Source organism: Bubalus bubalis, chromosome 18 (assembly GCF_019923935.1).
Source record: "Bubalus bubalis isolate 160015118507 breed Murrah chromosome 18, NDDB_SH_1, whole genome shotgun sequence".
In the NCBI taxonomy this organism is placed as follows: Eukaryota; Metazoa; Chordata; class Mammalia; order Artiodactyla; family Bovidae; genus Bubalus; species Bubalus bubalis.
The window spans coordinates 45,761,186-45,899,977 of record NC_059174.1 but is presented as its reverse complement, the minus strand read 5'-3'; the positions used below and the strand labels follow the sequence as shown (position 1 = coordinate 45,899,977).

The 138,792-nt window shown below is 49.4% G+C and overlaps 7 protein-coding genes across 15 annotated transcripts; 4 read left to right on the top strand and 3 right to left on the bottom strand.

The window, feature by feature from the left end:
• Nucleotides 1-37,681: 37,681 nt before the first annotated feature.
• On the top strand, nt 37,682-50,389 carry ATP4A (ATPase H+/K+ transporting subunit alpha). Its single transcript, XM_006068804.3, has 22 exons — nt 37,682-37,745; nt 37,846-37,986; nt 38,072-38,131; nt 38,513-38,716; nt 40,034-40,147; nt 40,352-40,604; nt 40,898-41,166; nt 41,820-42,018; nt 42,391-42,500; nt 42,604-42,738; nt 43,208-43,400; nt 44,421-44,596; nt 45,080-45,216; nt 45,304-45,454; nt 45,550-45,718; nt 45,810-45,964; nt 47,161-47,284; nt 47,723-47,868; nt 49,203-49,336; nt 49,755-49,856; nt 49,948-50,039; nt 50,248-50,389. Exons 1-22 carry the CDS (start codon nt 37,734-37,736, stop codon nt 50,274-50,276), a joined length of 3,105 nt encoding a protein of 1,034 aa, XP_006068866.1. The 5' UTR covers nt 37,682-37,733; the 3' UTR covers nt 50,277-50,389.
• Nucleotides 50,390-53,090: 2,701 nt separating this feature from the next.
• TMEM147 (transmembrane protein 147) lies at nt 53,091-55,084 on the bottom strand. 2 transcript variants are annotated; one of them, XM_044932238.1, is made up of 7 exons: nt 54,886-55,084; nt 54,738-54,807; nt 54,136-54,195; nt 53,913-54,049; nt 53,688-53,772; nt 53,574-53,600; nt 53,091-53,396 (listed from the first exon to the last, which is right to left on the bottom strand). In XM_044932238.1, exons 1-7 carry the CDS (start codon nt 54,960-54,962, stop codon nt 53,106-53,108), a joined length of 747 nt encoding a protein of 248 aa, XP_044788173.1. In that variant the 5' UTR covers nt 54,963-55,084; the 3' UTR covers nt 53,091-53,105. The 2 variants fall into 2 exon arrangements, with proteins under 2 accessions (XP_044788173.1, XP_006068870.1); XM_006068808.3 differs by having other exon boundaries at nt 53,198-53,396; nt 53,479-53,600; nt 54,886-55,082.
• Nucleotides 55,085-55,296: 212 nt separating this feature from the next.
• On the bottom strand, nt 55,297-64,175 carry GAPDHS (glyceraldehyde-3-phosphate dehydrogenase, spermatogenic). The gene is made up of 11 exons (XM_006068806.3): nt 64,041-64,175; nt 61,765-61,921; nt 60,647-60,743; nt 60,356-60,462; nt 58,129-58,219; nt 57,930-58,048; nt 57,481-57,562; nt 57,040-57,191; nt 56,716-56,878; nt 55,611-55,708; nt 55,297-55,520 (listed from the first exon to the last, which is right to left on the bottom strand). Exons 1-11 carry the CDS (start codon nt 64,105-64,107, stop codon nt 55,448-55,450), a joined length of 1,206 nt encoding a protein of 401 aa, XP_006068868.1. The 5' UTR covers nt 64,108-64,175; the 3' UTR covers nt 55,297-55,447.
• A 4,747-nt stretch (nt 64,176-68,922) lies between these two features.
• On the top strand, nt 68,923-74,326 carry SBSN (suprabasin). The gene is made up of 4 exons (XM_006068805.3): nt 68,923-70,616; nt 72,422-72,487; nt 72,605-72,649; nt 73,510-74,326. The coding sequence occupies exons 1-4, from the start codon at nt 69,024-69,026 to the stop codon at nt 73,531-73,533; spliced, it is 1,728 nt and encodes a 575-aa protein (XP_006068867.2). The 5' UTR covers nt 68,923-69,023; the 3' UTR covers nt 73,534-74,326.
• Nucleotides 74,327-81,410: 7,084 nt separating this feature from the next.
• On the top strand, nt 81,411-94,396 carry DMKN (dermokine). 6 transcript variants are annotated; one of them, XM_044932235.1, is made up of 20 exons: nt 81,411-82,001; nt 82,270-82,461; nt 82,571-82,624; nt 82,896-82,940; nt 83,314-83,368; nt 83,498-83,619; nt 84,295-84,330; nt 84,468-84,530; nt 84,723-84,761; nt 86,730-86,780; nt 86,933-86,980; nt 87,257-87,304; nt 89,482-89,538; nt 89,883-89,930; nt 91,699-91,746; nt 92,092-92,133; nt 92,461-92,532; nt 93,293-93,316; nt 93,425-93,472; nt 94,089-94,396. In XM_044932235.1, the coding sequence occupies exons 1-19, from the start codon at nt 81,600-81,602 to the stop codon at nt 93,470-93,472; spliced, it is 1,494 nt and encodes a 497-aa protein (XP_044788170.1). In that variant the 5' UTR covers nt 81,411-81,599; the 3' UTR covers nt 94,089-94,396. The 6 variants fall into 6 exon arrangements, with proteins under 6 accessions (XP_044788170.1, XP_044788167.1, XP_044788172.1 ...); XM_044932232.1 differs by having other exon boundaries at nt 83,314-83,431; XM_044932237.1 differs by lacking the exon at nt 82,270-82,461 and having other exon boundaries at nt 83,314-83,431.
• A 9,475-nt stretch (nt 94,397-103,871) lies between these two features.
• Nucleotides 103,872-107,363, top strand: LOC102390696 (keratinocyte differentiation associated protein). Of its 2 annotated transcripts, XM_006068812.3 has the most exons (6): nt 103,873-104,028; nt 105,288-105,326; nt 105,422-105,463; nt 105,641-105,685; nt 106,486-106,533; nt 107,214-107,363. In XM_006068812.3, the coding sequence occupies exons 1-6, from the start codon at nt 103,942-103,944 to the stop codon at nt 107,250-107,252; spliced, it is 300 nt and encodes a 99-aa protein (XP_006068874.1). In that variant the 5' UTR covers nt 103,873-103,941; the 3' UTR covers nt 107,253-107,363. The 2 variants fall into 2 exon arrangements, with proteins under 2 accessions (XP_006068875.1, XP_006068874.1); XM_006068813.3 differs by lacking the exon at nt 105,422-105,463 and having other exon boundaries at nt 103,872-104,028.
• A 28,169-nt stretch (nt 107,364-135,532) lies between these two features.
• Nucleotides 135,533-138,434, bottom strand: LOC102391489 (free fatty acid receptor 2). 2 transcript variants are annotated; one of them, XM_025269947.2, is made up of 2 exons: nt 138,158-138,434; nt 135,533-137,113 (listed from the first exon to the last, which is right to left on the bottom strand). In XM_025269947.2, the coding sequence occupies exon 2, from the start codon at nt 137,104-137,106 to the stop codon at nt 136,117-136,119; it is 990 nt and encodes a 329-aa protein (XP_025125732.1). In that variant the 5' UTR covers nt 137,107-137,113; nt 138,158-138,434; the 3' UTR covers nt 135,533-136,116. The 2 variants fall into 2 exon arrangements, with proteins under 2 accessions (XP_025125732.1, XP_006068876.1); XM_006068814.3 differs by having other exon boundaries at nt 137,661-138,428.
• Nucleotides 138,435-138,792: the final 358 nt, after the last annotated feature.

The window sequence follows — 138,792 nt, the reverse complement described above, 5'->3', positions numbered from 1 at the left end:
GCACAACTTCCACACAAATATATTCTCACAAAAAAGCTCATGTTATGGCTGGTCCTGGTATCACTTTCCCCCTCTGGTAGGTTGCTGTTTAGTTGCTTAGTCGTGTCTGACTCTTTGGGACCCTGTGGACTGTAGCCTGCCAGGTTCCTCTGTCCATGGGATTTCCCAGGCAAGAATACTGGACTGGGTTGCCATTTCCTTCTCAAGGGGATTTTCCTGACTCAGGGATCCAACCCATGTCTCCTGCATTGGAAGGTGGATTCTTTACCACTGACCCACCAGGTAATTGCTGACAATATTTTATTGTAACTCTTTCAGTTGCTGCTGCTGCTGCTAAGTCGCTTCAGTCATGTCCAACTCTGTGTGACCTGATAGACGGCAGCCCACCAGGCTCCACCGCCCCTGGGATTCTCCAGGCAAGAACACTGGAGTGGGTTGCCATTTCCTTCTCCAATGCATGAAAGTGAAGTTGCTCAGTTATGTCCGACTCTTAGAGACCGCATGGACTGCAGGCTCTTCCATCCATGGGATTTTCCAGGCAAGAGTACTGGAGTGGGTTGCCACTGCCTTCTCTGAACTCTTTCAGTTACCTTTATGCATTTCCATGTGCATACGTATTCAAACACTTTGATACCACACTTCTTCTTACCTCTAGGTCTTGAAAATGTGTTAATACTGAAGATTTTCAACACCAAATGCCCTGCATTCTACTTGTCAATAACTCCCCTCTGTGAACTGATCATGGTGATTTCCAATTCCTAGTCCATCTTGTTCCAATAATTCGTCTCTGAGGACATATGTGTTGAGTTCTAAACGTTGGGAGGATTAGCTGGGTTTTCTAATTGTGCAAGTAGAGGTGAATTTTAGGAGGCAGCGGATGGCTGAGCCCCAAGAGAGTCCTAGGCATGCTTGCCACTAGTTTCTGTCCCCCAGCAGGAAGAGCAGCACAGAAGGAGGCCACCTCTCTGAACTGTAATCGTTCAGTTCTGGAAGTTTGAAAGCAGTAGGCTGGAGGAGTGAGTGAATGTTCAAAGGTGAGGGGTTTACTCCCTAACTCTTCCATGAACACACCAGCCTGGACTGTTGCTGCCGACTTCTAAAGGTACAGCTGATGACTTCCTCAAGGCAACTACATCAAAGTCAAGAGCAGGATCTGAAAAGCATCCTTCTGTCAACCCAGCCATTCCATCCACAGATTTATACCCAAAGAAATGTGTACATGTATTCACCAAAAGATGTGCTAGAACAGCGGGCCAGTTTCACGGAAGACAATTTTTCCATGAACTTGGGCAAGGGGAGGGGTTGGTTTGGGAATGATTCAAGCATTATATTTACTGTGCACTTTATTTCTATTATTATTACATCAGCTTCATTTCAGATCATCAGGTGTTAGATCCCAGAGGCTGGGGATCCTTGTGCTAGAATATTCATAGCAACTTTATTCCTAAGAACCCAGATTGGAAACTACCCAAATGCCCATAAACAGTAGAATGCCAGGATACATTGGGTGTGTATTCACCCAATGAAGGAGTTCCCTGGTGGCTCAGAGGTTAAAGCGTCTGCCTGGAATGCGAGAGACCCGGGTTTGATCCCTGGGTCAGGAAGATCCCCTGGAGAAGGAAATGGCAACCCACTCCAGTACTCTTGCCTGGAGAATCCCATGGAGGGAGGAGCCTGGTAGGCTACAGTCCATGGGGTCGCAAAGAGTCGGACACCACTGAGCGACTTCACTTTCACTTTTACTTTCACCCAGTGAGTTCAGTTGGAAAAGATCTGAGCCGTACCTTCCTGATACGTACACTTTTCAGTGATGCGTTAGTTGCTCAGCCATGTCTGACTCTGTGACCCCATGGACGATAGCCCGCCAGGCTCCTCTGTCCACAGGATTTCCCAGGCAAGAATACTGGAGTCGGTAGCCAATCCCTTCTCCAGGGGATATTCCCAACCCAGGGATCGAACCCGGGTCCTCCTGCATTGCAGGCAGATTCTTTGAGTCACGGTAGACCTATCATACTTCAATAAATTGTTTTTAAAACTCAAAGATTACCCTCTGGTGCTTCCACTGCATGGAGTGTGGATTCAATCCCTGGCTGGGCAACTAAGATCAAGCATGCCTCATGGTGCAGCCAAAAAGTTAAAAAAAAAAAAAAAAAAAAAGAAGAAGAAGAGAGAACTTGAGATCCCTGGTGGTCCAGTGGCTAAGACTTCTCGCTCCCAACGCAGGGACCCAGGTTCAATCCCTGGTCAAGGAGTTAGATCCCACATGCTGCAACTAAGACTTAGCATGCCACAATCAAAGATCCTGCATACAGCAATGAAGATTGATGATCTTGAGGGCCACAGCTAAGACCTAGTGCACCAGATAAGTAAATAAATAAATAAATACTTTTAAAATGTCAAAGGTTACCTTTAGGAAACAAAAACCACACACACACACACACACACACACACACACACACTCACCTTTCCTTCAATTTATTAAGCCTTGGCTCCTCCATGCATGCTGACCTTTCTTTCAATTTATTAAGCCTTGGCCCCTCCAGCCACTTTCTGCTCCATACCACCTGTGGCCACCTGTGCACCTTATAAACACTCCATACCAGCTGGAGGCAGCCTTCAGTCTTCCTAGGGTGTCACACCGTTTCTTATAGTTGTTAGTTCCTGGAATCCATGTTTTTCTCTCCCTTTTTGTTTTAGGGGAGAAGTGACAGAGAACATATCTCTCTGATTTAAAAAATAGGAACACAGGTTACAAATGTCCAGTTTCACCATCAACATGAACCCATTTGTTTTGACTATCTATACATTCCCTGGTGGCTCAGTTGGTAAAGAATCTGCCTGCCATTGTAGAAGACCCAGGTTCGATCCCTGGGTCTGGAAGATCCCCTGGAGAAGAAAATGGCAACCTACTCCAGTATTCTTGCCTGGGAAATCCCATGGACAGAGGAGCCTGCTGGCTACAGTCCATGGGGTTGCACAGAATTGGACACAACTGAGCAACTAACACTTTCACAACAACTTTCAAAACATACACAAACACACCTTGATTGCCACTGTTCTGTCTCCTTTCTGTCTTGTATTTTGAGAACTCTTAATTTTTGTTGGGTTAGAGTTCCAGGACTTCCTATGGTCTGATACATGAGTGGTTAACTTAAATCCTGGATAAAATAAAAAGATTTTGTAACCGGAACACATGAACAATCTTACTAGGGATAATATTTTTGTGTCACTCTCTCAATGGTCTGTAGCCATTTTCTCATGTCCATGCTCAGTGATGGCAGTAAGTCTGGTGCCAGCCTAATTCTCTCTCCTTTTTTTAAAAAATTTTTTGTTTAGGCCCCATCTCAAGGCTTTCAGGATCTTAGTTCCTCAACCAGGGATTGAACCTGTGCTCTCTGTAGTGGAAGTGTGGAATCCTAACCATTGGACCACCAGGGAATTCCCTGTCTCTCCATTTAAGGAACTGTCTAGGACTTGCTGGGATGTTTGTCTTACTCTTAGAATTCAGGAACTTCACCAGAACAAGCCTAGGAGTGTGTGTGTGTGTGTGTGTGTGTGTGTGTGTGTGTGTGTGTGTGTTGTGCACCGTTCTGTCAGAAACTTTGTGAATTCTTTCCACGAGCAGTATTTTGTCCAGCTTGGGAAAATTAAATCTTATTATTACCTTGTTACTTCCTTTCTTTTTCTGAAGATTCCTACCTATTATCTATTAGATCTCCTGGACCTTTTAAATACTTTTTTCCTTGTGTTGTTGTTTTCTTGTTTTTCTCTGAATTAAATTTTCTATTTAATTATATGGACCAACAAATTTGTTGTTTATTTCGATTCTTCCCAGGTGGCACTAGTGGTAAAGAACCAATGCAGGAGACATAATAGACTCGGGTTCAAATCCCTGGGTAGAGAAGATCCCCTGGAGGAGGAAATGGCAACCTATTCCAGTATTCTTGCTTGGAGAATCCCATGGGTGGAGGAGCCCGGTGGGCTACAGTCCACAGTGTTGCAAAGAGTCAGACACAAGTGAAGCAACTTAGCATGCAGCATGCATGCACTGTATATCAAGTTTAGATTTGTTGAATATTTTTAAATTATTGATATATATAAATTAAATAATTTAAAAAATCATTTAATTTAACTAATAAATTTCATAGGGTTCAGTTCAGTTGCTCAGCCGTGTCTGACTCTTTGAGACCCCATGAATCACAGCACACCAGACCTCCCTGTCCATCACCAACTCCCGGAGTTTACCCAAACCCATGTCCATTGAGTCAGTGATGCCATCCAGCCATCTCATCCTCTGTAGTCCCCTTCTCCTCCTGCCCCCAATCTTTCCCAGCATCAGGGTCTTTTCCAATGAGTCAACTCTTCGCATGAGGTGGCCAAAGTATTGGAATTTCAGCTTCAACATCAGTCCTTCCAATGAACACCCAGGACTGATATCCTTTAGGATGGACTGGTTGGGTCTTCTTGCAGTCCAAGGGATTTTCAAGAGTCTTCTCCAACACCACAGTTCAAAAACATCAATTCTTTAGCACTCAGCCTTCTTCACAGTCCAACTCTCACATCAATACATGACTACTGGAAAAACCATAGCCTTGACTAGACGGATCTTTGTTGGCAAACTAATGTCTCTTCTTTTAAATATGCTGTCTAGGTTGGTCATAACTTTCCTTCCAAGGAGTAAGCGTCTTTTAATTTCATGGCTGCAATCACCATCTGCAGTGATTTTGGAGCCCTAAAAAATAAAATCTGACACTTTCCACTGTTTCCCCATCTATTTCCCATGAAGTGATGGGACCAGATGCCATGATCTTGGTTTTCTGAATGCTGAGGTTTAAGCCAACTTTTTCACTCTCCTCCTTCACTTTCATCAAGAGGCTCTTTAGTTCCTCTTCACTATCTGCCATAAGGCTGGTGTCGTCTGCATATCTGAGGTTATTGATATTTCTCCCGGCAAATCCAGCTTGTGCTTCTTCCAGTCCAGCATTTCTCATGATGTACTCTGCATATAAGTTAAATAAGCAGGGTGACAATATACAGCCTTGACGTACTCCTTTTCCTATTTGGAACCAGTCTGTTGTTCCATGTCCAGTTCTAACTGTTGCTTCCTGACCTGATCAGTTAGAGATCTCTCTCTTTAATAAAGAACTCTTCTCTTCCACAAATTCAATGGAAGCCCCTAAGCTAATTAGATGGTCAATTAGAGAACTTCTGAGGTCTCTTGGGAGAGTCACAATGTTCTTTTGCAGGCTGCTGGTGGCAGGTTCCTTTCACAGGCTAGATAGGAGGTTCTTGGAAGCAGCAGGCAACAAACTTTTGCTCCTGAGTACCCATTATGAAGAGAATGGCAAATGTTTCCTTCTGTTTTGGACACAGTGCCAGAATGAGCTTTCTTGTTGTTGTTCAGTCACTCAGTCATGTCCGACCCCACTGAAGCATGCCAGGGTTCCCTGTCATTCACTGTCTCCTGGAGTTTGCTCAAACTCATGTCAATTGAGTCGATAGTGCCATCCAACCATCTCATCCTCTGTTGCCCCCCTTCTCCTCCTACCCTCAATCTTTCCCAGCATCAGGGTCTTTTCAAATGAGTCAGTTTGTCACATCAAGTGGCCAAAGTATTGGAGCTTCAGCATCAGCCCTTCCAATGAATATTCAGAGTTGATTTCCTTTAGGATTGACTGGTTTGACTACCTGGCTGTCCAAGGGATGCTCATAGAAAAAGTTTGAATCACAAATACACACATACACGAATTGGCTTCACAATTATTGACTGAATATTTGGAATTCATAAAAATTCAAATAAATCTCATAATAATGTAACCAATGTCATCACTGTTAAATTTAGTCAGCTGTTAAATTTAGTATTCATAAAAAGTGTAGTATCCATTGAATAACAACTTGGATGTCGGACTTCCCCCATTCCAAGAATTCTCTAACATGCAAAATGGTTGCCAACAAATCTTACCCAGGCTTCCCTGGTGGCTCAGTGGTAAAGAATCTGCCTGCCAGTGCAGGAGCCACAGGAGACACCGGTTCGATCCCTGGGTCGGTAAGATCCCCTGGAGGAGGGCATGGCCACCCACTCCAGTTTTCCTGCTAGGATAATCCCATGGATAGAGGAGCCAGGTGGGCTATATAGTCCATGGGATTGAAAAGAGCTGGACACAACTGAACATGCATGAAAGGTAGAATCTTGGTGTATTTAATCTGTTGCTCTGCTGGTGGGGGATGTGGAAAACTTACCCTGTCCTTGGTTTTCCCTAGGTCCAACCTCAGAAATTGGGAGCCCTGCTTCTTTTTCCTCTTCCCCAGGCAACCTAATGAAAGAGGTTGCTACCAGAGGAGAATCTCAACTGGCAATTTCAGGGCCAGAGGCATAACACCTAGGGGTCTGTTAGAAATGCAAATTCATTGGTCCTATCTTAGACCTGCTAAATCGATCTCTGGGGATGTAGCTCAGAAAACTGTTTCAAGAAGCCCTCCAGAAGATTCTGATGGCATTCCTTCACTTCTACTGCCCCATCAACTGCTGGCTGACCTCTCCCATTTCTTAGAGCAAAACTGAGGAGATTCTTCCAATGGCTGATGGCCACACCCTTGAAACTATTTTGTTATCCTTTCCCACTGTTTTTGGACATAAAACCCTAAGCTGAAGAGACTCTGTACTTCCAGAACCCAAAGAACCTCCTAAAGACAAAGTCTGGAGTTCAGAGTGAAGAACTCAGAGGGTCCTTGGCACTTGCACACTTTCTCATTCATTCCTCTAGTCTGGTGTTTCTCAAACTTTACCTTGCATTGGAATTGCATGGAGGGTGTATTAAAACAGATTTCAGGCACCACCGGGGTTTCATACTCAGAAAGTCTGGGGGTGGGCAAGGATTTGCTTTTTAATAGATTTCCAGGTGATTTTGGCTCTGCTGGTCAGAGGACCATGCTTTAAAGAACACTGTTTAGGTCCAATTCTTCCCCTGGAGGTTCCATCTCTGGCTTTCTCTATCAAGGCTGATCATTCTTTGAGCTCCTGCCACTCTTCTGTGTCATGCTTTACTGACAGCCCCCACCCTCTGCATCTCTTCCATACTATGACATTATGGGCTGTCACTGGAAGGCTGTCACTCTCAGCCATGGCTTTGGTCCCATCCCCAAAGTTCTCCCAGAGCAAACATCGTGAAGGCACATTTCCCTTCCATCATCACAGACCAGGAAAGCTAACGAGAACAAGTGGGTCACAGATGAGACCTTTTCAATATGGGTCACTCTGCTGAATATGGAATCATGAGGGTTCTCAACATCTTACAATTTTCTCAGCTTTATTTTCTGATGGCCTGGAAAAGCCAAAAGAAACACTCAACCAAAGAATCTCTAAGCCAAGAAACCAGCAACAGAGGCATCCTTCAATCATTCAGCCTCTGTTCAAGGGGATGAGTGCAGACAGTTCACTTTCTCGCACCAGCGCCACACACAAGGCTATTAATTCAAAGGAAGCCGTCAAAGTGAAAAACTCTAAGGAGGACTTGCTGGCTTGCAGACTGTGTGTGTGTTTGAATATGTGCAGTTGTGTGTGCTGTTTATGTATCTTGATCTATCACTGAGTCCAGCTACATGGCCCTTGTTTCTGTTCCTGTTCTTACCAACCTCCTTCCCACCCCAGGACCTTTGTATGAATACTTGCTCTTCCCCCTGCCTGAAACTCTTTCCTCCGAATATTCTAGGGAAAGGCTCTTCTTGTACTTCAGGTCTCAGCTTAGATGTTCCTTCTCAGAGGGATGTTTTCTGCCTATTCAACCCCACCCTGCAGTCCCGTGTAGGCCCTGGGAGTCCCTCTCCCTCCCCGTTCTAGTTATTTCTCGTAGGTCTTAATCTTCCATTAAATCGTTTCATCTATTTTTTTGGGTGTTTTTTCCCCCTTCTCTCCCAGCGACTGTAAATTCCAGGAAAGCCATGGTCTTTTCTGCCTTAGTTACTACACGGTCCTCAGTGCCCAGCCTAAGTCTAGTATTCAGTAGGCTCCTCGTGGGCATATCAATCGGCCTTTTGCACTCAGATTCAATCTGGAATTAAGACCCACACACTGTATGTTGAACCAATCAGGAATTCAAGTTGGGAACGACAACGTAAAGGGCGAATACCTAGTCCAGTTTTTCACCGAATCAATTAAGAAGTCAAGAAGAAAGGGGATTGGCTAGGTAACACCACTTACCTACACTGAACCAATCAGAAGCCGGGTCTGAGCACAGCTGCACAACTATACGGGAACAGCCAATCATAATGCAGTGGTGGTCAGTAGGGAAACCACGCCCAGTAACTCAAATCCCAGAGACTGCCTCCGGGACTGAGAGGTGAAGGGAAGTCCTGGACACGTTAACTAGGTTTGTGATGGGTTATCAGAAAATTTAAGTGTGTATATGAGGAGGATGTTGGGAGAGTTAAGCGGAGGAAAGTAGTTAGAGGGAGATACGGAGTGGGTAATGGGGCAGGGTACAGAGGAGTTACCAGAGGATAGAGGAGGGTTGAATTGTGCTATAGGGCCAAACGAAACTGTTATATAGGCACATATATGGTATGGTGGGTTCTGGTTTGATGTGCTGCCCCCTAGTTTGGGGCAGTGTCTTGTTTTCAGTGCCTTTCTAGATAGAGGGATTGGTTCGGACAGTCTTCATTTCTTGGAAACTCAGATATCCCCTCTTTGGGTCCCATTTCCCTTGTCTACAGATTGCACCTGCTCAGCGTCTCCTCCTCTGGCCAAGGTCATGGCTACTGAGACTGACCCCAAGGACCGAGAGTCCAAGATTGCTCCAGTGCAGGTTATCCCACTGCAGCAGGTCCACCCAATGCAGAAGGTCTACCCGATGCAGCCAGTCATCCTGGTGCCCTTGAATCCCCCGGAGAAAGATTATTTGTTTCTCTCCATCACTTCCTTCTTCTTCTTCATTCTGCTGGCAGTCCCGGCCCTCTTGTTCTCCTTCAAGGTGGGCACCACTCAGCTACCACCAACTCCTGTTGCCCCCATATCTGCCTTCTCTGTCCCATCCCACCTTCCTGCTCCTCCCTAACAATCCCCTTTTCTTCCTCCTGGGGGATTGACTCCTGCTTCACCATGTAGCTGCCCTTGTTCCTCTCCAGGAGCCCCCTCTCTGCTCCCCACTCCTGTGTTCTGCCCAGACCCACACCCTCATCCTGGCTCCTTTCTTTTTTCCTTTTTCCACTGAGGGGCTGACCCCTGCACTTTACACCCCCACACTGCTGTTACTGGTCTTTCACACCCCACCTTCCCTCATCTCCTTTCTCCTTGGAAACACTGCCACCAGCTTGTCTTCATCCCCATAGACCCGTGAAGCCAACATCCTTGGGGACCAGAGGAAAGCACAGAGAAATTCCAGACTGGCCTTGGGCTTCAGCATCTCAAGCATCCTGGTGGGCTCCATTCTTATTATTTCCTCCATTGTTATCAGAGCCATAAAGCAGCAAGAATGAGATCATCCTGAAAGTTCAGTTCCCTCAGAAAGTTATGAACTGTACCTCATGGGTCCTCTTGGAGCCTTTGAACTTGAACATCAGTAACCTACCTATACTGGGGGGAAGTTCCCCACTGTTGGGTTTTTGAGAGCAATAAAGTTTATGAGGAAGTTTATGCTTTCCTTTAATCTGTATGTGTGTGTGTGTGTGTGTGTGTGTGTGTGTGCACGTGTTCTCATGCCCCTGCATGTCCACTTCAGAGTTCCAGGGGGCTTATTTACACATTCAGTGAATAATGCAAATCATTTATTGGGCAACCACTCTACTGTGTCAGGCAGTTTTAGGCCTTAGTGATTCAGTGCTGATTCAAGAGATGAGGGATCTACCTCCATAGAACTTGCTCTATTTTGAGAGGAAACAGAAAAAAGGGTAAAATGTAAAGCAAGAAGATGGTTCTGGGTCCACTCTGTCTAACAGAACATTTGGCAATGATAGAAATGCTTTGTAATCCACTCTGTCCAATATGGTACCTACTAGTCACAGGTGACTATTGAGCACTTGAAATGATGCTAAGTGCAACTAAGGAGCTCAATGTTTAATGTAACTTAATTATAACGAATTTAAATTAAATTTGACACATATGGTTAATGGCCACTGTCCTGGACAGCACAGTTCTAGGTAGTGTTAACATTATGAAGAAGAAAAAAATTGGGAGAGTAGGAAGAGGGACTTATGACAGAGTGGCTAAGGAAAACCCTCACTGGAGAGCTGATATCTGAGCTGTGGTCTGAAGTGAGAGGAGGGGAGAACCTTAGAAAGTTCTGGAAGAGAGTTCTAAGCAGAACAGCAAGTGCAAAGTCCCCAGGGCAGGAAGGAGCCTGACTTGTCCCCAGAAGACTAGTGGAACTGGGGTGGAGCAATTGGAGTGCTACAGAATAAGTTCAGAGGGTGGGCAGGAGGCAGGTCACAGAGAGGCTGGAAGGTCACAGGAAGAAGGTTGGATTTTAAATGTGGAGTGAATCTATTACAGGTATTAAACAGGGAGAACACAGACTCTGGATTCTGTTTTTAAAAGAGTTCCATGTCTAAATTGAATGTAAAATATCTTTAAATAGGTTCGGTTACCAACTCCAGTTTTGGAGGGGTGATCCCCACACTTAATAAGCTGCTGTCAGACACTAGCTGGATGTCCTGTGTGCATGCGTGCTCAGTCACTCAGTTGTGTTCAACTTTTTGGGACCCCATGGACCATAGCCCACCAGGCTTCTCTGTCCATGGAATTTTCTATGCAAGAGTACTGGAGTGGGCTGTCATTTCCTTCTCCAGGATGTCCTACAATTAAACTCAGTTCTGACACTGCTTGGTGCTACCATCAAATTCCACAGTTTGAGGGCTCAGTCCTACAAGGCAGCTCCCACCCTCCCCAACCACTTCAGATGCCAGTCACAAGCCTGACCACCCAGGTACAGATTGGAGTTTCTTACAACCTCTTCCTGAGATTTCAGACACCAGTCCCCAGTCTGGGTTGTTACCTGTATGTCTAACTGACTGGTTGTAAATCAGAGGTTCTTACAATCTCCTCCTCAGGACTGATTAATTAGAGTGGCTCATAGAATTCAGAGAAACAACTTACTTAGTAGATTCAGTTCAGTTCAGTCGTGTCCAACTCTTTGTGACCCGATGGACTGTAGTATGGCAGGCTTCCCTGTCCATCACCAACTCCCAGAGCTTGCTCAAACTCAACATCCTTCGAGTCAATGATGCCATCCAACCATCTCATCCTCCGTCATCCTCTTCTCCTCCTGCCTTCAATCTTTCCCAGCATCAGGGTCTTTTCCAATGAGTCAGTTCTTCACATCAGTTCTTCACATCTTTGAAGTGCCAAAGTATTGGAGCTTCAACTTCAGCATCAGTCCTTCCAATGAATATTTAGGACTGATTTCCTTTAGGATTGACTGGTTTGATCTCCTTGCTGTCCAAGGGACTCTCAAGATTCTTCTCCAATACCACAGTTCAAAAGCATCAATTCTTTGGCACTCAGCTTTCTTTATGGTCCAACTCTCACATCCATACATGACTACTGGAAAAACCATAACTTTGACTAGATGGACCTTTGTCAGCAAAGTAATGTCTCTGCTTTTTAATAGGCTGTCTAAGTTGGTCAGAGCTTTTCTTCCAAGGAGCAAGTGTCTTTTAATTTCATGGCTGCAGTCACCATCTCCAGTGATTTTTGAGCCCAAGAAAAGAAAGTCTGTCACTGTTTCTGTTGATTCCCCATCTATTTGCCATGAAGTGGTGGGACCAGATGCCATGATCTTAGTTTTCTGAATGTTGAATTTAAAGCCAGCTTTTTCACTCTCCTCTTTCACTTTCATCAAGAGGCTCTTTAGTTCCTCTTCATTTTCTGCCGTAAGGGTGGTGTCATCTGCATATCTGAGGTTATTGATCTTTCTCCTGGCAATCTTTATCCCAGCTTGTGTTTCATCCAGCCCAGCATTTTGTGTGATATACTATGCATATAAGTTAAATAAGCAGGATGACAATATACAGCCTTGATGTACTCCTTTCCTAGTTTGGAACCAGTCCATTGTCCCATGTCCAGTTCTAACTGTTACTTCTTGACCTGCATACAGATTTCACAGGAGGCAAGTAAGGTGGTCTGGTATTCTCATATCTTGAAGAATTTCCCACAGTTTGTTGTGATCCATACAGTCAAAGATTTTGGTGTAGTCAATAAAGCAGAAATACATGATTTTTCTTGAACTCTTGCTTTTTCTATGATCCAGCGGATGTTGGCAACTTAATATCTGGTTCCTCTGCCTTTTCTAAATCCAGCTTGAACATCTGCAAGTTCTCAGTTCATGTATTGTTTTAGCCTGGCTTGGAGAATTTTGAGCATTACTTTACTAGTGTGTGAGATGAGTGCAATTGTGCGATAGTTTGAACATTCTTTGGCATTACCCTTCTTTGGGATTGGAATGAAAACTGACCTTTTCCAGTCCTGTGGCCACTGCTGAGTTTTCCAAATTTGCTGATGTATTGAGTGCAGCACTTTCACAGCATCCCCTGTTAGGATTTGCAATAGCTCAACTGGAATTCCATCACCTCCACTAGCTTTGTTCATAGTGATGCTTCCTAAGGCCCACTTGACTTCTCATTCCAGGATGCCTGGCTCTAGGTGAATGATCACACCATCATGGTTATCTGGGTCATTAAGATCTTTTTCAGTAGCTCTTAGTAGATTACCAGTTTATTATAAAAGGATGTAACTCAGGAACAATCAGATGGAAAAGATGCACAGCGCAAGGTCTGGGGAAAGGTCACAGAGCTTCCATGTTCTCTTTAGGGGAAACATCCTCTTAGTACCTTCAGAGGTTCACCAGCCCGGATACTCTCTGAATCGTCCTTTTGGGTTTTTATAGAGACGTTTGTTAAGACTTAAAGAAAAATGCATAAGAGCTGTGAATTTAGGTTTTGTTGAGGGAAATTACTGAGAATTACATCCCAGGAAGCAGTCTCTCAGTAGCTCTGAGGGGACCATTTGAGGGGGCTTTCTTGGTGGCTCAGTGGTAAGGAACCCGCCTTCCAATGCAGGAAACATGGGCTCAATCCCTGGGTTGGGAAGATTCCCCAGAGGAGGAAATGGCAACCCATGCCAATATTCTTGCCAAGGAAATCCCATGGACAGAGCATCCTGGCAGGCTAGAGTTGGCTGGAATCATAAAAGAGTTGTACACAAGAACTGTGCTAGCTACAAAATTAATTCAGGATGACCACAGACCTAGATATGAAACCTAAAACTTAATATAAAGCTTCTATGAGAGACCACAGGAGAGTCTTTTTTATAACCTTTGCATAGGTAGACAAAGATTTATTATGTAAGACAAAAAAAACCTAAGCACAATAATAAAAATGACAGTTGGATTTTATTAAAATTTAATACTTCTGCTTGTGAAGACACCACTAAGAAGGTGAAAACTTGTTTCAAACTGAAAGAAAATATTTGCAATAAGAAAAAATAAGCAGTTCAGCTTTTTTAATGAGCAGAAAACATGAACATGCATTTCACAAAATGTAATTTCCACACAGCCATAGCATGTGCAAAGTGATTAACATCCTTTGTCATTAGGGAAATTCAAACTGAAACCAAAATTAAAAAGACTATTGCCAGCAAATTTTGGCAAGAACACAGGGATCCATCTGTAGTCATTGGTTGCAAGTAACAGAGAAGAAAACTGATTCTTTTACAGAACAAGCACACGGTAGTGTTGACCTGAAACAAGTAGACTGCCAGATATTCTCCAGCAAGTGTTAGTCACTCAGTCATGTCTGACTCTTTGTGATCTCATGGACTGTAGCCCACCAGGCTCCTCTGTCCAAGGGATTCTCCAGCCAAGAACCCTGGAGTGGGTACATTCCCTTCTTCAGGGGATCTTCCCAACCCAGGCATCAAACCCCAGTCTCCTGCATTGGAGGCAGATTCTGTACCATCAGAGTCACCAAGGCAACCCCCAGCTAAGAGGAGGGGATCTTTCTTCTTCCTGTAGGACTCTGCTGTTGCTGCAAGGTACCAGAGTGCCCCCTTCTGGTATCCTAACTACTTGATTGACATTTCTTTTTATTAATCTTTTACCGTAGGCAGGTTGAAGGCACAAGTACCTAGCTTTATTTCTAGCTTTTCTCCTAGTCCTGCCCTTAAACCTGGTTTTGTGGACAAAGGAAACTCTAGAATGTTCATTCAAGGGAATTTCAGAAGTTGGGTGAGCCCCTGGAGAGAGTGGCAGGTGGCACAGCCCTTGCAGTTCACTCTCACTTGCTGAAACCCCACCAAAGAATGGCTCTGGTCAGAGTTGCACATTAAACCCTTAGTGAGACAGAGCACTGGGAGCGATGGCCTCCCTGGGATGTAGCCCACTGGCTAAGAGACACATGACCACCAGCCATGGGATCCACCTGGCAAGAAACATACCAGCCAAGGGACTCTCAGCCATGGATGAGGGTTCTCTTTCTTTCTTTATTTTTGCTTGCACTGGGTCTTTGGTGCTGTGCTCGGGCTTTCTCTAGCTGCAGCGAGTGCGGGCTTCTCTTCATTTCAGCGCACAGGCTTTCTCACTGCAGTGGTTTCTCTTGTTGCGGAGCATGGGCCATAGGCATATGGGCTTCGGTCGTTGTGGCACGGGGGTTCAGTAGTTGTGGCGCACGGGCTTAGTTGCTCTGCGGCATGCGGAATCTTCCCAGACTAGGGGTCAAATCCGTGTCCCCTGGATTCTTATACATTGGACCTCCAGGGAAATCCTGGGGCGCTCATTCTTATCAGTCTGTGTTGATGATTTCTCTGGTAGAAGGTGAGAAGCACTCTTTGGCAACATGATTTCTGCCTACACCTGTCCTGCCTGCACCTTTCGGCTTCCATGCTTCCAGGGACTGGGGAGGGTGACAGCCTAAGATGAGGAATGCATCACTGAGTCCTCATCTTAGGAGACAGACATACACATGTTCAGACAGACACTCTCAGGTCCCACATGGCTATTCCTGGCTGATGTTTCCTGGCTCATTCTCTCTGCCAGATACTCCTTTTTTCCATCCCCAAGTCCCACCATGTTCAAGGGATTCAGGGCTCAGGGCACTGCGCCATTCTCCCTAAGAATAAAACTGCCAGACACTGTCTTCAGGCAAAACAAAAACCTTCTGCTTTCCACTCTCCATTCAGCTTGGGACAGCTGGAGAAACTCCACAAGCTAAGCCAGATTCCATCCCTCCCTGGATTAAACCCTCCATATTCCCAGGTATTCAGCTCTTGGGATCAAACCCAAATCCCTCACCCAGGTATTCAGCTCAGCCTTGGTCTGCTGCTCTCTTCCTGCCTCTCCACACTCTACCCACACTGTCCTTGCTTCTGTTTCTGGAACACACAAATCTCTTTCTCCCTTCAAGACCTTTGGACTTGCCATTCCCCCTGCCTGGAACTCTTTCCCCCCGATCTTCGCATGGCTGGCCCTTCATCCACGGTCTCAGCTTGGATGTCCTCTTCCAGGCAGGCCAGCCTTGACCTCCTCACTACTCATCTGCCCTCCTGCACCCTCCTGGGCTCCTCGCCCTTGTGTCCTAGTTATTCCCCATAGCCCTTGGTCATCTCTGAAATCATTTGGCTTATTTATTCAGGTTTTCCCTCTCCGTCTCCCCATCTCCTGCATGGTCTATGAACGCCGGGACATCTGTGGCTTTGCCTTTCTTGGCTGTCACTTGGCCCTCAAGAGCAGAGTGCTGCCTGGTGCACCCTAGGCTTCTGATATTTTCATTCTAAAAACAGCAACGATGACATTACTCCCTGCCCTTTGCACTTATGGAGCCTAACAAAGAATCATTCCAGAATTTAGTAGCCTGTACTTGAGGTTCATTCATTGAGTCAATCAGGAGCTCAAACTGGGAACAACAAAAAGGCAAATAGTTGAAACCCTACCTCTTTATTCATTGAATCAATGAAGGGGACAAGGCAGAGAAGAAGGGTGGGGAGTGCCTAAGTAATGCCTCCTTAAAACACTGAACCAACCAGAATCTGGGTCTAAACCCTTTTGAGACACCATCATCTGACCCTCCGCCACCTCCTCCATATCAGGGCAGCCAATCACAATGAAGTGGTAGCCAACAGAGGCCACGGCCCTGTGACTCAACTCTCCAGGGCAGCCCCAGGGCTGGGCTGAGTGGTCAGTGGTGGCATTAACTGGGTTTGTGGATGATGATCCAGAGTGGGGAGTTTAAGGGCACCAGGAAGGGGTCAAAAGAGGATAGCCAGAGCTAGTATGGGATAGATAGGGGGATGATGGATGTCTGGGTGTCCAGGAGGGAACTGTAAACTCACAGGAAAGTTTTTATTGGGGGGAAAGGAAGTAATTTGTGTGGGAAAGAGGCTGGAGGTTAGAAAGGAACAATAAAAAGTTGTGAGAGACAATGAGAAGATTATAGGGGTCAAGGAGAGGGTTACATGGGATAAGGAGGTTCTCATGGGACAGGGAGAGGGTTAGGAAGGGATCTGGGAGGTTATGGGGTCTTGAGAAAGGGTTTGAGGAGAAACAGGGAGGGATTTATATGAAGAGATTGAAGGGTTTATAGAGGCAGGGGAAGTATAAGACAGATAAGGAGTTGTGGGAGGGGATTATAGTGGTTTAGGAAAGGGTTATGGGGAGCAGAAAGGGAGTTCTAGGGGACAGGGAGAGGTTATAGGAGGAGGGTGGGTTATGGGAGGTGTTAAGAGAGATAGGAAGGTTGTTACTGGATCAGGGAGAGGAGTGTAGCAGGATGAGGACAGAGTTGCAGGATGGGGAATATGAGGTACACAAAAAGGATTACAGAAGTGACCAGAGGGTTAGAGGGGTACAGAGAGTAAGTCATCATTTAAAACAGTGGTTCTCAAAGCCTGGTCCCTATCCTGCAGCAGCAGCTTCACCTGGGAACTTGTCAGAAATACACATTCTTTTTAAAAGGTTTTTTTTTTTTTAATTTACTTTTTTGGCTGCACCAGGCCTTAGTTGCAGCATTCAAACTCTTAGTTGCAGCATGTAGGATTTAGTTTCCTGATCAGGGATTGAACCCAGGCCCCCTGCATTGGGAGCATGGAGTCTTAGCCACTGGAGCACCAGGGAAGTCCCAGAAATGCGCATTCTTGAGCCTTGCCCCAGACCTACCGAATCAGCAATTTTGGGCACTCAGTTACCTGTTCCAGTAAGTCCTCCATATGACTCTGTTGTATGTTTAAGTTTTAGCATCACTGGGCTAAAGTGACCATTCCATTTAACATCCAAACTGAGGATTTTCTAAACTAAAAGGGAAGCTCTCAATAATTTGGTAGGACCAGGCTTAACTAACTGGACTGCACAGCAAACCAGGATGGAGCACGTTATTGGAGAGCAGGAATGGGTGTAGGAGGACAGGAGACACTTGCAGGGTTTCTGTTTCTGGAAGGGTGTTATATAGGGCCAGCAGGAGTATTATATGGAACCACTGGGATGTCACAGGGTCTGTTTTCCATAGTGGTAGCCAGGGTCGTTGTGGGGCAAGGACTTCCAGCACTCTCCTGTTGGCGCTGTTGGTTCTATTGCTGTGGAATCCGGAATTACAAAACTCACCTCGGAGGACACTCAAGACAGTGCAGTACAGTTTATTACGCCAGCGGGTCCAAGGGGAATCAGTTCCCAACAAGGACCCTGATGTTTCTGAAAGGCCCAGTTTTATACCCACTGGCGGGTATAAAAACTGATTCTCCTTGGACCCTCTGGTGTAATAGACTGTACTCCACTGTCTTGAGTGTCCTCCGAGGTGTGTTTTGTAACTCCAGATTCCACATTTCTGGTGCATTGGCCAGGAAGCCCTTGGAGAGACAGGCCCATTGAGCCTCTGCCTGTGGATTGGCTCTTGTTTTAGCGGCTCGTCCTTACAGGCGGACTTCACAAGACTGTGGACGACAGAAGGGAAGTGTACAGGTAGGTCCCAACTGTAATAGTGGAAGAAGGGGCCTGATCAACCACTTGGGGCTGGATGAGTCTGTGGTGGCTGTGTCCTCCTAGGCTCAGTGGGATACTGTTTACTGAAATAAGTGGTCCTCTGTTAACTAGGCCTGTACTGATTGTTTGTCAACATAGCTTTTAGTTTCCAAGGGCTGTCCCCTTTGCCACGACACTCTTCCATTCTTAGGGACTCAGGGACCTCCTGAGCATTGCTTGGGGTCAGATTGGGAACTGTGGCTTTGCATGCACGTTTGGCTGCACCAGCCAGTGGTAAGATGGTCTTGGATTTAGCAAGGATCAATCAGACTTGTGCAAAGAAGAGTACGTGGAAGCCTTAATTGACTGGATCTGGCTGGCTGTTGAGAGAGCAAGAGGAGCACGAGAGGCATTGTAGAAGGAAAGTGAAAGCGGGGTGGGTAGCGGAGAATCCAAGCAGGCTATTCTTGGATGCATGATTAAAAACTTGAGAAAGGGCTTTGGAGGAGACTTGGGCATAAAGTTAACCCCTGCTACTGCTAAGTCACTTCAGTTGTGTCTGACTGTGCAACCCCATAGACGGCAGCCCACCAGGCTCCTCTGTCCCTGGGATTCTCCAGGCAAGAATACTGGAGTGGATTGCCATTTCCCTCTCCAATGCATGAAAGTGAAAAGTGAAAGTGAAGTCGCTCAGTCATGACCGACTCTTGGCGACCCCATGGACTGGAGCCTACCAGGCTCCTCCGTCCATGGGATTTTCCAGGCAAGAGTACTGGAGTGGGGCGCCATTGCCTTCTCCAAAGTTAACCCCAAACAAGCTTAAAACCTTTTGTGAGGTAGACTGGCCATCCTTTGGGGTAGGATGGTCCTCAGAGGGAATCCTAAAATTGGACAAAGTTCGTGCTGTGTACTCTGGTAACTGGGCAACCAGGCCACCCAGATCATTGACTCATGGCTACTAATTGCACAAAACCCACCCCCTAGCGCCCAGGTATACCTTGAAAAAGGAGAAAGCAAGATTTTGCTAGCGCAGGCAGAACCCAGGCAAGAAAAGCTGGGGGAAAAAAAAATCATGATCCAGAGGAAGAGGAGCTCCCACTCCCCCCCCACCCCATACTGGGGAACACTACAGGGACTCCCAGAGCAGGAGGAAGAAGTGAGAAAAGGGAGATTTTCTCCCCACGTCCCCCGGTTGAGGAGGCTCCTTTCCCCCCTACCTCGAGCAAGAGGTTTTGCAGATGCTTCTTCGGAAAGTCCAGGTGGCACTGCAAGTGGGGTCAGACGGGCACACTCATCCTGGCCCCACTCTTCTTTACTACCAGCTGTTGTTCTCATATATAAGGAAAGGGGGCTATTAACTGCAACTGACAAAGAGATAAAAAAATAAAGAGAAAATTCTGCTGCTGTTGGAAGCAGTGTGGGAACCCGCTAGAGTGGCAGTAATGCCCTGTAGGAGCCACCAGGGGTCGGACCCACCTCAGGCAAAAGGGAGCTGTCTGGCTGACCAAGCAGCAAAGCAACCAGCCGCCCAGGACAATATAGCAACCAAACTTATGGTGACGCCTGTGGTGTCTAGCCTACTAACCACCCAAGCGGTCCCAATCTATGACAAGTAAAAGAAACCACCTGGGCATGAACTGAACAAGGAACACTACAGGAGGATGGATGGTGGGAACTCTCAGATGGGATGCTCTTTGTCCCCTCTAGGGCATTTCAACTGGTTACAGATTTCCATCAATCTACCCATTTAGGGAAAACAAAGACTTATGAGATTTTAGCTCGCTATTTTGTCATACCACGTCTAATAGCCTTGTGGGCAAATGCAAGCCACCTGTAACCTGTAACCTGTGCCAAGAATAATCTGTCTCCCAAGGAGACTGCACCTCCTGGAATACAATTAAAGGGGACAGCTCCATTTGAACATCTAGAAGTAGACTTCACTGAGACAAAGCCATGCTGAGGCTATAAATATTTGCTGGTAATGGTATGTACTTTTATAGGATGAGTATAAGTTTACCCCACCAAGGCTGAAAAAGCAAAGGACGTGGCCTGATTCTTGCCAAGAGACATTATTCCTAGGTTTGGGTTCCCTCTGAGTATGGAATCAGATAATGGGCCTGCATTTGTGGCTGAATTACTCCAACTGGTCTGCAAAGCAGTAAATGTTAAATGGAAACTACATACAATGTATAGGTCACAAAGCTCAAGAATGGTTGAGAGAATGAACTGGACCATCAGGGTGACTTTGGCAAAATGGGTGCAGGCAACTGGTGCTCCCTCCCGGATGGATGTGATGCCATTAGTGTTAATGAGGATCAGAATGACCCCCCGGGCATGGGTATTCCCTCTATGAGATAATGTTCAGGAGGCCTCCCCCACTTATTAGGGAAGTAAAGGGAAATTTATTACAAAGAGGAGGGATGGAGGTGTTGCAGCAACTGGAACAGTTGGAAAAGGTGATCCATGACATCACCTCTATGTTCAAAAAAAATTCCATTTTCTCTAGACACTATTGTACATCCATACTCACCAGGAGATTTAGTATGGGTAAAGGACTGGAAGTAACCGGTGCTGTCCACCCCCTACTCCCCTGAAAGGGCCATATACAATTGTACTAACCACTCCCACTGCAGTTAAAGTTGCAGGTATTACTCCCTAGATTCACCACACACACCAGCAGCAGAGGAAAAGGGAAGGGACCTTGGACTGCCCATCCTAACCTGGAGGAACCATTAAAGACCTGACTCGTCTTCCATCAGCGACCACAGATGCAGTTTGGAGCTGCTGCAAATAATTCTGCTGTTCCTGATTGGCATGATTACCTTACTGGGACTGCAAACTCAGGATAGTGTGTTCCTGTCTTGGGCCCACTTGGATACAAACTTCCAAAATACTTCTGTTAGGTGTGTGGGGCCATGCCTTTGTCAGTGCTGCATGGACTTCCTTGGTGGGTGTCTCCCCTATGCAGAGGGGACTTTAGCTCCCTCTGCTCATTTTTGAGACAGCAACAAGAGGCATTTGCTTCCTTGGTAACTCACAACCTGTTGTTTCTTCCTTGGTGTAACCTGGACTTTAACCAAATTGGTCAAGGCCATGGGGTAACACTTGAGGTAAATACAAGCCTTACAAAAGTGACCAAAGCCTATACCTTTTACTTAGAAAATAAAAAGAATGAGAACTCAATAGCCAGTGAGAAGGGCCAATCCATCAGGTAATTTGAACAGTTTTACCAGATATGGGATGAATATTTTTGGATTACCCCAGAAAAAGGCCAACCTATTGTCCCTGCCCCTATCTGTTGGGGACACAGGGAACAAGAAGTTGGGTTTGGTGACCGTCCCATAGATCCAAAAGAATTAAAATATGTGGGATACTTGTCCTCTGAGCAGTGCGAACAAATATTAGAGGTCACTTATCGCCCAGATTTACCAGCTCGTGGGCCTGGCTCAGATTGGAAGTATAACCCTGGGATCTGATGGGTGGCCCCTAATGGCACCAATGGCCGTGTGGATCGAATTTATGGCCTTGGCTTCCAGTTGGTTGGGTTGGCTACAGAACATTAGGATTTGCCTTTGCTCATGGAAGTATTAAGCCATCCTTACAACAAGCCCTGGTAAATTTGCCTTACTTACATGCATGGTGAGCAAGGTCTGTGATGATTAAAATAAAAGCTCTAACTAACTTCACGAAACAGGCCCTCCTGGACAATGCAAAGGCAATCCAAGACAACGAGAATGGCAATGATTCAAAATCGGATGGCTTTAGACTGACTTACAGCCACCCAAGGAGGGACCTGTGCTATAATTAAAATTGAATGTTGTGTATATATCCTTGATTTATCTGGCAATATATCAGCTACTCTAGAGGACATGAAAAACCAGGTAAAAGCTATGTCTAATGATAATCCTCCTTTTTAGACGTCGGTATTTTCTTGGATCAAAGGTGATTGGTGGAAAATCTTTTTGTAACTATTTTGTTAATCATATTATTAATTTTGGGGCTTTGTATTCTCCAGTGTATAACTCGATGTGTAACACAGTCCCCGTGTGCAGTTTTACCCATGACTGATACCCATCATTAAAGATAAGATGAGCATCAAGAGGGGGGAATATTGGGGCCAGTCTGAGGAAAGCAAGAGAGATTCCATCTTGAAGTCTGTCATCCGTTTTAAAGACAGGATGTAAACTGGGCCTGAACCCTGCCCAAGAGTGAGGAAACCATTGCTAGTGAAAACCACTTCTCCTGGAGACTTCCCTCCCTACAGATGGCAAACGGAGATTGTAGTTGAGGTCAGGCTGCCCCTGTTAGATTAGCCATGGAGCCATCCTCCCTTGATGTATAATCTTTGTTTCCGCCTCTAACCTTAATTGTTTGTTCTCCTAGCACCTACTTGTTGTAAAACTCAATCATGTACAACAAGGAAGTTGCTAACATGTAACCAGTCATGTAGTGGGGGGTATAAATCTGGGCCTCTCAGAAACATCAGGGGCCTTGTTGGGAAATGATTCCCCTTGAACCCGCTGGCATAATAAACTGTACTCCACTGTCCTGAGTGTCCTCCGAAGTGTGTTTCATAACTCTGGATTCCACAACACCATGAATCCCGGTTACTCAGCATTTGCTGACCCTTCTCAGTCCCTCTGTACATCCCATCCCCTCTCCTGGAGTCCATGGCTGAGAGTTCCGGGCCCCAGAGTTCAAGTGAAACGGAGCAGGACCCCATTGTCCTTGCCCCCACCGTGTCCTCTGCCTGCCTTTTGTCCATGGAAAGCTTTAGTCAAAGAATAAGCTTAATCAGAGAAGTGAGAAATGCAGATACAAAGGAAAACAGCCAAAGGACACTAAATAATAGTGATGTAGTCATTAAGCATAGTCAAGGACATTTGGTTCCTTCTCAAGGGCTATAGAGAATATTCTGAGCCATATCCTATGAGTTGTCTTATAGATACCAAAACACCAGGTGGAAAAGTTAACTACATGATGACCAGACTGTACCCAGGACATGAGCTGCCACAATTCTGAGAACTGGCCTCAGAGAAATGGGAACAAATGGGCCCTGGACCTGAAGATGAACTATCTAAAGCAACCAAGACCAAGATGCTGCTGCTCAAACAACTGGTGACCAATCTGAAGATGACTGTCAGAGCTGACTGTGCTGTTTCTACACATAGCAGCTCCCCACCCTCCACCCTGTCTCTAAAAGCTTTTGTCCCCTCCTTGTCGAGGGGTGGGGTGGGGTCGGAGAGTCGGCCTTTGGACAGATGTATGCCATCCTCCCCACCAAGTAGCCAGTATCTGAAGTGAAGCAAACTTTGCTTTCCACCAGCCTGGCCTGTTTATTGGCTTTTGAGTGGCCAGCAGCCAGACCCCACACATACTCTTTCAGTGACACAGGGTCACTGGGATGCAGTCCATCTACAAGACAGCCTTCCCCATTCCTGTGAAGAACTATATACTGCTGTCCATGTTTTCAGTTTTCTGCTTCTTCTCACTAGGGGATACCTGCAAATGTTCTGCTTGGTGGGTGGGGATCAGCTATAGCCCTGCCTCTGCAGAACACCCCAACGTGTTCCCTGTCCAGAGGAGTTGGCCCCTGCCCAGCTCCCCCTCTTCTCTAGTTACTAACCTCAGCCCCCTCTCCACCCAACCCTCCCGGCCACCCTGGGGCTCGTCCCCACCCTGTTTACCACCCTGCTTCTTCCCACAGATCCCTGTGGCCCCCCTCTACCTAGTCCCGCCCAAACCTCTTGCACCAGCTCACTCCATGGCTTCCTCCTCCCATCCACCTAACTCCCTCTCCCCTCATCCTAATCACGGCTTTCAGGTTCTCTCCAGGGGCCCCGTCCTCCATTTTGCTCCTTTTCAGAAAAACATCATCCTGTCTTCACCTCTGCAGGTGTGGAAAGCAAACAGTTTGGACACTGAAAAATTTTTCAGAGCAAAGAAAAATTCTAAGCTGCCCTTGGGCTTCTCATGGTACCAGGGACTCTAAGGCCTTTTTGCTCCCTGGGAATCTTTTTCTAAAAATTAATTAATTATTGTTTGTTTGCACTGGGTTTCATTGCTGTACGTGGATTTTCTCTAGTTGCAGTACACAGGCTTCTCATGTTTTGTAGCATGGGCTCTAGGGTGCCGACTCAGTAGCTGTGGCCCACGGGCTTTGTTGCTCCTCAGCATGTGGCATCTTCCTGCACCAGGGATTGAACTTATATCCTCTGGATTGGTAGGTAGATTCTTAACCACTGGACCACCAGGGAAGCCCTCCCCTGAAAATCTCTGAACTTGGTTTGGATATTAGCGTCCTGCTCCTGCCCCAAGGAAGAAGTCTCTCTCCCAGCACTTCTAGGAGCAGTCCATATGATGCCTTCTGCACAACTGTGTATGTGCGTTTGTGTGGCTGGGATATGCCCTTACACAGCCCTGTGTACTAACAGCTCCTGGAAGTATCCTGGAGGTTTCATTCAACAGATTATTGCATACTTCCTGTGTGCCTGGGCTAGAGCGTAAGATTGAATGGGACAGATTAGGCCGTGGCTTCACAGAATATATGTTATCTTGAGGGAGGCTAGAACAGAAATAAGAAAATGTAAATTAACAAGGTTACCTCAGATCATCATAAATAATTTAAAAGAGGCTGGAAAATGGGAGGGAGACAGGTATGGTAATGTGTTCAGGAAAAGCCTCTCTTTTGGGGGTGGGGTGTGAGAGTTTGTTGAAGTATAGTTCATTCGCGATGTAGTTTTTGCCATACAGCAGAGTGATTCAGTTATACATATATATATTCTTTTTCATATTCTTTCTTATTATGGTTTATTATAAGATATTGAATATAGTTCCCTGTGCTATAGTAGGACCTTGTTGTTTATCCATGGTATATATAATAGTTTGTAATCTGCTAACCCCAAAACTCCCATTTCATTCCCCCCCAACCCCCTCCTCCTTGGAAATTGTAAGTCTGTTCTCTATGTCTGTGAGTCTATTTCTGTTTTGCGGATAAGTTCATTTGTGTCATATTTTTTATTGCACATATAAGTGATATTGTATATGTGTCTTTCTGTCTGACTTTACTTCATATGATAATCTCTAGGTCCAACCACATTGTTGCAGATGGCATTATTCCATTCTTTTTTATGGCCGAGTAGTATTCCATTGTCTATATGCACCACATCTTCTTTATCCAGTCACCTGTAGATGGACATTTAGGTTGTTTCCATGTCTTGTCTATTGTAAATAGTGCTGCAAGAATATCACTTTGCCAACAAAGGTCCATCTAGTCAAAGCTATGGTTTTTCCAGTAGTCATGTATGGATGTGAGAGTTGGACCATCAAGAAGGCTGAGCATGAAGAATTGATGCTTTTGAACTGTGGTGTTGGAAAAGACTCTTGAGAGTCCCTTGGGTAGTAAGGAGATCCAACCAGTCCATCCTAAAGGAAATCATGCTGAAGCTGAAGCTACATACTTTGGTCACCTGATGCAAAGAGCCAACTCAGTGGAAAAGATACTGATGCTAGGAAAATTGAGGGCTGGTGGAGAAGGGGATGACAGAGGATGGTTGGATGGCATCACTGACTTAATGGACATGAGTTCGAGCAATTTCTGGGAGATAGTGAAGGACAGGAAAGCCTAGTCGGCTGGAGTCCATGGGGTTGCAAAGAATCAGCCACTACTGAGAGACTGAACAACAATGAACATAGGGATGCGTGTATCTAGGAAAAGCCTCTCTTAGGAGGCAATATTTGAGCTGTGGCCTGTCTGAAGCATGAGAAGGTGAGGGCTATAGGATTACCAGGAGAAGAGAGAATCAATTAGATGGAATACCAAGTATAATATCCCTGAGGTAAGAAAGTGTAGGAAAAGTGGAAGAGCCAGTAAGCCTGGAGGAGAGCCTTGGGAATATGTAAAGAAGTCAGTGTGAGGGCTCCCCTGGTGGCTCACCAGTAAAGAATCTGCTTGCCAGTGCAGGAGACTCGAGTTTGATCCCTGGACAGGGAAGATCCGACATGCCGTGGAGCAACTAAACCTGAGAACAGCAACTGCTGAGCCTGCACGCTTGCAGCTCCTGAAGCCCGTGAGCCTAGAGCCTGTGCTCCACGACAAGAGAAGCCCCTGCGGTGAGAAGCCCTTGCACTGCAACTGGAAAGTAGCCCCCACTCGCCACCAGTAGAGAAAGCTAGTGCAGCAACGTAGACCCAGCACAGCCAAAAATAAATACACAAAACTATTTTTTTAATTAAAAAAAAAAAGAAGTCAGCGTGGCATCATGAGCAGGGAACAGATCACCCAGAATCATAGAGTCGTGGTAGTCGTGTCCATGGCGTGGAGTTTGGATCCGAAGTGAAGGGAAGCCATCGGACATATTAAATAGGAAAGCACGAGATCTGATTTCTATCTTTAAAGCCAAAATTCCACTCCTGGAAGATGTAGAAGGTCATGGAAGACTATTTTCCTTCTGTAACAATGATAGAGGAATAAACTAAAAATTCATAGCTTAAAGTCATCAAAGATCTATGGTATAAAGAGCAAAATCTCAAAAAAAAAAAAAAAAAGGTAAAATCTCAAGAAACTAAATTCCAGTGAATTAAGGGTTCATCTTAAGTAAACTTGCTAAATTTTGGCACAGGTGGCTAAAGGGGAGGACCTGTGACAGAGGGACTGTTCTGGGGGAAGAGAAACTTACCAAGCCTTTAAATGCCAAATGGGCTGGTGTGGCAGACTGAAAGCTGGAGTGCAGAGTGAAATGCACAGCTGAAAAATACAGGTTCTGAAATTAAGAAGTAGTTTGCTGGGCTTCACAACATCCTGGATGCAGTAGAAAAGATCAATAAATTCAAAACCAACTTATTTATTTTGTGAGGGTAAGATTTTATTTTATTGTTTTAATTTTTGGCTGCACTGGATCTTCACTGGGGCACGTGGGCTTCTCTAGCTGCAACTCGCAAGCTTAGTTGCCCCAAGGCATGTGGGATCTTAGTTTCCCAACCAGGGATTGAACCTGCGTCCCCTACATTGGAAGGTGGATCTTAACCACTGGACCACCAGGGAAGCCCCTCAAAACCAATTTAATAGAAATCACCCAAAGTGAAACACAGAGAAGAAAAGGAAGGAAAAAGCATCACTCTGTCTGAATGCTACCAGACACTATCTAATTATGTAACATGGTTGTAATTGGAGTCCTATATGTAGAGGAGCTCTGGTACACAGCAGATTCAATATGTGATGAGATAATGGCTGATACTTTTCTCTAAGTCATGAGAAAACATTAACCCATTGATTCTCAAGGCTCAGAAAGGTCTTTAAAGTAGCTTATCCATCAGGATTCTCCAGAGAAACAGAACACACTAGTGGTAAAGTGGTAAAGTGGAACTAGTGGTAAAGAACTCGCTTGCCAATGCAGGAGACGTAAGAGAGGCAGGTTCGACCCCTGGGTTGGGAAGATCCCCTAGAGGAGGGCATGGAAACCCACTCCAGTATCTTTACCTGGAGAATCCCATGGACAGAGGAGCCTGACAGACTACAGTCGGATAGGACCAAAGCAGCTTAGCATGCACACATGAAATATTGATAAAAAGAGAGATGGGGGTGGGGATTGAGATTTATTTTAAGAGATTGGCTTATGTGATTGTGAAGAAAAGTGAAAGTGTTAGTCGCTCAGTTGTGTCTGACTTTTTGCAATCCCATGGACTGTAGCCCACTAAGCTCCTCTGTCCGTGGGATTCTCCAGGCAAAAATACTGGAATGGATAACTGCCGGGAGCCGGCATATTGCATATTGAGTGCAGCACTTTCCACAGCATCATCTTTCAGGATCTGGAATAGTTCGACTAGAATTCTGTCACTGCTGGGAGTCAGCGTGAGGCACTCCGCCCGTGGCAAAGGTCATGAGGAAGGAGGCTCGGCATATGCAAAGGCGGGATCGAGCCTCAGGAGTCCCCCTGGAAATTCTCGAGCATCTACCCCCAAAACCAGAGTCTGCCTACTTTCTGCTTTGTGCTTTCACCTACACCTCTGACTTTACAGGGGGCTGTCCCCCACTACCTCTCTCTGAAAAAAGAGTTAGCTTACAGCTCCAGTTAATAATTCCTGGGTGTGACAGTGTTTCAACCTACAAACTCCTTTGGAAATCCTCTAGCCTGCCTGAATAGGTTTTTCCGGCCACATGTGATTGTTCAGAGCCTCCCAACTGTGAGAGGCAGGAGATGTTCTAAACTGCCTAAACACAGATTCCTTTGAGTAGTTAAAAGATTGATTAGAAATTGTATTGGTGAAGGGTTTTTCACTTGTTGGGCCAATGTTTGCTGCTAAGTCTCCATACTCCTTACCTACTGTGTCCTTGGCAGTGTATTGATTGATATAATGGGTGTATAGAAATGTAAAATGCAGCTTTGTCCAATGCTTTTTTGGAGGCTGGTGCCTGACTTTGGAATAATCACCTTTAGAGAAAAATAAGTTTCTTAAAATGTTAACAGGCCTCCTGGCCAGAAGATGATGTCAATCACCTGAACTTTTGCATATGATAAGTTTGAAAGCCTGGCTTAGATTAGAACCAGGAACTGCTGTCCTTGCATGACTCCACCCCTTCCCTCATTATCCTCTATGCATAACTTAAGGTATAAAAACTACTTTGGAAAATAAAGTGCGGGCCTTGTTCACCAAAACTTGGTCTCCCCATGTCGCTCTCTCTTTCAAATTCTGGCTGAGTCTCCATCTGGAGTGCGGAACCCACCATGCTTGCTAATTATGCCTGGGCTTCTAAGATCCGACCGGGGAGGCCTCAGTGTCTCCTCTCCTTCGGGAGAACGGAAGGACGCCTGCGGCCTACGTAAGTGGTGCAAACTTCTTGTCTTGAAGTTTTATTGGTCTCCCGCGTAAACCAAGCTACTCAGCCTCTTTTCTCCACTGAATTTTCCTACTGAGCTATCCTCATTCTATTACTCTTTGTATCCTTAATTAAAGTGTAATTAAGCAGTTGTTTCCTGACCCTCGCGTACGCCATCTCTCCTTCGAATACCCTGGATCAGCCGGGGCTGGACCCCGGCAGATAACCATTCCATTCTCCAGGAAATCTTCCTGACCCAGGGATCGAACCTGGGTCTCCTATACCGCAGGAGGATTCTTTACCATCTGAGCCACCAGGGAAGCCCTTATGTGATTGTGGGCACTGGCAAATCTGAAATTTGTAGGGCAGGCTGGCAGCCTGGAAATTCAAATAAGAATCAGTGTTGCCATTGTTAGTCCAAAATTCACAGGGCAGGCCAACAGGTTGAAACTCAGGTAGGATTTCTATGATACAGTCTTAAGGCAGAATTTCTAATTTTCCAGGAAACCTTAGTTGTCCCTCTTAAGGCTTTAACTCATTGGAAGAGACTCACCCGCATTATGAATGGTAATCTATTTTAGTTAAAGTCAGCTGATTGTAAATGTAAACCACATCTATAAGCCACTGTCAGAGTAACATCAAACAACTGGGCACTACAGCTTAGCCAAGTCGATACATAAAATTAACCATCACAGTGGCCACAGAGAAAAGACACCTGAACTTTCTCCTTTTTTATGGCTGTGCCTTGTCGCTAGTGGAATCTTAGTTCCCTGACCAGGGTTGGAACCCGTGCCCCTTGCAGTGGAAGCACAGAGTCCTAACCACTGAATCACCAGAGAATTCCGAAAAGACACCTGAACTTCAAGGAACAAAAAAACCTAAAACTATTCTCTTTATTTTTCCAGTTTTATTTGAGGTGTAGCTGACAAAAGGTATTTAAAGTGCACAACGTGATTATTTGATATACATATATATCATGAAAGGATTTCCCCCATCCATCATGTCACATATCAATATTTATTTACCTTTGTGTGTGTTACAGAACACTTTTGTTTGACCCTCTTAACAAATTTAACACATTTCAGTTATACAGCATAGTGTTAGCAACCAAGGACTATCTTCTAATCAGAGATAATTGAAACCAGGAGACATTAGTATGACATTTTCAAAGTACTGAAAGAAAAAAAAAAGGTGCTCCCCTGCTTCCACTCCCGATTGGCTGGAAAGCCAAGGTGTACAGAGCCTAGGAATCCGTATCAGCCAGCAGCTGGTCCAGCCCCATCATCGTTTTTTTTGTCCTCCTCTCATGATTGGCTGACGTGTGCAAGGGGCGTGCCCTGGACATCCAGCATCCTGATGCCACGGCCCCCCAGCCCCCATGTTTCTCTTTACCTATTGGCTGACAGTCGGTATGGACAGGCTTGCTTACCTGATGACGCTGGTCCAGTCCCACTTGTTGATTTTCCTCTTCTGATTGGTTAGAAGTTGGAAAAAGATGTCCGGGCTCCTTGCCCCTCCCCCTCCTTCCAGAATTAGACGATTAGGTCAAGAGAACTGTATGCCTCATTCTTGGCTTCTGAACCCCATTCTGAGATTTGCATACTTCTCTATCCGAGATTACCTTTTCTAACTTTAATTTTCTCAAGCTTCCCTGCCAGGCAAAAGGAAGGGGAGTCGGCATGCCCTAGTCACAAAACGCAGTCTTTGGTTTCTCACGGTTTCTATCAAACATCTGTGAGTTTTGCCTTCGACTCCTCCAGCCATGCCTTTATTCAGCAAACAGTGAGGCACCTGCTGTGTGCCAGGCTCTGTGCTGGGCACTGGGGGCTCTTACAAACACAAGACACTGCTGAACCCACCCTCCTTCAAAAGGCTCCTTTTTCCTTTGCTTCCTGAGCACCCCCTCCATCCCACCCTCGTCCCTGGTTCTCAAACCTCTCAGACTGTGCATTCATCTTTAATAGTGTGGCTCCCTGAGGCTGTGTCCTGGCCCTGCCCTCCCCTCCCCACCTTGCTGTTCCCCCACCCTTTCCAGAGGTTGTCTCATCTGCTGTAGTCTCACTTTAGGTTTCCCCATGGGAACTTCCCTGGTGGTCTGGTGCTAAGACCCTGTGCTTCCAGTGCAGGGTGCCTGGGTTCGATCCCTGGGTCAGGGGACTAGTTCCACATGCCACAATGAAGATAGAAGATCCCTCATGCCACAACTAAGACCTGGGGCAGCCAAATAAATATATTTTTAAAAAGTTTCTACACTGACAACACCCTCATCTCAGTCCCCAGTTCCAGACTCTCCTGTAAGCTTCAAGGCCCTGTTGTTCCAAAGCCGCCTGGTCTTCTCCCCTGCGTGTCCCTGGCTCCTACAATGTCTGAGCACTTCCTCAAGTCTACCTCTCCTCCCAGGCCTCATCTCCAGGGCGGCCTCATCACCCTCAGGCCAGAGCCCTGGGCCTCACCTGGACACTGCCTTCTCCAGCCCCTATCCCCACAGGGGACCTCCTGAGCACCCCTCCTCCCGGCTGCCCCCTTGTCCTTTCCCCCAGGCTCCTTCCTCAGCTTTCTCCCTTGGCTTCTAATCTTAGTCTCCTCTGATTCACTCTCTATGTAGCAGCCAGGGGCAGCTTCCTAAAACTCAGTGCTGATGGAGCCCCTCTCTTGATCAAACCTCAGATGCCTCCAAAATCCTAGCCCCTCAGGGACTTCCCTGGTGGTCCTGTGGTTAAGAATCCACCTTCCAATGCAGGGGACTTAGGTTTGATCCCCGGTGGGAAAGCTAGGATCCCACATGCCTCGCAGCAGCTTACCTGTGAGCTGCGACTACTGAGCTCACATGCTCCAGAGCCCACGCACTACAACTAGAGAATATGTGCACCGCAACCAAAGACCCAACACCACAAACACAATAAACATGACACAACGAAGATCCAACAGAGCCAATAATAAATAAATACTAAAAAAGAGAGAAAGATCCAGTGGAGGGAGAGAGGGCACCATGCAGAATTTGGGAGAAAATCATTCCAGGACATGCATGCGTACATGCTAAGTTGCTCAGTCGTGTCCAACTCTTTGCAACCCCATGGACTGTACCCCGGTAGACACCTCTGTCCATGGGATTCTCCAGGCAAGAATACTGGAGTGGGTTGCCATGCCTTCCTCTAATTCCAGGATGAGGAAACAGCAAATACAAAGGCCAGGAGGCAGGACTCTCCTCATTGTGCTTGAGGCACCGTGTGGCTGGGGTCAGGGCAGTGCTGTGGGGGGTGTGGCAGGGGGGAAGAGATGAGGACAGGGAGGCAACAGGACAGCTCACCAGGACCTCAGGCCCCAGCGTGAGGACTTTGCTTTCAGCTGGAGTGAGGTAGAGCCCCGGGAGGGCTCTGAGCCAGGAAGGCCCTGCTCTGACTCAGGGGTTCACCACCTCCCTCTGGCTGCATGTATGGGGACAGGGATGGGAGCAGGGGGATGAAAGCAGGGAGACAGAGGCGGAGAACCCAGGCAGGAAGGGATGGAGGTTGAACCCGAGAGGGAGCAGAGATGGGAGAGATGGCTGGATTCGGGATATGATTTTAAGATCCCGGATAAAGAACCCCCGAGGACATCTGACCTTCGCACATCTGTACAAAGGTGGAAGGGGAGCAGAACCCAGGAGACCAGGCTGCTGGCTCAGCTGGGCTGGGGTGATCTTGCCCCTCCCTCGCTAACCCATTGCCTACTCCTCTGCCAGCTGCAAGAAGAAGGGGAAGTAAGGTCCCTGCCTGCTGGGCTCCTAGCATCCAGCTGGAGGGGGAGGTGCAGGTGGGGGAAGGGTGACCTGCCCAGAAGGCAAAGGGCATTGCTGAGTCCACTATCTTATCAGAGACCAAACACAGAAAACCAAGGTCACAGTGGGCTCTTTCACTCCACAAACACTCTCTGAGGCCAGCTGGGGTGACTCTGGGCTGGGTGTTGCAGGCACACGGTGGTGACCGAGACATCTGGGACTCTATCCTCTGGAGGAGGAGGGGAGAGGAAATGTCACCAGACAGCGACAACCCAGAGTGGTCAGGCTTGTGAAGGAGGAATTAATAGTCAGATTGGTCTTGGGCTAGTATAGGGAAACCTAGAGGTCTGTGGGAGCCCAGCGTGGATACCTGATCCAGCCTGGAGGGAGGTCCCAGAAGACTTCCTGGAGGAAGGGGTGTCTGTGTTGGAGCAGGATAGATGAGGGGTAGTTGAACGTGGGCAGGATGAAAGGTGAGTGTCTCAGGCAGAGAAAACTGTATGTTTCAAGGTCTTGAAATGATTTTTTTTTTTTTTTTTCCTTTTGGCTTGCAGGATCTTAGTTCTCTGACCAGGGATCGAATCTGCAGTGAAAGTGTGGAGTCCTAACCACTGGACTTCCAGGGAATTCCCTTGAAATAACAAATTTGATAAGCAGACATCTTAAAACATGAAGCAGAAGTGGCACATGGGACGAAGGAGGGACAGCCAGAGGTCTGCTCCCAGCGGGTCTTGTAGGATGCAGAGTCCTTAAGAGTGTGTGCGGTCACATTTCTAGGAGACTCTTGTTCAAATTCCCCTGAAAGTGAAAGCTGCACAGTCATGTCCACTCTTTGCAACCACACGGACTGTTCCCCACCAGGCTCCTCTGTTCATGATGTTCTCCAGGCAAGAATATGTAGTGGCTGCCATGCCCTCCTCCAGTGTACCTTCCCAACCCAGGGATCTAACTCAGGTCTCCTGCTTTGCTGGTGGTTTCTTTACCATCTAAACCACCATGGAAGCTCATAAAAACCCATTCAAATGTTTGCCATTCATTTAATAGTCTGTCTTGTCTAATAGATAGGAAAAAAATGTTCAATTCTGAATGTTAATTGTTCTCAAAAAGTCTCTGTTGCCCCGTGTGCCCCAGGTTCAGGGAAATCTTGCTCCCTGTGCTAGATGGATTGTCATGCTTTGTGATATTCTTGAGAGAAGTCTTTGCCCCTGAGTGGTGCTGGGAGTTGCCTGTCCCCTCCCCACATGGCACAATCTGCCTGGGCACTGCTCCAGGTGCCAATGTCAGTACACCTTCCACTTTATCCAGATCCTGCCTGGGGCACCCGCCTGTCCACCCCGGAGACAGGGTTATGATTGCTTGGACACACAATGAAAGAATAAATGCACAAGCAAAGATCCCCCCCCAAAGATGCAGAACTCGAGTACCAGCTGAAGACTATGTAAGCAGGGGGTTTGTGAAAAAAAAAAAAAAAAAAAATTTAATGGGGCACTGACTAGTCAGAATGGACAAAGCCATGGGGCTGGAGCAAGGTCAGGCTGGGATGGGTGTGGGAGGTCTGGGGGCTCAGACAGTGGCTGTTTCCACTATTTGAATCACTGGTCCAGCTGAGTGCCAGCCTGCGACTGCCACAGTGTTTTAAATAGAAAATAAAAAGACCATAGAACAGCCCTCTGGTCATTCCCTAAGCCTCTTGATATCCCCCAAATGTCTGACTTGTTCCAGGTTGCTTGAAAGCTCAAAAATAAAGCCCGCCCTTACATGATACTCAGAGAACACAAACATAGCTGCGGTGTTCCTGCCAACCACGAGGAACCATCGGCCAACCCAAACCAGGGGAAATTCTGCAAAATAAAAGAGATGCTCCTCCAAAATGTTAAGGTCACGAAAGGCAAGGAAAGACTGGGGGAATGTCACAGACTGAAGGAGAGTGGGGAGCCAGGACTGCTAAATGCAAAGTCTGATTCTGGATTGGGTCCTAGACTAAGAAAGAGACATAAGCGGGAAAACTGAGGAAATTCAAATAAATTCTCTAAATCAGTTAATAATGTTATATCCATATTAGTTTCTGAATTTGACTGGGGACTGTGGTTATGTAAGAAAGTGCCCTTGTTCATAGAAGGCGCATGCGCAAGTATTTATAGATAAACAAGCATCCTGTTTCCAACTTACACTCAAATGAGTCAGTGATTCAGCAAAAACTTAAAAAAAAACATATCATCTATCTTGTTCAGTTGCTCAGTCGTGTCCGACTCTTTGCGATCCCATGGCCTGCAGCATGCCAGGCTTCCCTGTCCTTCACCATCTCCAGGAGCTTGTTCAAACTCATGTCCATTGAGTCAGTGATGCCATCCAACCATCTTGTCCTCTGTTGTCCCCTTCTCCTCCTGCCTTCAATCTATCCCAGCATCAAGGTCTTTTCTAATGAGTTGGCTCTTCGCGTGAGGTGGCTATCTATTTATTAATATCTATGGTTTGGAAAGACCAAAGGCAAAAGGAGAAGAGGGCAGCAGAGGATGAAATGGTTAGATAGCATCACCGACTCAGTGGACATGAATTTGAGCAAACTCTGGGAGATGGTGAAGGACAGGGAAGCCTGGTGTGCTGGAGTCCTTGGGGTCATGGAGAGTCGGACATAACTTAGCAACTGAACAGCAATAACAAATCTATCTATCTATCATCTATCTATCTATTTATATCATCTGTCTAGCGCAGATATGGTCAAGTCATTAAATTTAGGGGAAATGTAAGAAATTCATTTTACTATCCCTGTGACTTGTTAAGTCTAAAATATTTAAAATCATTGAAAATGCACATAATACAACTAAGAAATGAGAAATACAAATGAGGTAGGGACCAGAGAAGGGAAGTCCCTGAGTTTTGATGAGGGTCTGCACTGTATCTCGGCTCAGCCCTCTGCTGCCAGTGATGGCGCCTTGTCTCTTCACCTGTGACTTAGGTTGTGGGCTTCCCTAATCTATACAGACGAGCCTGCCTACCTGCTCCCAGCCCTGCACACAGCGAGGGGACACCAGAGGAGTTCCCAATGACGAGACTTCCTGAGAGCCAGGCTGGTGCTCCAGGTTTGTTAGTGAATGTTCCCAACCACTCAAAGAGAGAAATCCTGTTCAATATCCAACAGCGTCTATTGAGCATCTATGGGGTGTCTGAGATGACCTTTCTGGGTGCTGTGCATACAGCAGCAAACACGGCAAGTCCCAGTTTTCCTTCCACTGGGACACTAACGACACCAAACAAATAAGATACAAGGTCAGGTTGGGTTAAACGTGTGAGTAAACAGGGTAAGGGGGTGGAGCCTGGTGGGGATGCCGTGTTACATGTGAGGACTCTCTGAAGAGGAGACATATGATTTGAGACCTGGAGGGGAAAAAAAGCCAACTGATATCTGAGGAAAAGGAGGGCTTCTCTGGTGGCTCAGACGGTAAAGAATCTGCCTGCAATGCAGGAGACCCAGGTTTGATCCCTGGGTCGGGAAGATCCCCTGGAGAAGGAACAGCTACTCACTCCAGCATTCTTGCCTGGAGAATCCCATGGACAGAGGAGCCTGGTGGGTTACAGTCCATGCAATTGCAAAGAGTCGGACATGACTGATTGATTGATTGGAAGAGAGTACCAGGGAGAAGGAACTGCAAGTGCAAAGGCCCTGGGGCAGAAATGACCTTGGCCTGTACAAAGCACAGCAAAGCCAGTGTCAATGGCTCAGCAGTAGAGACTGAACTGGGAGAGGTGATCTGGGGCCAGGTCTTACAGGAATGATTTCAGAGTTTAGTCTGAGTGTGAAGGGAAGCCCGTGGAGCGTTGTAAGCAGGGGAGTAGTAACACAAGCCGTTTTACACATGTGACTCAGAGAGAAAAGTACCCCGTGAGTGAGTGTGACTTTGGCCTTGCCTCCTCTCTTGGGGTTTCCTGCAGCCAGGTGGGGGGTGGGGTGGCGGTGAGGGGCTCCTACTGCTCCCAGGTGACCCACCCCAGAAGAGAAGGACATCGCCAAGGCAGTTATCAGATCTACCCACACATGCCCCTGGAGACACTGTGAGGCTCAAGCAGGAGAATATCAAGGACCCACCATCCTACCGGGGCAGCCCTCATGGCTTCCCATGGAGGTCCCTGTGTAGGGAGGTTTCAATGGGGGTCTCCAAACCTCACACCTGGTACCAAGCACCAAGTTCAAAAAATCCCTTCCCCACTTTACACTGTGGTTCCCACCTGGGCAGGTTGGGGTGGAGACAGGGCAATGATTGAGGGCTGTGATGGCTGTAGCTGGAGGGTGGCATGCCTCTGGGGTCCTCTGAGCCTCAGTTTCCCCCTCTGTATGATGGGAATAATACTACCACTTTCACAGGAATTTCTCGTAGGGACCCATGTGCTCAATACTGGCCCATGCTTAGCACTGCTGCTGTGAAGTTGGGGTGTTTTCACTGGTGAGCGCCTATGAGATCCAGGCTCCAGGGTCAAGCTTGGGCTGGAATCCGGTCCCTGTTACTTAGTCATTGCAACCTCAGTCAAAGTCCTTGATCTCTCTGTGGCTCAGTTTCCCCACCGGTACAATGAGGGCTAATAAGAGAACATAGCTTCATGGGGCAGTTGTGAGGAGCTAAGGAAACATTCGAGCCATGCACACAGGGCTGACCCAGCACAGGATAAGTGCTCCCTGAATGACAGCCATTACAGCCACTGTTGTGACCCCCACACACCCAGGGGTCCAGCGCCTGCTATTCGGCTTAAAATAGGACAGACACTCTGCAGTCAAGCTGCCTGCTTCTGAGTCCTACCTCTCACATCCTGTGGGATGTGGGGACATGTGACTTCATTCCCCGTGCCTGTCTCCCCATCTGTAAAGGGGGGGGGCAGGTGAGAATGGCACTCACCTCAAAGGGTAGTTGTGAGGTTAAACAAGCTAATATGTGAAAGCCCTTAGCACAGTGCTGGGCTCATAATGAGCACCTTATGTTTTTGCTATTCCTCTTGTTGTCAGGACGGCTTTTCCCAGTGGGCCCCTGATCTCAGGAACAGGTTGCGATGGGGTCTGGGCTGGTAGGGCAGCCCAGTAGGAAAGGCTAGAGCTGCCCAGGCCTGGAGGTCACCCCAAGGAGCCCTGTAATCAGCTGTAATCAAGCCTGTCCTGCTCCACCCCCCTACCTCCCTAGGTATATCAGGGCTGGTCCAGACCCCGGGCTCGGTCTCAACAAAGGAGGGCACTGCACTGGGCACCATGGGGAAGGCAGTGAGTGCGGTCAGGGATGGAGGGGTGGAGGTTGGAGGCAGGGGCTCTAGTGGGATCTGATGCCTTCTCTGTCCCCTGCCGCCCCCCCACCCCCCCACAGGAGAATTACGAGCTGCACCAGGTAGAGCTGGGTCCTGGCCCTGGTGGGGACATGGTGGCCAAGATGAGCAAGAAGAAGGCGGCCAGTGGAGGGGGAAAGAGGAAGGAAAAGCTGGAGAACATGAAGAAGGAGATGGAGATTGTGAGCAGGGGCTGGGCGGGGCTGGGCGAGGGCAAGGGTAGGGGCCCGGGAGACAGAAAGTGAGTGTGGTGCTCCCTCCATGCAGAATGACCACCAGCTGTCAGTGCCGGAGCTGGAACAGAAATACCGAACCAATGCGACCAAGGTGAGCTGGGGCAGACAGAGAGGTGGGTGCAGGGAAGGAGAGGGGGAGAGAGAGAAAAACATTAGAAAGGGCCAAACAGGGGATTCCCGGGCAATCCAGTGGCTAAGACTCTGTGCTCCCAATGCAGGAGGCATGAGTTTGATCCCTGGTCGAGGAACTAAGATCCCACATGCTACAAAGTGCAGACAAAAGAAGAAAGGAAAAGGCCAAACAGAAAGGGACAAGTAAGAGAGGCAGATAAAAAGAAACAGAGAGACAGAGACAGCAAGAAGAGACAGAGAGGGGGCAGGAGGCGGGTGAAAGAGACAGAGGCAGAAGAGCTCTTGTTAATGAGAGGAGAGCCCTTGGTGACCACCACGACCCCACCCCGCCCATCCCCAGGGTCTGTCTGCCAGCCTGGCTGCTGAGCTGCTGTTGAGGGATGGGCCCAATGCTCTGAGGCCGCCGAGGGGCACCCCCGAGTACGTCAAATTTGCGCGGCAGCTGGCGGGTGGTCTGCAGTGCCTCATGTGGGTGGCCGCTGCCATCTGCCTCATCGCCTTTGCCATCCAGGCCAGCGAGGGCGACCTCACCACAGATGACAATGTGAGTGGCGGGTGCTGGGAGCCAGATCTGGGACACAGGGACCTGGGGGACAGAGGACATTAAGCATGCAACTCTGGATATGAGTGACGTAGGATGGGGATCTAGAGACGTGGAAAAACAGCTTTAAGACGTGGGTCATGCGGGCTGAAGGACACTGGGCTAAGAGACAGACCCAAGATCACAGGGGATGCAGGGGAGTCTGTGTCGCAGAGATGGAGGACATAGGGAGGAAGACATAGACATGCAACACTTAAGATACGGTCCTGGGAAGGGACTTTCCTGGCAGTCCAGTGGTTAAGACTTCACCTTCTAATTCCGGGGGTGCGGGTTCAATTGCTGGTTGGGGAGCTAAGATCCCACATGCCTCAGGGCCAAAAATCGCAAACATAAAACAGAAGCAATATTGTAACAAACTCAATGAAGACTTTAAAATGGGAAAAACAAACAAACAAACCACAGTCCTTGGAAAACAGAGGTCATGAGGACATGAGACAGACCAAGGACAGAGGGCACAGGGGACACTGGGACTCAGACATGGGGACACAAGGGCATGAGGACACAAGACTCAGGACACGGCGCATGGAGACATGCAAGCTATTAGCCATGGAGCACCCAAATATGAAGGATATTGAGATGCAGGACAAGAGAACACTGGATACATGACAGGGTCAGGACAAGGGACATGGGGGCCCTGGGACATGTGACATTGGACAGAGGATTGAAAGTCATAGGGCATGTGACACAGGATGGGGACTCAAGGGTACATAGACGTGTGGAGGGACCTGGAATTTGAGACCTGGGACACTGTGGGCGACACAGAACATGGAGCATGAGATCGACAGCACACATGGAAGTGGCCACAGGAGGGCACAAGGACTGTTGGGCACAGGGGACAAGGAGGAGCACACAGATTTTGAAAATACAGACTATGAGCCTTGGAACACAGAGAACATAGGACATGGAAACATGAGGCAGAGGACAGTGCAGAATGCAAGACTTGGGGCGCACAGGAAAAGGGGACACGTGCCACCAAGCTGCACAGTGATGTGGGGCACGGTCACAGGTCATGGGGCCACAGGGCCAGGGAAGTTGGATCTGTGCCCACAGCGAGCACAGGCAGTTGAATGTGGGATGTGACACTCATGAGGACAGGGACATGGGTCACAGGAAATAGTGCCTGAGGCTTCCTAGTAGAGAGGGGAAAACCATGGCAGTGACCCTGGAGGAAATCACCAGGGGGACCAGAAAGCAGGCAGTGGCCTCAGGCAGGGAGCTTCCAGCCCCTGGCCATTCCCCACCCCTCTCTGCCTCCCCTAGCTGTACCTGGCGCTGGCCCTCATCGCTGTGGTCGTGGTCACCGGCTGCTTTGGCTACTACCAGGAGTTTAAGAGCACCAACATCATCGCCAGCTTTAAGAACCTCGTCCCCCAGGTGGGTCACCAGCCCCCAGCCCCCAGCCACTGGCATTTTCTGTGGCTCCTCCCATCAGGCCTAGCCAGCCCTTCATCCCCTGGCCCCAGCTCTCCCCACAGGTCCTCACCTCTCCCCGCTTTCACCTCCCCACCTTCTCACTGCACGCGGCAACTTCCACCCCTGCTCCCTTCCCCCCTCAACTCTGGTGCTCTGGTCCCACAGCAAGCAACTGTCATCCGAGACGGGGACAAGTTCCAGATCAACGCAGATCAGCTGGTGGTGGGCGACCTGGTGGAGATGAAAGGCGGGGATCGAGTGCCGGCCGACATCCGCATCCTCCAGGCCCAGGGCTGCAAGGTGGACAACTCCTCGCTGACTGGAGAGTCTGAGCCGCAGACCCGCTCACCCGAGTGCACCCATGAGAGCCCCTTGGAGACCCGCAACATCGCCTTCTTCTCCACCATGTGCCTCGAGGGTCTGTGAGGTCCCCACCCACCCGTCCAGATGACTACGCTGCCTCCGCGCTGCTCTTTGCTGCCTCCACTGACCTCTTCTGCTTCATTCTGAGACCCACTGACTCCCCCACTTGAGGTGATCGCTGCCTCTCTGGGTCACGCCGCCTCTCTAGCTCCCCCTATTGCCTCCAGTGCCTTCCATGACTGTCCCTCCTCTGGTTCACGCTGCTGCTGTGCAAGCCGCCCGCCACCCCCACCGCCCCCGCCAGTGCCGCTCACCTGATGCTGAGTTACCCTCTTGGTCCCACTGCAGGCACCGCCCAGGGCCTGGTGGTGAACACGGGCGACCGCACCATCATCGGACGAATCGCATCACTGGCCTCAGGAGTAGAAAATGAGAAGACGCCCATCGCCATCGAAATTGAACATTTTGTGGACATTATCGCAGGCCTGGCCATCCTCTTTGGTGCCACATTTTTCATAGTGGCCATGTGCATTGGCTACACCTTCCTGCGGGCCATGGTCTTCTTCATGGCCATCGTGGTAGCCTATGTACCTGAAGGGCTGCTGGCCACTGTCACGGTGAGCTGGGGACACAGAAGAACTGTGCAGTGAGCTGAGAGGCCTGTCCATCCGTCTTTCCGATCATCCAGGCTTCCCTGTATCCTCTCCCTATCTGTCCATCCATCCTCCATCACCTTTTCTCCTCCTCCCCACCCCATCTCTCCACCTATCCCATCCATTCAGCAAACACCCACTGGGGCTGCTCTGGGCTGGGTCCTGTGCCACACATCCAACACTCAGAGATGAACAGGGAAGGGCTTTGGCAGGAGGAGGCTGAGGTTGGGTGTTGAAGGCTGCTGTGGGCAGCCTTCCATAGTGAGCACCCAGTCCTGGGCCAGTCCAAGAGGAGACTTAGGGAATGTTAGTTTTCTTACTTTGATTGTGCTGATAAGAAATTACAGAACCTCAGCTAGGACAGCTAAGAGAGGGGCCTGACTACATTTATCTGGACAGATTGGGGAGGCATCCCAAGTGGAAAGCAGAGTGGACAAGAGTTTGGAGGCAAGAAAAAGCCTAGTCTTTGCAGAGGGTGCTGTGCACGCAGTTCTGTGGCAGCTTAATGCTGCATATTGTGGCTGGGGTAAAGGATCCCCGGTGCTGAGAAAGGAGGGAGGTGGGGGGTGGGGGGCAAGGCTTGATCCCCATGCTTGCATTCCCCACCCTTCCCCCAGGTGTGCCTGTCCCTGACAGCCAAGCGGCTGGCCAGCAAGAACTGTGTAGTCAAGAACCTGGAAGCGGTGGAGACACTAGGCTCCACCTCGGTGATCTGCTCTGACAAGACGGGGACCCTCACTCAGAACCGCATGACTGTGTCCCATCTGTGGTTCGACAACCACATCCACTCGGCGGACACTACAGAAGACCAGTCAGGTGTGGGGGTGGGGGTGGGGGACAGTGACTGGGCGGGATCTGGTAGAAGGGGGAGATCTAGAAGGGAGCTCTGAAGTTAATGAATGAAGTCTGGGGAAGGCTTTGCATTAATGGAGAAGGGGCTCCAGCAGTCATCAGGCAAAGGCTGGGTCCTGGGTGGCTAAGCTCCGGGTTTGTGAAGGGGTTTGATATTTACTGGGTCTCCGAAGAGACTTGATACTGGGTCTGGAGAGAAAGCTCCGCCCCGGGGTATGTGGAGGCGTGTGGGTCCCACCCAGGCCGGGATTCAGTCTTGAATCTTGGGGGCTGGGGGACTCGATTCTGGTACGGGAGAGCCCCTTCGCAGCCCCAGCCTGGATGCCTGGCCTCCAGGACAGACATTTGACCAATCCTCGGAGACGTGGCGGGCGTTGTGCCGCGTGCTCACCCTGTGTAACCGTGCTGCCTTCAAGTCGGGCCAGGACTCAGTGCCGGTGCCCAAGGTGAGAGCAGCGGGCGTTCAGGGGAGTCGGGGGACGAAGCCTGGGGATCCCGGGAGCCTGGTGGTGCAGCCCGGTTCGCCCCTGACACCTCCCGCGTTCCCAGCGCATCGTGATCGGGGACGCGTCGGAGACAGCGCTGCTCAAGTTCTCCGAGCTGACGCTGGGCAATGCCATGGGCTACCGCGAGCGCTTCCCCAAAGTCTGCGAGATCCCCTTCAACTCTACAAACAAGTTCCAGGTGCGCACCCGCCGTGGCCGGCCCCGCCCACGGTCCAGTCCCGCCCACCACAAGTCCCGCCCACCGAGGGCCCTACCCACGTTCCGGGCTGGTCTGCGGCCGGCCTTCCCTCTCAGGTCCTTCCCTCTACACAGCTAAAGCCCAGCATGGGCCCGGGCACTCCGCCCGCTCTTAGCTGTCAGGCCCTCGGTGGGGAGAAGCTCTCAATCCAAATCCCGCCCCAGTCCAACTCCGACCTAAATTCTTCCCGTTCCCCACGCGCAGGCCCTTATCCAGGCCGGTAGGTCCTCCCCAACCCTTAGCCTCTACCAAGGACCTGCCCAGTAAGCAAGCCCCTCATGCTCAGTCCCTCCCTGACCCACCCAAGGCTGCTCCCGCAGCGCCTGGGCGCTGTCAGCCCCTCAGTTCCCCAAGCCCCGCCTCTCCCCCTTGATCTCGCTCACAACCCCGCCTCTTCCTCCGCCCACAGCTGTCCATCCACACGCTGGAGGACCCGCGAGACCCGAGGCATGTGCTTGTGATGAAGGGCGCCCCCGAGCGCGTGCTGGAGCGCTGTAGCTCCATCCTCATCAAGGGCCAGGAGCTGCCACTGGATGAGCAATGGCGCGAGGCCTTCCAGACTGCCTACCTCAGCCTGGGAGGCCTGGGCGAACGCGTCTTGGGTGAGACCCCATACCCTGCCCAACCTTCTGGGCCAGCCCCAACCCTGACCTTTCCCATCCTTGTTCGACAGTTGACCTGCCCCAATCTACACACTCAACTTTGACTTTCCCTATCTCAGTCCTGATCCCTGTCGTCAATGCCTACCTCCACCCAACCTGTCCTTACCTGGATCTTACCTCTCCTGACTCAACCTGTGATACCTTGATTTTCCCCAACTCTTGCCCCCCACCCCCACCCTGATGCCCAATCCTTGTTTTCTTCCTCATCTGCCTTTCAGCATCCTCCTCCAGACCTTTCGACTTCCTCCAGTCTCTGCCTCAACTCAAGGTTTTCCCCAATCCTTGTTCTGACCTCTGATCCCCTCCCAAGTGTTGTCTTGCTTCCTTAAACTTCCATAACCCTTGCCTCGATCTTCCACTTTGCTTGGTGTGTGACCTCTGGCAAGAAGTGTCCCTTCTCCAAACCTGTTTCCTCATTTGGAATATGAGGATGCTAGTAACTCCCAGAGTGGTTGTGGGGATAAATTCCAACACAGTCGTCTTTCAGTGTCCATAGGGGACGGCTTTCAAGACACCCACCACATTCCCCCCACACCGTTATTACCCCACAGATACCAAAATCTGCAGGCATTCAAATCCCTCATGTAAAATGGTGTAGTATTTGCATATAACCTCTGCACTTCCTTTTGTATACTTAAAATCATCTCCAGATTACTTGGAGTGCCTAATGCACTAGATATGATGTACCTATGCAGGTAGTTGTCATTGTGTGGCAAACTCAGGTGTTTCTGGAATTTTCTGGAGATTTTTTGGGAATATGTTTGATCTGCAGTTGGTTAAATCTGTGAATGTGGAAGTTGTGGATACAGAGGGCTAAGTGTAATGCGAAAGAAGGATTCAGCACAGGGTCAGGCATTCACCGATTCTTGGTGCAAGATGTGGTTATTTTACTCATCATTTGGTTTTGCTATGGAAGGGTTCACCCAGGACTCCTGTTTGACTTCCTTGTTTTTTGGTCAGGCTTCTGCCAGCTCTACCTGAGTGAGAAGGACTACCCACATGGCTACGCCTTTGATGTGGAGGCCATGAACTTTCCAACCAGTGGCCTGTGCTTTGCGGGACTCGTATCCATGATAGACCCACCCCGGGCCACTGTTCCTGATGCTGTGCTCAAGTGCCGCACAGCAGGCATCCGGGTATGCCCCTGGGGAGAGTATCAGGCAGGGGTGAGAACAGAGGATGACAGTATTTGAGGATGAGCCACCCTGTGACGGAAACCCACCTGAAAACAGCTTGAACCACAAAGGAACACATTGGTTCAAGAACTGAAAAGTTCTGGGGAATGAAGGTTTGGGTATAGCTGGATCCAGGAGTTCAATGTCTTTAGGAATTTGCCTTTCTCCACATCTCAGCTCTGCTTTTCTCTCTGCTGGCTTTATGCTCAAGCAGTCCTCCATTTTGGTGGACAAAGATGACCACCACCCAGCAGCTCCAACTAAATAACATCCCACCTGTTTAGCCATCACACCAAAAAAAGAATGCATCTTTGTCAGTTATTCCACATTCGGTTACATGTTCATCCTTAAACTGATCACTGTGGCTGAGGAATGTCCACTGGGGCAGACAGGGACAAGTGGGTTAATCTGAAGGGGTCAGGGGTCTGCTGGTTCCTCCTTCAGGTGATCATGGTGACAGGTGACCACCCCATCACAGCCAAGGCCATTGCAGCCAGCGTGGGCATCATTTCAGAAGGCAGTGAGACAGTGGAGGACATCGCTGCCCGCCTCCGTGTGCCCGTGGACCAAGTTAACCGGAAGTAAGTCCCCTTATGTCCTCCTTGTAGTTCTTCCCACACCCTACATGGACTGAGGCCCCAGTGATGTCCTCCCACATCCCTTTCTAGGGATGCCCGTGCCTGTGTGATTAATGGCATGCAGCTGAAGGACATGGACCCATCAGATCTGGTCGAGGCACTGCGGACCCACCCTGAGATGGTGTTTGCTCGTACCAGTCCTCAGCAGAAGCTGGTGATTGTGGAGAGCTGCCAGCGACTGGTGCGACCCTGATGATGCTGGCAGGCAGATGGGCTGGGCTGGCCCTGGGCTGCCCTCTCACTGACCACCCTTGCACCTGTACTCACTGCCTGCAGGGCGCCATCGTGGCCGTGACGGGAGATGGTGTGAATGACTCCCCAGCCCTGAAGAAGGCAGACATCGGCGTGGCCATGGGCATTGCTGGCTCGGATGCTGCCAAAAATGCAGCGGATATGATCCTGCTTGATGACAACTTCGCCTCCATTGTGACAGGCGTGGAGCAGGGTCCGGGCCAGATCTGAGATGGGGGCCAGCAGTGTGGGTGTGGGAGGAAATGTGCTAGGGGGACACTGAGGTGCCTGCTGTCCCCCCACAGGCCGACTGATCTTTGACAACCTGAAGAAGTCCATCGCCTATACGCTGACCAAGAACATCCCTGAGCTGACACCGTATCTCATTTATATCACTGTTAGTGTACCCTTGCCGCTCGGATGCATCACCATCCTCTTCATAGAACTCTGTACTGACATCGTGAGTCTACGGCCCCGATGCCCCCACCCATATAGTGCCCAGAGACATATGCCCACAGGCAGGCATGATAGAGACCATCAGGGACAGTCTTAGACTCAGAGTGATACAGATGTGTGTACAACAGACAGCCAGATGTGGACACACAGGCAGGCTGGAAGCTAGCCATGGACAGAATTACAGACATGGACACACAGGTGGACACTCAGGTAGGCACAGACAGACTCAAGGATATGCAGGGACTCAGATATGGACACTCAGACAAACAGATTTTAACAGACACAGCTATCTGGTTAAGCTTGGATTGCAGACAGACATTCTCCAACAGACATGGACGGATAAACAGCATCAGATAGACCTCAAAGCAGACAGACAGAAAAGAGCCTCAGATACAGCCACGAATACAGCCAGATGCATGGTCATGTCACAGATTTATTCAACGGCACTTACACAATGCCTGCCCTGGGCCAGGTATATGTTAATTACTTCATTTTGTCCTCATAACTACTCTATGAGATGAGTTTTATTTCATCACCCCCATTTTACCGATGAGCTAATTGAAGCTTAGACAACTTGACTGGCTTGCCCCAGGTCACACAGCTAATTCAAGCCCAGGCAGGCTGGTGCCCCGAACCTCTGTCCTCGGTCAGTACACTCTGCTGCCACAAACAGACAGGTAGGGGACAGGGCGGAGACCACAGGTACCCAGAGAGACAGAAGAGATGCAGAGATAGTGACAAAGAGAGATAAAGAGACAGGAACACAGAGATGCAACAGTAGAGACATAGTCACAGCATGAGACAAGAGACAGGGACAACAATAAGAAAAAAAACAAAGAAAGTAAGGGGCAGAGAGAGACAGAACATGCAACAGGGAAAGCCGTCAAGACCAGAGGAGCCCAGAGAAGAAACAGAGAGGAAGAGGAAGGGAGAAAGACAGAGACCAAGAGAACACACAATAGCAGAGATAAACACAGACGTTCCCATGGAGATGGACACCAGCACAGATGTGGACACACACGTGGAAAGGGCCAGCTGGCCTCAGGCTGTCCAGGCAGGTGTGACTGTGTGACCATTGTGGGTCTCACCTCCTTACCTCAGTTCTGTCTCTGTCCACTGCAGAGGGGGAGTGGGGTCCAAAGAGTCAGGGACAGGGGCCCAGGCAAACTGCCAACCCTGGTTCCTTCCACTCCTGGCCAGTTCCCATCAGTGTCCCTGGCATACGAGAAGGCTGAGAGTGACATCATGCACTTGCGTCCACGGAACCCAAAGCGGGACCGACTGGTCAACGAGCCCCTGGCTGCCTACTCCTACTTCCAGATCGGTGCGCGCCTGGGGGCGCGGGATGGGGCGGTGCAGGGCTGTCCTGTGGGACTGCTCGCCGACCTGCTCGCCGACCGTGGGGTCTCTCCCTGGGACTTTGCCTTGTTCTGGATCTTAGTGTCTGCCTTTGATCCTGGGTGTCTGTTGTTCTCTGAGTCTGTCTGCACACGATGGCCTCTGTGGGCCCCTGGGTCCCTCCTCTGTCTCTGGCCTCATTCTCCTTGACCCTGCCTCTGGGTCATTGCCTCTTGTCTTTTTTGGATCCTCTGGGTGTGTCTGTCCCTGCCTCTCCCTGTGTCCTGTCTCGTGTCACTGTCGATCTCTCTTGGAGTCTTTTCTCTGTCTGTCCACTGTTTGTGTTCTGTCTCCATGCTGCAATTTCTGTGTGTTCCTGACTCTCTCTGTCTGTCCATCTCTGTCTCCCTGTCTTCTCACCCAGGTGCCATCCAGTCATTCGCTGGCTTCACTGACTACTTCACGGCCATGGCCCAGGAGGGCTGGTTCCCTTTGCTGTGTGTGGGACTGCGGCCACAGTGGGAGGACCACCACCTACAAGATCTGCAGGACAGCTATGGCCAGGAGTGGGTGAGTCCCTGCCCCCATCCCCTGAGTTTCCAGTGCCACCTTCTTGAGTGTGGCCCACACTCACTCCTCCATGCATGACTGAGCTGAGCCAGAGCCTCCCGGACACCCAAGCTTTCTGCCAGTTCTGTGGTAAGGGGCCTTTCCCACCACAGTCTTGAGCTCCAACGTCTCGTTTCTGATGACCTAGCTGCAGATGGGTCCTCTCTCCACCTTGACAGCAAGACATCATCTCAGGTGTGGAATCAGGATGCTGCCCCGCTGCCCAGTATCCTGTTATTTTTCCCTGCAGCAGCATGACTTACACAGAGTATTTGCATGTGTGGCTGACTTAGGTGAAAGCTCGTGCACAGAGAGGCTAGATCTGGCTGGCAGGTGTGTTTAGTTTGCCCTGTGGAGTGACAGATTGGGACATTCCCCTTGAACACTTACTGTTAAGAAAATAGATCTTGGTACCAGACTGCTTGGGTTCATTGTCTGCCACTGCTCCTCACAGCTGTGTGACACTGGGTGAAGTCATTTGCCTCTCTGTGCCTCAGTTTTCCCACCTCTAAAGTGGATAGCATACTCATGTCTTATCTTGGTGACTTTCACCTTATTGATTTTTACAGTGTGGTCCCCAGACCAGCAGTATCAGCAACACCTGGGAACTTGTTTAAAATCTCAGTTTTTCCCTCAGACCTCTGGGGTCAGAAACTCTATGGGTGGGACCCACGTTTTAACCAATTCTTCTGGGAATTCTGATGTATGTCAAAGTTTGAATACCACCAATCTACCTCATAGGATTATTGGGAGGATTTAATGAGATAATACATGCAAAACACTTGGTACCTGGAGCATAGTGTTCCTTACACAATTAGTGGTATGTATAGAAATAGTTATACTGCAGACACGGATTGAACAGTGGCTGCCCCCTCTAAATGTGGCTTGTGCTGCATTCCTCAAAGGCCCATCTGGCTCACGTTTGCCATCTTCCCAGGTCCTGGAGTCACCGAACTTTGTATACCCTGCCTCAGGATTCGAATTCCCTTTGCCCAGGTGCTCCCTTTAGGGTGCCCAGGAAATCCTGCATCCCTCCTTTCATTATGAAGGCAATTGACCTGACCTACTGATTGGCCAGGCACTGACATCTAAGCTCACTGGACTAGGTTTCTAGGCCCTGCACTCTGGGGTCCTGCAAACCTGGCAGACCGTGCAACTCCCTTTGTCCCCGCCAGGGCCTCTGACACAAGGGATAGACTATTGAGGGGCTTGTGGCCCCAGGCCCCGTGTGCCCGGCTGGCTGCAGAGGCTCTCCGCCTGGGCTCAGGCTGCTTTTGTTCCCTCTGGGTCCACAGACATTTGGGCAGCGCCTGTACCAGCAGTACACCTGCTACACCGTGTTCTTCATCAGCATCGAGATGTGCCAGATCGCCGACGTGCTCATCCGCAAGACACGCCGCCTCTCTGCCTTCCAGCAGGGCTTCTTCAGGTGCCCCCGGCCAGCCACAGCCCCACCCCCACTCTGCCCTCCGAGCCCTCCGAGCCCGAGCAGGTCTTGACCAGGGCTTACTGCAGCCAGCAGACCCCAACACTGGATGTGCCAGGGCCAGGTGCTAATGTTCCTGATCAATAGCTGGCCAAGAGCTCCCACCCCGTGCATCTCAACTGGCCCCTCCATGTTTCATCAGCTAAAGGGGTGATACTGACCACTCCTGGTGTAGGGCCAGCGTCCACTGGGGGAGAGGTGCAGCTACGCCAGGGTTCGGTGTTTAGAACATCTCCCTTCAGCTTCTATCTGACGCCCTCTGACCCAGCACCATGATGTCCATCCGGTCCCCATCTCCTCCTGGCCTGTCTTTGTCCCGAGTCCACCCGTCTGAGTCTGTTCCACCCCACCCCACCTGCAGGAATAGGATCCTGGTGATTGCCATCGTGTTCCAGGTCTGCATCGGCTGCTTCCTGTGCTACTGCCCTGGCATGCCCAACATCTTCAACTTCATGCCCATTCGGTGAGCGGCTGTGAGCTGTGGGCATCAGGTGGGCCTGTGGGACACAGACCTGGGGGTAGCCTTGACCTTGCCATCTCACCTGTGCCTTCAGGTACCAGTGGTGGCTGGTCCCCATGCCCTTTGGCCTCCTCATTTTTGTCTATGATGAGATTCGGAAACTTGGAGTCCGCTGTTGCCCAGGAAGTGAGTGTGGAGCCTGGAAGCCGGGGGATGGAAGGCTGAAACTTTCTTAGAGCTGCTGCCTTGACGTTTGATTTCCAGTACTTGACCTCTAAGCCCTTGACCTGCCGTATGAAACCACCACTGAGCTATCACCTTTGAGCCCCTGGCTCCCACATACTCACCCGAAACCCCCAGCACTGAGTCTCCTTTCTCTCTTTCTCTCCCCTAGGCTGGTGGGACCAGGAACTCTACTATTAGAAGGACCACTGCCTTCAAGTCATCCTTGTACCCACTACAACAGGGGTGGAGGTGGGGGACACCTGGGACCCTCTGAACAGCCGCCAAAACATCTGAGCAGTCGAGTTCCAGCCCCATCTGTGTCTGTTCTTGTAGCCCGCAACAACTCAACCTCGGAGAGACCTTCCCCACTCCCCTTCCCCACTCACCCTCCCTAGGCCCAGTTCTCTGAGCTGGCCTCAGGGAAGCCCCCACCTGAAGGGTAGGGGGCGCTCTGAAGGGGAGTGGGAGTTCACAGCTCCTACAAGGTGGGTCTCTCCTTAGGACTCCAGGCCAGCAAGTCTTCTTTAAAAACACACTTGTGTCTGCATGATAGTAATAAACCAGCTCACACTGACTGTGCTTTTATTCGGTGCTGGGCATTGTCATCTTGTTTTTTTTTTTTCATGAGCCCCTTTGTTGCCTACAACTCAGGGGCTGTTTGTTCCAGGCTGTTATCTCCAGTTTCTAGAACACAGCCTGGCACACAGTAGGTATTCAGTAAACGTTGCCTGGGAGAAGGAATTCCCAGTTCTTTGCCAAGAGTGACAGCATTTCTGGGCAAGCTGGTGTGACTGTGGGCACACTCCAGAGTAGTGCCTTTTAACTGTACCACTAGCTAACCACCACCTCTGGGCTCTCCTTTCTCAGTACCCCTTTCCATCTCTGGAGGCTCCTCAACAGGTGTCAGAATCGTTTCTGCCTGAAGCAGCCCCTCCCAGTTCACAGGAGTTTCCTGATTCCACTTATACCTTTGCAGCTGCAATGGGCACCCTATCGCTGGTTAGTCCCAACTGACTCCTGGAGGCTAAAAGTCACAGGTCCCCTCCTCACACCCCTATCACCTGAAAAGTGAATCCTCCAACTGTTGGAAACTCCCTTGTCCACAGTCCGCCCCCCTACTTTTGCCACTCCTTTCCCCAGTCCTCTTTTCCCTGTTCTTTGACAAGTCTCTCTGGCTGTACCCCAGGCTTCTCCTTCCTCATCGGCAGACCCCACACCCCTACCAGCCTCAGCCATCTCTGCAGTGATGCCCACATCTGCCCCCAGCCTCCCCTGGCATGTTCAAGGGGGCCTACACTGGCCTCTGCATCATCCTCCAAACCTGCTCCCATCATTCTGGCTCCTTCTCCCTGGAAACGTCGTGAGCCCTCAGGAGTGCTCACAAACACCACACTTCTATTACCCTGGACTCACTCCTTTCTTTCTCATGGGTCATCTCCCTACTCCCCACCCCCAGCCCACCTGGCAAGATAAAAACACACAGCTCCCTGAACTCATTCCAACCAGTTCTTGTTTCACTGGAAAGGCCAGGCACTCTCAACTTCAAGGACTTTGCTCCTTGAAAAGCAGGGCCTTGACACCTACTTTCTCCTCTTTGCCCCATGAAATCATCCTCTTAAGTCTCAGCTCATACACCCTCTCCTCCAGGAGACAGATAGCCACCTTTTCCCTTCCCAGCCTTTATCACTGTAGTCTAGCCCACCAGGGCCACCCTCCCGGCCATGGTTCACCATCAGTGCTGATCCGTCTGGCTTGAGTGCCCCTATTCAGTCCCTGAACCCCATGAAAGCTGGGACTACTTCACAGACAGATGGCCACCAGTAGGCGGCCTGGATCAGATCCCTGCTCAACAGATAGGATGAACATTCATTTCTGCAACCTTCCCTCTATGTGCTCAGGGCCAGGTGGGGCATGGGAGGGGGATACGGGAAAAAGCAATACCCTTATATATCCACGCATGTGGGCTTGGGGAGCGCCCCATCCACTCCCTTTTCATATCAAACTCATGGTGACCTCTCACTCACCTCCCCACCTCATCCCAAGGCCCCTGGGAACCCTGTCTTGACTATGAGCAATGAGGAGGAGGTGGGCTACATGGTGGTTGCCCCATCTGAAGGCAAATGCTGCCTCTGGAAACACCAAGACTCAGAGTAGAGCTGAAGAGATCTGTGTTTGGTGCTTTTCTAGGCCCTGGGTCAAGTAACATTATGGCAGGACTTGGAGAGCCTAGTGGAGGGAGGGAGGCAGGAAGGGAGGGAGGGAAGGGGCACGTGCTCTATCTCATGCCCTGGGGGATCCCACTGATAACAGCAGGGCTGGGGTGCACCTTCCCACATGGTCAGGGTTTGCAGCTGGGTGGATCTTGCAGAAGCCATTCAACGCCTTGCTTCTAATCAATCCCCCTTAGGGAAGGGGAGAGAAAGCGGCATAAAGCTGGCCTTACTAGACCAGGGAAGGACTGGGATGAGCAGGGTGGTCTTCAGGGTAACAGCCACATTGGTGGGCTCTGCTCCTGGGCTGCAGCTGTCTCTGTTCTCCACCCTAAGAAGACTCAGGCCAGGGTTTAATCTGAGGGCCACAGAAACAAGTCAGCGCACTGAGGACCTCAGAATCACAAAACAGATGCTCAAAGATAAAACCAAGGGTCCAGTGGACTGCTCCAGTGTGAGGAACCCTAGATAGTTGTAAGCAGAGAAGGGCAAACTAGTAAGACAGGGGTTTCAGATAGATTCCCTTAGTTCCCATACAAAAGGTGGATGGGGGGATGGTTTGGGACCAGGAGCTGAGGAGGTGACCAGCCAGGGAAGGGCCACATGGGAGAGGGCCAGGTTAAGGCAGTGAGGAGAAGCCCTCAAGAACCATCTCTTGGATTCTAGCTCCCCTCTGTCACCTGTTCCCTGAGGGCCCAGGCTATGCCACTGCTCAAAGACTGTCTACAAGCCCTCAGCCAACTCAGGGAAAACAAGGAGCAGAGGAGCTGGTCCAGGAACACAGGACAAATCAATGCTGCCTAGTCTCCCGGCTTGTCTACCTGGCTCCGAAACCAAAACGAGGGCCGCTGGGACCCAGGTGAGCACAGTATTGGCAGACAGTTCCAGAGAGAGAAACGGAGGCAGAAACAACTTTCCAAATACTGTTTACTTCACTGAACCTGGGGATGGAGAGGAGGTATGTGAGAGTCTGGGATGCCAAGCCTAGGAGTGCACGTTGACAACGGCGACATACAGGGCCAAGGTGCTGAGGGCCAGCAGCCCCGTCACCAGCGCTCGGGCCAGCAGTGCCGTCCAGCTGCCCAGGGAACAGAGGTGGACGAAGGTCCTGTGAGGAAACAGCACAGTGAGGGAGGGAGAAGAGAAAACCTGGCCCATCTAGACCCGGCCTCCAACCCCACCCCGCTCACTCCATGACAAAGGCCTTGTAGACGCTAAGGAACATCAGGAGGAGGACTGCTGGCCGGTAAGTGTGGTACAGGTCGTAGCGAGTTATCATCCACACCTGGGCAGAGGCGACGATGTAATGGACCTGGAGGGAAGCGGGCAGTCAGGGCCGGGCCTCAAGAGTAGAGCCACCAGCAAAGGAGATGTGTGTGGGGTAAGCAGGACTGCGTACCAGGCTGATGTTGGAGTCGATGCTCATCTGGATGTATTTCCAGTCAAACTCAATGCCCCGAGCTCCAACCCAGAGGGGGATGCAGCTGAGGAAGGCAAAGGGAGGGATTCTCCAGTACCCAGACACCCTCAGCACCCAGAATCTGAGTGAGCCCCCGCCCTCCAGCACCCCCTGGAACCCAGGTGTCCCTTCTTAGGAGTCTGGGCTCCAGGCTGCTGCACACACCGGGACATAATGAGCTCGGCGGTGGCCCAGCCCAGGGCAGCAACCATGATCTTGTATTCCCCCTTGCCGGCGTTCCGGGACATGACAAGGTTTAGGCCTATCAGGTCTGCCACGTCCACGCTGGCCTTCATGAACTCCTGTGGGTCAGGTTGAGGCTTGAGTAAGCACAGGTGCCAGGGGCCCCCACTCCTGTACTCCCTCCCCCTCCCTTGCCCCCACTCACCCCAATGAAGTCATAGATGCCGCCTTCCCAGGTGGGAAAGAAAGTGGCCAAGAACAGCATCTGAGACCAGAACACAGAGAGGTCACCTCAAGGTGAGGGAAAGCAACCACATGGATTGGGTGGGAAGTTAGTACGTGGAGGGGAGTATATTGGGGTTCTGGTGGCGGGGAGGGGGGGTGGTCCATGTGGAAGAGGGATCACCAGAGAGCAGCAAGAAGGCAGAAGCTGGGGTGACTGAGGGCAGGGGCTTGGAAGTCTGGGTTCTGTGGTGATCAGAGGGGATCGAGGTCAGGTCTGGAGGCGCCGCGGCTGGTTACCCACCAGGGCAGTGGTAGCAGTGTTGGTGGGAGTTGGGGTTAGTCAGCGGCTCTTAGTATCCAAAACCCTCTTGGCCATGTAATCAACGTTCTCAGTTTTACTAAAAGTGCTATACAAAAGTTGCTCGGGGACCTCTCCTCGGGTTCCAGCCTTTCCAAGCCCGGCTTCCCCAGGCATTCTGGAGCAACCAGTTGGGGTGCGGGAGTGGCCCCACCTCGGGGGTCCGGGCGGGGGCACAGATGCGGGTCCCCCGAGCCCTAGCGCGGCACCGCTGGCGCCCTCACCTTGCACAGCTGCACGAACAGGTAGGTGACCCCGGCCTGGACGCACTTCCAGAAGGCGTTGTACTCCGACCTGCGAGAGTAGGCGGTGAGGGGTCGGCTCGACCAGCAGCACCCCCTTCCCACCGCCCCGCGGCCTCCCCGTACTCACAGGCCGCTGCACTTGTAGGTGATGAAGTAGGGGAAGTAGGCCAGGGCGAAACAGTTCCCGAAGTGGAAGAGCGTCATGACGCCGGCCGCCCGGCCCGCCGGAGCGCGCCTCTCTGCCTCGGCGGCCTGGCGCCAGAGCCCGGGCCTGGCGCCCACCTGCCTCCGCCGCGGCCCGCGCGGCCTTCTGGGAGCCGGAGTCCGTGGCGCGGCGCGCTGACGTCATCCGGCTCCGCCGCCGCGCCCGGGGGCGACCAGCAAGGAGCCCAGTACGGAGCTGGACCCCGCGCCGTCCCGGCCTTTCGGAAGCGGCTCTCGGGGTCCGGTCGCCCGAATCGAGCGAGCGCGTGCGGCGCGGCTCTGGATCTCGGACCCGACCCCGTCGTGACCGGCGCAGAGACATGGCGCGCAGCTGTGAACACTCTGGGTTTTTATTTTACCACTGGCCCAGCGGCACAGGCCCCTCGCGCGGGGACACCCACCTTTCCCCGGGGGGCCGAGGACGGGGATAGGAGAAACAGGTTCCGGCCCGGGAGCACTGGGAAGCAGAGGTGGGTCAGCCTGCTTCACTTGTCTCTGCTGAACATGTAGCGGACGAGGTCCACCACTCGGTTACTGTAGCCATATTCATTGTCGTACCTGGGGAGGGAGGGATGGAGGGGGTTCAGGGGATCCTTTCCGGCCACTCCCACTCTGCCCACCACGGTCTCTGACACCTTCCCCCTTTACCAGGAAATGAGCTTCACGAAGTTGTCGTTGAGCGCGATGCCGGCCTTAGCATCGAAGATAGACGAGTGGGTATCGCTAAGGAAGTCCGTGGACACGACCTGAACATCAGAATTTCAAAGATAAGCGTGGGTCGCAGAAGAGGGACCTTCAGGAGCTCAGTCTCTTGGGCGCACAGTATTTGATGGAGCCCCACTCTGTCCAGGTTCTGGGGACAGGGCATGAGGGAGACTCATGGGGGCATTGCATAGGGGCCTCATAGGGGCCAGGCTAAAGGATACAGACTGCAAACAGCCTTTGATGCTGCACCAACCGACATCTCTTCCTGGGAATCCTGCAAGGGGGATGAGTCGCTAGAGGCCCTTGAGGGAAGGTGGTGAGCCTGGCTCTGGACGACTAGGAGGATCTGGTCAGTTCCACCCCTCAGTAGGGTCTGAGGTGGAAGGAACTGGAGCAGGAGGGCCCTTGGGGGTTTGATCCTAGCACGGTGGAAGGCTACAGGAAGGTTTCCAGCTTTGAGGATGATGTGATCTGATTTCTTTAAGAGATCCCGGCAGCTTTGGGAGGGTGGACTTGAAGGAGCTAAAGCAGGGAGACAGCACCAAAGTGGACTGATGGAGCAGAGGGAGGTGATACCCATTCCTCACAGGGAAGGCCATGGGCTGTGGCCGGCCCAAAGCAAGTGATGAAAAATGGGAATCCTTGTCTTGTTCACTAAGCATGTGTTGAACACCTCCTGTATGCCAGGCCCTGGAAGATGGCTGGAAGTGAAAAAGGAGTCCCAAGGTCACTACTGTCTTGGAGTGTTCATGCTAGCGGAGCCAACAGTGACCATGAAATGACATTTCAGGTAAGGACAAGGGCCACAAAAAGAGGTAAGAGGTTTAAGTAGTGACTTGGAGAAGGTGAGGGCACACTATGTGGCTACTTGAGGGAAAAGCAGTCCAGACCAAAGGGGAGCGAGTACAGAGACCTGATTTGGTGGGGAGAGCTGACCTTCCCAGCCCTGCACGTCCTATCTTAATACGCTGCAAACAACTCCTTGGCGAATGGAAAACCATGCTCCCTCCCCAGAGGGCTCTTCCCAGGGTCCCTTCTCAGCTCCTACCTCATCTTCCGTATAGGCAAGGATGCCAGCCATGGGCCCCTTGGCTGCTGCTTTGATGGCGTCCTTGATGGCTGAGTATGGGGTAGGCTGGGCCAGGCGGCAGGTCAGGTCCACCACAGACACGTCTGGGGTTGGCACTCGGAATGCCATTCCTGTCAGCTTCCTGAAGAATCCCACAGCAGGGGCAGGAGTCAGAACCCAGGGGCCTCGCCACCATTCCCCCTTGTCTCTGCTTTCCCCACACTGGACACCTCCAGGGTTGGGGGCCAGTCCAGTCTTCCTGGGATGGGCCCCTGCCCCAGTTGCAGCCTCGTGCTCTCATACCCTTTGAGGTCTGGGATGACTTTGCCCACGGCCTTGGCAGCCCCCGTGGAGGCTGGGATGATGTTCTGGTGGGCGCCCCGTCCGTCTCGCCAGGCTTTCTTCGACGGCCCATCCACTGTCTTCTGGGTGGCCGTGTAGGAATGGACTGTGGTCTTGGGGAGGAAGAGGGCCAAGGTGAGGCCTTCCCGGCTCCTAGGCTTCTTCTTCCCAGGCCCAAGGTTAGTGGTCCAAGTGTGGAGGTTGGCAGGGCCACAACCACCCATCCACAGGAGGAGCACATGCAGGCAGGATCCAGAGTTCAAAGGATGTCACCACTGGTGGGCTTCTCCCCTCCCAGAAATCCAGCCTCTCCCTGTTAACTCCACACACGAAGCGAGTACGGGAGGAAGAGGTACAGGTTCCCAGCTGTGTCTCCTGCCCCACCCCCTTTCCCCAGCTTACCATCAGCCCTTCCAGAATCCCAAATCGTTCATGGATGACCTTGGCGAGGGGGGCCAGGCAGTTGGTGGTGCAGGATGCATTGCTGAAACAGCCAGGAGTGCCAGGGCACTGTGAGGTGAGCTGCAGAGCCACCCCTCCCCGCTTACCTGACCTTAAGGGTTTGCACACAGACTTGGTTTGCTGAAAACTTGGGCTGGGGATGAGGGAGCAGTGGGGAGTGGAAGCTCCCCAAGCATGTTCTGAGAACATTTCTAACTGATGGCTTTAGAGTAACATGAACAAGAGGGCTGCTAAGACCTTGGGAAGGAGAAGTGAAGTGAAGTGAAGACAGCACCAGGGGGCGAGGGGGAGTGGTGAGGGTGAGACGGATTCCTATCTCCCCCACCCCCCACCCCCAGGCTTGTCCTTCAGGCACACCCTGCAGAATATTGCTGCCCATACGTCGTTACCTGACGATTTTCATGGAGCTGGGGTTATATTCCTTTTCGTTCACCCCCATGACAAACATGGGTGCATCTGGAGAGGGCGCACAGATGACCACACGCTGGGCACCTGCCTCGATGTGGGCCTAGAGAAGAGGCAGAGAGTCACGAGGCACTTCGAGTGCCACCCCACCCAGGCAGCCCCGGGTGTCTCCTCCCAACTTACCTTAGTTTCCTCTAAGGACAGGTACACACCGGTGGCCTCCACCACAAAGGGGCTCCCGACAGACTTCCAGGGGATTTCTTTGGGTTGCTTGCTGTGGAGGGGCGGCAGCGCCGTCAGTCAGTCTCTCTGCTGCCTGGCCTCCCCTTCATAGTCCCTGGCCTTCACCATTTGAGCAAGGCTGACCCGAGGCCTTCCTGCCAGGCCATCTGGCAGGAATGAGTGGCTTCCTCGTCTCCCTGGGCACCACGCATGGTTCTCACTCTGTGGTCATCTGGCAGGTCCCCCTTTTCATCATCTGACCCAAGCAGCTCTTCTCTTATCCCCCCCTTCCCCTTTTTCTGCCTTCCAAGTTGGGGAAAGGGCCCTTCAACAAATTTCCTCTGCAGCAGTTGGGGACCTGGCATGCGGCAGAGTCAGTGACTCTGGAGACGCCAGCCCCCTCCCCTAGGTTGTCATGGGCCCTGCCCTCCTGCCCAGGGACCTGTTTTGAGGATTCTATTCATTCGTTCTTCAAGAAGTACTAAGTCTACCCAGGGGGCCAGGGCCTGTGCCCACAGGTGCCAGAGCAACAGTGGTACTGCAGACTGACAGGGCCCTCCCTGCGGGAGCGCTGCATGAGGCCTTGTGGGAGGAGGACCTTCCTGGTGCTCCCCGCACACCTCTGGCCCTTCTCCCCGCTCTGGCTGCGGTGGGTATGATCAGCATCCCCATCAGATACACGAGGAAACCAAGCTTCATTCTCTTGCCCAGGGTCATGCAACAGGAAGTGGGGGAGCAGGGTAAAGGACACACATAAGTCACACTGCTTGTGCAGACATGCCAGAGGGCATCCATGGTGCTGCGATGCAGAGCAGTGGGGAAGGGAGAAAAAGGACTGCAGTCACCAGAGAAGGCGGGGCACACATGGGGTGGCTGTGTGCAGGCGGAACAGCACTGGGAGGGTATCCTAGGGGACAGGGATCATGGTGCCCGGGCCCAGGAAGGAAAGGACTCTGTGTCTGAGCAACAACTGCTCTGCTGGAATCGAATTGTTTTTGTTGTCATGACTTCAAATTGGGGTCAGACAGCTTCTCTCATTCTGACTTTCCAGTCCTCACCTCCACCCATACCTGACCTGGCTGAGAGTGGACCTGCTGGGAAGAGCGCTGGGAAGGCCGTGGATCTTGCCTGCGGCTGGAGAGGGCTTGCAAGTGTGCATGTGTGAAAAATGGAAGGCAGCCACAGGGCCAGCAGTGGCTAATTTACCTTAGATAAAGTAGATTTACTGATTCCCATTTTATACATTTTAATTTTTTTTTTTTTTTGGGTATTTTGAAAATGTATTTGAAGCTTAGTAAACATCTAGTTGTTACTGATTTTGACTTACTAGATTCTAAACATTATCTTTAAGGGACTTCCCTGGTGGTCCAGTGGTTAAGAATCCACTTTGCAATGCAGGGGACATGAGTTTGAGTCCTAAGGTAGGGGAACTAAGATCCCACATGCAGCAGGTCAACTAAGCCCACGTATGGCAACCACTGAGCCCGTGGGCTGCAACCAAGACCTAAGGTAACCAAATAAATATTTAAAAAAGCACAAATACATCTTTAGATGAAGGACGAGTGTTTGTATCAGTGAGAACTGGGTGAAGTGGGTTCTAAGAGGTGCTGGAGCAGGGTTCCAAGAGGTTGATCGCCAGTGTGTCTTTGGTGACATGGGGCTGGGGCATGGGGCACATAGTTGGTGGGGAACCCCGTCAGCAGCTGGGATTTTGTTTGTGGGGTGATGGGAAAGCCACTGGAGGATTTAAGTGGGGATGGGGGGTAACCAGTCCAGCTGTTTAAGAAGGCTTCTGTGGCTGCTGTGTAGGTACTGAATGGAAGTAGTTGGCTAGATGGTGATGCCGTTTCCTGGGCAGGGGGATAAATAGATTGAAGGGTTGAAGGATAATCAAGAGTTGAATTTTAGACAGGTTGAGCTGATACGCCTCAGAGAAAACACACACATGTGTATTAAATAAAAGTATTTTGAGTACAGTGGGACATCTTTCTAGATTAGTGCTTCCCCATTCTAGGGGTCAGGGGCTTCTCCAAGATTGCCTCTCCAAACCAGTACCTGGAAGCATATGCACATGCAGTTTGGGGGATTACAAATTGAACCCTACATGAGAGGCTGGAATCCCCTTCTAATCACCTCTACAACCCCTACATTAATATGTTGCAGGTTGGCATCAGACAGCTGCCCTTACCACTGGAAGACACTGATCTCATTGTTATCGACGACCAGTTGTCCATTCTTGTGTTCCACGTTCCCCTTGTATCGACCATGGGTGGAGTCATACTTAAACATGTACACCTGCAGGAGACAGAAGGACTTCTAGTCCTGGAGTGGATGGGGAGTGAGCATCTCTAGGGACCAGGGCCCCCCACCCCCCGTGAGAGGTCCACAGGGCAGCTGGGAGCCTTCCACAGAGGTCCCCCGAACCCCTTTGCCACTCTGGTCCCACTGTCTCCCACCCTGCCTTTTGTCTGCTGCTCACCATATATTCCAGGTCAATGAATGGGTCATTCACTGCTACCACCTTAATGCCCTTCTCCATGCAGGCACGCAGCACTAGACGACCGATGCGTCCGAATCTGCCAGGGAGAAGGTTGGGGGTTTGTCCTCAGAGTCCCCAGTCAGCAGGCAGAGGAGGGGGGTGGGAGGGAGGGGCTAAAAGAGGCCTGCTCGGGGACTGGGTGGGATGTCTCAGTCTGGGGAAGACGGTCCCATCCCTGTGCGGGCCGGTGTCATTTTGCTCACAGGATCTCGCCCGTTTCCACCGCTTTATGTGTTTCTCTGCCCCTCTGTCCTCACCCCTATTCCTCACTTCATAGCTGGACGCATCCTGTAGAACCTCAGGTCAGATTATCGAGCTGAAAAATGAAAACCTCTATCCCCGTCTATCAGTAAAACCAGATCCAAACTCCTGATCATGGTCCTTCAGGCCCCTGTGTGGCTTTCCACCATCCTCCGTCCTCTTCTCCCTTGCTTGTGCCACCCCCCACCAGCTGTGCTGAATTCCTGCCTGTCCTTAGAACACTGAGCTGCCCTCTACACCCCTTAGCCATTGCTTGCTGCCCCATTGTCACTCAGAGCATGGTCGGACTCCAGTGTCACTTCCCAGAGGCCTTCCTTGAGTCCCTGGCTAACATAGCCCTCTTCAGTCTTACTCTTCTCCCAAGTTCCACACTGTTCACCACTGAGCTGCCGTGTGCTGTAATCATTGACTTTCTACCCAAATGTGAGCTCTCTGAAGGTGAAGCCCTCTTGACTTTATCCCTGTGTTTCTCCAGGACGGGCAGGATGAAAGCATTGGTAAGACATGAGGAAATGCCCCCTTTAGCAATAGAGTGTCGTTGTTTAGTCGCTATGTCATGTCCGACTCTGTGGCCCCATGGACTGTAGCCCACCAGGCTCCTCTGTCTATGTCCATGGGATTTCCCAGGCAAGAATACTGGAATAGGTTGCCATTTCCTTCTTCACGGGATCTTCCCAACCCTGGGATTAAACCCAGGTCTCCTGTATTGCAGGCAGATGAACCACCAGGGAAGCCCAATGGGGTAGAGCTTTAGGGGTAGGCCCTAAAGCTTTGGGAACCGCTCAGGGGTGACTCACCCATTGATGCCAACTATCAGCTCCCGAACCTTCTTAGGTGCAGGAGGGGGTGGCGGTGGTGGAGGTGGTGGGACTTCCTCCTTGATTGGCTCCGGCTGGGGCGGGGGCTCACGCTGTGTTTCAACCCTGGGCTCTGGTGGGGGCGGTGCTCTGGTTACTGTTGGGAGCAGGCGAGAGGGACAATGAGCTAATGAGCTGTACCATCACTGCGGCAGAACAAGCCATCTTTGCCACTCAGGATCTGCTGCTGGCTTCTGTCGAGCCCAGTGTTCCCCAAACTACCCAATCCACAGAGAGGATAGGGGGTGGGCTTGCTTTAAAATATCAGTGCCAGGGCCTCTTCCCTGGGGATTCTAACTCAGTGGATGTGTATTTTTTAACAACTGCTTGGGGTGATGGTCTCTGTGCCTTGTGTTCCTCCTCTGTAAAATGGAGATGATAATGGTACTTCTTTCAGAGGATTGCTGTAAGGATTAAATGAGGTGACACAGTAGTGCTTACAAGAGAGTCTAGGAAACATGCCACACACAATATTTTGAAGATTGTTTCCCAAACTTATCTGATAATTGATCTAGTCCAGTGGTCCCCAAACTGTAAGGATCCTTTTGGTAAGGATCATGGGAAGACCTCTTCCTAGGGAAATCTGACTCAGCGGGTCTGCACTGAGCCCCAGGAATCCTGTTTCCAAGGTGATTCTTATCCTCGGAAACAGAAGTCCATTGTAACATATGAAGTGAATGGAAACCCCTATCAGCTTCTGCTTCTCCAAACATACATGTCCACATCCATACTGTGTTTAAAACATGCTTGAAGCTGTGTTGTCTGAGCTACAGTTTGAGGGTTTGATGTGGGGAGGAGGGACCTGGTGGAGACAGCAGTCAAGGGAGCCTGGCTGGCAGAGGGTTTCAAGCTGGGGGTCAGGCCTGGATGTCAGCCCTGGCTCAGCCACCTGCCAGCTGAGTTGTCTTGAGCAAGGTAATGAAACTAGCCTGTTTCCTGGTGTCACACCTGACCCTTCACCTGGGGGCTACTGTGAGGACTCAGCGAGATCTCAAGGCACAATCGGTGCTGGTTTTAAGAGAGGGGAGAACGTCTGACACTAAGTGTATTCGTGAGGAAAGGGAAGGGAAGGGATTGGAGAGAGCCTGGAGGATGAAGGTTGGAGTTGTGTTTGGCACCAGAATCAAAGGGACTTTGCAGGGGGTGGGATTAGGAGCTGGGGGTCAGCTGACCTCTCTTCTAATCTCTCCAGTCTGCCAAAGACCTTGTGACCTGAGGCTGGGTTGTGTGTGTTTCCAGTACCGCTACAAGTTCATAAAACTATTGGTCAGTGTTTATTGGTGACCTTAAGAATGTCTGTATTCGTGGGGGTTCTGTTTCTGCTCTCGTGAAAAGGGGCATTTCTTCATATGGTGAAGAGTAGGGATCTGAGCCTGCTCTGTGACCTTTCAGGAGAAACCCTAGCTGGTCCTTTTGCAACTTCCCCCAGGCTTGCCTTCTTCCCTCTGCTCCTGGATCGGGTACATGGGCTGGGAAGGAAGAGCCTGGGGCAGCTTCGGTGATGAAGCCTCACCCGGTAGGTGAAACACAGTACTGGGCGCGCTATCAATTATTTACAATGACGCTCCCATTTCCTGGTGCCACCAAGGCTAGATGCTGTGCTGAGCTCTTCACGTGCATCAGCTCACTGAATCCTGTGAGGTATGCGCTGTACACCCACTTTGCCGAGGGGAAACCCACGACTGAGATCACTGAGCGAGTGATAAGCAGGGAGGGGGGTTCAAGGTCTACAGGCTCGTTCCAGGGTCTCCAGGACTCTGGAACCCCGCCCAAGCCCCACCCACCGCGGCCCTGCCCACCCCCCTGAGGTGCGGAGGCTGCGGGCCGCCTAGCCCTCAGTCGGTAAGGGGGCGGGCGGGAAGGGGGTGAAGATCCCGGGTGCCGCCTCGTAGACCCGGCTCCTGCCTTCACCCATGCCGGTTTCTACCCTTCCATGGCGCTATTGGCGCAAAGCCCAGCCTGGAGGCGGGGGTCCCCTTTCCCTCCACCACCGTCATAGAACGCACTTTGCCCGCAAACCAGGTGGTGAGGAGGGTGGGGCTGTGGGGAGCGAGGGCAGCGGCTCCGGATGGAAGAGCCCCGACCGGCAAGTGGTCCCTCACCCCGCACCGCCTGTCCGGCTCCTGGTGGACGCTACCAGGGCGCCCCCCGCCGGCAGGGGCTCGGACCCACCGCCCTTTCTTCCCTCCCGGGGGTCGCTCCGCCACCTCCCTCACCAGGGCACGGCTGTCGCAGCAGCTGGACAACGGTGACATTGGTGAGGATGACGTCGCGTTTCGACATGGCCTTCTAAGGTTTCATGGCCCAGCTAGCCGCCCTGGCACTCGCCGCGGTGTTACTGCTTGACGGGGCTCGGGGCTGGAGGGACCGGAACTTCTTTCCGTGACGTCCTGTGACGTCACAGAGGAGCCTGTGCGAAGGCCCAATCCCAGTCGAGGCACGTGGCTGCGGCCATGTACCACCCTTCCAAGACCACCCCTGGCCTCTCGAATGGAATCCAACATTTTGCACTGATCTTAAAAGCCCTTTCTCTGTTCTTTCTTCTCCTTGGGCACACAGGCTCTATGCTCTTCTGGACCCTCCTCTGGATAGTTATCCTCGCTATTTCTTTTTGCCTGGAAGTCCTGTATTTATTCATTCGTTCTGGTATTCATTCAAGTTCTTCCCTTGGCAGCCTCTTGGTTTCCCTCAGGTGCTACACTCTAAGAGAGTTCCTCCTAACTCCACATCTAAAGTTCTCTCCTTTCTCAGCCACTACCTGCCATGACCATTAATTACTCCTGTCATCCAGGAATCTTTGTTTGACTTACCACCCTGGGTTACATATGAAAATGTGCCAAACTGCTCTAGGGTTATACTCTATAATTTTCTTTTCCTCCCGGCATATGTCTCTCTATAAAGATCATTTTATTTATCCTTTTTTTTTTTTTCTTGCGAATTGTCTCTGCCCATTAGAGGACTTGTCTGCCTTCGTCACTTTTATATCCCATTGACTAGAAGAATGATACTTAAAAGGTGCTTGCTCAAAAAATAATTCCAGGATGAATGAATAAATGTAACCTCCTGAGGTTTCTTCTGATGCCCAATCTTGAGTCCTGTCCTCTCGCACATGCTCTTCTTTTCCTGATGGCTTTTCATGTATTTAGTTCCCCATGATGCAGTTACTCCTTTACTTGTTCATTGTCTCCCTGTTGGGCCCATTGTTTTCTGTTTTGTTCATCACTGGTCCTCCAGCTCCTGTGCCTGACACAAAGCAGGCTTTCATTAAACATTCTGGGAAGAACACATGGACCGATGGCTCCCTTCCCCCAAAGCATGGGGTGTGGGGGCTTGCTTGCCTGCTCATCTGTGACTCACAGGCAGGCACCTTCACCTGTAGGGCCAGTTGACACACAGTTGTGACCAAGATTTCGGGGGGATTTGGGCCAGGAGGGAGTCATCATCCCAGAGAGAGGTGTGGAAGCAAGAAAGGGCAGAATGACATAACCTCTTCCTTCCCCTAACCTCCATAAGGACTCAGTTTGCTAAGCATCTGCCATGAGACAGAGCAAGGGTGAGGCCCTCCTGCTTGGATGAGAAAGGTGAAACTGAAAATAAGTTGAGTGAACAGTTGGGGAGATGTCAACAAACCCAGACCAAAAAAGAGAACAGAGCTGGGGGGTACCAAATTTAACATGTATAGTCTAGGTGGAGGAAGTGTGCACAAATAAAACCAGGACTGAAAAGGGACCGATTTTGTATGCCTTTACAATAATAGATATGAACAACTAGATGCAGTTAAAATGTTCTTAGAAAATATGAGGGATCAAAACTGGTACAAAAAGAAATGGCGGGACTTCTCTGGTCTGGGAAGATCCCACAAGCCTTGGGACAATTAAGCCCGTGCAACGCAACTACTGTGCACAGTAACTGCTGAAGCCCACGAGCCCTGGATATTGAGCTCCACAACCAGAGAAGCCACCGCAATGAGAAGCCTGCACACTGCAACTAGAGAAAACACATGCCCAGCAACACAGACCCAGTGCCACCAAAAAAAAAAAAAAAAAAAAAAAAAGGAAATGGCAAATCTGTGGAGGCCAATAACAAGAGAAGAAACAAGGAGTTAAGATCTGTCCTCCCAAAGGGTGACTCAGATCCCAATGATTTTATGGGCAAGATGTGCTGAGGCCCTGGGAACAAATATTCGCCATTCTACAGGACCTAGTGCAGAGCCTAAGTGAAGCTGGGAAGCCTAGTGGCAGCTCCTGTGCTGAGGCACTCCGGGTAGGGCCTGGGCTCTGAGGCCCCATGGAGTGGCAGGCACACTGTGTGTACCCACATTGCACACTTCATGGGAGTGCTGTGGGGGTGCTGTGACAGCTCAGCTCCTGAAACCTCCACTACTCACTCGAGGAAACAGCGGAGAAAGGACAACTCCAGGTTAATCTCATATACGGACATAGATGCCAAAGTCCTGAGTTAAATAGTGCAAGTGAGAATGAATGGTTTTTCCAGTAGTCATGTATGGATGTGAGAGTTGGACCATAAAGAAGGTTGAGCATGAAGAATTGATGCTTTTGAACTGTGGTGTTGGAGAAGACTCTTGAGAGTCCCTTGGGAAGTAAGGAGATCAAACCAGTCAGTCCTAAAGGAAATCAACCCTGAATATTGATTGAAAAAACTGATGCTGAAGCTGAAGCTCCAATACTTTGGCCACCTGATGCAAAGAGCTGACTCATTGGAAAATACCCTGATGCTGGGGAAGATTGAGGGCAGGTGGAGAAGGGGGCGACAGAGGACGAGATGGTTGTATGGCATCACCAACTCAATGGACATGAGTTTGAGCAAAGATAGTGAAGAACAGGGAAGCCTGATGTGTTGCAGTCCATGGGGTCACAAAGAGTCGGACATGACTGAGTGACTGAACAACAACAATGAGAACTATGCACTGAAGAGAAGGATGGAGACTGACAGAAGATGGTAGGATGGGGCGGGGCGGAGAGAAAGGGAGTACATTTCTGAAGGAGAAACCCCACCTCTCAATCTCGGGGCAGATTAAGATTCTGAAGCTCACCCTTCCCCACCTAGCAACCTCCTGGCCTGGGGAACTCCCTCATTGTGGTGCGGGACAAGGGCAGGAAAGCCACACCTGGGGTTGCCCAGAGATTTGACTTTATCCTTGGACTGTGAAACCAACTTGGTAAGCTCAAGCTTGGAGAGGTGGCACAATTAATCATGGTCTATGGGCAGAGCCTAGAGAAGAGAAGGCAGAAACTCCTGGCTTTCTGGATCTGGATCCCTGGATCTGAGATGGAGCCCTGGGTCCTCCAGGGGGAGTGGATCTTGTCACCCTTGTTGAGCAAAGCCTGAAAACACGTGCAGATTCTCGCCACACCTGGGCACCCACACGCGTAACTCCGCCGCCCCCACCTGCTCACACCCAGCACATTCCTTCGTGCCTAGCCTGCCCACCTGCAAACCCACCTTCACCCCCTCTCCCAGGCTCTCCCCTTGGCACCAAAACCCAAATATCTTTCACCCCGGCACCCAACTGTACCCACCCACTGGCCATCATCCTTCTAGTCCCTCCAAACCAGCTCTACAGACCCACCAAGGACAGACCTACCACCACTCCCTGCCCTTCGCTCTGATGTCCCAATCCACACTGAGGCCAAACTCTCAGCTGTTTCTGTCTCCAGCTCTTGCCATTATGTCAACACTTGGGACTTCAGGTCAGGACTTAGGAGGCCTCAGGGGAAGGAGGGAGGGAGGGATGAGCTCCTGGCCCCCAGCCCAGGTTCTGGCTGACTGGCTCCTGCTGCCCTGGGTCTTCGGCTCCTCCCTATGGCTGCCTCAACCGGCTTTTCAGGAGACACTACGTCCTGTCCCAGCTAGTGGCAATCAGTCCTCTGCCCTTGCCCAAGGGCTGGGAGGTAGGGCAAGAATGTGTTTCTGGTTCCAAAATCTTCCCTCACCAAGGGACCTGATGCTGCTCTGGGGACACATACAAACTTCCCTTCATCACGCTCTGAGACCCAGGCTCAGGCCTGGACTCTCATCCCCTGGTATCTTCTAAGCCATCCATTGTTCAACCTACAAATGTTTACTGAATGTTCTCGAAGCTCAGGATATAGCATGACCAACACAGATAAAGGTCCTCTGGAAGTCTACAAACTGATAGGGATGTGTGTGTGTGTGCTCGTGCTCAGTCATGTCTGACTCTTGGTGATTCCATGGACTGTTGCACCCCAGGATCCTCTGTCTGTGGGGATCCTGCAGGCAAGAATCCAGTGAGTGGGTTGCCATGCCCTCCTCCAGGGGATCTTCCCAGCCCAGGGATCGAACTGAGATCTCCTGTGTTGGCAGGCGGGTTCTTTACCACTGTGCCACCTGGGAAGCGTACAATCTGATAGGTGAGACAGACAATAAAAAATAATTTCGGATTGTGGTAAGAGCTTATAAAAAGTAAAGGATGACATTACAGAGTATAACTGGGGGAGGGCCAGGGAAGGGTGTTTTGAGAAGGTGACATCTGAGGCAAGAAGAGAGTGAGGAGGAACCCAGCCTGTGAAAATCTGAGTTCTTCATTCTGGGCAGAGAGAAGAGCAAGTGCCAAGGGCATGAGGCAGGAATGAGCTCGGTGTGTTTGAGGACCAGAGAGAAGACCTGTGTGGCTGGAGCATAGTAAGTGTCGGGGGTGGGGGTCAACAACAACAATCAGAGCAAGGTCTAAAGATTGCTTCCACTCCCTGGGGGGTGCTTCTGGCCCCTGCTCCCCATCTTTTCAGACCCTTGTTGCTGGGGAAGCTGGATTCTTAGATCCCCTGAGAGGAGTGAAGATGCTGAAGAACCAGCCAGGGTCCTAGGGATGGAGGGTGACTGAAGATGGGGTTGGGAGAGATGAAGCCTGGATAGTGACTGAGGAATGAAAAGAGCAGGTGATTGAAAGGGCAGACATATGGGCTCAGGGGTGGAGGGTGCGAGCTGGGCAAGGAGCAAAGATGCCGTGTGAGTCTTCTCCATTCATGACTCACCCTCTCTTCCTCCTCTTCTCATTGCTCAACCCCAGATCTCCCTGGGAAATACCTCCCTGACCGGGAACTAAGCACCTCACAGGGTAATTGAGTCATGAGGGGTGGAGAAGAGCAAAGGAGGCAGAGGATAAATAGAAGCTTTGCCTCCTTGGATCTTCTCTGCATCCTCCCCGCTTGCCCAACAATATGCATCTTGCCAGTTTGCTCAGCTCCTGCTCCCTCCTGCTGCTACTGGGGGCTCTGCCTGGATGGGCGGCCAACAATGATCCCATTGAGAAGGTCATTGAAGGGATCAACCGAGGGCTGAGCAGTGCAGAGAGAGAAGTGGGCAAGGCCTTGGAAGGCATCAACAATGGAATCACTCAAGCTGGAAGGGAAGTGGAGAAAGTTTTTAATGGACTCAGCAGCATGGGGAACCAGGCCGGCAAGGAGCTGGAGAAGGGTGTCCAGGGGCTCAACCGTGGCTTGGACAAGGTAGCCCATGGAATCAACAATGGCGTCGGACATACAGGAAAGGAAGCAGAGAAGCTTGCCCATGGGGTCAACCACGCTGCCGGACAGGTCGGGAAGGAGGCAGACAGAATGATTCAGGGGGTCCATCATGGGGTCAGCCAGGCGGGAAGTGATGTAGGGAGGTTTGGCCAGGGGGCCCACCATGCCACTGGGCAGGCTGGGAAAGAGGCAGAGAAGTTTGGTCAGGGGGCCCACCATGCCACTGGGCAGTTTGGGAACGAGGCAGAGAAGTTTGGTCAGGGGGCCCACCATGCTGCTGGACAGTTTGGGAACGAGGCAGAGAAGTTTGGGCAGGGGGTCCACCATGCTGCTGGGCAGTTTGGGAATGAGGCAGAGAAGTTTGGGCAGGGGGTCCACCATGCTGCTGGGCAGGCTGGTAAAGAGGGAGAAAAAATAGTCCAGGGGGTTCATCATGGAGTGAATCAGGCTGGGAAGGAGGCAGAGAAGTTTGGGCAGGGGGTCCACCATGGTGCTGGGCAGCTTGGGCATGAGGCAGAGAAGTTTGGTCAAGGAGTCCACCATGCCGCCGGGCAGGCTGGGAAAGAGGGAGAAAAAATAGTCCAGGGGGTCCATCATGGAGTGAATCAGGCTGGGAAGGAGGCAGAGAAGTTTGGCAAGGATGTTCATTATGCTGCCGGGCAGGCTGGGAAAGAGGGAGAAAAAATAGTCCAGGGGGTCCAACATGGAGTGAATCAGGCTGGGAAGGAGGCAGAGAAGTTTGGGCAGGGGGTCCACCATGGTGCTGGGCAGTTTGGGAATGAGGCAGAGAAGTTTGGTCAAGGAGTCCACCATGCTGCCGGGCAGGCTGGAAAAGAGGGAGAAAAAATAGTCCAGGGGGTCCAACATGGAGTGAATCAGGCTGGGAAGGAGGCAGAGAAGTTTGGCAAGGATGTTCATTATGCTGCCAGGCAGGCTGGGAAAGAGGGAGAAAAAATAGTCCAGGGGGTCCAACATGGAGTGAATCAGGCTGGGAAGGAGGCAGAGAAGTTTGGGCAGGGAGTCCACCATGCTACTGAACAGGCCGGAAAGGAGGCGGGTAAAGTGGCTCAAGGGGTCCATGATGGGGTCAACCAGGCCGGCAAGGAGGCAGAGAAATTGGGCCATGGGGTCAACCACGCTGCTGGCCAGGCTGGAAAGGAAGCGGAGAAACTTGGCCAAGGTGTCCACCATGCTGCAGGCCAGGCCGGGAAGCAGGAGGACAGGTTGCAGCAGACTGTTCATAATGGGGTCAACCAAGCCGGCAAGGAAGCCAACCAGCTGCTGAATGTAGGTGAACAGGGGTGGGGAAGTGGGGAGAAGGGTGTTGGGGAGGGAGAGGTTCAACCCTTGGGACATTTTGGGGAGCCCACGTCACCATTATTTGGTGAAAGAAGCTTGGGCAGCTAAGCTTGGGGGAAGCTTGGGCTTCCCACTCTCCATCTCCCTTACAAAGGAGCTGGTGGCCAACTGGTCAGACTGATTAAGCCATCTTATATGCAAAGCCCTGTATCAGAGAGTGTGGACAGGACCCCAGCCCCACCTCCAGGGAGCTGGCCTCCCAGTTAAGGCAATCGGTAGGGAGGAGCACTGCCTCCCCTGGGGAACAGGAAGCAGTTACTGAGGCCAAGATCTATTATGGAGCAAAGAGAATGAGTGTTGAGAAAACCCAGAACGTCAGCATGAACTTGAGGACTAGCTTTGGGAGATAAGCCCACTCTGTTTAATTTTCATAGCAAGCCTCTGAGGTAGTCAGGGTAAGGATGCTGACTCCCTGATTCTCAGATAAGGAACCCGAAGCTCAGCGAGGTTTGAGGGACTTGCCAAGGTCACATGGCTAGCACACAGCTTTGGTGAATTGCAAGTTAGGCTTTTTTCTCTTCCTCCACACTGCCCTGTCAGAGGAGGCCTTCCAGAGGATCTTTCTTCCCTTCTTCCTTCCTTTGTTTCTTTCTTTCTCTGTGCCATGCAGCATGGGCTTCCCTGGTGGCTCAGATGGTAAAAAATTTGCCTGCAAGACCAAAGACCTGAGTTCGATCCCTGGGTTGGGAAGATCCCCTGGAGGAGGGCATGGCAACCCACTCCAGTATTCTTGCCTGGAGAATTCCCATGGACAGAGGAGCCTGGTGGGCTACAGTCCATGGGGTTGCAAAGAGTCGGACATGATGGAGCAACTAAGCATAGAGAGCATAGCCATGTGGCATACGGGATCTTAGTTCCCAACCGGGGATCCAAGTCCCACCTCCTGCATTGGAAGTTCAGAGTCTTAACCACTGGATCACCAGGGAGACTTCCTGGGGGATTTCTGATCCCCACTTACATAGAGGGGAGAGATACTGGGAGGCAAGCTGCACCACACACGGCATTACGGGCACCAAGGAGGAGCAAGAGAAGGCTGACTCCTGCCTGCCCCAGTTCCCCACTCCCCACTCTCCATGCGGAGTCTTGGGACACCAGCTTGCAGACTGGCCCAGGCCTCGAAAGCTGCCAGCCACGGAGCCAGGGATGGGTGGGTGCGGAGAGAAGAACTATGTTGAAAGTGTGCAGGGTAAGGGAGAGGGCTGTGAGTCAGGTGCCAGGATTCACTGAATAGAGCCCAAGAGTGGGTGGGTGGTTTGGGGATTCAAGGCTAGCAGCATCAGTGCAGAGGCAGAGGCACTGCTGAGAGTCTGGGGAGGGTTCAGGATGGGGATCAGCCCGAACTAGTGATCAGGTTGAAGTGTGTGTAGAAGAGTGTGTTAGAGGTCAGGGCGGAGATTAAACTATGGTCTTGGTATTTGTGTGGCTCCTCTGGGCTCCCTTTCTAGTGAGGCCCCTTCTCAGTGACTAAGAACGTCTCATTAAGCAGAACAAAAGGGAATTGAGGGAAGACTGACCAGCAAGGGCAGACATGTTTCCTGGCTTCTCCTCTCATGGAATTCCCCCAGCCACGTGGGCTTTGGGTTTTCTTCCTGGACAGTGCAGGTCGGCGAGTGAGCTTATGCCTCCCACCCTAGCCCCAGTCACCCTAGGGGAAATGGGCCACTGGGAAAAAAGAAGTTGGGAGACCCTCAAGGTCTGAGGGGTTGTAACAACAGTCTGGGCTTCGTCCACAGGATGGTCATCCAGGCGGATCCACCACCCAGCACGGAGGGGCCGTAACCACAACCTTAACATCTGGAGTAAGTCTCGAGCACACAGCATGGACTCGGAGGGTGGTGGTGTGGGGAGCGGAGGCTTTCCTCGGGTGGTAGGTGGGACAGATGCTGGGGACTGACCCTCTTGTCCTTGAATTTCAGGCTTCGGTCAACAAGCCCTTCATGGCCTTGTCAGTCCTGTGGAAGGTGAGTGCCTAGGTGGTTTCTGGGAGATGTTCTCACACCCTCTCCCATTACCTGTTCATTGAGAGCTGTGCTGCGGACAGACACTCAGGCTCTGCAGATACCAGCCAACCCGTTTCCCAGCTCTGGTCTGCCTTGCCTCCCCGCTCTCTGCCCTTCACATCCTGCTCTCACCTTTTGGGCTCTTTCTATTCCCATCCAAGCAGAAGAGACCTCCAGGGGTCCCTATGCATCTAGGAGCCAAGGAGGGAGGGGCTGCTGAAACCTTCCCATGTGTGCCTGTCACTACGCCCCTCGGCATCTCCTGTCACACCCACTCTCTTCACTGTGACTCCCTCGGCTGTTTTGTTCCTGCTATCTTGTGGCAACATCCTGGGTGGTGGGAACCCCAGCTCTGTCCCTGGTGGACAGCAAGTCCCTCCCCACCCCCACCCCCCACCAGGCTAAAGGCTCCTCTGGGATCCTGGGCCTCCCTCTAGACCCAAAGAGAAGTCCTAGGTCTCGTCTATGCTCAGTATATTCAGCGGCCTGAAACTGGATCCAATGGGTGAGGGTGTAGAACAGCCCTAAGGCTACGCCAGAAACTCAGAGACACACCCGTGTTTATTCCCGGGCTCTGGAGGTGGTGGAGGATCCTCTCAGGCAAAGCAGACAAGGCTTCTCAGTCTCTACTGAGGCTCCTGCCACCTGTGTCTGGGTGGACCGGCTCCCTGTTCTTCCTGAGTCTAGGTGCCGCCTTCCTTAAGATAGTCCCTGGAACAGAAGCAACTCCTGGCTGGAGTAGCTAGTCTCCCTCTCATCTCTCTAGGGGGTGTGAGGGCACAGGACTCTGTATCCACTCCCTCTCTCCTTCTCTCCTCCAGAGCGTCACCAGCATCATTCCCTAAGCTGATGAACTGGCCTGGTTGAAGACACTGACATTCCTATTGTCATATCCGCTGAAATGACCTGAAGGAGCTGGGGCACACAGGGCGGGGTTGGGGGGGCGTGGGGAAGGGAAGGGGGAGGATGGATTTCTATAGTCCCTTAGGGGGCAATACTGAGACTTGTGAATAAATACAACACACTACACAACATCATGGTCCATTGTGCTCCCTAAGTGGGGGATCCATGGGAGGAGGCTTGTCTTTCCTCCTCTTGCTGCTTTGCTGGAGGAGCCGGGAGTCTGATGCACAGGATGGGTGGAGCTGGAGATTTTGGGCTGATCTGATGGAAGAGGGTGGTAACAGGGACAGGTTATACTTCACTGGTGCAAAGTTTGTGCTTGGCACTGACAGGAAATCCATGCAGGGAAAGCCCCTCTGGGCAAGTAGTGGGGGGAGGAGCACCTGGGGGAAAATGGCAGGAACCTTGGTGGAGCCCAGAAAGTTAGCATCCTCCTTCAGGGGTGTGGACCCAAAGGAATACCAATAGCAACCCGTGTGTATCGTGTAATTAAGGCATGCTAGGCACCCCGGGCATTACATGCATGACCTCGCCGAATCCCCTCAATCGACCAGTTAGGTAAGAGGTACTGCTATTGACCCATTTTATAAAAAATCACATGGAGGTTCAGGCAAGTTAAGAAACACAACCAAAGTCACACAAGTGGAGAGAGAAACAGCCACAAAGGATATTCTGAAAACCCAGAGGTCTTTTGCTGTTTATTTTTTTTTAACATTAAAAAAAATATTTTTGGTTGCGCTGGGTCTTTGTTGCTGCGAGCAGGCTCTCTCTTGTTGTGGAGAGTGGGGGCTACTCGCTCATCATGGTGGGTGGGCTTCTCATCGCGGTGGCTTCTCTCGTTGCGGAGCACAGGCTCTAGGGTGTGCCAGCTTCCGGAGGTGCAGTTCATGGGTTCAATAGTTGTGGCTCCCGGGCTCTAGGGCACCTTCTCAGTAGTTGCGGTGCACGGGCTTGGCTGCTCTGCGGCTTGTGGGACCTTCTCAAGGACCAGGGATCGAACCTGTATCCCCTGCATTGGCAGGCAGATTCTTATCCACTGTACCACCAGGGAAGTCCTCTTTTGCTGTTTAGTATCAGTAGGGAGGGGACTCAGTGAATAAGGAGAGAGGAAGGAGGCACACGTGCGAGGTCTTCTCTCCGGTGGGACCACAAAGGGCTAAGGGGGAAGGACAGGAGGGAGGCCTCTTTTTGAGAGGAATGGTGACACACGAGGCCCCGTTTTCAGATCTGCAGATGGCTCAAAGCCCGGAGCAATGATGCTAGCAACTACTATATACTGAGCATGCAGTAGCTTCCAGGTACCATATGAAAGATACTCTACAGCCCTTTAAGCTTCCTACAACCCAAAGGATGTGATCTACACTGTATGGATGAGGAAGTTGAGGCTCCAAGGGGCCAGGCCACTTGCCCGGTTTAACCTGTGAGAAAGTAGCAGGCCTGTCTATTTCCAGAACCTGACCTTGCCCAGTTACCTATAAAGTCTGTAGAATACTCACCTAGCATGGGTGGAGTGCTGGGAGACCAGGTGCCTGTGGGCCATGTCCTTCCCCTCCAGGGGCCACCACTTCCTCCCATATAAAGGGGGGCGGGGGTCTGCAAGAGAGGACTACAAACATGGCTTCCAGCTCCAAAATTCTATCTACTGTGGGACCAGAAATAGAGACAGTGTTTTTGCCCTTAGGGAATTTAAAGGCTTCCTGGGAAGGCTTCCCCAATGGCTCAGCAGGTAAAGAATCTGTCTGCAAAGCGGGAGACATGGGAGATGTGGGTTTGATCCTTGGGTCGGGAAGATCTTCTGGAGGAGGAAATGGCAACCCATTCCAGTACTCTTGCCTGGAGAATCCCATGGATGGAGGAGCCTGGCGGGCTGCAGTCCATGGGGTCGCAAAGAGCTGGACACCACTGAGTGACTAAGCACAAAGCACAAACAGAATTTGAAAACAAACACGAAGTGATGTATCAATAAAGACTAAATTTAGGACATACCAGGGAAGGGAGGAGCCTGATATGCACAGTGAAGGCAACGTTCTGGGCACTTCATATTCTCTGTGTTTTTCCTTGTTTGTAGAATACCACTATTTTATTTTATTATTTATTTTTTGCCTCACTGCCTCCCCAACCACAGATAGAACCCAGGCCCCCAGCAGTGGAAGCTCAGAGTCCCAACCACTGGACCACTAGGGAAGTCCCTACTTAAACAATATATGCTCCTTTTTTTCCCTGGCAATATCTTATTGCAAAAATGAAAGAATTTTACAGTGGATACCTGCATACTCACCACTTGGATTCCACCATGAACATATGACTATGCTTGCTTTATCACATTTCCACTCAACACACACCAAGCCGTCTAGCCATGTACTGATACTTTTTCTTTTTTTGCTATACAGTAGGTCCTTGTTGGTTATACATTTTAAATATAGCAGTGTATACATGTCCATCCCAAACTCCCTAACCGTCCCTTCCCCTGATCCTTCTGCTCGGGTACTGATACATTTTCTATGCTTTTCAAAGTAAATCCCAGAGCTTTGTTTCTGGCATTTCAATAAACAGAAGCATTCATTCCTATTGGGTTGGCCAAAAAGTTCGTTTGGTTTTAAGTAACAATAAAACACATATTTTCCATTTTCACAAGAACTTTATTGAACAACTGTTCACTAATCAAACAAACTTTTTGCCCAACACAATGCCGTGTGTTTCCTACACATGTGGGAACAGAGGGTCTACTCTGTGTTGAACGTCCTTTCATCTGGTCTGCAAGAACCCTTTCTGAGTGGGGAATCATTCTTTCAGAAAGTAAAAGCTTTCATTGATTCTATTTGCCCCCATTTTCTTGCTAGGTTGGCTTGAATGGGGTTCCTGAAGGTGCCAAAGAGATATAGGATAAGGCTGGGGGTCAGTCCTGGGAGGCTTCTGGAAGAGGAGGGTTGAGCCAGATCTGAAGGTTACAAGAGGCACGGCTCAGTCCTGCCTCGAGGCCTGGTGAGCTCTGCTTCCTCTGCTAGGGACGTTCGCCCTGCCTATCTGTCCTTTCCTGACTCCCGGTTTGAACAAAGGGCTATCTTTGCTCCCATAGTGCACTGATCCTGGTCTTCAAGGTGTTGACAAACTGTAATTATATATTTGTGTGTGTGTGTGTGTGCATGTTCAGTCACTTCAGTCGTGTCCAGCGCTTTGTGACCAAATGGACTGTAGCCCACCAGGTTCCTCTGTCCATGGGATTCTCCAGGCAAGAATACTGGAGTGGGTTGCCATGCCCTCCTCCAGGGGATCTTCCCAACCCAGGGATTGAACCCACGTTTTCTGCATTGCAGGCAGATTCTTTACCCACTGAGCCACCTGGGAAGCCTGCAATTATCTCCTTACCTGTTTCATATCCATTTCCCCTAGACTAAGAGGTTCCGGAAGAGGGGTCAAGGCTGGGCACAGGTGTCTGGCAACTAGTAGAGAGGAGGCTACCGGCTGGAGCAGACCTGGGATGTATAAGCAGGAAGCCTGAAGCTGGGCCAGACAGGCAGAGTCAGGCGAGGGAGTCAGAAAGAGAGGAGGCCAGTTGCCGAGGCTGTGGAAGAACAGGGAGAGGAGTCTGGGTGGGACCGTCACCACCAGCACTTATTGGGTGTTCACTCTAGACTAAGCATTTACATGATTCAGTCACCCTCATAACCTCCCCTGAGGCGGGTCCCATGATCACCCCCTTAGAGATGATGAAGCCAAGGCTCAGAGAAGGGACAGAGTTGATGGAGGCCACCCAGCTAGTAGGCAGTGATGGCTGGCTCCTCGACCCAAGCACTTTCCTGCTGGGCATCTCTGCTCGAGGTGGGGTGGTGGGCTTCCTTGTGACCCTGGGTTGGGGGAGGGCTACTTCCAAATAAGTTCCCCGTACCAAGTTGTTTCTTGTTGCGGGTAGGGGAGTGGGAAGCACATTGCTTGCGAGATCTTAGTTCCCAGACCAGGGATTGAACCTGTCACCCCCCCCAGTGGAAGTGGGGAGTCCTAACCACTGGACTGCTAGGGAATTCCCCAAATAAGTCCTCTTTAAAAGTAAATTTCTGCCTTTGGCCCATTCAGGGGGTACCCGCGTGCCTGTGCATGTGTCTCAAAATTAAACAACTGCCAGGAAAGGATTGCAACAGCAGTGATGTCTCTGACACTAGCAAGAACACTTTTCGAGTGTTCTTATGTGCCAGGCACCTTGCTAAGCTCTTTGCGTGTGTTACCTTGTGTCATCCTTGTATCTACCCCTCTTGCAGTAAGTAATCAAGTCAGGATTTGAGCATGGGCTCCAGGAAAGGATGAGGTGAGCCGGCAGCTGCCAGTCTGAGGCCCAGGACCCCAGAGAGGGGAGCAGAGACGCCACCGAGCTCTGAGCCCCATGCCCGCTCCATCCTTGATTCCGGCCTCCCCCCGAAGCTTCCTCCCTGGCCTCTGTACACCTCAGGCCCACCCCCACCCCAGTCTGTTGTCAGTTAAACATCTGAGTCAGGTCACAACCTTCCTTGGTTCCCAGCCCTTGGCTGGTTCTACCTCATTAGTACAACCTTCCTTGATTCCCAGCCTTTGGCTGGTTCTACCTCATTAGCAGTCAAATTCCTCACCGCAGTCCCCAAAGTTCCACAATCTGGCCTAGTTGTGTCTGACTTCAACTGCTAGCATTTCCCCTCTGCACAAGCCACAATGGTCCTCAAACAGAATAAGCAGGCTCCCGCCTCAGGGCCTTTGCCCTGTTTCTCTGCTTGGAATCTCTGGGCTCCAGATATTCTCATGGCTCACTCTCACTTCTTTTCAGTCTTGGGTCATAGATCACATCTCAAAGAGCCCTTTCCTGACCACGCTATTTAAAACACTATGAGGGGGTTCCCTGGTGGCCCAGTGGTTAGGATTCTGCGCTTTCACTGCTGTGACCTGGGTTCAATCCCTGGTTGGGGAACTAAGATCCTGTCAGCCAGGAGGCACAGCCAAGAAAACAAAAAACCCAAAACTAAAGCAACCCCAAACTCCGTCTTGTCTATTTCCTCACCCCCTTGTATCTTTCTTTATAAGACTCTTCATCACCTGATATGTTCATTGTCCAATCTCCCCTTAGTGAATGTGAGCTCCCCAAGGAGGGAGACTTTCATGATCTTGTTCCATGCTGTATTCTATGCCTAGAACAGGCATGACACAGAGTAAGCACTCAATAAACACTTGTTGAATGAATGAAGTAGTGAATTAGAAAAGCTGAAATCAGAGGGTCTGGGCATATCAGATTTGTGGATACTGTTATGCATAAAAGAAGAGAAGAGGCACGGAGCTGTAGGAGAAAAGGCTATTTGGAGTCAGACAGATTTAGGTCAGATTCTGACAGCTCCATTTTGCCATGATCTTGTATATGATTTTGTATGTGTGTTAAACAGCTCACGACCTCAGTTACCTCATCTGTAAAATGGGAATAATATCTATCTCTCAAGATTATAGTGAGGACTAAATGAGATCATTCATGCGAAAGCATCTAGTCTTCTGTTTATTAAATACACAACAGGTATTTAATAAACATGCCTTCAGACTGATCTGAAGTGACCCCTCAGGTCCACAGATGTCTGAGGGCAGTATTTTTCCAGAAGGTATAAATGGGACTACTGGTGGCATGGGATAATTTAGATGGCTTGTGAACATGGCTTTGAATAAGTCTGAATCAAAAAGTGAGAAACTTAACTGTTTTCTTAAAATGTTTAAGAAATTTTCGATTAGGTGAAGAAGGAGATTCCATTTCTGTGCTTGTGGGCTCAGAACACCTCTCTCAGATGTGCTAATCTTTATTTTTTAAAACAAAGAGGATACAGGAACTGCCACCAGCTATAATGTGATACAATTGCTTGCTTCTCACTTTGTTTTTTTTTGTACTTTCTATTTATGGGCCAGTGATCCTGGCTTTCTACTTAGAGTAGTGATATAAAGTATTCTTTTAAAATATACTTAAGAAGGTAAGCTGGCTCCAAGAAGGAGAGAGAAAGAAGAAAGAAGAAGGAACAGGGCAGCTCTATGCCATGGTGAGGATGTCCCATGAGGGAACTGTGGGAAGGAGTCTTGGAGTTGGCGAGCATGTGTGCCACCTCCTTCCCTGAGGTCCTGTGTGGGTGGGGAGCAGCGAGCCCCGGGGGTGTGGGGTGTCCATCACTAACCCCGGAGGCCTCAGATTTATGCTCTCTGCCCCTCACATGGCCCGGGAGCAAAACCCAAACCAATTCTACCCAGAGAAGAATGAAGGTTCTGAAAACCAGGAGAGGGTCTCAGGCACTAAGAAAACAGAGTACGCTGGGAACCAGGCTTAGAAGCGAGCCAGCCTGGGCTGGGCTTTGCCACTGCTGCTGCTGCTGCTGCTAAGTCGCTTCAGTCGTGTCCGACTCTGTGCGACCCCATAGACGGCAGCCCACCACTATATCCTCTCTGAGCACCAAGTTCTCTGTCCCTAAATGGGGGTAATAATAAGACCGATTCTTACAGGCCTGTCTGAGCCTTAAAGTGCTTAGTCCAGTGCTGGGCACATAGAAAGCCATAGATCAACTGCAGCTACAAAGATAACGATGACTACTATTGTATTACCATTGCCACTATTATTATCATTAAAGAGTCAGTGATGGAAAAATAGGGAAGTAGGAAGGAGCAGCAGAGGACAGGCAGTGTTTACATTGTGAGAGGTGATGGATGTTACAAGTTGGGGTGCGGGTGCTGGGGTGGAGAGAGACTGACTGAGAGACATTGAGAAAGGCAGATGGAAACTGGCCCCTCCTAATTGGGCGATGAGTCCCAGCAATACAGGCAATGCCAAATGGGAGGACCTGGGGTTCATGGGAGTGGGAGAAGCAGCCACACTTGCTGAGCAGCGAGCCATGAGCCCTCTGGAGGATGCTCGAGTTCTGCATCCTGAGCTGGGCCCAGGGGAGAGGACCACTGTGCTGACCCCTCTTCCCTCGCCAGTGCTGCTTTGGCTTGTTGGGGAGCAGCTGGGGGCGGGGTGGGGTGAGCTGGTGTAGTCCCAGCCCTCACAGCAGGCTGTGAGCTCACACACATGCCCCCTCCAGGCCTGGCAAACAGGATAGGTGCCTGGGTCAGGCCTGGTAAACAGGATAGGTACCTGGGTCAGCTGCACCCTCCCTAGGTCTTTCCCTCCCACTCGTTCCCTGGGGGTGGCCGGCCCGCCCAGCTCCCCTGCTCCACACCCAGCTTTCTCAGCCCAGATGCTAACTGACATGCCCTGATGACCACTCTGAGGGTCGCGGCCACTTCCTTCCCTGACTGATGCCTGGGGTCCCAGGCTCTCTGTGGCTGGAAGGCATGGCAGTGTCAGGCTCTCACCTGTAGGTGGCAGTATGGGAGGTGAGAGAGATGGGAGAGATGAAGGCTGGCAAAGGTCACCTGCACCCATCGTGGTGCCCTGGATCCAGGCTGGCTTACACCTAGGATGGGTCCTGTTCCACTGGGCTCCTTACCCTCGCTCCCTCTTTTGACATCCTGTCTGATTCCTCCCTCCTAAGTCCCCTCCACCCCACCACCTTTAGGAGGCACCACCAGCCTAGCTCCCCAGATGCCCCCACCCCCACCCCGCGCCCCAAATTCCTGGGGTTGGGAAATCAGAACACTTTGGCACTGAACTCATCCCATTTCTTCCTCCCTCCCTGATGTACAGACTCCCTCTCTGTTTCAACACGGACACTCAGACTCACAATTACAGCTCATTACCCTATCAGGTGGTTGGATCTGAGTCACTGTGGGGAGGGACCCTGAACCGCCCAGCCCTGCCACCTTCTCCCAAGCTACGCTATAAGGAGTAGCGGTGTGGAGGAGGACTTTGGGAAGACAAGGGCATCTGGGGAGGGAGAGAGCAGGCTGCAGACCCAGAGGGAGGGCGAACAAGAAGCCAGAAGGAAGGAGAGAAGGGAGGAGGGCCGGTAGACATCAGGGAAGCGACAGGGCCTGAAAGGGAACCTGGGTGGAAAGAAGACACTCAGGGAGAGGAAGTGAGGCAGAGATGAAGCTAAAGGGGTCTCTGGCCTGCCTCCTGCTGTTCCTGCTCCTGGGCAGTGGGGAGGCTAGCCCGCTGCAGAGTGGAGAGGAGAACACCAGAGAAGAAGCTGGGGAAGCCATTGGACACGGGGTGGGAGAGGCCTTGGGACACGTGCTGGGAGAAGCCACCATCCACGGAATCGAGAAGGCCATTGGCCGAGGTACTGGAAAGACAGAGGGCTTGGGAATCAGGGAGGCCAGGGACCCCCACTTGGGGGATGCTCTTGCCCACAAGCTTAAGGAAGCGAGCCACGCTCTTAAAAACACTGGGAGTGAGGCCGGCAGACAGGCTGAGAATATCATCGGACACGGAGTGGACCCTGCCCACAGGTCCTGGCAGGGGACGCCCGGCAGCAATGGAGCTTGGGTGAGTGGCTGGAAGGCCGCTGCGGAAATGGGAGGCTATGGGCAGTTGGGCTGAGGATCCCGGGAAGCAGGTGAAAGGAGGGATGCCTCCTCATCGATGGCGATCCTTCCACGTCAGGCCTCCCTCCTCCACTGCCCTGGGTCTCTCTCCACCTGCCTGCCCCTGTGTCCTGCTCTGGTTCCTCTCTCTCTGAGTTGCTCTGCCCGCTCTCCTCCACCCCAGAGTGAGGAGGTCACACACACTCAGTACAGCCATGTCGTTCTTTCAGGGAACCAATGGGCAGCCTCCATCTGGAGGCCATGGCATCCCTGGCTCTCAGGGCAGCTCTGGAGACCCAGGGGACACCCAGGACCACGTGTTCTCTGGAGGCTCAGGTGGAAGCTTTGGAGCTAATGCTCAGGGAGGCTCCTGGGGCCAGGAAGGCCACAGAGGGGCATTCAAATCGGGGGCCAACTCTCAGGTAAAGTAACCATCAACTGATGCTTGCCCCCTCCGTGCCCTCAAGCCCACACTCTTGGCGCCTCCCCCGTGTCCTTCCTGATCTCAAGCTCATCTCACCCTTCCTGCAGGGAACCGCGCCCCAACCTGGTTCAGTGAGAAGCAGCAACAACAGAAATACAGAAGTAAGAGGAAGAGCCTGGAGAGGGAGAGGTGTCTGGATGCATGTGATAGAAACTGGGAGAGATATAGCGGAGAGAAAGATGGGCAGGGGAGGGATGGAAGGAAGAAGCATAACAGTTGGGGAGAGACGGGTGTGGGGACTAGGATCAGAAGAGTGAGCTAGGCTTGGGGGGAGAGAGGCACTGGGACAGGAAGCCAAGCCGAGGATGCAGGAGAGCCTGGCCCCGGGGAACAGCTTCGGCTGGAACCCCACCCGTCCCCTTCCCTCCACAGTGCACCACCCCCCCTGGCTCAGGTGGAAGCTCTGGCAACTCTGGGGTAAGAGGACGGGGCAAACTGAAGCATTTTTGCACGGGGAGGAGACAGAGAAACTCTACTCAGCTCACACTGGGCGGGAAATATTCCTGAGGGAGGAGGGAGAGGGAGGAAAGCCTTCTCCCTTGGTGTTCTCATCTTTAGACCTCACTCTGGTCTCTTGGCTCAGACGGTAAAGAATCTGCCTGCAATGAGGGAGATCAGGGTTGGATCCCTCGGTGGGGAAGATCCCCTGGACAAGGCAATGGCTATTCACTCCAGTCTTCTTGCCTGGAGAATCCCATGGACAGGGGAGCCTGGTGGGCTACAGTCCTTGGGATCGCACCGAGTCGGACAGGACTGAAGTGACTGACGCTGGTCTCTTCCTGCTCCTCAGGGAAGCAGCAGCAGTGGCGCCGGCAGCAGTAACGGTGGAGGCGGCAAGGACGGCGGCAGCAATGGCAGCGGCAGCAATGGCGGCGGCAGCAGTATCGGTGGAGGCAGCAATGGCGGCGGCAGCAATGGCGGCGGCAGCAGTATCGGTGGAGGCAGCAATGGCGGCGGCAGCAGTAACGGTGGAGGCAGCAATGGCGGCGGCAGCAGTAACGGTGGAGGCGGCAATGGCGGCGGCAGCAATGGTGGCGGCAGCAGTATCGGTGGAGGCAGCAATGCAGGCAGCAGTGGCAGCTCCGGGTCCAGCTCGGTATGTTCTACTCTTTTGTTGAAGGCAGAGATGGGGGCCCTGGTGGTCCCTGCTGAGGACACTCACTCCAGGGTCTTCCTGAAAGCTGCCAGCCCCAGGGTAGCTGGCGTCAATGGAGTTGTCATCCCAGGCCCCCCAGCTCATGTTGCCCACCTTCCAGACCCACCAGGCGGTGCCACTGACACGTGCCCTCTAATTCCAGAAGAATTTACTGGAATTAGTTTACTGCCTTTACCCTAGCCCCTTGCCATCCACTTGGTGACGGGGGATGCTGTCTCCTGTCTAACCTCTGCTCCTGCAGGCATGTCTACTTGATGAATCTGACCAGAGCTGGGTGGTGGATGGAGCCAGAGAGGTGGGCCCAGGGAAACATGACACTTATTTGGGAAGCTCCCAGGAGGACGGGGACAGGACCACATGTGGAGACTTAAGGACACTTACAGAACTTCGGTGTAGATGCTAACAATAGTGTCCCCACAGGAGGGATGAGAGGGTCAGTAGGGGACCATGACCTGGGAGCTGGATGAGGGTGGAGCTCCGACCAGGGGGCCTGCAGAGAGGGGGCACAGCTGGCTTTTTTGGGGTTCTGGGAAAGGTCTCAGGCAAGAACAAGCCAGGTGCTGTAAGCTGCCATAACTTACTGCTCTCTGTACCACCCGCTTTCCCTCCATCTAGGACACTAGAAATTCTGATCATGGTGGCTCCTCCCAGGTAAGGGTTCTAGGGGTCCCTTCTCCTCTCTAGGTTCCAGGAGAGGGTGAGGGGATGGGGACAATCCCTACTTCGGGAACTCTGGGCCCTTCCAAGTCCTTTGAAGCCCCCACACGGACTCTTGCTCTCCCTTGTAGGGAAACAATCCCAACTCCTCCTCGGGGGGCAGAGTTGGAAGTGGTGGCGGGAACAAACCCGAGGTGAGTGTGAAGAGGCATGGAAGGTGGGCAATGGTGGGAGAGGACAGCTCCCTCAGTCCCCACAAGGAACGGGGGCGGATGCTGATGGGGTGATGGACCCAGGCCAGCCTTGGGGTGCGAAGGCTGCAGTCTGCAGGGCTGGACTAGGTGTCTGGGTGGGGACCAAGAATCTTCTCTTTGTCTCTCCCACAGTGTGACAACCCGCACGTGTCCGGGGGATCTGGGGGTCAGGTGAGAGCTGAACCTGCAGCAACTGCAGTTCATCCTTGCAGTGATGCCCCCTCCTCACTGCAGCTCCTCTCACCCCTCTCCTAATGCGAGCCTCTGTCTCGACCCTGTCTGTGGGGAATTTACAGTCCAGGGGGAGGAAACCATGGGCATGCTCCTCAAAAGACTAATTAGCTCCCGAGTAATAATTAATTGTAGGTCCTTACATGATCTATCTCACGTTAGACCACAGACTGGGGCTGTGAACAATGGAACGAAAACCAGTCCTTTTAGAAACAGGATTGTTTCAAATGTCCTATACCCAACCAGTGAACAGAATTCGGTGATGAGTTTTGAAACTGATTTTGAAAGCGTACCTTTCCCTCTTAGTTATCCTGGAAATCTGGCTCTCTGTCAGCACCTGCTGAGCTGACAGAGGAGGTGTTGCGCTAAGGTCCACAGGCAGCGCCCAGAGGTCTTGTGAAAATGCAGATTCTGATTCAGCAGGACTGGGGTGCGGCTGAGACTCTGGTTTCCAATAAGCGTCCTGCCGAGGCTGCTAGCCTATGTGAGAGGACGAGGAGCACGCCCAGTGGGGAGGAGGGCACTACAGCGAGAAGGCTCTGTGAAGAGATCCTCACATGTCAGGGACACTAACCTTTTATGGGTAGGCAGGTTTTAAGAAACCTCCCAGTGTGTAATTCTATTTTTAGTTTTCTTTTTGTACACCAAAGTCTTAAATACGTAGTGAGGTGGAAAAACAGACAAAAATAACAGAATAATCAGTCAGTTCAGTTCAGTCGCTCAGTTGTGTCCGACTCTTTGTGACCCCATGGACTGCAGCACGCCAGGCCTCCAGTCCACCAACTCCCGGAGTCCTCCCAAACTCATGTCCATCGAGTCGGTGATGCCATCCAACCATCGCATCCTCTGTCATCAAGGGGATATTTATTATATTTTCTTTATTTACTTGACTTGCCCCACAGTGGGATCTTAGTTCCCCGTGCATGCGTGTTAAGTTGCTTTAGTCGTGTCCAACTCTTTTCGACTCTATGGACTGTAGCCCACCAGGCTCCGCTGCCCATGGGGATTCTCCAGGCAAGAATTCTGGAGTGGGTTGCTGTACCCTCCTCCAGGGGATCTTCCTGACCCAGGAGTTGAACCCATGTCCTTTATGTCTCCTGCATTGGCAAGCGGGTTCTTTACCACTAGCGCCACCTGGGAAACCCCTTAGTTCCCTGACCAGGGATCAAACCTGCACCCCCTGTATTGCAAGGAGGAGTCTTAACCACTGGGCCGCAGGGGAAGTCCCAGGGGGATATTTTTTAAAACCAAATGTAAGAAGACAGAATTGACAAGTGGAAAGGCAGTGAATTTTGAGTTAAAAGATGGAGGTTTGAATACCAGCAGTATCACCTGTCATCTGTGTGTCTCCAGGCAAGTCAGTTGACCTCGCTGAGCCTGGGCTTCCTCTTCTGTCAAAAAGGGACAGCGAAGCTAACTTGTTGACCCCCGTCAGTTACTGCAGAGCTTTCTGCATCGTAATCACACCAAGGTGGTTCAGAGTCCTGGCACTGGAGTCTAACACGGAGACAGGAGCTGAGAAAAGCTGCTGGGCAGCTCTCTGCTTGTTTCCTTCTGTAAAGCAAAGCCGTTTCCACATGGGAAAGTGGTGGAAAGAGGCACAGTGCCCCATGCACAGTGGGACTACATGTTGGCTACTAGTGGTGTTTGGGGAGCAAAGAATGGGGGGAAGAAAGAATATGGATTTGATTCAAGGGACTGGGTAAGGTTAGTCTGGAGAGCAAGCAGCAAGTCAGTCCAGGAAGGCTTTCTGGAGGTGGCGGCTCTTAAGTGCGGTGGAAAGAAGAAGTGGGGTGGATGGCTCGACAGAGAGTACACAGTACAAAGGCTGAGAAGAGAGAGGTGATAGGCGCCATGCATGACAGGATGCATGGAGCCTTGAACATCAGTCCCCTTTTCCCCACCCAGGGGCAGGGCTCCCGTGGAGAAGGCGAAGCTGTCAGTGGAATCAACACCTTGGTGAGTGAGAACACCTCTCTTCTTGGGTCGGGACCATGGTGTCAAGCACCCCTGCCTGCCCTCCCCACCCCACGACACCTGTGCCTCCCACCCCTGCCTCCAGCCCTCAGAGTGGGTTCTTACTCTCCTTCTGTTTCTCATTGGTCCCTTAGAACTCTCAGACATCTTCTGAGCCCTTCAACTTCGACACTTTCTGGAAGGTGAGTTCGGCAGGAGTGCTCTGCTCATTCTTTTTTGGAAACCAAACCTGTGTCTCTTGGTCCCACAGGCTGAAGTCTTTGGGCTATTGGGTTGGCCAAAATGTTCGTTCCAGTTTTTCCATACCGTCTTTGGGAAAACCCAATCAAACTTCTGGCCAACCCAATATAATGATTGTCAGCAGTGGCCCTTGACCTCTCTTGTCCTGAGGCCCTGAGTCAATCACACTATGTCCAATTTGGCCATTCTTCTTCTTCTTCTTTTTTTTTTTCCTGCAGAATTTTAAATCCAAGCTGGGCTTCATTAACTGGGATGCCTTAAACAAGGTAAGGGCTGGAAGGCCGCGTCATTCTGATCTTTTTAAGAGAGGGATGTAGAGAAGAAAGCTAAACTCCAGCTAGGTGAGCCAGGGAACAGTGATGATGGTCATTAAGAAGGCATTTCCGCCATTTAAAAAGAAAAGATAAAAACGAGGAGGAAGGACAGCAGAGACCTGAAAAGAGAGGGAGAATTTCAAAACAGCTGGGAGTGGGGGATAAGGAGGGAGCAGGTTTCTTTCACCTCTCAACATGCAGACCTGAACAGTCCTGAACCTCAGTTTCCCCGGAGAGTAAGTAGATCTAATCCCCAGGAACCAGGGAGGGAGCAGAGGCAGAGAGAGGCAGGGCATAGACTGAATAATCACGGGAAGCTAAAGTTCACCTGAGGATTGATGCCAAGAGAGAAAGGAAAAGGGAATGAACACTGCACGTATCAGTCTGGGCCCTGCACATACGTAATCTTAGGAGATGCTCGGAGCCCAGAACCCTCTTGTCCTTCTTCCCTGCCTACTCCTTGCTCTTGCAGGGGAAGCCCTGGTCGGGCTGGTCTGATACCAGAATAGCAGATGTATCTCCAGAGCAGAGGGGGTGGACTGGAATGGGGGCTGAAGGACAAATAAATGATTCAAATACCAAAGGCAGAAGCTGCAATCGGTGGTCCACTGATCCTTTTGTTTGATTCATTTTCAAAGAATAATATGGCAACACTGGGCTCCTCTTTCTATGGCCTGTGAGAGCCCAGAGCTGAGAAGCAGCTGCCTCTTGCCACTGGGGCTTGCTCTCCAGTGGTCAGACGCCCCCTGCCCATCCCAGTCCTACTAGCCACCTGATTGGAGAAACTAGAGTTCCTGACCCTTCAAGTAAAAGAATGCAGACTAGGATTCTTGCCCTCCAAAACTCATGGGGGAGGGAGATGGTCGGTGGGGAGACAGAAAGGCAGTCCCCACCTCAGGAACGTCACCCTCTGGGAATAAGATGGGGACCGAAAGATGGAAGTTGCAGAAGCTCCCAGCTACAGCAGAGTCCTGGCTTGGAGGGACGAAATGAACAAAACAGCCTTTTCTATTTCATAGAGAATGGTCTCTGGTAAGGGTAAGACTCCTTGCCGTGGACCATGCTCAGGCCTGTGAGCATGGGCACTTAAGAATTTAATGGGAGAACCAGGGCATGCACAGATACTTCCCAGGGGGTCAAACGTTTTTGCACATCTAGGGGGGCAGTAAAGGGAGTGCTCGCCGCCAGGCAGGATTCATTGGGGGCGGCTCCCCCAGGAGCAGATCTCCCAGGAAAAGGACAGAACACAAAGAGATGGGCAGAGAAGAGGAGGGAGAGATCCACCTCCTTCCTTCCTTCCTTGGTAGGGGGAGGGGCAATGAGGGAGCCAGGACTCGGCCAGATGAGGAGTGAGGACAGGGGACCACACATTCCTGGCAGGTATGGGGGTTTCCAAGCCCAGGAGCTGGACTTGACTGGATGACAGCCATGGGCGCAAAGGTCCCTGTAGATTTCTGATGTGGAGGTCCCATCTACCCCTGCCTTGGTCCACTGCTCACCGAATCCCTAGTCCTTGAGCTCCCCCTTGGATCTTCTTTCTTTGCCCAGGACCAGAGGAGCTTTCGCACCCCATGACTTCCAGACACGGAGCTACCAGATGGAGGGGAGCCCCCACCCTGACCCATTCTTTAAACACCACTATCTCCCTACTAACCTCAACGCTTGCTCCAAAATAAATCTCAGCTATCCCACATTCCTGGTCTCTGCTCCTTTCTTAACGTCTCCACTGTTGTTCTGGGGGATGGGGAGGGGGCGGGGTGGTTGGAAGGGGGGACTTCGGCTCCACATCTCTGGGAGGTGGGCAGGTAGTAAGGTGGGAAGGTCCAGGGGGCAGACCTGAGGTTGTGTTCTCCCTGAGGCTGGGGATGGAGGGGGTGGAACTGGGCTAGAGAAGAAAGCTGTCGTGTGCTGTGAGGGTGACGGAGGGGTGGCTGATGGCTCCAGAGACCTAGCCTCCCTCTCCCTGTCCCCCAAAACAGTATTCTGGTGTCCCTAGAGGCACCAGCTCCCCCCAGACCTCAGTCACAGTGAATTCTGAAGGCTGAGGGAGGCAGGAGCAGGGGTACAGGTGAGGGTGGGTTGGGGACAGGCGCCTTGCTCACCGGCTCGCTCCCCACTTCCATCCGCAGGGCCAAGCCCCACCCCCCAGCACTCGTGCCCTCCTCTACTTCAGGCGGCTCTGGGAGGTAGGAGAACTCTCACTCTTTGAAGAACTGGGAATCCTGGTGATCCTGTCCTTCTTCCCTCCCTCCCTCAAGGCAGCTACCCCTCTGCTCCAGTCTACCTGTCACAAAATTCCCCCTCTTCCCACTTCTGAGATGCATCATCTCCCCCAAGTCTTATCACCAGTACCATCAGCAATGTAACACCCTCAGTCTCCTGGAGGATTATCTTCATCTAACCCCAAACTACACCCAGGCGCCAAAACCCGTTCTTGCACGTGATCTTGAAACTTTCACAACAGGCTGCCACACTCCACCCTCTGAATCCTCTTTCCCTGTGGCCCACTCATCTTTCCTTCTTCCTTCAGGATTTCAAACACAACACCCCTTTCTTGAACTGGAAAGTCATTACTGAGGTAAGGGCTGTAGAACCTCTGGTTTGGGGGTCAGGACACTCGGGGGACACGAGGTTCGGGGCCCCTGGGCAGCTGCTTGGAGATTCGGTTCTGCTTCCTCCCTGCTGAGGGAAGGTGCCTCCCTCGGTCCCTTCTTTCCTCCTTGTGTGCATGCCCAGTGGAGGTGGGGTGGGAGAGGGAAGCTGTGAGTCATGGAGAAGGAGCTGGGTGGGAGGTCCTCCCCGGGATAAAAGCCGAGGTCGCGAGTCAAGGGCTCCACAGGCGGGAGATCATGAAGTCGGCCACTGTCTCATCTCTGCTGTTGCTCCTGCTGTGTGTGGCCTGGTTCGGGGGGAGCCACAGCTGGGTGGGTACTGCAGGGGGAGCAGGGGGCAGGGGTCACGGGGTGGGGGAGATGGAGGGGCCTGGGGCTGGGCTCAACTCTCAGGGCCGGAACAGGGTCACTCAGGAGGAAAGCTGAAGGCCAGCGGGAGGGTAGTATCTATCGGGGGAGGAGGAGGAGGGAGGGTCAAGGTCGCGTGCAGGCAGGTGCCGGGGTGGGTGGGTGGGGGTCTGGTTATCTGAGTTCTGGGAAGGACGGGCAGGGCCTTAGTGTCCTGTTGAAGGCCACACTTGGGTTTCGTGGGGCTAGTGGCCTTCGGGAATCAGGACTCTTGGGCACTGAGGCCAGGGCCGCCGGCTCCCTTGTCCACGTGGGCACGTGAGGCTGGACAGATGGGGACACGTTGTCTTGATTTTTTTCTAGAAAAGCTAGGGCTTTCAACTGTTCACAACTAATTGAATTTACACATGCGGACCAAGCCAAAAAATGCCTGTGGAGGCCTGAGGTCCTCCAGTTTGTGTCCACGTTTTTGGGGCTAGTAGTGGGGTTAGAAGTTAGTGACAGAAAGAACGAAAAAGAAGTCAATGGCAGGTATGGATAAGGTTGAGTGTTAAGCCAGATTTGGGGAGAAGATCCTGAGCCTAAGAAAGAGACAGGCAAGATTTCCCCTTGCCTTGATCAGAGGAGGGGACGTGGCCTGTCCATCTGCAGTGCTTCTTCTTTTTAAAAAATATTTACTCATTTCCTTGGCTGTGCTGGGTCTTAGTTGCAGCATGCAGGACCTTTGATCTTTGTTCTGGCATGGGGACCCTTAGTTGAGCCATGTGGGATCTTAGTTCCCTGATCAGGGATTGAAGCCGGGCCCCCTGCATTGGGAGTGCAGAGTCTTAGCCACTGGACCACGAGGGAAGTCCCTGCAGTGCTTCTTAAGGGCTCTGTCTGCTTTCCTGTATTTCTTCTTTGCCTCTCTCTCCTTTGACTTGACCTCCGTGGGAACCAGCCGGGCCTTCCAAAGACCCTGTAGAGAACAGCATTTGGGAAGAGGGATCACCAGGCCTGTGAGGGGAGCAGGGTGTGTTGCAGGCTGAAGATGGGTGGGGCTGACTCTGGAGCTCCGCCCTGGGAGCTTGCATAGGTTCCTTCACTTGTTATTCTGGCTCAGGCCAGTACTGCAGGTGCCTGGGTGATGGTGGGGCTGCCAAACCTGTTCTCTCCTCCTCGCTGCCCACTGAGTGTGGCAACCTGTCCTCTATCTATCTGGGCCATCAGTTTCCTCCCAGCCCGCCGCCTTCACCATAGGCAGCACCTATCACGGACCCCGAGAGGGGTGGGTGGGCCGGGTGGGATGCTGGCCTCCAGAAGGAGGGCAGAGCCTGGGTGGTGAGAGTCCGGCAAGGCCTGAAGGACCATGAGGCTGCCCTTGTTCTGACTCCCCCTTCCTTCCAGGGCGAGGACATGCCTTCGCTTCAGAAGAGGGCAGGTGGGGCTGGCCAGGTGAGTCCCTCCCTCAGAATGCCCTAGAAGGCCCATGGCCCCTTTCTGCCTGGCTCTTGTGCATGCTAAGTCACTTCAGTTGTGTCCAACTTTTTGTGACCCTATGGACTGCAGCCCACCAGGCTCCTGTGTCCATGGGATTCTCCAGGCAGGAACACTGGAGTAGATTGATATGCCCTCCTCCAGGGAATCTTCCTGACCCAGGGATCGAACCCACCTCTCTTATGTCTCCTGCATTGGCAGGAAGGTTCTTTACCACTAGCACCACCTGGGAAGCCCACCTGGCACTTGGTCTGGCCCATCTGAAATTCTCCCTCCTCATGCCTGTTTCTATCATTTTCTCAGCCTGGCACAGGATGGCAAGACGCAGTAGCTGGGACTGCTAAGGTGAGCTAATTGCCACCTGACCACCTGATTCAGACTTCCCTTCTTTCCTTGGTCTCCTCTGCCCACCTCCTCAGTGACACCTGAGATGCTGGGAGAGGCAGAGAAGGACGAGGGAGGCCAGGCCATCTGGGCTGGGAGGTGAAGTGAGGTGAAGGGGTGGGTGTGGCTAAGGAGATGCCACAGAAGCAAACACAATGATGTGAGGAGGGGAGGAGGCAGGGGCTTGGAGAAAGGTCCAGCCAGAGCAGGGGGTTGGGGGTAAAATGCCTTCATCCCTTCTCTCCTGTCCCCCTACCCACCCACGGCCCCCACTGCTTCCTTCCACAGAACTACAATTACAACCATCAGGGACCTCCTGCAGCCCTTGGCGGGCAGTACCCAGCCAAGACACCCGCTAAGGTAAGACTTGCAACTGCCCACCCACTCAGAAGAGTTTACAGGGGAACTGTGATTTCATCGCATGCCATGGAGAAAACTGGGATCCTCTCAGTGAGGAACATAAGCCTTCTCAAAAATTACAGGACCCACGGCAAATCTGCTCTCTATCTCTAACTGCTGACCTTTCTCGGGGAGAGGAGGCTGGCCCAGAGACTCTTGGTTGGTGGGAAAATGAAAGCTTTTCATAAAGGAAGTAACAGGAAAGAAAAGTGAGGATTTTGCTTTATTCAGGCTCAAAGAAACAATTTTATAAATTCAGTAAAGGAATATGCTGAATACTAATTTGGCTGGTTAACAAACAAACGAACTGCCAGTATTTCCCTCCATCTCTTGGAATAATAAAGCCCCTGCCCTCGGGGACTTCTTCTGAGAGATCAGAAACTGCCTGCTGATTGAAAGGAGGTGAAGCTGCAGTTAATACTCCTGTGGGTATCCACTTTGCTCATCCCCCGGGCAGGCAGAGGGAGACCTAACTTTCCTCTTCTCACTTCCCTTGGTCAGTGCACGCTCAGGGACCACGTTCAGTATCATCTTGGGTAAAAAGCACGCAGGATGAGAAACTGGCTGTGGCCGAAAGGCTGCCGTCAGACCAAAGGATCTCTGGGATGACTCTGGTCTGAACGTGCTGAGGCCACAGGCCCCTCCTGAGCCCTGAGGACATGGCTGATACAGAGCAGTCATGGAGGCCCTCACCTCACCTCATCTGATCTTCTCTTTACAGGGGGGAGTCACGGTTTCTTCCTCGGTAAGTTCTGGGCCAGAGAAAATTTGGATCTCGAGAGAAGGGGTCTGAGGCCAGAGGGTGCATGGGGGATGATGCGCTGTCCATTCAGACCTTCTCCTTGCCCCACAGGCTTCCCGGACGCACCCTGGCCTGCTGCAGTGGGTGAAGTTTTGGTAGGTGAGTATCAGGAGCTGAGGCACAGTCACCTGGGGTCAGGGCTGGGGGCTGGGCATTCCCTTTGTTCTAGAAGAACATGCTAAAGGTATTAAGGAGGAGGAGACACCTGAGTGAGGCGTGTGGAGAAAGACTCATAAGAAAGTGACCGGGAACTTCCCTGGTTGTCCAGTGGTTAAGACTCTGAGCTTCCAATGCAGGGGGTGTGGGTTCGATCCCTGGTTGGGGAACTAAGATTCCCGCATGGCTTGGCCAAAAAATGTTTTTAAAAATTAAAAGAATATACTTTAGTTAAAATAAATACTTGGAAGAGTTTTTTAAAAATGACCTAGAACACTGGGAATGTACCCTCTGAGTGCTGCGTGGGGCCAGGCAGGGACAGAAATGAACACTAGAGTAAGGAGCGGGAACAGGATAGGAATTGTGTGTGGAGGGGGGAGGGGGCTGCGGGAGGGGTAATACTTGTTTTAGGGAGGAGAGAGAGAGGAGACAGCAGGTGGCAAGGGCAGGACACGAGGGAACTGTGGGTGCAGCAGCTGGGGGAGATGAGAGAACGCCTGGTTTCAACAGATCTGGGAGTGGCTGGTGTTCTACCCTTTTCTCTGTTCTCTTCTTCTAGACAAGCACTTCCGACCGTGACTGAGGCCCTGAGAAACATGGGTCGTCAAGGGACCGGACTGTGCCCGGGCCCCAGCTCTTGGTCTGAGCGCCAACACCTGCCTTTTCTAGCTTGGGGTCCTGCCTGCCTGTCCCTTGTCTCCCCCCACACACTGTGGTGGTGTCTCCTTGACCACCAGTCTCAGTGGTACCCCAGTCGTTTCTTCACCAGCTCCATTTTGTGACCTGAAGTCACCGTGACGAAAATTCAGAAGGAGCGTCCTACTTTAGTTTCTCTGTGGAAATAAAACACGAATCTTGTATCCCTAAGACTTTGGCAGATTTTATTCTTTAATACGACAATGATGGTCTGGGTCAGGGAGGAGGGAAGACGGGTTTGGGGCGAGTAACTCACCTTCTTCCTGAGTGCGCTCAGTCACTCAGTCGTGTCCGACTCTTTTTGACTCTATGGACTGTAGCCCGCCAGGCTCCTCTGTCCATGGAACTCTCCAGGCAAGAATACTGGAGTGGGTTGCCATGCCCTCCTCCAGGGGATCTTCCCCACCCAGGGATCAAACCCACATCTCCTGCATTGCAGGCAGATTCTTTACCATTGAATCACTGGGCTGCCGTCTATGGGGTCACTCAGAGTTGGACATGACTGAAGCGACTTAGCAGCAGCAGCAGCAGCAGCACTGGAGAAGCCCCTTCCTCCTGAGAGGGGTGTACAAAATGACTGACATGAGGGGGAAGGGGAGGTTCAGTTCCCAGGGCTTAGCTCAGGGCCTGGCACAGGGTGGGCCCCAAATAGCTGATGAAGAAATGAAAGAAGCCAGGCCCAAAGCGGACTTAGGGGAAATGACGTGCATCTGTTTCTCACGTTTGTCCTTAAGCCGGGGTTCCTGCTTTATATTCATCTCTGAATCTCAGGGGCTTCCCTGGTGGCTCAGACGGTAAAGAGTGCAGTGCAGGAGACCCGGGTTTGATCCCTGGGTCAGGAAGATCCCCTGGCAAAGGGAATGGCAACCCACTCCAGTATTCTTGCTTGGAGAATTTCATGGACAGAGGAGCGTGGCGGGCTCCAGTCCACGGGGGTCGCAAAGAGTCGGACACGACTGAGCCAGGAACACTTTCACACTTTCCGGATCTCACCTGGTTAGGGAGGGCCTTGCAGTACCTCCTCGCAGCCACAGGGGGGAGAGCGCGTCTGTCCCGGGCTGCCGTTCTGTCCTTCCAGCTGACTTGACAGCTGGCTTCCTTCAGGGAGTGTGAGTGAGCGACAGAAACTGCTGGACCTCACGTTGCCTCCTGCCAATCCCTGAGGGATTGAGGGAGAAGCTGGGGATTGAGGGATCGAGGTGGTCAACATAGTTCTGGACTTGGGGCGTTCATGGTCCAAAGGGCTGAAAGCCACCCTCTAAAGTTTGAAGCAGGTTGAGGCCCTCTGGTGTAAAGGATTCTCAAAATAGCAGGCCAGCCCTTTCTCCTGCCGGGACCTCTGAAGCAGCTTATTGATGTAGCCTCTGACTTTTGAGTTTCTCCTAACATCCATTCTCCCACAGCAGCCAGGGAGGCTCCCCTGCTCAGAATCCCCCATAAACCCCTCTGTTGTTTGGTAGCTAAATCATTTCTGACTCTATGGCCACCCCATGGACTGTAGCCCACCAGGCTCCTCTGTCCGTGGGATTCTCCAGGCCAGAACACTGGAGTAGGCTGCCATTTCCTTCTAGGGGATCTTCCAGACTCAGGGATGGAACCCCTGTTTCCTGCATTGGCGGGCAGGTTCTTTACTGCTGAGCCACCAGGAAAGCCCACAAATTCAATTAACCGTTGAATAAAATTTCAACCCCTGAGCACGGCTCAGCTTGTTCTGGCTCTCGTCTCTCTGTCCAATGTCAACCCAGATGTGTCTGGACAGTTTACCAAAGAACATTGCTGTTACCTATCCCTGAAACCCCGGATCATCGAAAGGCTAAAACTTTAATGACTTTTGGTCTAAATGCAAATCCCCAAGCCAGCTTAACCAAGGACACCTCCCCAACCACTCTCACATCACCTGATCTTATTTTCTTCACAGAGCTTGTCATCCTCTGAAATGATCTTGTTTCTTAAATTTTTTTGTTAGGTTATAATCTGTCTCCTTTAATGGAACAGAAGCTTCACAGGACAGGTTTCTGTCCATTTCGAATCCTCAGCACCAAGAGCCAAAAAAAGCTGTTTAATAAACATTTGGGAATTAGAGAATAGAAGAGGGGTCAACATTAAGTGGGTTCAACAAAGTCTTAGCCTCTGTCAGCCACTTGTGAACGTAGTTTACAAGGTATAAGAAGTATTGAGATAAAGTAGGTAAATGAGATGGTCTATCTCCAAGTTGGTCAGCTTTTACATCATATTCTGGGAATATTCATCCACGAGAACTGCATGAAAATTTTCCAATTCGGTCGTCGTTTGATATTTTTGAAAAGACAAAAGTAATTCTGGTATCTGTCTGGCACAGGTCACTGTCAAGCAGGAACAAAATCTTTGCACGGAATGTGTTAGTCATTATCCTCGGGCTTTTACAACCTTGGTTTGAATCTGTCATAATGAAATAAAACTCTATTTCTTGAAAAAGAAAAAAAAGAATTAAGTGGGCTCATCTAGGAAGTCTTCCTGGGAGAAGTTTAAGCAAAGTGTACACAGAGCAGAGGGTGGGCGGCAAGGGAAGATGCCAGACCTGCTGGGCAACGTGACTGCGTTCTTGGGTGTGACCGCAACACCGACCCAGGGAGAAAAGGATGAGACAGGGATGCCGTGGGCTCTGCCTCTCCATACCCCATACCTCATACCCTGGCCCCCTTTCTCTCCAAGGATTCTAGGCTTTTCATCTCGATGTTCACCAAGACCCTGAGACCCTAGCGTGCATCCCTTCCCTGAGCCCAAGGAGGCTGACTCCCAGCCCCTAGGTGTGTCTGTAATGTAGCAATCAGGGTTGGGCCTCGCCTCCCACCCACACTCAAGTTCTGGCAGATTTGGGGCGGAGTGGGCCAAGGCCTGTGGGAAAACAGGGGCTTACTGGTATTCTCGGAGTGAGAACTAGGAGATCAACCAGACTTGGGGCTGGGGTGACACAGAGGCAGGCTTGGTGACTCTGCCTGACTCCACTTACCCTGTGGGATGCAGCCAAAGCAAGGCTGAACCTGGGAAGATCCTCCTGCTTAGGGTCCCATTAACTGAACTGCGGGGACTCTCTCTGCCAATGAGGATCCTCCTGTGCCTCTCTTCCCAATCTCCCCAACCACTGGACGCTGGACGCTTGGGAAACACAAACTCACCGAGGCAGTTTAAATGGGGGAAAGGGAGTGAGCTGGGAGAGAGGGACACTAGACTCTAGATTAGCATTTACAGCATAAATCATGTAAAGCCAAAATTACCCTTGAAAATCAGGAAGGTGCCAAATGGAAATAATCATAAGCCCGGCACGGCCAGTTGTTTTTGTTTTAACTTTTAATTTTATATTGGAATATAGCCGATGAACAACACTGTGGTGGTTTCAAGTGGACAGCAAAGGGACTCAGCCATACGTATACATGTAACCATTCTCCTCCAAACTGCCTTCCCGTCCAGGCTGCTACATAACATTGAGCAGCCTGTGGCACACCCAGTTTGTTTTTCTCCAGAATGTGAACAGAATTTCTTGGGTTGTGCACATGAAACAATAGGCGTGTGTTTAGAGGCATTATGTAAAAGCACCTATCTTTAAACACTAGAAGACTATCTTTAAACACACCCTTGGTGTGGCAAGATGCTCAAACTATAAGAGGCATCTGGATCTTAGGCAATTGCAGGTTCATTCTGGGGCATATGCTCAGTGAGGACCATTTAGTCTCTTAGTTCTCTGTTTCCATTTGGTAACAACACAGCTTCAGTTAGTCAGTTCAGTCGCTCAGTCATGTCCAACTCTTTGGGACTCCGTGGACTGAAGCACGCCAGACCTCCCTGTCCATCACCAACTCCCAGAGTTTACTCAAACTCATGTCCATCGAGTCGGTGATGCCATCCAGCCATCTCATCCTCTGTCGTCCCCTTCTCCTCCTGCCTCCAATCGCTCCCAGCATCAGAGTCTTTTCCAGTGAGTCAACTCTTCGCATGAGGTGGCCAGAGTACTGGAGTTTCAGCTTTAGCATCATTCCTTCTAAAGAACACCCAGAACTGATCTCCTTTAGGGTGGACTGGATGGATCTCCTTGCAGTCCAAGGGACTCTCAAGAGTCTTCTCCAACACCACAGTTCAAAAGAATCAATTCTTCGGCACTCAGTCTTCTTCACAGTCCAACTCTCACATCCATACATGACCGCTGGAAAAACCATAGCCTTGACTAGACGGACCTTTGTTGGCAAAGTAATGTCTCTGCTTTTGAATATGCTATCTAGGTTGGTCATAACTTTCCTTCCAAGGAGTAAGCGTCTTTTAATTTCATGGCTGCAATCACCATCTGCAGTGATTTTGGAGCCCCCCAAAATGAAGTATGACACTGTTTCCACTGTTTCCCCATCTATTTCCCATGAAGTGATGGGGCCAGATGCTATGATCTTCGTTTTCTGAATGTTGAGCTTTAAGCCACCTTTTTCACTCTCCTCTTTCACTTTCATCAAGAGGCTTTTTAGTTCCTCTTCACTTTCTGCCATAAGGGTGGTATCATCTGCATATCTGAGGTTATTGATATTTCTCCTGGCAATCTTGATTCCAGCTTGTGCTTCATCCAGTCCAGCATTTCTCATGATGTACTCTGCATTTAAGTTAAATAAGCAGGGTGACAGTACTCCTTTTCCTATTTGGAACTAGTCTGTTGCTCTATGTCCAGTTCTAACTGTTGCTCCTGACCTGCATACCGATTTCCCAAGAGGCAGGTCAGGTGGTCTGGTATTCCCATCTCTTTCAGAATTTTCCACAGTTTATTGTGATCTACATAGTCCCATGGGTGGAGGAGCCTGGTAGGCTGCAGTCCATGGGGTTGTGAAGAGTTGGACATGACTGAGTGACTTCACTTTCACTTTTCACTTTCATGCATTGGAGCAGGCAATGGCAACCCATTCCAGTGTTCTTGCCTGGAGAATCCCAGGGACAGGGGAGCCTGGTGGGCTGCCGTCTATGGGGTCGCACAGAGTTGGACACGACTGAAGCGACTTAGCAGCAGCAGCAGCACACAGTCAAAGGCTTTGGCATAGTCAATAGAGCAGAAGTAGATGTTTTTCTGGAACTCTCTTGCTTTTTCCATGATCCAGCAGATGTTGGCAATTTGATCTCTGGTTCCTCTGCCTTTCCTAAAACCAGCTTGAACACCTGGAAGTTCATGGTTCACGTACTGTTGAAGCCTGGCTTGGAGTATTTTGAGCATTACTTCGCTAGTGTGTGAGATGAGTGCAGTTGTATGGTAGTTTGAACATTCTTTGGCATTGCCTTTCTTTGGGATTGGAATGAAAACTGCCCTTTTCCAGTCCTGTGGTCATTGCTGAGTTTTCCAAATTTGCTGGCATATTGAATGCAGCACTTTTACAGCATCATCTTTTAGGATTTGAAATAGCTCAACTGGAATTCCATCACCTCCACCAGCTTTGTTCATAGGGATGCTTCCTAAGGCCCATTTGACTTCGAATTCCAGGATGTCTGGCTCTAGGTGAGTAATCACACCATTGTGATTATCTGGGTCATTAAGATCCTTTTTGTACAGTTCTTCTGTGTATTCTTGCCACCTCTTCTTAATATCTTCTGCTTCTGTTAGGTCTGTACCATTTCTGTCCTTTATTGTGTCCATTTGCATGAAATGTTCCCTTGGTTTCTCTAATTTTCTTGAAGAGGTCTCTAGTCTTTCCCATTCTATTGTTTTCCTCTATATCTTTGCATTGATCACTGAGGAAGGCTTTCTTATCTCTCCTTGCTATTCTTTGGAAATCTGCATTCAATTGGGTATATCTTTCCTTTTCTCCTTTGCCTTTCACTTCTCTTCTTTTCACAGCTGTTTGTAAGGCCCCCTCAGACAACCATTTGGCCTTTTTGCATTTCTTTTCTTTGGGGATAGTCTTGATCCCTGCCTCCTGTACAATGTCACAAACCTCTGTCCATAGTTCTTCAGGCACTCTGTCTATCAGATCTAATCCCTTGAATCTATTTCTCACTTCCACTGTATAATTATAAGGGATTTGATTTAGGTCATACCTGAATGGCCTAGTGGTTTTCCCCGCTTTCTTCAATTTAGGTCCGAATTTGGCAATAAAGAGTTCATGGTCTGAGCCATAGTCAGCTCCCGGGCTTGTTTTTGCTGACTGTATAGAACTTCTCCATCTTTGGCTGCAAAGAATATAATCCATCTGATTTTGGTATTGACCATCTGATGATGTCCACGTGTAGTTTTCTCTTGCGTTATTGGAAGAGGGTGTTTGCTATGAGCAGTGCATTCTCTTGGCAAAAGTCTGTTCACCTTTGTCCTGCTTCATTCTGTAGTCCAAGGCCAAATTTGCCTGTTACTCCAGGTATTTCTTGACTTCCTACTTTTGCATTCCAGCCCCCTATAATGAAAAGGAGATCTTTTTTGGTGTTAGTTCTAGAAGGTCTTATAGGTCTTTATAGAACTGTTCGACTTCAGCTTCTTTAGCATTACTGGTTGGGGCATAGGCTTGGATTACTGTGTATTTATTTATTTTTTATTTTTATTTTTTGGATTACTGTGTATTTAATGGTTTGTCTTGGAAACGAACAGAGGTCATTCTGTAACTTTTGAGATTGCATTTTAATTCGCTGAAATTAATGTATGCGTGCTCAGAGCTGCCATCTATGGCTGTGCAGGCCACACACCGCAAAAGGACACTTGGGACTTTCCTGGTTGTCCAGCGGTTAAAAATCTGCCTGGCAATGCAGGGGACGCTGGTTCGATCCCTGGTCCAGGAAGATCCCACATGCTTCGGAGTAACTAAGCCCACGGGCCACAGTGATTGAGCCCATGCATTCTAGAGCCTGTACTCTGCCACAAGAGAAACCACCGCAGTGAGAAGCTTGTGCACCACAACTAGAGACTAGCCCGCACTCACTGCAACTAGAGAAAGTCTGTACAGCAACAAAGACCCAGCACAGCCAAAAATTAAGCAAATAAAAATTAAAAAACAGGACACCTGTTGAAGAGGACTAGTGAGGGTTCCCTGCAGCTTTGCCCCCCAGTTCTCAGGGTGTGGGTCTAATTCATACAAGGCTCTAGGTGGGCAGGCTGAGACCCTCTGCAAGGCACAGTACAGGAAAGGAGTGGTACAGGTGCAGGCTCTGGAATCTGGGGTTGTAATGCTGGCCTCACCACGCCCTGGCTGTGTGACCAAGGGTGAGTGGTTTAACCTCCGTGTGCTGTGGTTCTCCTGCCTACAGACTGTGGATAATTGTAATACCCGCCTCACAGGAGCTCTGTGGGATTTCAGTGAGATCACACACTTTGAGCGCTTAGCGCAAGGCCTGCCACAGAGTAGGACATCAATAAACTGGCTCACGTTATTATTAGCAGCATTTGCATGAGGTGGAAAGGAAAATAGGGAAATCAGTTTGTTGCAAAATTTCTCTGGAGCTGGAGAGGTGATGGTGCTGGGCTGGTCTGTTTTTCTAGGTGATCCAGGCCGAAGTGCTCCTTCATTAGCAGGTCTGGTGGGACTTCATTACACCATGTCGGCTCTCCTTGGTCGAGTCTTCATTTTGGTCATTCTTGATTATTATTTATGTATTTTTTTGTTTACGGCTGCTTTGGGTCTTAGCTGCAGCTGTGCGGTCTTTTGTTTTGGTGTGCGGGCTTCTCTGTAGTTGTGGCTCATGGGCTTAGTTGTCCTGCAGCATGTGGGATCTTAGTTCCCCGATCAGGAATTGAACCTGTGTCCCCTGCATTGGAAGGGAGATTCTTAGCTACCGGAATGCCAGGGAAGTCCCATTTTGTTCATTCTTCATTCAGCTTCATTCATTGTTGACCCTATGCTGACAGAATGGTGGTTAATGAGATCCTTCAGGCCCTGTTAATTAGTTGGTAAGAATTCATCACACATTAAAAAACTCATGTCCTCCAGAAAACCTTTTTAGGAGGTGCTCCACCCACCTGTCATTTTCTCACTTGTCCCCTCCAGGAGCACCAACCTTGTGTGACATCCATGGTGACCTGGTCAGCTGTGCTTGATGGTTTCTCAAACACTGTCTCCTCAGACAGCTCTGCAGAGGGGAGGTGCTGTTAGAAAGACAGAGGAGGCTTCCTGAGGCTAAAGAGGGGCAGGATGTCAGGGACTGGGGTGTGGGGTTCAAAAAGACTGTTGCTGAGTAAGACCCAGCCCTCCTCCGCTAGGCCTGCTAGCTCTGTGTAGCCCATCAGGCTGGGGTAAAGAGCCCAGTCTTCTTTTTTTAAAGTTGGTTTTTTTTTTTTGATATGGGCCATTTTTAAAGTCTTTATCGAATTTGTTACAATATTGCTTCTATTGTTTATGTTCTGGTTTTTTGGCCACAAGGTTTGTGAGATCATAGCTCTCAGACCAGGGATCAAACCCACACCCTCTGCACTGGAAGATGCAGATTTAACTGCTGGATCACTAGGGAAGTCCTAAGAGTCCACTCTTAAAGAAGATCTTACCTTGTCGAGGCAGCTCCCATCTTCATTCCAGCACCTCCCTGTTACATCAGGAACCGGTTGGGCTGCCTGAACCTCGCTGCAGAGAAGGCTGCTTGATGAGGGTGGCTTGTTGCTTTGAGATGATACAACTCCCAAGCTGGGGGAGTGGGGTGGGAAACAGAATCAACTCAGCGAGATGGTGTAGGCACTCAAAGTTTAGGACCTAGAGCCCATCTCCAGCTGGGTAGCTCTAAGACCTGTTTTTGCTTTCCTGTGTTTCTCAGTTCTTTGTCTAAGGTCAAGACAGTTACCTCTCTGAAGATCCAAGAGTAAAGGATGGACAGCTGGATAATGGGTCCAGCCCTAAAGGAAGAAAGTGTACAACTTGGTGGAAGGATGTTTAAATTCTAAGATGCTTAATCTAGCATCTGTAGAATCCCGCTCCATTCTAAGGCGCGGTGCTGGGGGATATAAAGGTGATCAAGATATAGTCCTTGACCTCAAGGAACTTGACATTCTAAGAGGGAAGACCACAGTGACTCTAGGTACAATGCCAGAGAGATACAAATGAAGTGCTATGGCAGTTCTGAGGAGGGAGGGAAAAGTTTTGGAGTCAGGGGTAACAGATGATGACAGATATCAAGGAAGTTTATCTAAGATGGGTGTTGGGTTCTGAGAACAAAAGTGGAGAGAAGGGCATTTTAGGCATAAGTTAGCATGGGCAGCTGCTTGGAGGAGGGAGTAAAAGGGTAGCTTTGGTAAGGAGTTCAGTTTGGCCAGAACATGAGGTATATGCAAAGGGAGTAAAAGGAAGGAAAAGTTAGAAAGCTGGGTTAAGGCCAGAGCCTGGTAGGCCTTCAATGACAGTGTAGGGGGTTTAGACAGAATTGGATAGGGTGGGAAAAAGTCTGAATTATAAGAAAGGAACCAAGAGCTACAAGGAAAGGAGACAAAGACTAAAGGACAGATTGCTTGGGTGCCACTGCCAATCACTTGGAGGGACAGGTCCAACCTGTCTCTATCTCAGCTCTGTTTGCATGAAGAACCCCATTGCTGGCTCACCTTTGTAGTGCCCGAGGCAGTATGTGAATTGAGAAATCCAAGGTAAGTGGGGAACAATCCACACCTCCCCTTCCCAGAGCCCCAGGGGTGGGCAATAGGATCTGGAGGTGAGTCAGTGGGGTGGGGACCCCAGTTCTGCTCAGATCTGCCTCCCTGGGAATATAAAGGGCAAGCCTTGGGTTGCCTTGCCTCAGAGCACCCCAAACTTGACATCATGAAGATCCCCGTTCTTCCCGCTGTCGTTCTTCTCTCTGTCCTGGCGCTCCACTCTGCTCAGGGGGCGGCACTGGCCAGCTCTGAGGTGAGCGATGTCACCTGGCTTCTCTTATTAGCTGATTTACTCCTCAGTTTCTTTACCCTCCATCAGTTACTGGAGAAGTGGCTCTTATCTTTGGCCGTTCCCAGGGGCTGAAGGTGAAGCTGGGGCTCTGAGGAATGGAAGACAGGAGGAAGGAGACAAAGCATCCCTGGGAAGGGGCAGAGAGGCTTATGCTTCTTGGAAAGGATGGTCAAGTGTGGGGTGGAGGCTGGACATCCTGAGAGGGGACAGGGGCTGAGGCTGGTCGTCTGGGTTCAGCCACACCTTTTTTGACCTCAGGAAAACCCCTGAGGTCCCTCTCTTCCCACCTTATCCCACTGTCGGGGGAGAATGTCCACGCTGGATATGAAAGTCAACGACAAGGCACAGGCTCCACTGCGTAGGACGGGAGCAAGTGACGTTTGGGAGCAAGAGGGGAGGTGGCACGGTCTTACCCCAGCTCAAAAGGGACAGTCCGTATGCCACCTGCCTGCTGCTAAGTGGGAAAAGGTACCTGGTGTGGCCAGAGTTGAAAAGTTTTCCAGAGAACCTGGAAATCTGATTTATGAACTCTTACTAATTAAAAATGTTTAATTCAAATTAAAAAACAAACAAGCCAAATTATGATGTGATGTCAACATTTGGGTCTAGCCTGTGGGCTACTGTTTCTGACCTCTGTTGTGGGAAGGAAGAGGTAAGGCGGGGATGAAGCTGGGCAGCTGAGTTGGGGAGGGTGACAGCCTGGAGGCACCAAGGTCCGGGGATGGGGGCTGGCTACCACCTGGAGTAGAGAAATGGAGACCGGGACTCTGGTGGCAATCAAGTCACAAAGCAAACCAAGCTCCATCAATTAAAGGCAGGCAGGGCACCTCAGAAAGGGGTCCCACCGGCCTGCTAATCTCCTGCGCCCAGTTTTGTGGGTTAAGTGGGAGTGTCTCAGAACACCCTGAGTCTACCGCAGAACCACACAAGCTAGTTTTTCTTGGGAGGAGTCCTCTTTTCTCCACCCTCTCCCCCTGCTGCCTACAGGGGATGCAGTCTTGGGCTCCGAACTCTCTGTCTCCCGCATGCCGCTCTCCAATCCCTTTCTTGTCACCTGTATGCCTGTCTACCATCCACCACCATACTGGGACAGAGTGGGTTAACTGAGGCCCCCCGGGATGGAAAATGGGGCTGGCCTGTGGAGGGTGGCAGAGAGGCTTTGGGGAAGGTGATTTGCCATCAGGTGATCATTTAACCCCTTTCTCTTCTTTGCTTTCCAGGAAGAAACCACCATTGGTAATTATGAGGCAGGACCCGAGGTAAACCACCTGTTTTCGCCATCTGACTATGAGTTTGTCCCCTATCTCTTCAATGTTCTTCAGTAACTTTCTTAACATCCTGCTTCTTTGCCTAGGCCTTTAATGCCCAGTTCCTGAACATTGACAAGTTGCGATCAGTAAGTTTCATTCTCTAGAGCGGCCTCCACAAACACTCCCATCCTCAAGGAGATTGATGCCTGGGTGGAGAGCTTGCAGGGTTTCCTCGGTCCCTCACTCCTCCCAGAGGGCCAGGGGCTAAGCTCTGTCCCTCCCTGGAAGTGACCCTCTTCTGGTCTCTTTCTCTCTCTGCAAAGGCTTTAAAGAATGATGAATTCCTGAACTGGCATGCTCTCTTTGAGGTAAGAGCTTGGGTGCCCTTTCTCTCCTGATTGTTTTCCCGGGTAGGGGGCAACACATCCTGGTCTAGCCCTTTTGGTGCTTTCCTGGGTTCCAGGAGGGAGTAACTGTCCCTCTGGAATGCTGCCCAGCTGAAGGAAGTTTCCCTGGGAGGCTGTCGTGGCCACACTTTGTTTTCCTAATGTGACCCACAAAGACAATCCCTGAAAAGTAAGAACTTAATCAGTCAAGGGTTTATTCAAATCCCCTCATCCTCCAGGAAGAAAATGCAGTCCTGAGTTGAGTGACTTATCTAAATTTAGATGGCTAAAGCCAAGGACTTCCCTGGTGGTCCAGTGGATAATGCAAAAGGGGCCCAGGTTTGATCCTTGGTCAGGGAACTAGAACCCACATGCCACAAATAAGATCCAGCACAGCCAAATAACTAAATAAAAATAAATATTAAAAAAAAAAAAAGGAGGCTAAGTCCGTGGCAGAACTGAAAGTACAGCCTGTGGTGCGTGATCCTGCACCTACTCATGCAAAGGTCTTCAGTTCTCTGAGCCTCAGTTTCCTCATCTGTGAAGTGGGTATGATGTCAGTACTGAAATCAAAAGATTGCTGCAAAGACCAAGTGAAATCACGCCTGTAAAGTAGTCTGTACAAGGCAAGCACAGAATATAGACTCAGAAAATATTCATTCTTACTGTATTTATAAGACAGTGACACCATCACCACTTCAGAGAACTCTTCAACAAGAGCTTACTGATCCGTGTTCACCTGACCTGTAACACATTACTCTCATTCTCTTTTTCTGTCTTAGTCTATCAAAAGGAAACTTCCTTTCCTCAACTGGGATGCCTTTCCTAAGGTAAGAGGAGGTGGGCATTAGGAGAGAAAGGAGGCTGGGGGTGAGGGAAAAAGCAGAGGATCTGAGCGGGAGAGTAAGGAAAGTGAAAGCAGGCTAAAACGTTCTTCTGACCAAAGCTAAGTCAGACAGAGAAGGACAAATATCACATGATACCACTTATATGAGATATCTAAAAAAAAAAGCTATCAATGACCTATCTGCAAAACAAAAACAGAGTTGCTGATGTGGAAAATAAACTTATGGTTGCCAGCGGGTAAGGGAGGGGAGGGATAAATCGGAAGATTGGGACTAACATATATGCACTACTACAAATAAAATAGATAGCTAATAAAGACCTACTGTATAGCACAGGGAACTCTACTCAATACTCTGTAATGGCCTATATGGGAAAAGAATCTAAAAAAAGAGTGCATGTATGTGTATGTATAACAGATTCACTTTGCGGTACACCTGAAACTAATACAACATTGTAAATCAACTGTACCACAGTAAAAACTTAAACAGCAACAACAAAATAAGTCTAAGGGAAATTGCAACCACTATAACTCCAAGAAGAATAGGAACTTAGACAAGGGCAGTGAGTCCTCTCTGTCAGAACCCCACCCTATCCTGGACTTCCTTAGGACCCTGGCTCCCCCTGCCCCAGGGTCTCCAATCTGACTGTACCCTCTCTCTCTCAGCTGAAAGGACTGAGGAGTGCAACTCCTGATGCCCAGTGACCCAGAGACCCAGCGCTGCTGATGCCACTGAAAGAGTGGGCTACTGATCACCATCCTATGATCACCCTTTGCTGCCTCAGTAATGCCAATAAAACATTTTCCAAACAAACAGCTCCTGCATCTGTATCTCTGTCCTTATCTTACTGGGCTCTCAAAAGGAATTAAGATGGAGTGGGATCCAAGGCTGGTAGGCAGAAATTTTGACTTCTGAGAGGATAGTAAGTAGAAAGGGCTTCCCAGGTGACGCTAGTGGTAAAGAACCTGTCTGCCAAGGCAGGAGATGCCGGAGATATGGGTTCGACCCCTGGGTTGGGAAGATCTCCTGGAAGAGGGCATGGCAACCAACTCCAGTATTCTTGCCTGGAGATCTCCTGGACAGAGAAGCCTGGCAGGCTACAGTCCCTGGGGTCTCAAAGAGTTGGACATGACTGAGTGTGCATGCACACACACACACACATACACACATAGAGTAAGTAGGGAAAGGGAAGCTGCTCAATCGTGTCCGACTCTTAGCGACCCCATGGACTACAGCCTACCAGGCTCCTCCATCCATGGGATTTCCCAGGCAAGAGTACTGGAGTGGGGTGCCATTGCCTTCTCCGAGAGTAAGTAGAGAGTAAGTAGAGAGGGTAGTAAGTAGTGAGATAGGATGAAGTGGGAAGGGCATATCAGGCTGGCAAGAGACCCCCTGTGTCTTAGCTCCTTAGCACTGGCTGACACTCTTGAGGAGCATGAAGTGATGAGCGGCTTGGTAAGATCCCCAAGGAAACTAAGCTGCTCCCTGAACATCTGGCACCCTGCCTGACCTGCCTTCTGAAAACCTGAGTCCTCTGGTGGTGGTGATTTGGTATAACAGAGCTATCTGGGATTCCAGGCTCAGGACCCAGCTTGAATCGTAAGAGCCCATCTGAAATCCCTTCTTAAAAATTAGGTAGGTTATAGCTTTTCCAGTAAGCAGCCTGAAAGTGAAAGTGAAGTCGCTCAGTTGTGTCCGACTCTTTGCAACCCCATGGACTGTAGCCTACCAGGCTCCTCCATCCATGGGATTTTCCAGGCAAGGGTACTGGAGTGGGTTGCCATTTCCTTCTCCAGGAGATCTTCCCAAACCAGGGATCAAACCCAGGTCTCCTGCATTGCAGGCAGATGCTTTACCACCTGAGCCATCAGGGAAGTCTGAGATGATGTCTAAAAATGGCGTGTTATTCACTTGACCCAGAAAACCCCACAGGATCCTTACTGAAAAAGAACAGACTGTTCCTAAACGAGAAGAGGAGGTTGCAAAGAAGAAAAAGATATCCCATAAGAAACTGCAGAAACAAAAACTTATGGCTCAGGAATAACTGTCACAAAAAATAAATGCAAATAAAAGTAAAAAAAATTAGGCAGGTTATAAATAAAGAAAACTAGTGGTGTGACCCTGGGCCATTTTAAGCCTCCTTTCTTTATCTGTGAAATGAGTGTGGAAATAAACAAGAACCATAATAACTACCTTGAGGTGTTGTTATGAAGGTCAAATGAGATAAGGTACGTAAAACCTTTGCACAGAGCCAGGTATATAGTAGGTCCTCAACAATTGCTTGTTTTCTCTACTCCCCTCCCCCACAACCTTGGGAACTGCGGTAAAGACCCAGATTCATTATTTACTCACTCACCCACCCACCCATCCATCCATCCATCCACCCATTTACCGCAAAGGTCTAGAAGTATGGAATGGATTCAGTTTCGGTTCCTGCAAACATACTTTGTCTGGAATCTGTGTGCTCTGTGTGGCTGCTGTATGTACTTAAACTGTTGAATTAGTTGGGGTTATTTCTGGTTTCTCTTGAAAACTGGGAAAATGAGACAACAAGGGACCCTCAGCTGGCTTAAATCCAAGTAATAGCTGCCGTCTTTACAGAGGACATGGTCTCAGCTAAGTTCCACGTGGCAAATTTCACTTATTTACATTGCCTTTTGGCTCTTACAAGCAACTGAACTTGCAAACTGTGGCCTGTAGTTTACTTGAAGAAGTAGACTACAAAGGGAAATTAAACATGTGTAGGGGGGAGAAAAAACTTCCCTCTACACTCTTAAGTTCTGTGGCTGGCCTAAAAATTAAATGGACGTGAGACAGGTTAACAGGAGAAAGGCATAAACATTTAATTTGTTTTTACATATACACAGGTATCTTCAGATGGAAAATGAAAACCCGAAGTCGTTAGGTCCTAAAGATTATACGGTACACACCTTTTAACAAAAAGAATGATAAATTGTGGGGATGTGACAAAGAACAGGGGCTTTTACTAGGGGCAATAAATCATGGGACAGTGACTAGGAAGTATGTGAAGGGAACTGGTGGATAATAAGGGTTATTTTAGTAGGTTTGTTTATACAGACTGGAGTCAACTCCCAGTCTCTGATGATAAGAATGTTCTTCTCTTCCTGGTACAGGGAGGGTACCTTTCTCAAGGAAAAATTTACAACTCGCTTTAGGTGTGTATGGGGGATGTCAGAGGGCCCTTCCTGTTATCTGCTGTTTAATAAGTGTTCTCAGCTCAAAATAATCAATAATTAACCATCAAAGCAGAATATTTGAACACGGCATGTTCATGTTGTTTATACCTGTTCTTCTAGTTGACACACACACACAAACAAGAAGCAATTTATAAACAGGATCATTAATGGGAAAGAAAAAGTGGAAAACTGGTTAAATGCCACAGTCAAGTAAAATACTTAGCAAAGATTGAACGCTCATAAACTGGGTGATAGGAAATGGAGGAGAGGAAGAAGAAGGGGAGGTCCTTAAGCTATATTTATTGAGTGAGTAGGTTTTAGGGAAGGAGACAAGCTGTTATTACATAGAAGGCAGGAGTGTCTTTGAGATAAAGCAGTTCTCACAGTGTAGGTCTGGGATCAGCAGCATCGGCATCACATGAGAATTTACAAGAAGCACAGATTCTTGGGCCTCGTCCCAGATCTACTATATCAGAAACTGGGGGGGAACCCAGAAATTCATGTTTTAACAAGCTCTTTTGGTGATTCTAATGGCTTGAGAACCACTGAGAAAGGAAAACCGGAGAATGATTAATGCAAAATTCAGGATAGTAGTTACCTCGTAGGTAGAGAGACCATCATGCGACAGAGAAGGGATAGATACATGGAGGCAGTAGGAAGTGAGAGAGGCTTCTATTATTAAGGTTTTAATTTTTTCCTTAAATATATTGGAGGGGAGGAAAAATAAATCTTTTCCTTCTACTCTTCCAGGTTCTTGACTGGGTCTCTGTAACAAAAGACATGTTAACAAAAGAAAAGCATACAAATTTATCTAGTATAAGTTTTGTGTGACATGGGAGCCTTCACAAATAAATGAAGGCCTGAAGAAGCAGTCAGGTTTGTCTGTTTTTGTGCTAGGTTTGATGAAGACTGGGCAGTCATGGTGAAATGGGATAGGTCAAATGGGATATAAGCTCAGTAAACTGGGGAAACTTAGGTGTGTTCAATGTTATTCCTCTTGGGTGTCCCTCCATCTTGGAGGCAAGCATGATCTTTTCCCTTGGGTGGAGGGAGGGCACTTCATACATGAGGGTCTTGTGACCTGGTTCTAGGGAAGGTCAGAGAGTCCTTCCTACATCTATTTTCCTGGATTCCTTCAGCTTGAAATATTCAATGTGCTAAGGCAGTGTATTTGGGGATAGTGCATACTGAGCCCCACCAATAATACACATTTATGTATTCAGTATTGCACAATAACATTTGAGTTGATCGAGAAGTTCATTCAGGGTTTCCCGAGGACGGCAGGGAAAAACCCGGACGAACTTTTTGGACAACTCAATATTTTATTAACACAAGAGTAATCTGTGAGTGCTGAGGGGTTACAGAATTAAGAAACAATTTATGAGTCTAGGCAGAGAAGGCAATGGCACCCCACTCCAGTACTCTTGCCTGGAAAATCCCATGGACGGAGGAGCCTGGTAGGCTGCAGTCCATGGGGTCGCAAAGAGTCTGACATAACTGAGTGACTTCACTTTCACTTTTCACTTTCATGCATTGGAGAAGGAAATGGCAGCCCACTCCAGTGTTCTTGCCTGGAGAATCCCAGGGACGGGGGAGCCTGGTGGGCTGCCGTCTATGGGGTCGCACAGAGTCAGACACGACTGAAGTGACTTAGCATAGCATAGCATCAGTGACTGCTAAAACCATCAGGTGAAACACTGGCAGGGAACTTGAGAAGGCTGGATCAGGTTGACAATCTGTGGACTCATGGATCTCTCCAAATACTACAAGAAAGATGAGGAGATCTGATTCAAGAGAAAAGACAGATCACCATCTATGAAGTATTCTTGCCCACAGTCAACTTCAAATCAAATTAAAACTCTAGCATCCTTGTAGCTCTAACTACCATTCTGCAGAAAAAAAGTATAGAAGAACCTGGTAAAGGATTCCAGGAGAGGAAATCAACAAAATCTCTTGGGATTTCCCATGTTTCTTCAAGGAAAACATAGGAAAGGGACTTGCCCTGTACAACAATGTAAATCAGCTTTATGTATGCGTATATCCCCTCCCTGTGAGCCTCCCTCCCACCCACACCCCATCCCACCGGTAGGTCATCACAGAGCACCGAGTTGAGCTCCTGTGATACACAGCAGCTTCCCACTGGCTCTCTATTTTACATATGGCAGTGTAAATATGTCAATGTTACTCTCTTAATTCATCGCACCCTCTCCTTCCCCAACTGTGTCCACAAATCAATCCTCTATGTCTGTGTCTCTATTTCTGTCCTGCAAACAGGTTCATTAGTATTTTTAAAAAGTGTACTTTTGGAGCAAGGAGGAGGACCGTGGAGGGTTCCCCCAGTGGACAGAGCATAAACGCAGACCTGGTAGTGCAGGACATTGGACTGGGGTTGTTGTAATACAGTGTAGGTGCTGCAGGCTGGAAATGCAGGTTGGGTCAGATGATGGAGGGCCATGAATACAAGGCTGAGAAATTTCCACTTCATTCCGGGGTCAGTGAAGAGATTCCTGCAACAAACAGCCACAACTGCAACAACAGCCACTCTAATTTGGTTCTTATCACAAGCCAGGCTTCATGCCAAGTGTTTTGCATATATTGTCTCAGTTGATCCACCTAACAAAGCTATTAGGTTGGTATCATTATCCCCATCTTGCAAATGAAGAAACTGAATCTCAGAGAGATGAGTTATTTGTTTCCGCTCACACAACCTGAACAGAGCCAGAATTAAACTGGCATGGACCTATGACGTTACTGTCACTTTAACTGGAGTGGTACAGCATACATTTGCTTTACAGACTGGGGTTCTATATAAGACTTTCCCAGACAAAATGCTTCCTTTCACAAAAAATGTTTAGAAATCACTGCTGAGCATGATGGGCAGCTGCTGGAGGCATTTAAGGCTTATAACCTGGTGATTAGAACATGTGCTTTAAAATCAGTCAGACCTGGTTTCAAGGGCTTCCCAGTTGGCACAGCAGTAAAGAATCCGCCTGCCAATGCAGGAGACACAAGAGATGCAGATTCCATCCCTGGGTCAGGAAGATCCCCTGGAGTAGGAAATGGCAACCCATTCCAGTATTCTTGCCTGGAAAGTTCCATAAACAGAGGAGCCTGGTGGGCTATAGTCCACGGGGTAGCAAAGTCAAACACAACTGAGTGACTGAGCACACACACACCACTTCACTAGCCATGTGACCTCTGGGTGGCCACCTGCTGGGGCCTCAGTTTTATCATCTGTAAAGTGAGAATAATACCAGTACTTCATAGGAGTTAAGAAACACTCAATATATATTAGCCTAACATTCATAATAACAAAGGGTAGCTGTTATCATTATGCTCTGTAACGCCAGTCAGCTCACTGACTCTTACACAGTTAGAGAGCTAGCATTCACAACAGCACACATTTGCTCTTTCCTAACAGATGAGGAAACTGCTGCTCAGAGAGGTGACATGACTTCCCCAAAGGCACCCAGAGAGGAAGCAGCAAAGCCACGCTTTGAACCCAGGTTCTGTTAGAGTCCCTTCCTGGTGGCTCAGATGGTAAAGAGTCTGCCTGCAATGCAGGAGACAGGGGTTCAATTCGTCTGTTGGGAAGATCTCCAGTAGAAGGAAATAGCAACCCACTTCAGTATTCCTGCCTAGAGAATTTCACAGACAAAGGAGCCTGGAGGGCTATAGTCCACGGGGTTGCAAAGAGTCAGTTGAGACTGAGCAAATAACACTTTCTGTTAGGCTCCAAAGCCTTAGAGCTTTTAATGATTTTAATTTCCTGTCAATGAGACATAAAGAGAGCACCTACCACATGTAAGATATTGTGTTAGTACTTTACATTCATGATCTTATTTAATTGTTGCAATTCAATGAAGTGGGTACTATGATTGAGTCTGCTTTGTACACAGGAAAATAAAACTCAAAGGGGCAAATCATGGCTGGGTTTAACTTGCTGTTAGTGAAGTTTCTCGTCAGACTCCTGAATGATAAAACCAGGACTGAAGTACAAAGTTGTGTGTGCACCAGGTGCATGCCAGCAACTGCCGTCCTAGCATACGCTAGAAACGTGCACCTCTAGGCAAAGAGGCAGGTATCCGGATTCTCACAGCAGCAATGCTCATGACAGCTCAACAGTGGAAATCACCGAAATGTCCATCAACAAGAGCATGGATGCATAAAGTACGGTATGTCCATCTGGATGAACGGTAGGTATCCAGGAGTGAAAATGAGATAGAAATACATAAATCAACCAGGCCGAGGCTAAACAGTTGTTAACTGGAAATGCAAGGTGCTTAATAATATATTTTATTTACCCTTATACCTCCAAAATATTATCTTTTCTTTTTTAAAATAATTGTATTTATTTAGGCTGTGCTGGGTCTTTGCTGCTGTGCGGGTTTTGCTCTAGTTGTGGTGAGCAGCGGCTACTCCCTACTTGCAGTGCATGGGTTTCTCTTATTGTGGAGCACAGGCTCTAGGGCGTGTAGGCGTCAGTAGCGGTGGCTCATGGGCCCAGTAGTTGTGGTTCCCGGGCTCGAGCACAGGCTCAATAGCTGTGGTGCATGTGCTTGGCTGTTCTGCAGCATGTGGAATCTTCCTGAACCAGGGATCGAACCTGTGTATCCTGCATTGGCAGGTGGATTTGGGGAAGCCCCTAAATATTATCTTTTCAACATGTAGCACTGGTCACATTTCAAATGATCAGGAACTACATGTGGGTAGGGGCTACCATACTGGCCAGTGCAGATCTAGAAGACAATAAATATATATAACAGCTATAATTTGAAAATTTTTTTATTGTTATGACTACTCTAATTTTCAAAATGCCAGACATCTTCACATTCAAATGCAAATCCAAAACATACTCCTAGATCAAATTTATTATAGTGTTACCTTTGCCATTTCTCTTCTAGGATCTTGGCAATTGTCTTATGTTATGTTATTTGAAAATCATAAGGAACCCAATTGACTTTATGAGGCTGAATCACAGTCCATGGGGCTAGTCTATAAATAATCAGTCAGGAGTAAATGTATATTTAGAGAAGAATTCAAGAAGAAACAGACTTTCTTGAGGTGAACTTTCAAAATAGAGAAGAAAAAAGATATCAGGCAATCCAAGTGACACTGTGCACAACCCTGGTATCCTTGTCTTTTGAAGTAAAATGCTGAGGCAAGAGTTAATGTTTGGGAAAGGTGAAGATGTAGGAACAAAGCACAGTTGTCGGGCTGGGGAACTGGTAACAATTTAGACTGTAACTCTGCCACATAACAGAATTACCAACTCCCAGTTCCCGGAAAGATACAGATAAAGTCCTGACACAAAATCCTAAGTTGTTTTTACAGGAAGCAGACCCCCTCCAGATGAAACTGCTGACCACAAGACCATAGACCCTGGACTGGTTGAAACCAGAAGGTTGACGATGCTTGAAACTTCACCTTGATGTCAACCAATCCAAGAGTAGTCCATGAGCTGATCACGCCCTGCTCCCTGAACACTAGAAAATTTCTTAGTACCCACTCCAGGGTGGGTCACATGGTCTGCAGGGCTTTAGCCCTCTGTGGCCCCCTTTGCCTGGCAAAGCAATAAAAGCTACTCTTTTCTACTTCATCCAAAACTCTCTCTCTGCATTTCTGTTTGGCACTGGTGAGCAGAGGCTGAGTTTCAGGAAGACAAACAAGGGGCCATTGATTGAGGATACTTTATTGTCTAAAAAAATCCGGAACATGTTCTAACCATAAAAACTATCACTGTGTACATCTTGCGTGGGGAGGGGTAATACAAATAAGTAAAGAAACCTAATTCAGAAGGGAAAAATCAAAGTATAAAGCCTTTTGTTAAATAAATATTGACAAGAAAAAGAAAAATGCAAGTTGCAAAATAATACCTGTAGTGTGAAACCATTAATATAAAGCCTAAAAACATGCAAAGCAATACTATATGTTTATGGGTACATCTACTTACAGGGAAAGTGCAAATACTGCTGGGAAGGATTTTCACTCACCTGAGGATTCTGTTACCTCTGGGAATAGAAGAAAATAGGATCAAGAAAGGTCCAATCAGGCTTCAACTCTGTCTATAATGTTTTAGATATTAAAACAAGACTAAAGCAAGTAGGTCAAAAGGTTAAGAGGGATGAAGCTGAGGGACACGTACATCAGGCTTTGTTAGTATAGTTTCTCATATTTTTATGTATGTTTGGGATATTTCATAATAAAATACTATAAAACAACAATAAAGACATTAATTTCAATCTGCCCAAAGCCATTCAGCCATGAAGGAGTTCTGTGGCTGACCCCATACTCCTCAAGTCATCTCCTAAATACAGTGGTATTATATACTGGTTTCCTGCATTACAACCCCCCATAACAATGGCACTGTGGGAGGCAGCCCAAGAACTTTGACAGATGAAATATCTTCAGAGGCTTCTGAGAATTGAACACAACATGCCACCCTTGACAACTATCCTCTTATTAAGACTCCCACTGCAATTCCTGATACCCAACAGATAAACCTATGACAACATTCCTGGGTGCTCCTCCCCAAAACCAATGACCATACAAACAAACAAAAAGCCCCCAGTCCTCTCCCAGTAACAAACCCCTCCCATTCCTCATACAAACCCAAGTCTCCCAGACTGGCGACTGGAGTAGTGCTCCCCAGCGCCCCCTACTGCAGTTGACTGCTATCACATCTGCCCTCCTACCAGACCCTGCATCATCACGGATACACAATCACCTCTCCGGAGCCCTGTAAACTCCTTCTCTTATGTTAAATCAGATCATGTCATCTTTCCAACTTTGACTCTTCAATGATTTCCCATTACTTTCAGAATAAACCCTATGGACTTTACTAGGGGCCTCATCTCCTACCTCCCCGATTTCCCTTCTCACTCTCATCCAGCCACCTAGCCCCTCTGGAGCTCCTCTGGACTGGCCTAGCTGCTCCCTCTACCACGTGACTCATTCCCCATTTCCCTTGCTCCCTCACTTCATTCGACTTTCTTGAGATAACACCTCTCTGTGAGACCTTTCCAGTCTGATCACCTCATTTAAAGAGTCACCTGCCCTTTTGATCTTCCAATTCTGATACGTATTTTGTTACAGGATTTATCACTACCAAAAACATCTCTGTTAATTTGTTATCTTTATAATACTCACTGCACTCTTCAATGCAGCTATCCACTGTCCACATGTGACTACAGAGCTCTTGAAATGTGACTAGTCCTGAGATATGGGGCAATGTAAAACACATACATTGAATTTTAAAGACATTACAAAAAAGAAAAAAATATAAATATTTCAGTAATATTTTGACTTTATATGTTGGAATATTTTGGATATATTGGGTTACAGAAAATACATTAATATTTATTTCACTTGTCTTACTTTTTCAAAATCTGGCTATTGGAAACTTTTAAATTACATATGTGGCTCATATTCTGTTTCTTACATAGAGCTAGAAGAAGGTCAGTCCCATGAAGACAGGAATTCTTTTGCTTCCCGTTGTATCCCTCTCACATAATGCCTGGCACAGAGAAAGTACTCAATAAACACTTGTGAATTGAATGAAGGACCAGTCTCTTGGTCCGTGCCTAAGCTTTCATCTGATCAAGCCTCCTTCTGAGTCTGCCAAACAATTATTTCTCTTCACACATTCCTTCTGAGAACTCCCTCTCCAAGGCCCCACACCATCCTGGCCCTACAGTAAAGGCCCCAACACCTGCCACAGCATGAGTTCAGTTCAGTTCAGTTCAGTCACTTAGTCATGTCTGACTCTTTGCGACCCCATGAATCGCAGCACGCCAGGCCTCCCTGTCCATTACCAACTCCCGGAGTTCACTCAGACTCATGTCCATCGAGTCAGTGATGCCATCCAGCCATCTCATCCTCTGTCGTCCCCTTTTCCTCCCGCCCCCAATCCCTCCCACAGCATGAACCTCCCTATAAATACTGTTCTTTCACTCTCTCTCTAACAGGTGAGGAAACCCACCTTAATATTCCCCAGTGCCGGGACTTGCCTGGTGGTCCAGTGGTTACAATGCACTCCCAATGCAAGGGGCCCAGGTTCGATCCCTTGTCAGGGAACTAGACCCCACATGTCACAACTAAGACTTTGCATGATACCACTAAATATTGTGCATGCTGCAACTAAAAATCCCATGTGCCATAATGAAGACTGATAATCCAGAGTATTGCAACTAAGACCTGGCAAAGCCAAAAAAAAAAAAAGTCCCCCAGTGCCTCTCATGTGATTCTCTACATTCTTTAAATAATGTGTTGTCGTGGGTCACTGTGATCATCTCAACCAGAAACCTCCCCGCTGCTCCGACCCCACCAAGACAAACCCCTCTCCCTACACATAGCACTCCTCATCGTACTCTTTCCCAGTGTAGCACCAGGGATCAATGTCCATCTAGAGTTGGTGACCTGATGAAAATATCCCTCAAGACTTCTGATTATCACAGATCCCCCTTATGCTGGGGATAATCTTCCTTACTAATTCCTAACAGAACATCTAGGGCTCCTCCCGTATTGAAGCAGGAGCCAGGAAAACGAACTTTTGACTCCTTAAATTGCCTCCAAATCAGATTATTCAGAGTTACAGAGACAGGCTGACTACATTAAGAAACCAAGGTCTCATTCACCATACAACTTAAAAATAGTGTCCCGTTACCAGGCCGCCTTGTTGTTTCTTATAAATCAAATCGTCTGCACTATCATACTGTCCAGGATGTATTTTGTATTGTATAGTTCATTCAATGTAAATCTTTATGACATGGCACGGTTTTGGAAGCACATTTTACTTTGGCTTTGATTCATTTTTCAATACACCCCAGAGAAGGTGCTAGTGGTAAAGAGTCTGCCTGCCAGTGCAGGAGATGCAAGACACACGAGTTTGATTCCAGGTCAGGAAGATCCCCTGGGGAAAGGAATGGCTACCCCCTCAAATATTCTTTCCTGGAAAATTCCTCAGACAGAAGAGCCTGGTGGGCTATAGTCCATGGGGTAGCAAAGAGTTGGACATGACTGAGTACCAGTGCCCACCAACCAATCAAACCCCAGAGAAACCTCCCAAGATCTCTTCTGATCTGAGAGAAGCCCAGTCCAGCTCCTTCCCTGCAAAGAACCTGCCCAGGAATAAACCCTCCTCCCCTCCGGGCCCAAACTTACAGTTCTTACTGTTCCCAGTGGAAAAGTCAATGTCCAGTTCTGACTTGGCTTCAAACACCAACGCTAACTCCTCTTCTGGCTGCCCCAGCTCCACTGCCAGGGCAGGATGCCAAGCCTCAAGAAAAGGACACCTCAGGCCCCAACAGTTGTGTGTGGCTGTTTCCTTTCCCATCTCATGTACTTCTGGTGGAAGCTACCCTGCGCATGCTCCTTGACTCTGGTGCCCCTTCCTCTGCTCTTTCCAGCCCACTTCCAGTTAAGACCCTTCTGCTGACCACTTACCACCCTGTTTCTGACTTTCAGGCTTCAGACTGCATCCCCATTTCTCATTTGAAGGGCATTGGCACACTGAGAGAGATACAGAAAAGGCAGGAAAGCTGAGACATAGTCTGAAGGACATTGAGGCCCAGTTCTGAAGTGTGAACTTTCGAATCCCCAAATTTTGAGGCAAGAGCTGAGGTCTTCAGAACCCAGAAGGCAGAGTGGAAGGATAAAAGAGGAGTACTAAAAAAAAGATAATATTTCTCTGTTTTAAAAACAGTGACATGCTGAGATAATATATTTGAACATGTTGAGTTAAATAAAATATATTGTCAATGTTAATTTCATTTTTTTTTTTTACTTTGTATAATGTGGCTATTAAGAATTAAAAATGGCTTACACTGTATTTCTGTTGCACAGTGCTGGAGCTGATAGAAGGAAACATTGCAAAACTTCTAGCCCAGTGACTGACAAACCATAAATGTCTGATAAATTTTCCAAGGGCTTCCCTGGTGGCTCAGATAGTAAAGAATCTGCCTGAAATGCAAAGACCTGGGTTCAATTCCTAGGTCAGGAAGATCCCCTGGAGAAGGAAATGGCAACCCACTCCAGTATTCTTGCCTGGAGAATTCCATGGTGGGATACAGTCCATGGGGTCTCTAGGAGTTGGACACAACTGAGTGACTAACAAGTCCTCTAAACACGCTTTTAAACATATTGCTTCCCCGTGAAAAGTTTTCTCTTGGTTATTGAGTATGCAACCATGAAGAAATAGAACTGCCCTGGAGTGCACAGCTCTAACTGGGGAGACACTCAATAGGTAAGTGAACACAGAAAGAAGACAGTTTCAGATGATGATAAATACACACTGGAAAAGAAACAAAATGGGACAGTGGAACAGCAGAAATTAGCAGTGTCTCTTTAATCAAGGCGTCGGGGAGTCTCTATGAGCTGGTAGCATCTGAGCTGAGATCTGAATGATTTACAAAGGAGCTGGCCCTGAAAGGCCTGGGGGCAGGAGTTCAAGGCAGATGGAACAGACTCTGTAAAAACCTTAAAGTAAGAATGAAGCTTCTATAGTTAAGGAACAAAACTAAGTTCTTGTGCTCAGGAAAAGGTTAGTAGAAAATGAGCCTGCACAGGTGGAGGTGTGGTGGCTGGCAGGTCACAAGGGCCCCAAAGGCTGTGATCACTGAAGTGTGACAGGGAACTTTTGTGGCCACCTCCACCCAGTTCTTGCCAAGAATTAAGCCCTGACACTCTAAGGCATCCATTGCATGTTGTGAATTAGGTCAGTTCCTATTGTATTAACAAAAGAATGGTATTAGCCAGTATCATCCTTTGGAAAACTGAGAAAACACTCACTCATACCATTCTCTGCAAGGCTTAATTTCTCCTCTAAGATCCTGAGAAAGGATGCATGAGAGGATATTTAGCAACAGACTTGAAAAGGAGCACTTTGACTGCAGTGTAGAGAGTGGATGGGATGGGGCCTGAGGCAGAGATGCAAACCTGGCGATCAGTGAGCAATCTTTTGCAGTGGCTCAGATGAGAGGTGGCAGTACCTTCCTCTGGTGCTGCAGTAGCTGGTTAGTGAGAAGTGAGTACGTATTTTGGAAGCTGGAACCAACTGGAACCAATGGACTAAACATGGAGAAAAAGGAGAGACTGGAAGGATTCAAGGATAACCACTCAGTTTTTGGTTGGAGCAGCTGGGTGGATGCCAGCGCCATGTATGATGATTTGGATTCTAGTTCCAATTCTGTTGGGTGGTTCTGGGCAATTAAGTGACTTATTCTCTGCTGAGCCTCAGTTTTCTCATCTGTAAAATGGGGGATGCCATGGAGATTCAATGAGATCTTGAACAGAAAGCGCAGGTCTGGCATATGGTAAGCACTTAAACTGCTGTTATTATCATCATGATCGTTACTGCTCAATCAGCTCTCTGAAGCAGGTAAAAGCAGGCTTTGAAACCAGTCAGACATGAGCAGAGTCCCTGCATTGCTATGCGACATTTGCAAGGTCAGTCCATATCTCTGAGTCTCAGGGTCTTCATCTGTAAAAGGGTTTAACGATAATATCCTCCCTCCAGACACAGCTGTGTGTGTGTCAGTGAGTTTTGGCTATGAAGTGCTTAGTGCAGGACATAGTACATAGCAACTACCCAGTAAACAAGGCCTAAATGCTACAGTAATTTGACTTTTCTTCTGTGTGTGTGTTTGGGGAGCACACATGTGCTCATTGGGAAAATGCAAACAGTACAGAATTATGTAAAGTAGCAGATGAAAGCTGACCCTTCCCCAACTCCCTAAGTAACCACTGTTGGCTGTTGCATAGCCTTTCCTGATTTCAGACACGTGCCTGTGTGCACAAATGTTCTGCTCTTCTTTGAGAGGCAGGATAAAACTTGATGGCTAAGAGTTCAGTCTCCAGAGTCACACAGACCTGGGTTCTAGTCCTACCTCTGCCGCTTTCTTTGCTATGAGATATTGGGCAAGTGATTTATCAGTCAATCTAAAATTCAGTTTCCCTTTTTGTAAAAAGAAAAGTCATCGCAGAACTGACATGTGGTTTGGTAAGGAGTTGCTAAAGAGTGAGTGCAGAGGAATTAGCACTGTGACTGTGTGTATCAAGGTCTTGGGACACTCAGCTGCTACTGTTATATATATTTATTTTATTAATAACATAATGGATGATATTGTTTTCTTTATGCTTTTGGAGAGCTATAATTTCTATCTTTTTTAATGCTCTTTTGCAATTGTCTCTTCCTTCCTTCCTTTCTTCTTCACTTTAGAAAGCTTTAATTTCCTGAGACTTCTCCGGTGGTCCAGTGGCTAAGACTCTGCGCTCCAAATGAAAGGGCCGCAGGTTTGATCCCTGGTCAGGGAACTAGATCTTACATGGTGAAACTAAGAGTTTGTATGCCACACCCAGTACAGCCAAATAAATAAATAATAAAACATTTTTTTAAAAAAGAAAGTTTTAATTTTCCTTCTTTAAATCAAGGTAAAATTGGTGTATACCATTATATAAATTTCCAGTGTATACTATTATAATTTGACGTCTGTATACACAGCAAAGTGATCACCACCAAAGGTCTAGTTATCGTCTATCATTGTGCAATTGATCCTGCATCTGTTTTTGTAGCTTAGGAAGATGTGTTAAGCCTCTGGACACTGGTTCGATCTCTGGTCTGAGAAGATCCCACATGCCGGGGAAACAACTAAGCCACGCACCACAACAATTGAGCTTATGCTCCAGACGCCGGGAATTGCAGCTATTGAGCCCATGTTCCACAACCACTGAAGCCCATGCCCTAAGAGCCAGTGCTCTGCAACAAGAGAAGCCACCACAATGAGAAGCCTGAACGCTGCAACTAGAGAGTAGCCCCCACTCATCGCAGCTAGAGAAGAGCCGGTGCAGCCAAAATAAATAAATAAATGAAATAATTTTTAAAAAAAGATGTCTTGAGCCTTTTGTCACACCACAACTCATCAAGATTTGATGTGGGGTTAAGGAGGTGGACCCCTTGTCAACTCCTCATCCTTAAGTTTCTGCCTCTGAGAGATTCCTGGCTGTGTGTGAGTAACAGAGGCCAGGACTGCAGCACACCAGGCTCTCCTGTCCTCTGCTATCTCCCGGAGTTTGCCCAGGTTTTGGAGGCAGGTAGTAACCTTGTCTACCCAGGAGGTGGCAGGCAGAGTCCAAGAGAAGACAGCAAGTGGCACAAGGAAAGGGTGAGACCTCATGGCCTTTTGTCTCTCTCACCCGTGCCTTTGGAACTTGTCTGAAGTTGCATCTTGTCTCCCTTAAGGGGGCCATGGCTTCTACTTTCACTTTTCCCTGGGGAGCCTCAGGCAGCATTCAGACTGTCTAGAAACTAAGCCAGTCTTAGATCCCAAGATAGTGATGTCATGTTTTATCGAATTGGCTGTCTAGGGTATTTTGTAACTGGCTTTATCATTGTAATATGGTTTTTCTTTTCATCTCCTTTCACTCCCACCACCTTTCTTTCTTTCTTTTTTTTTTAAGAGTCTACTGGTAGATGGTTATTCTCTTCCCACCACTCTCCCACCATACACATACTGCTTTTACATTCTGGGACCTTTTCTCTCTCCTTTGAGCATCTAACTCCCCATTCCTTCCCAGTACCAATCTTTTCTCTATGCTCTACTAATTCTGATAGTCCCACTTTTCTCCTTTCTCTGCTCCAGCCATGTCACAAAACTCAGACATTCTGTTTGCTCAAAGGCCCTTGGGTTACTTACCCACATCTGTACCTGTTTTCCTCTTTGTGAAACATTTTGTTTTGGATTCTTGAGAACTATTTCCTTGGGAAGTGCCAAGCCTTAAGAGTCTTATTTGCAAACAAAATGGCAGGAAGGGTCAGACCAATGACAGCAGCATGGGGTAAAAGATCAGGAACAAGGTTGGTGATTTCTTTGACACAGGGTAGTTCTTGGCAAGAGTCACAACTGTATTAGGGCCAATAATAATTTGTTTCTTATCTGGTCCATGGACTGGTGTCGGGATCAAATGAGGTAAGATTCTGAAAGCACTCTGTAACATGTAAAGCACCTTATAACCTGTTACATATTCTTAGTCAGCAAAATAATCACCCACCTTGTGACAAGAAGGACACAAGATAAAAAGTCAAGAGACCTGGTGGGTCTGCTACCACCATGTTGAGAGTGAGTAGCAAGTTTCCTTCTCCAGCAAATTGATTCCGTCATTTGTTGAACACCCACCTGTGTCAAGAATGGTTCTGGATGCTGGGGATGCGCAGGTGAACAAAACAAGTTATCCTGGAACCCACAATCAAGAGGGGAAGAAGACAGGCAATAAACAAACAAATAACAATAATAAAACGAAATACTTGCTGGTATAATACTTGATGGTAGATTGAATACCCATGTTTCCATTGGTTCCCTCCTGAGATCACACCATAACGACAACAAAGAGATCTTTTTGAAAGGCACTAGACTTAGAAGAACAGGGAGAAGAAAGGAGGATGCAACGCTGCCAGAATTTTGGAAGCTGGAAAGCAGATGAATGACAATGTGCTCAGCCGTGTCCAACTCTTTGCGACCCCAGGGACTGTAGCCCACTAGGCTCCTCTGTCCATTGAACTTTCCAGGCAAGAATACTGGAGTGAGTTGCCATTTCCTCCCCCAAGGAATCTTCCTAACTCAGGGACTGAAACTGAGTCTCTTGTGTCTCCTGCATTGGCAGGCTGATTCTGTACCACTAATGCCACCCATAACTGGTAACTGATTTGTCAGACCTATGAAAAGTTGAATCCCAAACCAGCAGTGGGAAAAGCCAAGACTCAACCAAGCTTCTACTACCGAGCCCACAGAAGGCTCACAAACTGGTGGGAAGAGGTGCCTCTCGGGGTGAAGGGCAAGCTAACATAAGGAAGCTTGGCTGAAAGTTTATTTGAAAGAGCCCCCAGATCTCTTCCCCAGTTTTCTGATGCAAGGCAGCTGCCCCTCACACGGGGAAAGATGAGTTTTATTCTCTGGAGAGGAGAACACAGAGAGTCTTTGGAATGTGGGGCATCAGAGACAGTAGGAAGAGGGAGCAACATGAAGTAAATCAGAGATTAAAGGAATGGTATATATTGAGACCACTCACCTGTCTTTTCCATTTGAATCCTAAATTTCTGGCAATCCAACTTTCACCTTCCAGGCAGGAAATTAGAAGAATCTTTCCTGGCAAATTTGATCAGCCCAAGAAGAAATTGACATCAGAAGTTCCCTACTAAATGAACCAGCTGAATCACCCTCCAGTGAAGCCTAACTCATGTGTTCACAGCTTCCACTCATTACCTAGTACCTATGGAAGGCAGCCTCCAAGACAGCCCCAGTGATCCCACCTCCTTGTATTCACACTCTTGTATGATTCACTTCCCCTTTCAAAATGAGTTGAAAAAAAATGATAGAAGATCAATTTGAAGGTCAAGTTTATAAAAAAGACTGCCTTCCTTCTTTTCCTCTCATGCTTTCTTGCTTGCTCTGGTAGAGGCCAGCTGCCCTACAGAGAGGTAAGAAACTGAGGGAGACCTCCAGCCCATGGCCAGCAAGAAACTGAGGCCCTCAGTACAGAAGACATCAAGGAACTTAATTCTGCCAATAATCACATTTGTATTGTGAATATTTTCAAATATGATCAAAAGTAGAGGGAATAGTACAATAGAATCTTATCCATCACCCAGATTCAACACATGGAGATTTTGCCATGTTTTCGTTCATTTTTTTCCCTTTCTGCCTTTAAAGCAAACTTTTTTTTTCTTTTCTGCCTAGACAACATGTCAAATTATTTTTATATCCTTTTTTTACATCTCAAAAAATATTAGTCTCCTTCCTTCTCTTCAAGATGATCAGACAATCAAGGATTGCCAGATGTATGATGACAACTTCTGACGTAAAAGATTGAGGCCAGCACTTTAAAAGTAACTTGGAAGAGGAAGATGAAAATTTCTTAAAGAGATCAGAGTGGATATTACAACCAGGACTTTGTTGTAATCAGTCAAGAATAAAAGTCAGGAATAAAGTCAAGAATAAAAGAGAGTCCTTGAATTTGAAAAGTGATAACAAAAAGGAAAAATTAAACAGAAGGTCTGAGAGATAAACTTGAGGAAATCTCATGGAAAGTAGGGCAAAGAGATGGAGAGGTGAAAAAAAAGATGGAATGAAGGAATATGGGGGAGAAGAAAAAAATTAGTGGGCCAGGCTAAGAGGTCCAAAATCCCCCCAAATAATAGAAGTTCTAGAAAGAGAAAAGAGAGAAAATTAAGGAAAGGAAATAATCACAAAATGTTTTAAGAGAATTTCCCCAAACTGAAGGATATTATTTTGCAGATTGAAAGAAGCCAAGTGCCTAGTGCAGTGGGTGAAAGTTTAGAATAATTGTGAGAAAGGTAAAGGACCTTACAAGCTTCCACTGAAAAAAAAAAGATAGATCACAAACAAGGAATCAGAAATAGGAATGCCTTGGGAATTTTCAACAAGACTGGAAACCAGATGCCAATATGGCAATGCCTTGAAAGTTCTGAAGGAAAATTATTTCCAATCTAGAATTCCACATACAGCTGATATTAGTGAAGAATGAAGGTAGACTGAAGACATTTTCAGACATGTGGAGTCTCAAAACATTTATTATTTTCTAGAGAAGCTGTTACTGGGCTTCCCTGGTGGCTCTGGTAAAGAATCTGCCTACCAACACAGGAGATGTGGGTTTGATCCCTGAATTGGGAAGATCCCCTAGAGAAGGAAATGGCAACCCACTTCAGTATTCTTGCCTGGGAAATCCCATGGACAGTGGAACCTTGTGGACTATAGTCCACTGGGGTCACAAAAGAGTTGGACATGACTTAGTGACTAAACAACAACCACAATAACAGAGAAGCTGTGAGAGGACATAAAACAAGGAAGAGAAACAAGAACAGAGTGGCAGAAAAATCCTCTTAGTTTAAAAATGTCCAAGACTCAGCTGGCATAAACCACCACTAGTCCAGACTGGAACAGATCAGAAAATCCTTGGAGAGGTCTCGAGAAGATGAATCTGTCTCCTGCTAATAACTCTGAAGGTCTTGAGAGGAGATAAGACAATTGGCAAACAGTTTGGGTGAAATCAATGATAAATATGTAAAAAGCTAAGGAAATGAAAAATAAGTTAACTATTAATTCTGGGGTGGGGCGAAAGTTGTGCAGGGTATACAGGTAATCATAGTTTGCTATAGAGCTCCATTATTTACACAGTCACAATAACATAAGCATTGAGTGTTGTTCTAATATGATTATGACGTAAGTATACTATGGCTATGAAGAGTAGGAAGTGCGTTTATGTATTGGGGAGAGCCAAATCCACATCTGACACTGGGGGAGTTAGGAGATAAAACCTGATACTGAAAAATGAGAGAGAATGGTAAAATAAGCAAAACCCTTATAGACACAAGGGATAAATATTCAATGGAAAAAAGGTGAAAGCAGTTGCCTCCAGGAAGGGGTAAATGTCCATGGTGGGGTGAGAGGGTTAGCTATATGCTGTTTTTCACAGCAAACTATTTGACTCATTAAACTATGGGCATGTGCACCTTTTGTAGAAATAACAAGAAAAAATAGATACAAGAGAGTGATAAATACAGTAAAGTCAGTAACTCAGAATAATGTGAGTGCACGTATCAGAGAGAGGCAATTTTAGTCTGGACTGAGGAGAAAGTCCTGTGAACAAACCAAGTTTAAGTCACCAGCAGTCTGAAAGATGAGGTCTCAGCCCTGTGAGATCTAGGGGAAGAGGGTTCAAGAAAAAGGGGACAGTAAGTGCAAAGAATCAGAAAGCAAGATGTTAGCAGGTTGTAATTTGCACAAAGGAAAAATGAAGTGAGAAGGATGGGGTGCCAGGCGGGGGTGAGGAAGAGACGAGCTTTGGCAGATGGACAAGTGTCAGATCATGCAGGGCTTTGCTGGCCCAGGGAGACCTTGAATTTTATTCTGAAAGCCATACATGAGAAGCATTTGGAGGGCTCCGTGTAGAAAAACCCTGATGCTGGGAAAGATTGAAGGCAGGAAGAGAAAGGGTTGACAGAGGACAAGATGGTTGGATGGCATTGCCAACTCAATGGACATGAGTTTGAGCAAGCTCTGGGGGATGGTGAAGGACAGGGAAACCTGGCATGCTGCAGTCCATGGGGCTGCAAAGAGTTGGAAATGCCTGAGCGACTGAACAACAACAATAACAATGCAGAAAAACAGAATTACATTTTTAAAGCTCGCCTTGTATAAATATCTACAAGGTGCAAGATACTGTTCTAAGTGTTTTGTATGTATAATATTAAACTCACTTAATCTTCATTATAGCATGAAGCTGTATTAGTCACATTTTTTTTTTTTAAATCAGAAAACTAAAGTACAGAGAAGTTGAGTTGCACAGTGTAAGTCAGGATTCAGTCCCATCTACTGTGACTGCTGCTTCCCTGGAAATCCTGCTGGTTATTCCAGTGGAAGCTTTCAAAAATTTCTCCAGGTTCCATGACTCGTCCTCACATGGCCATTTCTGTTTCAGTGGCCTGAGATGGTGCTCGTTACTGCCTCTACCTCCCACCCAGGCTGTCCCAAAACCCAAGCATCCTTCCTTCCCCCAGGCACGATGCCTTCCCAGAACCTCACTTTCCTTGCTGATCTCCGCCCTGGGTGCTCAGGTGTTTTGTCCCACCTCTGCTTCCTTTCTTCCCTGGTAGTCTTGGCAGTCAGTCTACATCTTCCTCCACCTCCAGCGTTCTGTCCAAACGAGTGCACACCTCATGAATCATGTTTCCTGCTACCCTTTCTCTCCCGCAAAGAGGTAGCTGATTGAGAGAGCCAGTGAGCACATCCAGCTTTGAGAGGGAGTCTAGGGTCTGCACCAGGGCTCAGAAGACTGTCTTGATGGGGACTGGGGCATGTCACTTGACAGCTCTAGCCTCAGGTTTCTGTGTTGTTAAGCAGAGAGAAGAGAATGCACTGTGCTTCCTATCAGAAACTTTGAGGTCCCTTATGATCTATTCCTTGCCTGTCTTCCAACTATCACTCAAGTCCAGTCACCCTGGCCATTCTGTTCCTTGTGCAAATTCAGCCTGTTCCAGCCTTGTACCTGCCTTGAACCCTTTGCTTGGAACATTTTCTCCTCAGTTCTTGGCTTGCATAATTTCTTCTTGTCATTCTGGTCACAGCTCAAAGGGCGCTTTCCAGTGGCCTTCCCAAGCCACTCATTCATTCCTCAAAGTCATCCCCTACCCTGGCTCCATCTGACTATCTTCAGAGCCCTTAACACTGCTTCAGAGTGTCTGTTATTTGTCCCCTTGTCTGCCTCTCCCCCAGATGTGAACTGTCTGAGAGTAGGGGTCTTGTCCTTGTGCACTGCTGTGTCTTTAGCACCTAGAACAGCACCTAATGTGCCATAGGCCTCCACAGACTTTCATGGATGAATGAATGCTTATGTGTGATGATGTGAGGTCTGATGTGCCGCTTAATTTTTTTAAGTGAGTTAGTCTTTTTTAAAATTAATTTTTGGTTGCACTGAGTGTTTGTTGCTGCGGGGGCCTTCTCTAGTTGTGGCAAGTGGGGGCTACTCTTCCTTGTGGTGCACGGGCTTCTCTTTGCAGTGGCTTCTATTCAACTCATATGCAGAGTACATCATGAGAAACGCTGGACTGGATGAAGCACAAGCTGGAATCAAGATTGCTGGGAGAAATATCAATAACCTCAGATATGCAGATGACACCACACCTATGGCAGAAAGTGAAGAAGAACTAAAGAGCCTCTTGATTAAAGTGAAGGAGGAGAGTGAAAAAGTTGGCTTAAAACTCAACATTCAGAAAACTAAGATCCTGGCATCTGGTCCCATCACTTCATGGCAAATAGATGGGGAAACAGTGGAAACAGTGATCAACTTTATTTTTGGGGGGGAGCTGCAAAATCACTGCAGATGGTGATTGCAGCCATGAAATTAAAAGGCGCTTGCTCTTTGGAAGAAAAATTATGACCAACATAGACAGCATATTAAAAAGCAAAGACATTACTTTGCCAACAAAAGTCCATCTAGTCAAGGCCATGGTTTTTCCAGTGGTCATGTATGGATGTGAGAGTTGGACTATAAAGAAAGTGGATGCTGAAGAATTGATGCTTTTTGAACTGTGGTGTTGGAGAAGAGTCTTGAGAGTCCCTTGGACAGTGAGGAGATCCAACCAGTCAATCCTAAAGGAAATCAGTCCTGAATATTCATTGGAAGGACTGACGCTGAAGCTGAAACTCCAGTACTTTGGCCACCTGATGTGAAGAACTGACTCATTGGAAAAGACCCTGATGCTGGGAAAGATTGAAGATGGGAGGAGAAGGGGACAATAGAGGATAAGATGGTTGGATGACATCACCGACTCAATAGACATGAGTTTGAGTGAACTCTGGGAGTTGGTGATGGACAGGGAGGCCTGGCGTGCTGCAGTCCATGGGGTTGCAAAGAGTTGGACATGACTGAGTACTGAACTGACCTGAACTCTTGTTGCAGAGCACAGGCTCTAGGCACACTGGCTTAGGTAGTAGCAGCACTCTGGCTCAGTAGTTGTGGTACACAGGCTCCGAGGCATGTAGGATTGTCCCAGACCAGGGATCGAACTCATGTCCCCTGCATTGACAGGTGGGTCCTTATCCACTGAACCACCAGAGAAGTCCTGATAAGGCAGTTAGGAAACTTAAGACTGCTGTACATGATTTAAAACATCTAGATTTGGGAGTAGTATGTTTACTTTCCTAACACTGTTTCCTTGAGGCTAGAGCTGACAGATGGCAGGGGACAACGACTGGGGAGAGGGAGCCTGAGGTTAGAAAAGAGCCCCTCCTTGAGTAAGCTGTTGGTGGACAGCTGACCACAGCCTTGGCTCCCCACCCCCACCACTTCACATCTTCTCCCTTATCACACCTTCAAAACTCTGCCAAGTAGGTTACTGGACTACTGAGTCTGAAGGCTTAGTGATCTTTGGCCCAATTTCCTGGTTGAATATGCAACTTGTAGATGTGAAATATCCTCATTTCCATCTGACTAGAGAAACATAATGAAAAGGAAAAAAAAATAGGGCAAAAGTATTAATATTTAACCATAGGAGGCAGAGAAAGTTGAAAAAAGAGAGAGTGAGAGAACCAATAGAAATCTGGAGGGAAGGAGCAGGGATGTTAAAGGGGATGGAGTTGGAATCTTGGTTGTGTGTTTTCCCTCAGACCCTCTAGGGGCCTACCCATGTCTGCCTTCTCCCACCACAGTGTCCCCCACACAACCACACTACAGGTGTGGTCAGTGAGAATTTCTGAGGAAGGGGCACAGGAGCATCTTTTCCAGAAAGTGGAAGTGAAATAGTCAATGCCAGCTTCCCCTATCCTGTTGGTTGGGCCCCCAGATCAGGCTCAGACATCTCCCTCCACCCCTGTTTCCTGGTAGCAGCTCTAGGCTGCTGTCTGTGTTATTCATTAACCAGGCACTAATATTTCTGTTTACCCATCTGTCATCCTGCAGGGAATTCAGAGGAGTCCCACAACTAACCCGTCACCCAGATTCTCTTGGATCTGGCCCAGTCAGCCACATTTAGCGAGTGTTTATCATGTTGAAAGTCCTGTGCTCGAGCCTGGTACTCCCTGTAACCAGGGAGAGAGAAAGTTTCCTCAAGTAGGATGTGACCAATCCGCCAGTTGAGCTTATGTGCTAGGCAGTACATCTAGTGATGTGCTTGAGCTGGTTTGCAAGAGCTGGTTTTTAGCATCGATTGCCAAACACATGTTCAGTGTAGAAACTGACCCTGGAAGGAGTGTGTGGCCACAGAAACTGGCAAGTGCTACAAATCAGGGCCCTTGCTACCCTCCATCCCTTGGGTAATCCTACCCACCATTACCCCTCTACCCCGCTCCCCCACCACCACTCCCCGCCCCTTGCACTCTCATCCCAAGAACCAGCTTACATATGCTGTTCAGTTGCTCAGTTGTGTCTGACTCTTTGTGACCCCATGGACTGCAGCATGCCAGACATCCCTGTCCTTCACCGTCTCCCGGAGCTTGCTCAAACTCCATTGCATCAGTCACCTATTTGTCAAGTAGATGTGTGATAACTTATAAGGCCTCCTCCTGGCTGTTTGGTTCTTGAGCGGCCAGTTCTAATGAAAGAGGAAACCGCCTCACTTTCACGGAGTTCCCAGCCTGGTGTTTGCTACTTTATGGTTCTTAACTCTGTTGAGCATATTATCTCCTTGATCCTAATAACCGTCTCCCTTCAGTGGTAGGCGCAGATGCCACATCGATCATCTAAAAATGGAAATCAGATGATTTCACCCTCTTGCTTCAAACTCTAGAATAGCTTCAAAAATTCTTGCAATAAATTCATGATTTTATCTGGAGCCTCAAACACATATCGCCTGGCCCCTGCTGGCTTCCTTGACTTCTTCTTTCACTCTATCCCCATTTCACAGGATTCCAGCCCAGTGGTTCTCAAAGAGTTGTCCCTGAAACACCAGTGTCAGCATCATTTGGGATTGTTCGAAATCCAGATTATCATCCCAGACCTACTGATTTGGAAACTGAGGGGAGGGAAGACTAAGCTAGGCTTCAGCAAACTCTCCTGGGGTTTCTAAAACATGCCTGAGTCTGCAGACCACTGCTCTGTCCCCACACTGAGATGGGGGCCGCATCTCTATGCCCCTGAGAAGCTTAGGTTTTCTCCCTCCTTACGGCTTTTGAAGCAGGGGTTCCTATTTCTAGAATGCTCTTCCCATGGGCCTTTGTATGGCAACTCCTTCTTGTTCGGGTCTTACGTGACCATCATTGGCTCTGAAGAATCTTCTAAACCTTCTCAATCCCTCAGTATACTTTCTCCCATATCTCTGTTTTGGCCCATTTGTAAAAACCATTTGCCACACTCTGAAATTACCTTATTGTTTGTTTACTTGCTTATTAACTATTTTTTCCCACTAGAATGGAAGTCCCAAGAAGGTAAGTACCTTGTCTCTTATACACTCTGCACCCCAGTCCCTAGAAAAGTATCTGGCTTCCAATAGCTATATAAATAGGTTAAAAATCAATACATATTTGGTAAGCAAATGATAGTAATTTCTCAGTAAAGATATGGGCTATATATGAAGTGACTTGATAGAGATCAAATGCTTGTCAGTGAGTAGCTAAAATTTCACCCTGAAAGGCTCAGAAATCCATAAATTTTCTTGCACTTTTTAGCAAGAGCAGCCATGGCCCTAAAACCCTGGGAATCTCTGAGTTGGAAGGAGTCTGGCAATTAACTGGTTCAGTCCTTATTGGATATGGAAGTTTGCTCCATATCTAAGATGAGTGCCTTCTACTTCAAAATTCCTGGAGACTTCGGAGTGATTACCTTGTTGAGCCCTGACTGTTTAAGATGTAGCTGTCTGCTTCTTTTGCCCATGATCCTTGTTCTTCTCTGTGGGGGTACAAAAAAATCCATCCTCCATAAAATGAACTTATCTTGTCCCAGCCACATATTCAGCATTCTCTTACTTGCTTTTCACATGTCAGTGAAAAAAAAGCAGGTACTTTGGAGTTGGGAAGACCTGAATTCAAATTCCCTTTCACTATTGACCTTGGAAAGTTCCCTTAATTGTCTCAGGCTCCTTCTCTAGAACAGTGCCTGGCATTTAATGTGTGTTATTATTATGCTTTAAATCTCCAAAGCACTACAGTTAATTTTTCTGGGCCTGATTCCTTGGATTAATGTCCTTTTAAAAAATGCACTTCTTAGTACTGAACATGCTACCAATTAGACCTCAGTAAAGTGGGATTATCATCAACTTATTTAGACTCAATTTCTTTTAATGCCACCCAAAATAAAATCAGCTTTCTTTTTTTTTTTTTGGAAGGTATAATGTATCACATGTGCATAGTAAGCCTATAGTCAGCTGAAAATCCAAGAATTTTTTGTGACACGTTACTGTCAAACCACCCTACATAGCTGACTATATAATATATTATTTCCATAACTTTAAATGTTCTACTTACTATGCTTCTTTTGAGTGGGAGTACATCTGTGTTTCACACACATTGATATCTTATTTTTTAAGTTTTATATTTAGTTATTTAATTTTGGCTACACTGGGTCTTCCTTGCGGTGCTCGGGCTTAGTTGCCCCAGGGCATGTGGGATCTTAGTCCCTGACCAGGGATCAAACCCGTGTCCCCTGCATTGGAAGGTGGATTCTGAACCACTGGACCACCAACCTGTGAAAGTCCCCCGCGTTGATATCTTAGAGTTAATTAACACTCCATAGTTTCTCAGCAGTTTTATCTGTGCAATCTCACTTGAATCCTCAGACTCACCCTGAGAGGCATATGGCATCCTCATTAGTATGATTTGGAAACAGTGGCTTGGAGGTTGTGACTTGCTCAGGGTCATCTAGCTACTAAGCAGAATCAACAGTGAGACCATAGTTCTTATGACACCAGTACGGTATTGCCTTGAAGAAAAATGGAAAATGAGCTCTCAGTTGAGTGGGAGTAATAAGGGAAGTCTCTCTGGAGAAAGTACATGTTGAGTGGTGTCTCACAAGAGAGGGAAAAACAAGCAATAAGAAGATGGCACGGTATGGGTTTGAGGAAAAGGGGACTTACAGGCAGGAAAAGGTCTCTGAAGAATAATTTCTTGGGACCCTGAGCAGTGTGGTTTCTGACCTGAGCTGCCTTTCATGATCACCTGGGAAGCATCTTAAAGCTCACCTGCTGGGGCTCCACCCCCAGCAATTCCAGGTCAGTAGTGTGAGGTGGCTACTTGTAGAATTTTTATACCTCTACATGTTATTCTGATGTGGAATGCGTGCATGCTAAGTTGCTTTGATCGTGTCCAACTTTTTGCGACCCCATGGGCTGTATGTAGCCCACCAGGCTCTTCTGACCATGGCATTCTCCAGGTAAGAATACTGGAATGGGTTCCCATTCCCTTCTCCAGAGGATCTTCCTGACCCAGGGATCGAACCTGTGTCTCCTGCAGCTCCTGCACTGGCAGGTGGGTTCTTTACCCACTGAGCCACGAGGGAAGCCCTCTGCTGGGGAGCCTCTGTTGCAGACCACTAGGTGCTGGAGGAACCATTAACCCGGAAGCACAGTCTAGGGATCCTTCTTGCAGAGAAATGAATGAGGCAGGTGGAGTTGGGAAGGAAGAGAGGATACAGGGCAAATGTAGGGTGATGAGATGTGAATTCTTGGGAGGAAAAGTTTGGACGAAAGGAAAACGCTGCAGGTTTCTAAGCAGAAGGATAACATGTTTAAAGCCTCTGAGATACACTGATAGCTTTGAGCAGGGACTCACCCCAGTCCTCTTTCTGAATCCAATTTCTATTCATCAGTCTAGGCAGGAATCCATCCATACTTATTCTGCTTACTCATTCCACTCTGATGACATCTTTATCTTAACAGATTCTGTGGTTTCAGAGGCAGCACCCTCACCCTACCACAGAGTCTAATTCTCCATCCCATTTTTGCCCTCTTTGTGCTTGAAGAAATGTCACAAAAATTGTGGACACTCTCTTCAGAGTTTTATAATCTTTATTTTCAGTCATTTTTTTTTCTGGCCACACCCTGTGGCATGGAGAATCTTAGTTCTCCATGCAGGATTTTAGATCCCTGACCAGGGATTGAACCTGTGACCCCTGCAGTGGAAGCACAGAATCTTCACCATTGGACCACCAGGAAAGTCTCTAATCTTTATTTTTAATCTGGCAGACCAGATTGTCTTTTCCTGTGCTAGCAAGAGTTGAGCTCTAACTGATGGGTACCAAGCTAGGTTCTGACCTGCAGAAAGCACCATGGAAGAATACCTCCCCAGACCTCAGGTGGCTCCCAGTTTATTGGGGGAGACAGGTACACACACGAAGACAGGATCATACTTACAAAGCAGCAGGTCAGATGGATATTGTCCACACCTCAGTCATTAGAGGTCTAAATCCCCGTCCTCCCTCCTAGTCCCCTTGGTTCAGAGCCTTCCTACATCTTTGACCTTGTTTAGTATTTCTCTTCCATCTTTTCCACGGGCTTCTTTCCAGCACCACCAACTAGCCCAGCGTGTAGGTGTTGTCGCAAAGCTGGTAGCAAGATTGCTTTAGCTTCAGATACTAACCACCTCACAAGGACTGCTGGAATCTGTATTAGCTACATTGCTTCAGAAACTCTGGTCTGATAGTGCTTCTTGCCCAACTGTTTCTTCTTTAGTCCTGGAGCTATGCTCCTTTGGGAAGGAAATTCAGTCAGGAAGGGATATGGAGCTGGTGAGAGAGATTTTTACAGTCCCCAGGAGTGGATTGGGTCTGGGCCGGGGGGAATCCCTGAATCAGGGCCAGGAACTCGTGTTCTCCCTCTCCAAGCCTGCTCAACTCCTACGAAACTCAGAGTTCCTCCGAAGGTCCAGGAACATCCCTAGTCCAGGGTGAAGTCCGAACTCGGGGCTCCCTCTGCTTGACTCACGCCCGGGTCCTCATTCACTGCCTCCGCTGTTTCTTTGCATCTGCGTCCCAGCAGGGAGGAGCCCCGATGGTGCAGTGCCTGCAGCCCTTTCCCAAAGGACCTGCGTACGACTGAGGAAGAGAAATAGAAAAGCAAGGGGTCCAGACTGGCATTGAGGATACCAAATACGACAGCTTCCCTCCGCCACTTGGGGCTTGCTTTCATGTAGAACCCCACCAGGTGGGATATGTTATAGGGCCCAAAGCACAGCAGGAAATTAAGGAGCGACACGATGGCCAGCCCCATGGCTCGGCGCCGCTTCTGAGCCCCCATATGGGGCTGGGAGAGCATGATCCACACAAAGCGCCAGTAGCAGAAGGTGGTGACCACCATGGGGAAGAAGAAGAGGAGGAGGCAAATCTCCAGCCGAATGGGCAGCAATAGCCTCAGCTGCTCTTGGGTGAAGTTCTCGTAGCAGGTGGTCTCATTCTCCTTTGGGGCCCTCTGGGTTGAATTCAGGTACTGAATAATGATCACCACGGTGCCGTGACCAAAAGACATGACCCAGGCGATCAGAGCAGCGATCACTCCGTACACGGGCCGGCGGGACAGCTTGTACTGCACGGGGAAAGCCACTCCCAGGTAGCGCTCGACGCTGATGCCTGCCAGTAGCGATGTGCTGCAGTAGATGCTGCTGTAGAAGCCGAAACCCGTGAGGGCACAGGCTAGATTAGACAGCTCCCAGCGGAAGTCAGACGCGGCTTCGATGATCTTGAAGGGCAGCAGCAGCAGCAGCAGGAGGTCGGCCAGCGTCAGGCTGAGCAGGAGAATGTGGACAGGTGCGGGGTGGGGCTGGCGCACGCGTCCCAGGAAGGCCCGCAGCGCCAGGAGGTTGGCAGGGAGACCGGTGAGCAAGATAATAATGTAGGCCGTGAGGATCAAGGAGCTGTTCAAGTTTGGCATGGCTGTCCTGGAAGAGGATGAAAAGGGGCAGGGGGCAAGGTCAGGTGAACCAGATTACAGACTGCAGACCCTGGTCTGGTTCAGTCTGTGGACATCTTCCCTGGCATGCTCCCTTTCCCAGGCCAGGGCTTTCTGTCCCCACCACTGCTTGTTCACACCACCTGCCAGAACTGCCCAGAGCAATTATTGACTTTGCTTGGGGCGGGATATTAAGCAGCAGTTAATACGTTTGCCATCATGTGTCTCTGGGGGAGACCAACCCTTGGCTGCCCAAGGGAATTCCCCCTGTGGTTCTCCCAGCCTCTCTCCTTCTCTCCTCCCGGACACAGGAAGTTACTGTTAGCAGTCTGCAACCTTCCTCAAGTCCTTTCCCCAGTCAGAGACCTGCAGGGAGAAAAGGCAAGCCTCACCCCAGCAAGGAGGGTATTGGAAGACTTCTGTCAGGAGAACTCGGGCTCTGAAAACCCAGGCCCTGTGACCTAGGGCTGGTTCCTCCTCAGGACCCTGCCACTGGCCCAGGAAGCAGGTGCCCAGCCCCCCATCCATCCCCTTACCTGTTTTCCTCTCCTTTTGCAGAACACAAATTCTTCTCCACCTCTCCCTCCCCAGTCCAATACGGACTTGGACTCGGGGACTAGATTGCAAAGAGGAAGCTGGAGAAGTGTGGGGAGGGGGCAGAAGGAGGAGGAGGGGTGAGCCCACAATATCCTATGGTCTCTTGTCCCCCAAGAGACTTCAGAGAATATTCAGAAAAGCACACGGGCTGTCACTGCTCCTGAGCCGGGTGTTTTGATAACAAACAGAGCAACTCTTCTTAATGGGGTAACAGTTTCCGTTTGGCTTGTCAGCCTCACTGCCCGCACGCTGTCTGGCCCCTCCATCCTCTCTCCAGGGTTAGCGTCTGCTCCACAATTTCTTGCCCCCGTTGGCTGCTGTTTCTGGGTTTGATCCTCTCACAGTCAGTTTCCTCCAGCCACCCCCAATGCTTTCCCCCCCATTTCTGATCCTGGCATCACTTCCCAGAGTGCAAGCATTAAGCAAGCTGCCTTGCCTTGTCTTCCTTCAGGATAAATGGCTTCTTGGGATTAGTCTTGAAGGAGAGGCTGAAAGCTTCTGGGAAAGAGGAACAGAGCATTAGCCACGGCTACCACCCATTTCACACAGCAAAAAGTGGTAAGAAACTTGGCTGGTAGAAAGCTTTTATATCAGCAATGGTCATGTGACCGAAGAGGGGAAGCTCAGTAATTGAGTGCTGTCTCCTCTTGAACCCAAAGGAAAGGATGTGAGCATCTTTACTCCCCACCACCTGCCCAGAGATCCTCACTCTGATTTCCAAACCCAGATTTTCTGTCCTTAGTTCCTGAATTTTTTTTCAATCCCAGGCATTTTCACCCCCATTTCCCAAGTCAGATTATTGCATCGTCTTCTCTTTTCTAGGAGATTTCTTCTGTAATTCTACTCAGTCTCCAAAAAGAGTTTTATACTTCCTTTTCTTCTTCAATTTTCCACTTTCTGTAGAGTTTCCTGCCCTCTGCCCCCAACAAGTTTCTTTAGCCTTCCCAGTTGAAACTGATTGCTTTCTCCTAGCCTATGTCTTGTTGGGGTGGAAACAGTGTGGGATTTAAAATCACGCAGTGAAGTGAAGTGAAATGCACTCAGTCATGTCTAGAATCTTTGCAACCCCAT

Coding starts and splice junctions, on each gene's coding strand:
- TMEM147 (XM_044932238.1), bottom strand. CDS start 54,962: ATGACGCTCTTCCACTTCGGGAACTGTTTCGCCCTGGCCTACTTCCCC. Junction 54,808..54,885: donor ACCTACAAGTGCAGCGGCCT/GTGAGTACGGGG, acceptor CTACTCTCGCAG/GTCGGAGTACAACGCCTTCT. Junction 54,050..54,135: donor GCATCTATGACTTCATTGGG/GTGAGTGGGGGC, acceptor CCTGACCCACAG/GAGTTCATGAAGGCCAGCGT.
- SBSN (XM_006068805.3), top strand. CDS start 69,024: ATGCATCTTGCCAGTTTGCTCAGCTCCTGCTCCCTCCTGCTGCTACTG. Junction 70,617..72,421: donor AAGCCAACCAGCTGCTGAAT/GTAGGTGAACAG, acceptor CTTCGTCCACAG/GATGGTCATCCAGGCGGATC. Junction 72,488..72,604: donor CCACAACCTTAACATCTGGA/GTAAGTCTCGAG, acceptor CTTGAATTTCAG/GCTTCGGTCAACAAGCCCTT.
- DMKN (XM_044932232.1), top strand. CDS start 81,600: ATGAAGCTAAAGGGGTCTCTGGCCTGCCTCCTGCTGTTCCTGCTCCTG. Junction 86,781..86,932: donor TCAGTGGAATCAACACCTTG/GTGAGTGAGAAC, acceptor TTGGTCCCTTAG/AACTCTCAGACATCTTCTGA. Junction 89,931..91,698: donor ACTGGAAAGTCATTACTGAG/GTAAGGGCTGTA, acceptor CCTTCCTTCCAG/GGCGAGGACATGCCTTCGCT.
- GAPDHS (XM_006068806.3), bottom strand. CDS start 64,107: ATGTCGAAACGCGACGTCATCCTCACCAATGTCACCGTTGTCCAGCTG. Junction 58,220..60,355: donor GAGATCAGTGTCTTCCAGTG/GTAAGGGCAGCT, acceptor GCCCCTCCACAG/CAAGCAACCCAAAGAAATCC. Junction 57,192..57,480: donor GGATTCTGGAAGGGCTGATG/GTAAGCTGGGGA, acceptor TTCCTCCCCAAG/ACCACAGTCCATTCCTACAC.
- LOC102391489 (XM_025269947.2), bottom strand. CDS start 137,106: ATGCCAAACTTGAACAGCTCCTTGATCCTCACGGCCTACATTATTATC.
- LOC102390696 (XM_006068812.3), top strand. CDS start 103,942: ATGAAGATCCCCGTTCTTCCCGCTGTCGTTCTTCTCTCTGTCCTGGCG. Junction 104,029..105,287: donor CGGCACTGGCCAGCTCTGAG/GTGAGCGATGTC, acceptor TTTGCTTTCCAG/GAAGAAACCACCATTGGTAA. Junction 105,464..105,640: donor ACATTGACAAGTTGCGATCA/GTAAGTTTCATT, acceptor CTCTCTGCAAAG/GCTTTAAAGAATGATGAATT.
- ATP4A (XM_006068804.3), top strand. Junction 42,501..42,603: donor ACTCAGTGCCGGTGCCCAAG/GTGAGAGCAGCG, acceptor CCGCGTTCCCAG/CGCATCGTGATCGGGGACGC. Junction 44,597..45,079: donor GCCGCACAGCAGGCATCCGG/GTATGCCCCTGG, acceptor TTCCTCCTTCAG/GTGATCATGGTGACAGGTGA.